At 41.9% G+C, this 121896-nt stretch overlaps 3 protein-coding genes and 3 long non-coding RNA genes across 10 annotated transcripts; 3 read left to right on the top strand and 3 right to left on the bottom strand.

The window, feature by feature from the left end:
- Positions 1–2407: 2407 nt before the first annotated feature.
- ZFAND6 (zinc finger AN1-type containing 6) lies at positions 2408–46863 on the bottom strand. 3 transcript variants are annotated; one of them, XM_061371368.1, is made up of 7 exons: positions 46466–46863; positions 36277–36370; positions 13918–14087; positions 12522–12639; positions 10342–10442; positions 4030–4143; positions 2408–3432 (listed from the first exon to the last, which is right to left on the bottom strand). In XM_061371368.1, the coding sequence occupies exons 3-7, from the start codon at positions 14066–14068 to the stop codon at positions 3284–3286; spliced, it is 633 nt and encodes a 210-aa protein (XP_061227352.1). In that variant the 5' UTR covers positions 14069–14087; positions 36277–36370; positions 46466–46863; the 3' UTR covers positions 2408–3283. The 3 variants fall into 3 exon arrangements, with proteins under 3 accessions (XP_061227352.1, XP_061227350.1, XP_061227351.1); XM_061371366.1 differs by having other exon boundaries at positions 13918–14093; positions 46466–46861; XM_061371367.1 differs by lacking the exons at positions 36277–36370; positions 46466–46863 and adding an exon at positions 32154–32262 and having other exon boundaries at positions 13918–14093.
- A 2819-nt stretch (positions 46864–49682) lies between these two features.
- Positions 49683–70618, bottom strand: LOC133222024 (uncharacterized). Its single transcript, XR_009728155.1, has 2 exons — positions 69011–70618; positions 49683–50836 (listed from the first exon to the last, which is right to left on the bottom strand). It is a non-coding gene; the product is annotated as an uncharacterized LOC133222024 (long non-coding RNA).
- On the top strand, positions 66911–69013 carry BCL2A1 (BCL2 related protein A1). Its single transcript, XM_061371369.1, has 2 exons — positions 66911–67330; positions 68766–69013. Exons 1-2 carry the CDS (start codon positions 66911–66913, stop codon positions 68868–68870), a joined length of 525 nt encoding a protein of 174 aa, XP_061227353.1. The 3' UTR covers positions 68871–69013.
- A 1318-nt stretch (positions 70619–71936) lies between the features above and the next one.
- Positions 71937–93990, top strand: MTHFS (methenyltetrahydrofolate synthetase). 2 transcript variants are annotated; one of them, XM_061371365.1, is made up of 3 exons: positions 71937–72178; positions 75562–75826; positions 76018–76417. In XM_061371365.1, exons 1-3 carry the CDS (start codon positions 72038–72040, stop codon positions 76182–76184), a joined length of 573 nt encoding a protein of 190 aa, XP_061227349.1. In that variant the 5' UTR covers positions 71937–72037; the 3' UTR covers positions 76185–76417. The 2 variants fall into 2 exon arrangements, with proteins under 2 accessions (XP_061227349.1, XP_061227348.1); XM_061371364.1 differs by lacking the exon at positions 76018–76417 and adding an exon at positions 93140–93990 and having other exon boundaries at positions 71946–72178.
- LOC133222021 (uncharacterized) lies at positions 72459–75561 on the top strand. Its single transcript, XR_009728154.1, has 2 exons — positions 72459–72521; positions 73890–75561. It is a non-coding gene; the product is annotated as an uncharacterized LOC133222021 (long non-coding RNA).
- An 11789-nt stretch (positions 93991–105779) lies between the features above and the next one.
- LOC133222020 (uncharacterized) lies at positions 105780–110879 on the bottom strand. Of its 2 annotated transcripts, XR_009728152.1 has the most exons (4): positions 109775–110879; positions 109340–109598; positions 107116–107291; positions 105780–106753 (listed from the first exon to the last, which is right to left on the bottom strand). It is a non-coding gene; the product is annotated as an uncharacterized LOC133222020 (long non-coding RNA). The 2 variants fall into 2 exon arrangements; XR_009728151.1 differs by having other exon boundaries at positions 105780–107291.
- Between the last annotated feature and the right edge of the window lie 11017 nt (positions 110880–121896).

Below are 121896 nucleotides of genomic sequence, written 5' to 3'. Positions count from 1 at the left end.
AACTAAATACTGAAAACCACCCCTTTTCAATAAAAATAGTCAGATGCCTGTGACTGCCAAGACAAAGAATTGGTTTCCTGTTCAACTTCTTTTGGCAGAGAAGACTCTTGTTAGAAGAAATGTTATAAGACTTGTTAGAAGAAATGCAGCAAGCTGTACAGGCAAATACTGAGAGTAAGATGACACAACAGCATCAATGACAGCCCATCTGTGACAGCTCTTCACTTGTGGAGACACAAGCTCATGCAGTGCTGTTTGAAAGAGGGTCTTGTGTAAAAAACACAATGCCTTGCACAAAATTCTTACCTACAGCACAACTCAATTCCACTGACTGTTTGAAGTCTTTTTAACACAGTGAAGATGTGTTTATTCCAAAAACAGAACAAAACCATCTTGAAAGCATGTTTCAGAGGCACAGTGTGCATCTCAAGAAGACAGATTTCATCAAGTGCTTTGTAGTGCTGTAAACGTGCTGGTATTAATTAAAATAGTCATCTGCTAGCTTCAGGCTGATGACACAAAATACAAAGCTTCACTAGTTACCTAGGCTGAGCAGATCAACCACCACGATAACCCAGAACCAATGCCAAAGCAAATAAAGGTGACATGCAATTCTTAAGTTGGGGAAAGGTGCACTTCCCCTTCTAAATGCAAGCTTCTCTCTGAGAGCCACACACCCTTTCAATATTCTGAACACAGAAATACGCACAAGCCAGAGCAAAGGAGGTTTATCAGATTGCTTCAGAGTGGCAGGTCTGGAAGGGGAACTGCCTGATGGTGATCTGTCTCACTGTTGGTACTGCGAAGGCAGTGCAAGGCAAGTTTCCTCTTAACTGGGCACAGTTATGCTTCCTACTATATAATCAAGGCCCAGAAAGTTAATGCTTCATGAGGTGGAGTATCTGAATTCCAAAGGCAGTGCTGTTCTTGTCCTTTTTCTTCTTTCAATCCCTTAGATACCAAGAAAACACAAACATGACGATGTAAAATCTACAGTGCCTCCTCTCTGCTTGGCCCAGAAGTACCACTGTCAGATGAAAAGCAGACTGGAGGGTAGGGCCTGTAGGGGAGAGAAAAGAACACTAAGGAAAAAAAAAGAGACCAGAAACAGGGAAGAGGAAGGAATCAAAGTGAGGAGTAAAGAAGAGGGAAGTGAACCAAGAAATACCCATGAAAGACAATGCTGCTGCTGGTCCATGCTCCGCACTGTGTTAAGAGGAAGTTCAGCAAATGCTGAGAAAATACAGGATCTTTGACCCATGAGCAGACCATTACGGAAACTTGACGGAAAGAGTTATTTATTCTCTCCTTTACTATAAACCCCATGCGCTTCATAGTTTGTGGTTAAGCCAGTTTTGCAAGCACAAGATACTTGGTTTATTACTGGGTCTTGCAGATTACTTTCTATAGCTGGCTGATAGAGAAAGCTCCTTCTGCTGCAGTGCTTATATGCTAAATGTGGTGCTTTATCTACTAATTGCCAGCCATAGCTTTTAAAAAGCATTCAGAATTTTAAAGGATGGAGCCAGCTTTGATTAAAAATTAAATGTTTTAAATAAAGCCATGCAATCTCATTTATTTCACAAACGCTTTAAAGCAGCAGTAAGTCACCAAGTGAAGTTTCAACTGCAGATCAGTACCATCTGGAGAGGAATTAGGTCTACTTTAGCGTACATTACGTGTGGTGATAAGCAGCACTGGCTGGCACTATAAAACCACTCAACCTTTGAGTTATACAGATGACCAGGGTGCTGCAGGGTTGAGGCACAAACTCACCTGACCAAACAGGCAGTCAGGAAGGAAGAAACTTACTGAGTACACCTTAACAGGAGGGCAGAAGAACAATTCCTCCTACCCCCAAATGGGGATCACTTTGAAGCCTGTAGATCAACCAAGAAGCAAGCAAAGGGCAGCTGTGGCAGTATCAAAGTGTTGAAGTCTCGACTGCTAACCTCAAAAGTAGGGACATCTCATGGGAGAAACCACCTGAAGAACCATTCTCTTGCCTAACTTCAAGGAGATTTGTGCAGCATGGTCTAACAGTGGATAACAAACCCCACAGCTGTATTTTCTAGAACCAGAATCATGTGCACAGATCTAAAAGCCCAGTCAGAGGCCACACCTATTTCACCTGTAGATCTACCCCCAATTTGAGTACACTGTCACAAATGATCCCTTCACCTGCACACGAGTGACACAATGCACAGAGAACGCCCTGGGCAGAATGTATCAATGCACAAGGTAGAAAGCTCCTGGAAACTGGGGTCTCTCTCATATATTATAGGCAAAAAAGAGTAATCAGAAGTTAGCTAGCATTGGATATACATTGCCTCTCTGAATAAATATGCTAAGTAAAGGAACCAGCAATGGAAGGTCCCCACAAAAATAAAGCAAGAGACATCCAGGCTACATATGCCAGTGACAGCCACAAGGGCTCCAATTTTCTTAAATTTTATTTAATCAAAGTTAAGACGTGGATAAACATAAATACAGCACAGGTACTTCAGATCATTCTTCATATTTGTGTACAGACAGACTGATGGATGTAATCCCAATGAAACCTGCAGTCGGTGAAGTGCATACAGCCTTCCCCTCACACACACACAAACAAAACCCTATTTAAAAAAAACAAACAAAAAACAACAAAAAAAAACCAAAAGAAAAACCAACCCCCCACACAATCTCAGCACACACTCTCATTACAAATGATTCATACATAAATAGGTAGAGGGTGCAAACAAGCTAATATGCGAACATGTATAACCTCTCGTTAATGGGGAAAAAAAAAACCAGAAGCAGCCATAATGATTAAAATACATTCAGTTACTGATAACTAGTTGTGCCATACAAGGCATTATCAAAAAAAAGGAAATTGTGCTGCAGAGAAAAGCTATATACAACAAGAAAATAAACTGCAAAGTTAACGCATGCATGTTTTACCCTGGAAAAGCACAGCCCTCCAAATGTTCTCTCCGTGTTTGTTATAAAAGCCCTCTGCACTCAACTAAAATTAAAATGATCATAAAGGATAATACTTGTAAAGTTTACTTAAGTCTTCAGCCACAGAAAACTGCAATGAAAATAAATGTTCAGAGTCATTTTCAAAACAGGAAGAGGAAAAAAAAAAACAAACCCAAAAAATCTATTCATCTGATGACATGCATGATTAAAAGGTCTAGGCAAGATACACTGCTCTACGCTCCTGATGACTAAGGAAAAAAGCTCAAGTCAATTTAATCTGCAGATGGTCAGAGGATTTCTTTATTCCAGCACAAGCAGCAGTTCAGATCTTCTGAATCTTTTCCCCAACAACTACAGGATTCTCTTTTCTGATCTTCTCAGCAGCATCGGCTTTGTAATTGTAAGAGCAACTGTGTACGTCTGAATAACGGTGCATACCACAGTAAACGTTCCCACACCGACACTCGAACCCTGTGGACAGAAACATTAGCTTCAGACATTTCAACATTCTTAATTATACCAGCTTGTTTTAAATCCTGAATGTGTTCACTCACTAGCAATACATCTCAGTCACCAGTGTCAATCAGCCAAAGAGCCTCTGCTGCAGAAAGCATAAGAATCACAAATAATATATTTTGAAGAGATTACAGTAAGATTTTATTTGCCCATTCCTTCCTATCACATGACACTAGCATAAAACATTCCTATAGACCTCCTGCTTTCTTTCTTTATGAACCTGCACCCCACGGAATTCAAGTTTTCTTAAGCCCTTTCACTGAACCACTGCAAAGCTGGTTAGTGGATGGCAGCAAGCTATCATCCAATTCCTCAGCTAAGCAGACTTATAAAAGGAAGTATTTGGAATTATGAACTTCACCTTCAAGACACAAGTTGCAAAACAAAAATCATACATGACTAAATCTAGTAAAAGCCAGTTGAGAGGACCTTTGGCAAAGTTTTATTTCAAACCACCATCAAGACAACCGTGCCCCATTTGCCCTTTAGGAAAACCTTTCAAAGGTCCAAAGCCTAAATAAGTGTAAGAAGAGTAGAATTCATAGTTCTTACCAGTGAGTCCAACCTTCTTCCTACACATGAAGCAACGATTCTTTTTCTGTTTTGGTTTGTCAAGCGACTTGTCTTGTTCTTCAGGTGTAGGCTCTGCATTCCCTGACACTGAAGCTAACATTAAACAAAAGTCAGTAAGAACAAGAGGAAAAAAAAGAAAGTCTGTCTCTCCCCTTCCTCTGTTTAAATCACAGGATAAACTAAAGCCCCTCTTATAAGCTTAGGTTCTGGGGTGAACCATTTTGCTGTAGCTTCCATGTCTTAAGTGTAATGGAATCTCAGCACAGGTACATGAACTCCCTCCTTCAAGACCTTCAATAAAATATAAAGAAAGGATTAATTAAATGCTCAAAGTTCACAATACAAAAATACCATAATGAAACAGAATAATAAAGAATCAGGTTTAAGAGTAAGACTCAAGTGCTGTTAGATTTGGGAAGAGACTCCAACTCCCAAGTGTTTCCCCACCAACGTTACTAGTCCAGTTCCTAAAATCTGCTTGTAAGCAGCACTGTATTTATTAGGACCAGTTGAGTAAAACACTCTGTTTCAAATACTGAATCAACATTATTTTTGCTGGAGGCTGCACTCCTGAGGCCCACACAAAATGCAGGGTTTCAGAACAATCTCTGCCATTCTGTCACTGCTGCTCTTGCACACTTGGAAAAAGCCTACAGAGGGGCTACTCACACTGCCTGGGAAAAGGCACACTGAGCTCAAGATACACAAACTTATAGGGAGGAAGCACTATCCTGAAACCCAGAAGGAAGCAGGTAGGAACCTTTCTTTAAAGACACTTTGGCTAAAGATAGCTTTTAACCTACTTTCATATTCACTCACATCTGAAGGAGACAGGTTATAGGCTGTGTGGGAGAATATAAACAAGTCATGGTAGTATTTGCGTGACCCAGGTATAAATAGAAGTTGGCTGGTTTTCCTCAAGTATTTGCACATTCCTTACATTGCAAAACAGAAATAGAAACCAAAAAACTCAACTTCATTTCAGGAAGGGCAAAGAGCCAGTCTCTGCCTACCAATCATTGCTAGATCATAGCAGGATCAGTCTCCAGCAAGTAAGGGACACAGAAGCCAGGAATATTTGCAGCAAAGAGTCAAAGAATGAAAGCAAGCTCCAGCTAGGAAGAGCATCAATGGAAGCTCAGCTAGAACCAATATTGTAAAGGAGGAAATACAACAAGCCCAGACATTTGTCAGGGAAAAGGCTGCAGGCATCTCTGTGCAGCTGAACTTTTGTTAGGCGGAAAACTGTCAGATGCAGTTCTGTACTAGTTCTATACTCAGTTGACTGCTATTCTGCATGACAATTCTGCTGGGGTTCTTTTTTCCTGTGCTGCTACTCTGATGATTTTGGTTTTTTTAAGAGAAAAGGGAGATTTCCATTTTTGCAATGGAAAAAAGAAAAAAACCCAAAACATTGTAGTCTGTACCAAGCAACAGCAAGAGGTAAGCAAAATACCTCACCACCAGCACAGACTTCACTGAACTGCACAGTTTATTCCAAGGGTTCATCCAGCAAAGACTGTTATACATGGTTCATTAATCCCTTTTAAAAAAATAAAATCGCCCATCTATGTTACAAGCAGAGCTTTACTTCATCCTGAAATTTATAAGAATTGATAGTTTGCAAGAAAAAACGTTCAGTGGCTTCAAATGGCTGTTAAAGAGCACATTTCTGAGTGGACAGATAACATCCAAGGTCTGCAACTGTTAAAGGGCACATTTCTGAGTGGACAGATAACATCCAAGGTCTGCAAAGCAAGAATCGAAACCAGTAAAAACTAAAAGATGTGAGAGACACGTATCAGAAGTAGTAAGATTCACTCAAATGAACCCTTGTAGTGTTATATATGGAACAGACATTGCAGTGTTCATTAATTCATTAAGAAAGCTTCATGCCATAAATTTAGCAGTTAACATTGTCAAGTTTGCATTTCCTGTTGTAGCAAAATCCAGTTACCTCAGTTTAAGTTTTACTAAAAGCCTCTGTAACTAGCCAAATTTAGGAAAAACTGGCACCCTTCCCTGCATAACAAGGCTTTAATACATACACACATTTTCTTTGTGCATATGGCTCTCACATTAAAAAGTGTTTAGAAGTATTTAAGAGCTGCTGCTCACTGTAGAACTGAGTGCAGAGATTCTTCTATTGCTGCTACGAGTCATTTTGGATCTTACAGTAACCATAAATTTTAGATGTCAATTTGGTTTTGCATAGAAGATTTTGAACCAAAATCCTCTATGATAAAATTGTAAGTATCCCACCACTAAGGCATCTTTAGATGATGAAGGACCAGTGTTTAGTGCTACAGCTGTGATGAATGCAATAGAAAAAAAAAGCCAGGTAAAATGCAGTACCACCCAGCTTGGATCTTGCAGGAAACATGTTGCAGCCACTCCCAGCTGCTGTACTTTGTCTGGATTCCAGGATACAGCTGCCTGCTTTGCTTGAACTGATTTCCACCCTTCCCCAGCCTCAGCTCTGCCTTCAGCTGGAGAACAGAAGCACTGGCAGCACCAGTACAAGCTGCCAACTAACCAAAAAGGAATAAAGCATGACACATTTTTCTGGAGCTGACAAGTCGGGCTGGCCACTAGAAGTTTCCTGTTTTACAGACTATGGTCCTAGCTGATCAAAACAAGCAGAGCCTGGACTTCCTCCTAAAGGCAGAAGCTTTTGCTACTGCTTTGCTTGTGCCAACCCTACTTGAACTTCAGTATACTCTGGCCATGAAAACAGCAGCCACAAGACAAAGCACACTCCAGTCCTTGCATCCCTGCAGGCATTTGCTGCAAGACTCTCTCCTCTCTCCTTGCTCTGGATGTTTTACATTTGTCACTCCTGCATTACTAGGCAGAGCTTCTCAAAGAAAAAGGTTCTTCATTTGCACAGGAAGACAATGAACAGCTACATTCGCCTCTTAAGTGAATCTGACCAGACCTATGAAGAAGAATACCCACTCATCCAAAAGAATGAAATACGAAGCTAAGATCGCTGCTACTTCCTAACATTACTTCAGCTTAGTGTTAAAATTAAGCCTAAAATACAGTGTCCCAGTGTTGGGAAGAGACAAAATAAGTAAGAGCACACTTACCTACAGCATTTAGTTTTAAATCTGTTTCATTAATGTTTCCCTCTCTCCCTGGTGCATTCATCTACTAAATCAGGATAGCCTAGATTATTTTCTGTGTTTCTATCATAATCATACTCTACCTCCAAGCCCCTGGTACTGTCACAAAAGTATGGAGTATCCACAGTTCCTTTCTAACCCTGTCTACTAAGCTAGCCTTGGTAAGATCACTGAAGTTGATGCCCTTAGTTCAACAGCACTCATCTTAGGTCCAGCTTAGCTCCACAAAATTCTGTAGCAATTTAGTTGTTTTAATATGAAGGGGTTTTAAGCTTAGTCAGCAATGACTGAATTGTTTTACCTCACTAAAAACCCAGATGAGCACAGAAACAGGTAACTGTTCACAGCAGCCATGTACCTTCTAGCTAGTTATGCAAATCTGAATTTGTATTTTGATTTTCTCAAATTAGGAAGCACACCATATTACGAGACTGACTGCATTTCGCAACGCTCATATATTGACCTCTCTGATTCTCAAGGAGTTAAAAAAAAAAATCAAAGCAGCTGATTTGGCTCCCAGAAGCGTTCAAAAGTGCCAAGAACCCACCTATTAATACAAATTATACTTTTAGCCCTAAAATCCTGATTTGGAAGAGCTCCATAAAGTATGTGATGGACTGTTTGTTCCTGCCTTCCATGGCAAGTCTCATGTACCTTTTTTAAACATCCCTGAAATAAAGTATGCATCCCAATCTGGATGGTTTTAAACTCATTAATGCTAGAGAAGTGAAGAGCCTCTCTTCTCCTGCTTGCAGGCCCTGTTAATCTCCTGGCTAACAAATAAGGGAACCTGCCTGGCTAATCCTAAAATGGCCCTGAAGTTGAGTAAAAGGTACAACAGCTCCTGAGGCAATGTAAAAATGAGTTGCAGAGATGATCAGAATAGAAGAAAACTGAATTCTGAATGATGTGGGGTGGGGAAAAAAAAAAAGCTGCAAAAATTGTGACAACAATCAGTGAAATCCACTTAGCATCCATCATAAGCAGCTTTCCTTTCCAAACTTACACTTTCAAAGCAAAACACTGATTTTCAGTTAAGGAATAGCACAGAAGCAATACTTCAGGAAACAAGGCTGACCCTGCCACAGTGAGTTATAAATAGGGATTGTAATTTAGAACTGCAATTACATGGTGGTGGTGTTCTTAGTTTAGAAATCACTATGGTACAAAGAAAATGACACAGCTGAGTAGTCTAAACACCTGATATAGATTGAGCATTGAAATACATACTGTAAAATGTGTATACGCCCCTGAAATCAAAGCTTTGAGTTCAGAAAACCATCTTTTCTACTTACAAGGAGAATTAGCTTCAGAGGTGAGAATTAGAAGGAACACTGATTTATGCAAACGCATAAAAGACAGTCCTCAGAAAACCTGCTGGGAAAAGTCTTTTCACAGGCCCAAGCCACCTCAAAGCATCAAAACACGATTTTAAAATAAAGCACTCCCCCTACCTCTCAGTGCAAAGACAGTAGATCTTGCAAGCCTAGAGTTTCAACTTTCAGCAAAGCCAAGATGCATATGTAAAACAGAAAGAGTAACTCAGGTACTGGAGGGAAGACTAAGAATCATGAGACTAACAAAGGCAGGGGGTATTAGGAAGATCATCTTACACAAGCCGCCTTTATGATCTCCAATATACCCATCCATACCAATGTAAACCTACAGTGCAATATTCACATGCCAGACTGAGGTGTTCTACTTCAGAGAGGTTCCCAGGAAGAGATGTGCCTGCATGGGAGCAGGGCTGCTGCATGAGGCATCCAGCACATCCCAGGTTCCCTCTACTGCAGAACAGGGGTGACAGTAGAACCTTATCTGAATTACTCAGAAGTCTATCAATTCATAATCTAGCTTGCAAACCTACCTCTGCTGTGCTAATCTATAGAGCTTCAGAAGCATAAGCATTTCCAGCACTTGCTATTCTCTTAAGCTGGGCAAGGCCAGATATCATCGATCGATATTAAGAGCATGTCTTACACGCACTGTCAAAACTGAGGCAACAACAGCTCTCAGCTTCAGAAAGAAAACTTGAAGATATAAAAATTTACAGCTAGAATATACCTTTTAAGATTAAACATCTTTCAGTAACTGACATCTCAAAGCCTAGTATAAAATGGCAGTAGCATTAAAGCATTTTCTCCAAGTTTTAAAGCTGTTGTTTGTATAACAGAGGTGGCCTTAATCAGCACAACAGCTGAATAACTACTCTTCCCTTCCACCTAAAAGAAGGGTTTGCTCAGGTTTAGAAAGGTATCCAAAACCCAAACTTTGATACCAGAGGTACAATAAAAGAATGTATATTTAGCATCTTTAAAGTGGAATTACATGTTGTATCTGTGGAAAACCCAAACTCCTATGTTTAGGCTAGTCTACAGAAAACTACCCACTAAAGCCTTAGTTAGCTGTGTCAGCAGAAGTAAAGGCAGAATACTTGCTGACTTGGTTTTAAGTATCTTTTACAATGTCTGTGGATTTCAAGTCTGAACATTTTTGCCTTTTCTTAAGAAACACTTTTTTAAACTCTTTCATTTTAAGCTCTGCAAGCCTGCACATAAAAAGAAAAGAGGGGGAAAAAAACCCCAGTGTACCAGCAATAAGGATGTTAGGCCAATATAGTTAAAATCACCCACTCAGCCATTTTCCTTCACACAATCAGTTTGTGGTTTGGTTGTTTCCTAAACTGAATGTCAGTGTGCCAAATTATTACACCACTACAGTACATAGGTGAAAGGTTCTTCTATCGGTATTTCATGCTTATACAGAATACTAACACTGTTCTTATAATAGCTATGTCCCAATACCCTGTATCACAAATAAGAGTTATAAACTTGTGATATTTGCTGCATATGACTAGTCTGAGAAGATACTCAAAACCCTACTTGCATGTAATAGCTGTGGCATAAAAGACAGAACATTATACTGATTTATGATGTGCATTTCTAGCCCCAATCAACACACTTCTGGAAGATACTGCAATCACCAGTTAAACATAAGTTTCCAGTTTAAGACTTGCCTTCTAAGGTTTATCCTTACTTGCCTTCTGATTTCACAGACTATTTGTGTTTGAGATTAAGCTCTCTCTTGAACAGACATATATTAGAATAGTCAAGACTTTAAAAACATCATTCATCTGTTTTGCCTCTGAAAACTAGGCACTAACCTTGCAAATCTTCTGTCTCAGGTACTGTTTTGTCCGCAGCTGTACTATCTGGTTGAGATGATGCTACAGATTCTGTTAAGAGTGACTGACTTGACACAGGGCTGGAAGGTAAAAGAAAAAAAAGTCACTATTTTTGAGGTATGCCAGGTATTCCAGGAAGAAACACATTATAGAGTCTTTCTTAATGAAAGCATGCCAACACTTTTCATGCTGAAGTTGCTTCTGTCACCATTTAAAAATGCCAGTGTCCAAGAGTACTAGAGAACCTGAATTGATGAAAAAGTTTAATGTTTTGTGTTAATATTGAATGTAATAAACCAGTTCAACTATAAAAAGGGAAAAATATTTTGGGGTAGTCTGAAGTATACACAGAAGCAACAATGCAGCATTCAGTATGTAAAGATTTTTATAACATAGGTCAGCAAGATAATTGTAGAGGAGCTACTTTTGGTGTTCTAGTGATATGAACAAGAAAATTGCAGCATGTCAATGTTTCCAGTAATAAAACATCTGCAGCTGTACACAGAACTCCTTACGTTTTCACAGTTTAAAGTGGTGCTGGCCAAACTTCCCAACCCTGTCAGCTATACTGCTAAAACTCACAGCATGGCTGGAAACTCACAGATGAATACCTCAGATGGTTCTGTGCGAGAGGTTCAGTATTAGCAGTCACACACAGCCAAACTGTTCACCCAGCAGCTCTACTATGGAACAAGAGAGAACTTAAGTCCCAAGCAAGAGGTAGCACTACCCCATTTACCCAATCTGTCTCTCCCTTTCCACTTAGAGATTCACTCCATATCCAAGAAATTGGATTATCCAGCAGCCCACGAACCAAAGCCCTATCAGTAATCCACGACACAACCAAGGCACTGGAGCTGAAATACTAATTGCCAAGAACTGCATGCGGATCCTTAACTGCAACTTTGGTCACCTACAAAAGGGCATTGTCAATTTACTAGATATTTCCTCAGCATATCATAACTGAGGTATTACCAGAGACTGAAGTTGAATTCCTGCTTTTATGTTGGAAAAAAGAAGTGAAACTCAAACTTCAAAAGAATCAGTGCAAGAGCAACTATCCACTCATTTCTCCTGTAACCAGTAATCAAGCCAGTGATCAAAAAGATACTTTTTTTCACTTTCATGCTGTTACAGGTCATGTGAGAAGAACCCAAGGCACTGTAATTGGTTCACTCTGTGCCTTGAGCTGGATCTTTTTGTTTTGTTTTTTGCACATACCAAAAGAGTTGTATCAGGGTAAGTTATCTATTTTCTATCCCAGTCAGAAATCCCAGAATGGCAAGACCAAAAATAGCATCAAGCATGGCACCTAGCTCTCAGTTCATATGTAGGATCCAAACATGAGATAACACTTCCTATAAAAAGCTAAGGAGCAGAAAACAGTCTGAAAAGAATTGGCCAACAATAACTGATGAAATCACCCTCAGCCTGTGCTTTACTACATTGTGATTTCTAAAGGAAAGTTAGAATGAGTATTACTGCAAGTTAGTGTGCTATAGGATGGAAGCTAACATTTTCCACCCAATTTCCAAAACTGAAATGCAGCCACTAAAAATAAACAAATATTTAGCTTTTACAAATGAAAAGCACTTAGTACGTCTGAGTGATTTACAAGAAGACATTATGCCTCCTTGAATAATCCAGTAGGAAATTGCTTGTTTAATCAGAAGTTCCATTGCAAAACTTACAGTAAGATTCAGATACCTCTTTTCCCTCTTCTAGTACACTCCACTTTTTGCAAAGCAACTAGTTTAGCATATTGTATATCATACATTTATTTATGAGAACTCTGGAAAACAGCTTTCTGCCATTTTACACAATCCTCACATTTCCAAGATGGAAAGAGCTCTCCTTTGGTAAAGGTACAGCCAACTGCATGTTGCGGAGTCAAAAGATCAGCCAGACAAGCCTCTGTAGAACAGCATGAAGCTGGCATAGCTCCTATTTGAGGCTAAACTCTGAAGATGAATTTGCATTTGAACGTAGCAAGATGTAGCTACTATTTACTGTGAGATCCCACACTTTAATTAGCAGTTAAATCTTACACATTTTCCTAATCCAGGTCCTAGTATTTAATTATGCAGTATCAGTACACTTCATTTAATCACCCCAATACAGATATTTACTTCAAAGCCCAGAACAGAGAAACAGCTTACCTTGGCTGCATGGATGTCGATGGAGTCGATGTAGGTTCTAAAGCTGACTGAGTTTCCTGGGCGCTGCCTTCTGTGCACTGAACTGGTAGGGACTCAGTTATACTACTGACAGAGGATGCTGGAAGGAAGACACTAATGTAAATATGTTACACTACTTCCCTTCCTAGGATTACAAGAAGTTATACTATGCAATTATTCTTTGACCCCCCTGACATCGAAGTAATTATGTTTGACTATATTTTGCTCATGTTCCAGCCCCAAGTCCCCAGAAGTTACACTACACAATTTTAAAGGTGGAGCTTTCAAATAGTTACTATTCTCTGCTTATCAAAGCATTGAGCAACAACTTTCTCAGCATGAACTGCAGTATTCTGACATAAGCTTGGGTTCTGGCTGAAAATCCAAGATGGAACTGTGAGAAACAGTAGTGTAGCACCCTAATACAACTTAGAATCCATTCTGAAGTTGTAGAACCTAGATCCCCAGATCTCAATGGAAACTATTGCTTCAAATGCTCTATCTCTGGCAGTGCTCAAAGCCAGGTTGGACAGAGCCTTGGGCAACATGGTTTAGTGCAAGGCATCCCTGACCATGGCATGGGGTTGGAGCTTGATGCTAAAGTCCCTTCCAACCCAAACCATTCCATGATTCTATGATATTTTCCAAGTGCACCCTGAGACTCCTTGCTGTCAGTATTCAGCCAAGCCAGAATAGACATTTTAGCAGCTCCAGCAAAGCACTCCCTAACCCTCTTACCCCCAGAAGAACATCAAGTTGAAAACACTGGAATGCACAGAGCAGAGAAAGGTTTCCTCTTTGAGGACACTACCATTAAAGGGGGAAGAACCCTCTAGCTTTTTCCATAGAGTGAATGTAGGAGGACAGAACTATTTCAATAGGTAATCTGCTTTGTAGGAAAGACCGCAAGTACATGGAACATGGAGCAAAAAGGAATAAAAAGGATCTCTCCCTTAAGTTAAGGGCAACTATTCTTAAAAAGCATCTACAGGTTAATCCTTCAGCATCAGACTGCAGGAATTAAATACCTGTATTTTAAATGCTTTTCACAAACATTCCCCAAGCTAAATGTTATCTCTGCTGTCAGTAATTTCAGGAAAATTATGTTGGCATAGTAATTTTTATTACATTTTTGTATCTTCAAATTGCTAATACCTTTTGTATTAATCTGAGTATTTCCAAGAGTCTACTTCTGAGCAGGTTAATCACAGCACAATTATATCATACGCACTTCATCCAAGCTCATTCCATAATGTTAGAATAAAATGGTTTGCACTAATGCTCCTATATTTTAGTATTTGGACATGATCAGGAAGCAAGCTGCCATCTACTGTGTCATTTGGAGTTGTTCAAACAGCTGTATGTTGGCATTACTTACCAGGAGGGCTAATTCTACCATTACTGTTCTGCCTTTGAAGGTGTTCTTTGTAGCACACTGAACACATGCCATTTGTACGAGGATTCCCATAAAATCCGCAACCAGTGGAACAAAGCATAGGCACTTGGCTACGGTTAGTTTCTTGAGCCATTTTCCCTTCTTCTACAAACCTGAAATTGAAACATACAACCCAGTATTTACCAACCTGATAATCCCTTCTTTTTCAGTTGACATTTGAATATCTAGAGTTTCCCATAGTTCAGCAAAAAGATAATCCATAAAAGAAGCCTTGTGGATAACTCAATGCCTTTTCCTAATAAAAATCTACAAGGTCTGCTCAATAATAGAGACACAGCCATATATATGATTTACATGCCCCATACATACAGACTGTTCCAGCCCCACCATTTTGTGGTCAACATAGAGCTTGCAAAGAAAAGTAATTTTAGGAAATAAGAATGGAAATAGTACTGATTTTAGCAGTAAGTTAAGGGAAGGTAGGGGAGTAGGACACTTATGTCAAACCCTTCTTGAACCATGAACACCTGATACTGTGAATGAGTACTGTAGAATGAAAAGACAAGCATGGTACCACTTACTTACTGCGTAATAGTTATTAACAACAGTCACATGAATTCACAAGTTACTGTTTAGTCACCACGTCATTAGTGGAGAACAACTACTACTTACCACAAAACCTGAATTATGATTTTTCACATTAAAAAAAAACAAAACACTTTTTCAGTCAAAAATACTATACTATGCACATGTAACAGTTTTGTGTGAAGAGAAATAAGAGATAAATACCAAGGCAACTCCTAACATCCTTAGCTTTAGTTTTCTTTGTAAAAGATCTGTAAACCTTAGTACATGAAAATGACAAAAAATAGCCATATGCAACAGTATTCTGAGCCCCCGACTGTTCTCAAATGGTCTCACCTGTACACAAGTTATTGACATGTCACTCAGTGAGATAAAAATTCTTTTTCCATTATGTACCCCCTCAATCTTGCCCTTTTTTTATCAGTTTTGAAAGTACAAAACAAACAAACAAAAAAACCCCCAACCCTTCTCATTAAGAAACCCAAGTATCTCACGGTATTAATTCAGTCAAGAACAATTTAAGCCTATCACTTTATACTTCCTGATCAGAAGTTAGGCTCAAGCATGGATTATTTTAGTTCTTGCCAGTCAAACCAAAGATAACCAATATTACAAAAACAATAATAAATAATAATAAATCTTTCAAGTAACATCAGTACAAAAAAAAAAACCAAACCAAAGCCAGAGATGAAGGGGTTTCAAGATGTTTGAATAATTCACCAGCTACGAAGTTACAGAATTAAACTACAGTAAGAAGTACACTAGAGTAAAAAGGCTTCCTTTTACATAAGATGTTTTTGAAGCCAAATACAAACAAGTTTCCCATTATTTTGGTTTTATACAAATATCCTCCTCTCTTCTCACACCCACATGCATTGCATTTTGTTTTTATTTCCCCAAAGTATATGAAATTGATACCTCAAAAGCAAACCCCTGGGTTGCAAAGCTAAGAACAGAAATGACAGTCAAGTTCTCTATTCACAGCAATAAGGTACTCTTCTCAGGATGAGAAAGCATTCAAGATACAAGGAAGATGTACAGGCAGGATGACAAAATAAAAATCCCTGATAGTATCTCATTCAGCTTCAACCTGCAATTAAGCTTATTTCAGCTGTTTGACTGTACTCCCCCATCCCAATATAGAAGCATTTGCTTTCCACATACAAAGCCCCCATTGACCTCAAACGACAGCTAAATTTGATTTTGCTGAAGTACTGTACTTGTAGCTGAAAGAGCACTTTCATTCCTGCCTTTCTCCAGACAGCCCTTTAGAATTCAACTGCAAGTAATGCAAGTGGGAATTCAACTCTTATGCTGGGCCCAACATTCAGCAGGAGAAGACTCAGGAGAGTGTAAATGAACACGAGTTTTCTATGCTTTGGTAACTCAAACCCATTTAAAGATTAAACCTTACACAAGTCACTCTTGGCACAGAATGTTCAAGATTGAAAGACTAATTTAAAAATATTGGACAGAACATTTCATAAGGGCTAACATATTCAGTGGCACAATACAAGTATTAACCCTTTCAATTTCAAGCAGCAGCACAGTAAAAGAGCCTCACCGCACAAACTTTCAAAACTAACCCTGATGGCCTTTCTGGTCAATAGTTAGCTTCAAGCAGCACACAGGAACTCAACAACAGCACCAGTTACTGCTAATTTTGTTACTCCCTGACACAACCATTACTGAAGGACCAGGTGCTAATGCAATCACAGCATTACAATTTCTAACATGGATGTAAAAAAAAGTCTGCTCCGATTCAATAAACAAATTGTGAAAGGTGCACAAAGATGCCCAGAAGAAAAACAAGAAAAGCTGGACTGAGTTCCAGCTAAGCCAGTTCCCAAGTTCATTAACCAGTGGATCCTGCCACCAGCCAAAGCACAAGCCACTGGCATGAGGCTCCAGAATACTTAAATCTCCCAGGGGAAGTGCCAGGGATTCTTCTGAAGAGTTTTAATAAAAGCCACAGGAAGCGGAAGATCCTTCATTGGTTGCTAATATTTGGGGAATAAAATGGACAAGAGATAGGATCAAACTGATGCAATGTTATGAAGTCAAATGAGAAATAAGTTTAACACAAACACAATGGTGTGCTGCGCTCTGAAGAGGGCAATCCCAGTCTCCCACACCAGCTCCAGGGTAATCTGTACCTCTACCCACCCAACTAGTCCCCTGAGCCACCAAAAACCCCACTGGGAAGAAAAGGGCCATCACCACCATAGAAAGTTTTCCAACAGTTCACTGAGCTCAGTCAGTTCACACACAGAGAGAAGCAAAAAAGGAAAGAAAAAAGCATAATGCACAGGCAGAAAACTGTGGAACTGATGCAAGGGATGACAGATGACACGTGACAGAGGGGAGGGACAACACACATTTTGGCAACTGCTGAGATGGTTGAACTGATCTATTTGAACCCTAAAACCACAGAATGCCAAACCAGTATATGCAGCCTTTGCTCCCCGGCTTATGACTCTGTTTCCCATGCTGTTCCCTCCCTCTCACTACTGACATGCACCAAAATGAATCAAGGAAGTGATCAAACTTAGAAAACCAACCACTCCATCTTCTGCCAATTAGTTTTAACACAGACTGCTTTCCGAGCTTGTGTTTGTGACACGTGCTGCATGGGGATGAGAGAAGGTCTAGCCGAAGACACGTGTGGAACCACTTGTTTCAGCAGCAACGCAGGCTTAAAGCATTAGCCTAGCTTAAAACAGGCATTAAAAATGTAAGGGAGGAGATCCAAGTGCTGGCGGTTCCTGCCACTGCACTTCAGACATGCCTCTCCTGTACAGATCCAAACTGCACGTGGGCAAAGGCCAAGATGACAAAGCACTGTGCCTCAGGGACTTTCCTTCCTCACTGCTCAGGCAGAAGGAGTCAAACAGCTACAAGCAGAGCAGCCTGACTCTGTCCCAATCTCTGCAAACATGTACAGCAAGAGGTCACTGAACAGATGTTTTGGGGGGAGGGAAGACCTCCCCTCACCCCAGTTCTTGGCTCAGGTTCAGATGATTTTTGTGTCAAAACTGTCCATAATTCCTCACACAGGAAGACCTTTAGTATTGCAGAGCCAAGCCATCACATAAGCCAGTAATGGTGGGCTGTCACTGAAATTGCAGCCTTAGCAGCACTGTGAAAGGAGTGAGCCTGCTCCCACAGCCCCATCCCCTGCTGCACACCCCCACCCTTGAGTCGGATCAGTTCATCCATCTGACGGAAAAAATGGGAGCATTTATTCTGGTGGACTGGAGAGCTTGCTGAGCTGACAGAGATCAACTAGACAACTGACATACAGCGCAAAAGGAAGTGACAAGGCTAAAGATAGGACGACCCTTTACGGGGGCAGCTAGCCCTTGCTGAGCATCACTGTAAAATATATCCCAAGTGCATACCCCACCTGTAGTTTCAAAACTGGTCTAGCTTGGCTGCAGTACAAAACTTAAAGCAACTTCATAGTTGAAGTGACAGCAAATGTCCTGGGATCATCATGGCTACATGTATCACAAGGTATCACAAGATAAATGTGGAGCTTGTAAATACTGCAAGTACCTCTGGGCTCTGCCCACTCCCCTCAAGCTGTGCGTGCACAGCATTCATAGGGTCACCCTGAACACAGAATTGACTCATCTTAAAAAAAAAATAATACAACCCAACTCTTAACAATATTTTAAGCATATTCCCTGTTTTGCTTTGCAGTAGTATAACCACTTGTACAAGCACTAATAAGTAGGAAGCAAAGCAGGGGGAGTACAAAAGCCTTAAACAACATGAACCCAGCACATTCACTTTGTTGAAGATTAATTCCATGAAGAGACTTTTCGTATTAGCTAAAAATTGCTAAGCTTAAGCCAAAACTGCCTCTGAAATTTTCTTCTCAAAGCCACTAGAAGCATAGCAGCCTGCAGAGCTGTGTGCTAAGTCCTCTTCTACAAATTTGGTGCTTCAAGTGTACCCATACCTCCTACTCCTGTCACACCAGCAACTTCATGCACCTGTAAGTCCTGCTTACTGCTGCTACAGGTCCTACCATTCCCCACTCACCAGTGCACATTCTCAGAGTAAATTATTCTCTGTATCAAGCAAAACTCACAATCAACCATATAAAAGACATTCCCAATTATAAAGTGTATAGAGCTGAAGCTGTAGAAACACTAAAGCACTCCAAATCTTTTGGACATCAGCTTCTGTAGGGAGAGACACGCCTCTCTTCAAAACTCTGCAGAGCAAGTAACAAAATATTTGTGTACTTCCCTTCCCCACAATGCAGGTACCACAATACTAGTCTTTCTTCCACCTCCTTCTTTTCCTATTAATTAAAATGTTCATATGCTACTAGTTTCAAATCACTGATACCCTAGCTTCATAGCCTTCAAATGTTAATCAGTAAGATCAGAGCACAGTATTTAGCAGGATTAAACACGAGGTTTTAGAATAATCTCTTTCCCTTCCCCCTCGTCTCAACCAGAAAATAAGAACTCCTGCACAGAAGCCAGCCTTCTCATCTTCCTCAAAGATTTCCTGAATTCCAGTTGGCCTCATACTTCAAGTTGTGGTAGAGAAAGTGAGCAGATCCTCACATCCACTACCTCAGCTCAAGTACAGTCTTGTGTTCGGCAAACACTCCTAAAATCCATGACTGGTATGGGAAGGATCCCTCCCAGCTGCTAACAGTGAAGCAGAAGAGACCACCCAAACAGCATTCTCCTTCAGCACTGAACTATACTGATGCCAGCTTGGAAAATGCTTCTCAAAGAGAAAGCAGAGCATTTAGCATAAGATGCTCTCTTCACTAAGATCAACGCACTGACAGATTTCAGCTGATGCTCACCTTGAAGGATGAATCCAATTTTAACAAGTGATTAAAATATTCCCACCTCTATCATAATCACCTTCATAATGAAGCAGCTCAGCACAATAAGAAGCACCAGTACTAACGGTCATTTTCTTTGTGCTAACAAAGCAAGGAAGAAACTGCGAAAATTGTAATTTGTGCTATTTAAATATACAGTTTTATCCCAAGGACATATAAAAGCAAGAGACAAAGTTGTGCAGACAAAAATACACTTCATTTTAGAGCATGCACTGGTACAAATACCAATAACACCTGTATCACCCAGATGAAAAGGCATGTTGGTACAAAAGAAACAGTAAATAGGAAATACATTCCTCTACAGTCTTATCAAAACAAAGGCAAATGAAGGCCAAGTAGCAGAGTTCTGCTGAATCTTGCTGAAGTTACCAAAGCACTGGCTGTGTTTGAGGATGCCGCTTCACAGAAGAATTTGCAGATACACAGCTCCTCAGGTGTCCTGCTTCCAGAAGGACGCTACTCAGGGTGTAAAACACTGGACTCACAGAATGACCCTGTTTTCTTTTTACTCTGTTTCTCTCTCCCAAAAGGCCCCAATTTACATTCACTGAGCAGTCATTTGTAGCTGCTTTAAAGCATTAGCATGTCCCAGGAACTTGCTATGGAGCCAAGAAGAACTGGCAGATTTGAATAGGGGCCTCAGTCATTACAGTTCAGGCCAGCTTGCTCACTGCAGTCAGACATGTCATTTCATCTGCAGCTCACCCTGGCTAAAACACTCCAGCTGGTTCAGATTTGCCAGCATAGCTACATGTATGGTTACACTGACCCAGTTTCATCAGAATGCTTTGAGTTAAAAAAAATGAATATGGTTAAGGACCAACTATGCAATCAGATCTGTAAGGGCAGTGACCTCTTTGTTTCTGCAGCAGAACACACAGCTGCTGCATTTTTCAAAACACAGGAGTTATCCAACTTCCTCAGCACTAAGAGAATCCCTGCATTTTAAAGCTTCCAATTCATTCCAGTAGACCTCAAGTTTTCTTCCTGCTTACAACTAAACACAGCTTTAAGTTGTAATTTGAATTACTAAGGTAGAATTTATATAATGACATAATATCAAAACCAAAATATTCACACTAGTGACCAAAGGCTTACATAAGATGTTTTCTCAATTCACTTAAGTCATTCAATATCTACTTATGTTCCAGTCTATTCTTGTTGAGCAGCTTTTTATTTTTGTTTCATGCATAGATTTATTTTAGGCTTCAATCAAGCACTTACATTAGACACTCCCAGCAGAAACTTTACAAAAAGATGGAAAGAGTTACAGAAGCTTTTTCTTCATTTCTAAGTAGTCTGCAAATTTAAATCCTTCAGTACTAGAATTAATATAACTAACATTTGGACCCTCAAGAAAGGTACATTCTCTGTACAGTGTAAATCCCTGGTTTAAGATGGCAGAAAGACTGAAAGAATCACACTGGTGGAAATGAGCCACACATATGAGAGAAAGTGCAATGAAGTGGATGGAGATGGATGGAAAAGAGTTTAGGCCTTAGGAAGGGAAGGAACGTTAGCAACTTTGGTAGTATGATACTCTGACTCGAACTAGTTACCAATGTTACATCATTACGCAACCCAGGAACACTCGGTACAGACAAGGCCCCTAGTGTTAAAGCATGTATACTGCCAACTACAGCTGTCTGCTCTTGTACTCAAGGTCACATGAGGAACAAGAGAACATTTCAATGCAACCTCTTCAGTCTTACTAGGCAGGAACAAAGACATAGATACTATACTGGTATCAAGGAGATCACTGATAACAAGGATTCAGCTTTCTATGCTTGTCTGCGTACACTATTAATAGACTGACTTTGTAATTACTACTTGTGGCCATGCTCAGCCTTTGCAAAGTACAGATTACTAGAACCAAGGATCAAGTGCTGTAAAACAGGGTACCCTGGAAACTCTCATTCACCTCCTGTAAACGCATTAAATTACTTGCGGTGACCACTTAAACTGTACAAACAAAACCCAGAAGTATAAGCAAATTTCTTATTTAATTTCCAAACTTTTTAGTGTAGTCACCATACCAAATAAGGGGGCAATTCCATGAAGTTTACTACTCTACTGAAGATTAACCCTAAAAAAAAACCAACCCTAGTGATGCAACAGGTATATTTTATTGACTAGTAGGAGGAATCACATTTTGTTTACATAGGATTTCAAAGAGGCAGAGTAGAGACAAACATAGTTTTGTCTAAGTGTTGGAATTACTGAAAGCTGCCACAAAAGCTGCCACACAGAGCTACTGGCTCTTCACTACATGATGGTATGGTTTCTGCAGAAATCCCCACTACTTCATGCTGGAGCACACTGCAACTGCTGCAGCACCCAGAAGCGTAAATGCAGACCCTGTATACAGCCTTCAAGAATTTTCCTCCTATTTTTAATGTTGGAGGATTAACAATGAGCCTAAAGCAGCAAAAGACAACTCAAGGTGCCAAGGACTATCACTGTTTGTACATTTAAGCACGTACATTTCAGCTTCTCAATTGCTCGAGATCAACTGCAGCACCACTACAATTCAGCCCTTTCATATGCCAGTACCCAAACTTTTGGTATTCAAAGAAACATTTTTTCCTCTTAGAAAACTTAATAGCCTCTTTATTTACTTCTTATTCCCCAGGAGCACAATACATGTGCAGGCAACCCCAGTTAATCCAAGAAACTGTAGTGCAGAGAAGTACAGAGATGCTTTCACAAAGAGCACCACTCACGTGTTCTGAATTTCTGTCTCTTCAGTGATGACTATCAGAAAATCTAAGCTGACAAAACTGCCTTTTTGGGGAGGTCAACCTGAATGCAAGTGAACAAAAACCAAAACCAAACTCACATCACAAAAGTCACTTCCTAGTTCAAGAGAAAAAGCAGCAAAGAAGCCTTGGAGGTAGACACGCTTGTTTACAGCAAGACACAACAGGGTCCTTCGATAAAGGTAACTAGGTAAACAGTAAAAGCACTGAGAGTGACACTACAACTATAGCTGTTCTGTATGAAGACAATTTCTTAGTGGATTATAGACCACAAAAAGTGAACTTGAGAAAAGAACATGTCATGTTTTGGGAAGCTGGTTTTTTTTACTGGTATCTGAAATGGTCATGGTGAGAAAAGTTTCAGCAGCATATCCAAGGAATGCAGAGAGGACACTGGCCAGCTGCCTCACTGGTCATGCTGTCCTACCCAAAGCACTGTATGTCCATAAACAAGCTAGAGGAGGGACCAAAGTGTTTTTCTCCCAAAATACAAAGCTGCACTTACTCAGTTTAGTGCACCCAGATCACCCCAGATTTAAAGCTAAAGGCAGACAGGCTCAGCAGGTCTATTTTTGGAAGATGGCTGTCTCTCTGATGAAACTGCCACAGAAACCTTACATGAAGTCACACTTGTGATGGAACATGCAACTACTACTAAAAGAGCATACTTTTATGTAGCACTTGCTCTGGCGTCTCTGCTCAAGAGGAATAACGACTCAGGAGACAGACCCATTACAGTAACCAAACTATCTCAGTACTTGCTTGTCAGCAACCTGCTACACCAACTCACAAACCACAGTCTCCACCACATGTAGCTGGACCGCTGTCATGCTGCACTAGTTGGAGATACTGCTCAAGAAGCCCTTTCCTCTCTAGAGTTTGTGCTATCTCTTCCCTGTACTTTGGCATTAAGGTGCCTAATCCAAAGACTACAGGAACCATCAATTTGCTCTCCAGATTTCTACACAGCCCTATAAATTTAGAGCTTACTTGAAATCTGTCAGATTACAGAAATGCCTTCTTTTAAAATGCTCTCTAAGGTAAGAAAGCTCCCCTGACACAGACGAGACAAGGCTACATTCCACTTTCTTTGGCATCACATATTAAAGTTGGACATTCCAGAAGTCAGAGGTTGAGTAAAATTAGAATCGGGAGATTCTAAAATCCTCTATATTCCCTTAGGATACCAGACCAAAGTTTACGGGATGGAGGAGGGCAAATCCACAGATTACCTTCGATGCTGTGTTTTAAAATGGGTTTGGCTTTACAAACTGGTAAAAAGTAACCTGTAAGGATTCAAACACAAGACTACCCATATAATTACTGAAAGAATAGATTCAGTAATCGCTTCTTTTGAGCATCAGTGAATAAGTAATCTTCTCTCAATACAGCATAAGTTTCACTTATTTTAAGCATATCAAATTCAGAAGCGATAAAATCCGCTTTAATACAAGTCCCCAAAATAGACAGTTTCTTGTTAACAAAACACCTGTTGCTGAGAACTGACAGTAAGTACAAAACACATAATTTGGTTTTATAAACAGCACTGTGTAGAATTTTAATTAGCTTATAATGCTACATCTCTATGTGGGCCTAATGCTAAGGGAGGTCCTGCTTTAATATCAGGGTTCCTGGCTGTTAATAAATAAGGTGATCATCGTCATCATTTCTGGCTGGGGCATCTTGAATTCAACTTAACTTCCAAGAACATTGTGATTATCATGCATGATGTGTTGCTCTATTTAGAATTATGCACTATGTCTAATTTAAGTGCTCAAAATTATACAATACCCATACTGTGGTTTGATGGGGAACTCAACCTAAAGCTAAAGCCTGACCAAACAAAGAGTGTATTTAAGGACAAGTTTTCAGCTGAAGAGGTATAAGTATGAAGTTCCCTGTGGTGAAGCTGCATTCCTCATCTTTTGCAATGTATTTAAATTTAGTCAAGGGACTCAAAGGTGCTACTTTGCTTTAACCCTAATGCTATTCTAGGGTTTTTCATTGTTGGGTTGGTTGGGCTTTTTTTCCTTAATTATTATTTCAGTCACTGGGGAAGCCAGGTTACATGATGCCAAACAATTTACTGGATGTCTAAATACTAAAACCTATGACATTGCACAGAGCATAGGAAAGTATTATGCAGTTGATCAGCAACCACCATGCTGGGCAACTGGTATTTACCCACCACTTTAATATACTGTCAAGTCTCACTAAAGATATGAATATACCAACTGGTCACACTATGAAGCTTTGCATCTTTCGTTTCCTCTCAGCTGTCACGTTACACTGCCTGAAACACTGCAATGTGTAAATGTGCAAGTGTAACCAATACACATGCATCCAATATGTATTTATATGCAACTTATGCGATGATTTCATGATAGAGGTAACTCACAGCTTTAGATACTTCTGCCACAGTGCTGCTGGGCCAGGAACTCATCTACTTTGAAGGCTTCATTCTTCAAAAGCTTGGACTGGTTCTTTTTATCTGGTTTATGGTGCAGCTCTACAGCTCTGCTGCAGGAGGAAGGTGAAACTACCCAGCTAATGTCAGAACTGAGAGGTCAGAGTGAAAATTAAGAGTTGCCTTGTACAGCATTAACTAGCTAAGACAGTGTCTGACTAATATGTAAGGGGCTAGGGAACAATCAGAAATTTGCACCATGAGACACTCTTCGTTCTGGTTTCCTAAACTATACCACTTGCTCAGATGGAGAGGTCATTACACTGTTTGATGGAAGGAAAAGCTTAAAAACTATTGGAAGAACTTGATTAAGGACAACTGGCAGTGGGAGAAAAAAGTGCCATCATGGAACAGAATTTTTTTTATCCTTCTTTCCCAAGCCCATACAGAACAGACTGCCTGTATTTCAGTTTCTCAACTGACAAGACAGAGCTGACAGCTTTTGAGTAAGAGCCTGCATTGCAAACACTGTGCTTTAATCACCAGAGCATCCCTTTTACCTACTAATACTCCAGGTACAATTCTGCAAACTGATTTTCTGACAACCAGGTTTACTATTCATTCTGTTTTCAGACAAGTTTCAGCTATGTGAGCATGCATTTCTAGTAGAATGTCTCCCCCACTTACTTGTCCAGAACACTTAAATCAGCAAGTTAAGAGCACAATAGCCTAAAAATAGCATGGCTGGATGCCACTGTCTCCCCATTTATTACAATGGTACCTTTGTACAGAGTTTTCTACAGTTCTACATAGAAGAATATATCCATAAATGTCTTTAAGGCAGGGACTTATGTCTAAAAAGGCCAATCTGTTAAGTAGTTGCATGGGACTTCCCCCTTGTTCCTCAAGCCACATAAACAGAAATTTGCATTTTTAGAAGCCTTTTGAATAATAGCTCTTTAAGTAGATCTGACTTCTCTTTTTATCCTCTTGCCATAGTGACTGTATTCTGCCTGAGAACAGATTGACACATGACAGAGTAACAGCACTTTCTAGATAAAGGAAAATTCATGATATAAAAGGAAAAGTAGACGAACACAGAAAATTCTAGCCAGATCTCTCTTCAATTATTGTGCTTGGCATATAAAAGCCTGTATAGAATGGATGAAGAGGGAACACAACCTGTTCATAAGATATTGGACCTCAACTGTCAGCGAGGTGCAGCTTTCTATCACAATGCTCATTCCACTCACAAACACTACCCAACAGGGCTTCTACCAGGAAACGACAGAAAAAAGCACAATATATTCCCTTTTATTACAGAGTAAGGTTAGAAACAAGGGGGAGATCTGCAAGACCAGTGCCCTTCAGCTTGACCTAAAGATGCATTCACAGGCATCTACCTGCTGCACTATACTAGGTTAATTCCACAAGTACCATGTCCTTGATATGGCTTGAAAAACAAAAGCCAAATGCCTTAACACTGTCTCACAGATATCTCTCCTGTCTCATACTCTTTTTGTTAGGACAAAAAGCCTCACACTACTGTTGAACAGTATCTGTATCCCCTATGTTAAAATCATTGATTTTAATGCATAACCTCAGGTTTCAAGAGAGGACTTTCCCATTTTAAACAACTAACTCAATGCTGCTTAAGCAAACCCAGCAACACTGCAACATGTGTTTTACTCTGTATATGCCACCCTGCCTAAGTTCACCAGGAAAAGCTATCAGGACATACAAAGAAGAGTTAATAAATTCTTCATCTCAGGCCTAGACAGTCTGAGAAATTCAGGTGTCAGAGCTGCAGCAAGGACAGAGGTACTCCTCAGAGCAAGCAGGTATTTCTAGCATTCCGACTGTGCACTGGGGGATAAAAGGAGGGTAAGTGGATAGCAACTAATCAGGATTTATTTATATAAAGAATGACTAGGTATAAACTTAAGACCACAGATCAGTCACATGATGACTTTGCAGAATAACAATCTAATTCTTGCAATAAGAGAGACCATAGGTAACAGTCAAAAGTTTCATAGACGCCAAAAGAAAAAGCAAATGCAAGACAACACAATCAGTTAAGTGACCAGAGTGTGAAATGAAATTTTGTTGTTTTTAACAAAAGATGTTTTAAAGCCAGAGAATTACTTCACTGCTATGCTTAAGAATTTCAAATCTCACCCAAAACATTAAGCCCAGTACGACTACACCTATTCGGAAAGAAAAATATTCCTCATACATGGCTGCCAGGCCAGTCCACAGCAAATCAAACAGTCCTTGATCTCAGCACTAGTTTCAGCCCTGCACAGTTTGTCACACTCTGCTGACAATTTGTTATGTAAGTAATAATACAACTACCTTGACCTGTTGTTACTAATGCTGCCTTCCTCCTCCCCCAGGATACTTTAAACAAATCCCACAAAAATACACTGATATTCAAAACAACCCTATGGAGCAATTCTATAGTCTCATCCCTAAAAAATGTTCCCAGTAAGTCCTTCCATAGTGCCATATGATTATTTTTTTTTTTTTTAGTAAATTAGTAATTGAATTGTTTTGATTTCAATATCAATTTTGATATCAAACACTAAAATAACTACTTTTCACCAGAACAGCATTTGTTTGATAACTAATTCTAATTAATACCTACAAAATCACTTCATTCAAGGACTTCACACCAACATCCACTAGTACATCATACTAGCATACCACCTGGATAGCACAATCCCAACATAAGTCTGGTGAAGCTCACTTAGAAAATATTCCTGTATCAGCAACAAAAGCTACCTCAAGCTTCTTGCCCAATTCTGAAGGAACTAGGCAGGAAGAACCATCTCCAAAGGTTTAACACAAATACAGCCACTTCTTTTGCACCTACCATAGTAATGGTGCAGATTCCAGTACAAGGTCATTCTGCTGGCACAGAAAACATTCCACTATGTGGCAACATAACACTGCATTAAGGCCTTGATTCTAGATATGGTTTTAGAAAAAAAACATGTTCAATGCGTTCAGGGGATAACAGAGAAACAATTTAACCCTCCTTGGCAGTCTCCTACCTCCCCTGCCACCCCATCCTCAAAACAGCACTATCAACAACTCATTAAATACTTTCTTTTGAAATCTAACTCAAAGACAACCTTTTGTATATAAAAAGGCATGAATATGTCCAAATTAGGTACTGAAATTCTATATTATTGCCTGCAGAATCAGTAGGTCTCTCTTGCTTCTTACGTGCAAATACAATTCAAAACTTCAAGTGGAACATATCTGCATTCCCCATGCAATATTCTGCTTTCATCAGACCAATTATATTCAGTGGCACACACACAAACTGCCTGCCTTGCTCAAATTAATGGTGAAATCTTCAGTCCTTGTTTAAAAACAGCACATCCAATGCAAAATGTTTAAACAAGCTGAAAGCACTTCACTTCTACCCTCAAAAATACTGCTATTAAGCTCCCCCTCCAATTTTATTATTATGTTTGTATTTGTTTTCCTAATCCTTCACATAGCTAAAAGCATCATGAACCACAGGATACACCAGTGTAGTGTTGTCTTAAACCCTGGGCTAGTTACACTGCTCAGGTGGTAGCCAGGACCTGCCAAGACAGCCACACTGTTTATAGTTTAGTTCTCCAGATACAGCATTATTATGTTTCAGACTGACAAATACCATATCCTGAAGGTTAGAGTCCTGTGATATAAATACACCCTGACAAGGCAGAATGGCTGATCAGGGGTGGTCTTTAGCATGGAGACAGTTCTGGCTTCTGCAAGATTACATTAAAGGAAGCACTGTGAGTTTAGTAAAACTGCTGCTTAAAAAGGAGCTATTTTTAGACAAATGAGCACTCATTTTTTTAGTATTTCTTAAGTAATACTCAGAAGACTGAGTTAAGTTGATAAAAATGGAGCAGAAGATGGATTAAGTCAGGATTTAATTCAGTTTATGTCTTAATGTATGATTTAATAGCCAAAAAAAAGTTATTTCCAAATGAAAACTCAGTTTCTGTCAACAACTGGAGAATGAGCAAGAAAACACAACTTGATTAAGAAGAATATTTTTGCACTATTGAAGCTTTTGTTTTTGCTAATCTGTTTAGCTCAAAAGGCCTATAAACACAGTTGGAAGAAGGGATCTGTTAAAAATACATCACCCCACCCCTTCAATTAAGGGCTGAGAAGCTTATGACACATGTGAGACATCTACCAAGAACAGGGAAGGAAGACTTAATGTTCCTGATATTTCTAAAGGTGTATATATATATATATATATAAAAGGGCAGGTTTAAAAATCCCCAGTGTTTCATGCCTCTGCTAAAGGGATTTTAAAGCAAGAAGAGATCCAAGCTATTTTTATTCCTTTGTAGGTCATGTGTAATTAACTGCTTATTTTCACAAAACCTTATTACAGTGTAAACATCACTGGCCAGATCATCTGCCCCACCCAGGCTGAGCTTCACACCACAGGAGGCCAACTATCTCGGCAAGGAGCCCTTGTATCTTCAGGAGAGGGCCCTCCCTGCAGTACCAACCTTCCCTGCAACAAGCTGTGATGATCAGCAGCTCCTGAGCTCACTCCTTCACTACAGCTTTCCTAGAAACTGCAAACAAAGTACTTAATGGGCCTAACCTCACATCTACAACTATGGACAGATGTCCCTTTTTGGATATAGCTGAAACTCTCCAAGTTGACATTACTCCTCTCCCCAACTCCCTTCTGCCTTGGGCACACAGCAATTAGCAGAAATGATCACTAAACCACTTGGGGAATAGGGGGAGGAAGAGAGGAAGAAAAGAGCCAGTTGGGTTGGCTAGAGCCACTAATTAAAATGATTTAAGCCAGCCTATTGGCTTTGCCTCCAGTGCTCACACGACCCACTCTGCAGGAAGAATGGCAGGAGGCCCCTGTGTGTAGCAGAGGGCGCTCAGCAAGCAGGGAGCTACAGCCTATGTCACAGCTCACAGGATGGATGCCTGCCCTCCCTAAGGCTCCAGGCACGTTTCACAGAGATCATCCCATGGGAGAGGCATGCAGCCTTCTTTAAGTAGTATTAAAGAGTACCAAAGCACAGGGTTACGAACCCAGCACATGGTGCGCCACCTCACTTCATGACTAGAAAGTACCACCAACAGTCAGTGGATCACAGATTCCCACTGCCTCATAAACAAGGAAGATCAAATTTGGTTCTGCATTTTGCACACAGGTTTACAACGCCTTCTAGGAATCTCTTATTCACAGAGATGTATATTCTATCCTGGCACAAAAAGCAGACACATAAATCCCACAGCACACAACACATTCACAGTGTTTAAGATCTGCAGATGGAGCATGTGCAGAAGGTTTTATGAACAAGAAGTGCTGGAACAACCAATCATCATGCGGGGACAACACAGGTCCTGCCAGCGACAGCTCTGAATGCAGGCAAGAAACATTTGCTGTAGCCTGAATACAGAAGTTGTACAGCTGTGCCAGCAAAGTGGTGTGTTTATCCTTTAGGGCAGATTTGCTTTCTACAAACAGCCTGCATTAGAATTGTATACATGTGCTGAGAGAGTTGAGCATTGCACTTCTGTGTTGAATAAATCAAGAAAATTGGTCCAAGATAATATATCTTTCCTAACTAAGTTGGGGAGCAGAGAGGACCCAAGAAGAATGGCTGCTCAATCATCAAGCAATATGAACCAAGTTGCCTCATGTATTCAGTTGTTTTCCTGCTCTACACAAAACCAGCTTTTGGCTAAATGTAGTATTTAATAGCACACAAATACTGAAATTTGCTTCCTTTTGATTAAGTTAGTCTAATACACGTTCATAATATGTTTACAGAAATTACAGCAAACTATATTATTCTTCTTGTACTCACCTCAGACACCTGCCCATGCCACTCAGTTGAGGCCTAGCAGCACTTGCAAGTTAAGAAATTAATCAAAATCCAGGGATTTAAACGCATACCCTAGTCTTAAGTATCTCCCCTGATACACAAGATCTGGACTACCTCTCAGCTAAAAGACCATATACAGTCACTGCTCATTCTGAAGTAGTATTTCCAGGGTTAAATACAATCTAGAACATTAAAAAATGCTATAAACAGATAAAACCAGCAAGAGTGAATTAGTAATTCAGACCTATAAGCCACTGAAGCTTGGCAAAATGCCAGCATGTCAAGACACTGACATACAGAAAAGTAATCCATACCCAGCCTGTTGGGAGAAAGCAAAATGGCTCAATGTGAAACTGAAAGAAAGAAGTATACATTAATGATCACACTTGTTTACATCCAGTGGAGGTCTAAGCAATTGCTCTCCACTGTCATTTGGAATATTGCTGCTCCGCTTTCACATCCATTCTTCTATCCTCTTGAAAAATGATAGAAAACCCACATCAAACTGCTCAGACTCAACAAGTATCAGGCCCATGAGTATTCCTTTCCAATTCCCAGGAGCAGCTGTATATAGACACAAGTGTTTTCTATAAAAACCAAAGTATTTATGGAAGAAAACACATTTCCCATTCTGAAAGCACTGTTCTGTACATGGCCTCATCTAACATACTTGTCAAAGATACAGAAAGGATGACAATTAAAAGAAAGTCTTCATTCTCGTTAAATCCCCCTGCTTCCTGACTCGCCACTTCCTGCTCTCCTCCCTCTCACTCTACCCCGTGCCACCCGTGGCAAATCGTAGTTTTCCTGTTCCTGGAGACCCTTCAAGATGCAGAAAGTGTCACCAAAAAAAAAAAAAAAATCATTTACGATAAACCTGGTACAGAAACTGAAATCTTCCCTCAAACAAAACACCTGCTAGCAACGGGCAATACAGGATTCAAAAGAGATTCTGACCAATTCCAAAGGAAAATAATCTCCTCCCCCTCTTTTTTTCCCTTGCTGGAAGGGCTATAGCTGCAACACAGAGCAGTAACACTTAATTCTCCTGCCTGTAGTTATAATCGGAGCTCTGAGAGACCCAGATACTCTACAAAACTGATTAAAAAGAGAAAAAAAATGCAATGTTCTACATAGTTTTTACAGATCTTTGTTCTAAATGCTAAAGACCTGCGAGACATTCATCTCATCAAGAACAAACATACAGACAACAGCACAGCCGTCCTCAGTGATACAACAAAAGACAATTTAAGACAAATGACTTGGAGCAAATGCTATCACTGAATAATCCCGTGGCAGCTGTCATCATTAATTAGCCGAAATCTCATCAGAATCAGAGAAGTTAGAGTTAAAACCGAGCTCTCTTTCTGTAACATTGTGTAACTCCAAACGAGCAGCATTATCCTCCCTATTTTAGAATTAACATTTCTCCATAAAATAAGCTGGAAGGACTTGATCCTTCCACGCGTAAACACCCGGTTCAAGCCAACAGATGAGAAAAGAAAACTCGGTCAAGTTTGAACCTCTCAACACCTTATTTCCTGTGTAAAGAGCCCTTTTGTTCTGCTTCCCTGCATAGATGTTAATATCCTGCCATCATTAGAAAGCGAAACAATGGAGAAAAAGCCCCATGCACATGAACTTCGCTGCCCCGGAGGGCGAAATAACACCACACGACACGATTAGAACCGGAAAATTCCTACCCACGAAATCGCCTCAATTTGCTGTTTGCTTCACCCCAGATTAACTTCACTTGGAGCTGCACTTCGGCGCAACCTAGCCTGGACGCTCAGCCCCGCCTCCCCCGCCACGATTGGTCGAGGAGAGAAAGCCCCGCCCCACTAGCCAGGCTCCGCTCCCCGATTGGCGGAGCGGCGTATCCATTATTTAAAGAACTTTTCCTTGCTAGCAGGTTAGGCTGGGCGGGTTATAACACCCTGGGAGAGCGGGTTCTTAAAGGGACAGGACTCCGCTCCGGGCTGTGACAAACTACAACCTCTGCCGACGCGTCGCCCCGAGCCAGTTCCGGAGAGTGCCCCTGCGAACGGCAGCACCGGTCCCTGCGGGCACCCACCCCTACCCTGCACGCTGCTCTCAGGCCGGATGGGTTGGGGTGAGGAGAGCAGGCGAGTGAAGTGGAAATGCTTCACCCGCTGCAGTTACACAACTGCAGCTTGCTCTACTTACAGGGTATATTAGACGTGGGGTTTGAGCCCATCCACTCTTAGAGAGTGGCTGGAGTTACCCCGCGAAGCCGGGCACACTACATCAATTAGTAACCCTGGCTAAAAATACGCGGGGATGCCCGTTCCCAAGGCTTGTTTCAATTGAAAGCGTGAGTCAGCACAAGAGGAGCTCCGCAGGAAGCGACCGTCTCCATCTCACAAGGTACCATGGCTCTGCCAGAAACTTTTTGTGCTTATTCAGGCTTCACTTGACTGAACACATTTGCAAGACCCTGTTCAGATTCTCACGATCCAGACCGTTTCTCACAGCGTAACTTCCTCTCAGCACTACACAAAAACCTGTTGTTTAGGTGAAAAGTCTTTTTTTTTTCCACAACATAAACACTGATTCAGTTCTCCACCCATCTATCAAGTGAAAAGTCTGGAACATGCAGGAAGAGTAAAACCAAAACAAGGCTTAAGTATTTCACAGGTGGAGATGTGACACCTTGTCCTATTCCAAACAAGCAAGCTGGGGAAGAGCCAAAACGCAGCCAGTGTTCCCCCTGCAACCCACAAGTATCATGGTTACACACCACTTTTCTACACACCACTTTTCTGCACACCAAGGCTGCCTTGCATAAAACACCGTCACACACTTAGTGTAAAATAATTAAAGGTATAAAGCTAGGGGAAGATGCAGCACTCAGTGCAAGCACATTTGGGTTCAGTTTGTACTGTGAAGGGGCAGAAGGGGTAAACTCTCCCGTTTTAGTTCTTCCCACTTTCCTCTTCCAGGCTGGAGCAGCCTGCCTTCCCTTCACCTTCTGCCTATACCACAAAATGTGTATCTGTTGTAACTTTCCTAATGCTGAGTGATCAAGCCCAAGACATTTTAGCAGATCTGCTTTACTCCAAATACCGCCCAGCATCAGGGAAAATATTTACAGCCAAGTGCTCCCCTGAGCTGAAATGCATGCACCAACAGAGCATAAAACACACCTTCTGGAAGGACATTTAATTCTTCTAAAACGGTCAAACAGCACATGTAATGCTACCTTCTATTTTAGAGCAATCTATTACACCGCAAATCCAAACAGGCCTGAAAAGCAGCAGTTCATGCAGTTTTAAGTTACTAAGTAGTAAACACTACACAAATGGAATTATCAAGATCTGCATAACTTCCCCTACAGAACCTAAAATATAACTGAGAGAAACAGACCTTAACCTTTACACCTGAATTCAGTGCTCTGCATGAGTCAGTAGACTAGAAGTTAATCAGGTCCCCTGAGGATAACTCTGAAGCCAACTCTGAGGCCGTACTTACATGACAGGATTTTTGACCAAACATTATCTAAGCAATCAAACCCAAGAAAACAGTTCATGCAAATAACACATACCAGTAAAACACCCTCTAAGCATTTCAGTAATCCATCTTGGAAAGCTTCAAGTTTAAAACACAATAAATTTAGGCCCATAAAAACAACAGAAGTCACAAGTCTTATCAGTCAAACCACCTAATGCTAGAAGAGGCCATGACAAGCCTAAAGTCAGCGTTATTGTTTAAGTACTTTCAAAAGGGGAGGATAAATAGAAACCCAAACCAGACACATTACCCTAAAACTCCCCAGCTCTGTATGCTACCACAGACATCCAGCCACCTTGTAACTGCAACAGTGATGAAAAGTAATGTTTATCACCAACCAGGCCACATTTCAGCTCATGCTTCTGTTACACAGGCAACTAGCAGCTCCTTATCACTACAAGTGAGAAGTTTCATTCCTTTTTTCTCACCTAATTCCCCCCCCCCCCCCCCCCCCCAGTCACACAGGCTGGCCAGCTCCGGTGCTCATCAGACCCTTCCATCTGCCTCTTAGTCACTGCTCTGGCAGAAATTTGGCCAGCTTCTGATAAGCAAGAGCAGGGTTTACCCAGAGCATAAGGGGAACAGCAAAAGAGATTCTCCCCTATTCAACACTGACCTCCTAGATTTGGTTACCTCATCTCATTTAAAGCAAAACAAAAACCAAACCAAACCACACACAACACAAAACTATCATAAGAAGAATGCCACAAGAGTAATTTGCTGTCCTCACAGAAGACTAATAAAAATCTGTGAAGCGCGACATGCAAATGAGGTTCACAGCTGAATGTGGCTCACTGCACTACAAATCACAGGTAAACACATCTGTAGATGTTGGAAATCCAGACAAAAAATTGCTATTCAAGGTATTATTCCATGCTGAAGGGGGCCTAGTGAAACTAGATATTTAGAAGCCTAATTTATAAGCTCAATTTCTGTACATAACCAACCTGGTTTCCCTGTGAATACACATTCTGAAGAAAATGCAGAGGCACTACTTTAAAGTCCAGTTATGGCTTTGCGGCTCTTACAACATCTGTCACAACGCAGAAAAACACTCCAAAACAGCAGATTGCAGCTGCAAGTCCATTAAGCAGGGAAGTTTTGACACCAGCATTGGAAAGCTTTAGTTTGCTGCCACCAAACTTTGCACTGACAGTAACAAGAGAAAGCACCTGACTCTCATTTGACTGCTGTAATCATGGAACAGCTAAAAGGCCATTTGTTCTACAATCTCACACATAGAAGACAGCAAGTTTGGAGGACTTAACAGCTCAAGAGATCAAGAACAGAGCCTTTTATCTTCAAGTCACCAGTTCAGAGACCAGAATAGTAGCGATCAAAAGGTACATGTGATGGCTGTTCAGGGATTAGATGAAGAAATGGTTACTCACTGCCTGGTTCCCAACAGATCAGTGTGAAGCACAACAGCTTTCCTCACCACATTCTGCACCTGTTTTTCACAGCCTTAAAATACACTGCACCTCCTGGATTCTATACACGTTAATAAGTAGCAAAGCAACTGAACTGCTGCACACACATACTGAACTTGCATTGTAGAAAAGGACTTTACCCTCTGGTTGTCAGTTATGTCAGCAAGACAGCATGTAATGAAGCTTTTATTATTTTCAAACAAACATAGCTCTTTCAGCTTTTTATTATTAGAGACAGCCTTAAAAGTAATGTTTAGCTTCCCATTCCTTTCATACCCTCAGACGCTGCAATCCTGTTTATAAACAACAGTCCTCAAACTTGCTGTATTATGTATGTAGCAATTTCAGAACTTGGGCATTTCAGAGATGACTGAGACATTACTAATCATTTTTTTTAATCAAAGCTAAACAACACAGACTTCATGAGGGCCATGTTTACTTAAGGACAGCAGGAGAAAATTCCCTGTCTGATGGAAGAAACATTCATTTTCATGTACCTTCAATACACCAGTGGGCAGTCTCTAGAAAGTCAATTAGCAATTCACTTTCCAACTTGATTAGTTTTTAAAGTCTGCAAGAGTACCTGAGATTTTCAGGCTGGATCAGTAAGATGAAAACAAGTTCAGACTATATGTTCACTGAACGTTCTAGAGCTGACAGATTCACTGTGCCACTACAAACACTATTACCAAAATCAATCTTATACACAACCCCAGCAATACATAATGCATGCATTCCCAAGAATGAAGTTGCTGATAAAAAGCCAAGATCCTACACACTTCAGACTTCTTAGAAGTAACTAAGGAGGCCCTTGCATACAAAGAATTCCGCTTGCTATTCCAGGAGTCTAGAGAGAACAACATACCAGACAGATGAGATTCCAGTAGTCTTGAAGAACTTGCAGATTTCCTCTTGCTGCTTTCAATCCAAGATATGCTGCTGTACTGCAGTAATCAAATCTAGAAACAACAAAAGATGTGGATATAGTAAATACTGGGTCTTCATCAGAGGGGACTGGTTAGTAGTCTGGACAGCAGTACTGATGCATCAGACAGACACATTCCCCTGAAAGTCTTAGCAGCTCCTTCAAACCACCCAAAGCTTAGCCACCCCAGGAACCTGAAAGTTCATCCATGCATTAGATTCCAACTGCCTCCTTTAATACACGAATAAGTCACTAAGAGAATAATTCCTTCCCCCCTTCCCTGTTATCTCTTGGCTTGTAAAGCTGCACATCCGTAACAGGTCTCAATTGCTCTCAACAGTTTCCATGTTGGTTTGGTTTCAAGACTGGTCTTCTGGTAGTGGTGTTTTTGTTTGGGGCATGTGTTCAATTATTTCTTTATCTGTTGTTATGTTTGAGGGGTTTTTAAATCAGGACATGGAATTATATCTATCCTGTACAGCTACGCCACCAAGGCCTCCAGTAATAGATGGCCACATCACTTGCTTCAGTCACAGTCCTTGAGAAGCTACCTAGGCATTTTAGAAGACTTTGCCTTGATATAAGATACCTCAAGGGAAGGGGAAAAAAAAAAAAAAAAGCATACTGAAGTTTTCATTGAATTTAGCATGGTCCAGCAACATTTATGTGTAATCTATACTCTTTGTACCTTAAATCAAGTATCTTGAATGCAAGTCATAACCCATTCACTACTTAGAAAACATAAGAATAGCTGCATAGCTGTTAGCTGCCAAGAAAATGGAGCCAGAAGTTTGCATACTTACAACTCTCTCAGAAATCAGACTGATTAATATAGCTGCTACAAAAGGACACTTTCACAGGAACAGGGATTACCTTTATCTGTAACCATAGCAACTTTTCAGTAGTTTGCCTTAATGCTACTCTCTCTCTGATAACTTGCCACTATCTCTTTCAAGCTATTTGTACAAGGTTTTGAATGTGCCATCTGAGGCCATAAAGTAATAAGGAGTTGAAATGCAAACTTGCATTCTCAGATCACACTCTCACAAGTGTATTATGCAACATACAATGTTGTTCATTTCTGCCACAAATTCATGATTAGTCAAGGAGTAAATTTAATCTGTTATTATTTTAACATGATTCATAGTTTTATAAGACAAAAAAAAAAAAAGTACTTTAAGAGGTATCCATTGAAATACACAGGAGATGGTTTCTTCAGAAGTGAAGAATTTGTTCTGCTCTACCTGGAAAGTAGTAAACCCAAGGAATTGTGCCACTGACAGATCACAGACTTTGACACTGGGTATCATAGGCAACAGAAATCATCCTAACACACACTTATTTTGGCCTGAATATATGGCAGATCAGAGAAGAGCCAGTGCCCTTGTTCTGGGTAAGGTGACTAATATAGAGAACAGGTGTAAATACCTCAGCAGTAGATAAACAAATCAGGCAGAATTCAAAGAGCAAAGCTATAAAAGTTAAAGGAGAGGTAGGAAAGAGACTAAGGAAGGAACTGACATATTTGTTTCCTCAAGAGTTACCATCCACAGTTCAGAACAGGATTAGCACTCTATGAAAGAAATTATTTAAGGTGACATCACACAAACAAAATTATTTGCTTGGAAGCAAGAGGAGGAAGAGAACAGTTTCTTCTTGATTTCCACACCCCCATGAAGTCCATAGGGCAGCTTACCAAGCTGCACCCTTCTCTCTTCAGCATAGCTTGGCACAGTTAAGATGTGCTCATAAGATCCATACAAGAATGAAGGAAACCCTACATGCTCTTTACTACCCGTAACCCTTACGCAATGACACCTATTACAGGACAAGCCTGGACAAACATCCATGGAATGGACTTCAAACACAACGGTGCACTTTAAGTCAGTCCACATAGGGGTAGAAGTAGCTACTATCAGTTTTGCCAAATGCCTCCATATTACATCAGCACATTTAGTGGAAGCGTCTGTGTTTTGCTGTTGTTACTGGAAAGAAAATAATTCTTTTTCTTTTTAAGATCCTCCATCCTAACATCCTGTGGAAACACGAGTGGATATTCACACCCCTTATCTATCACTCCAGGCTTTTGTGTAGAGCGTAGAAGTTTGGCTGAACTTTCACAGGGGTGAACACAGGAACAACAGAAACTTTTCGTACAATAAAACTCAAAAAAGATGACAACCTGCTGTAGGCTTAAACCCTTGGTTTAAGAGGAAGGGTGCCACAACACAAACTGCATGTTGCTGCCTAAATAATCATGTCCCCAACCCAGCCAAAACCGCTGCACTGAACTTATCCGAGGAGCAAAAACATATGCCCTGAGTGCAGCCTCCAACAGCCCCAATTCGGGGAGAAGGCCCCGCAAGAGTCGGGGGAAGCCCCCGTCACTTGCAGGGCACCACTACCAGTTCAAGTGCGATCCCCCGCAGCAGCTCGGGGACCCACCGGCCGGGGAGGCCTCGCCGCCAGCTCCTCACCGGCCACGCTAAAATGCCTGCGGTGCCGGGGCGGCCAGGGCCGGGCGCAGGGCTGGCGGTGCGCCGCGGGCCGCCCGGCCGCCTCTCGCCTTCCACCCAAGGACACGAGTACAAACACCTCTGCCCTGGGATGGCTCCTGCGCACGCAGCGAGGAGCTGCGCGGCGGGGGGGTGCGGGGAGGAGGAAGGAACGACCAAAAAAGGCAGAAAAGGAGCCCCAGGGCCCTGCGCCCGGCCCGGCCTCACCGCCGCCCCGCAGCCCGGAGCCCGCCAGGTGAAGCCGGTCAGCGGAGCGAGAAAGGGGTGCGAGGAGAGCCCTTGCCTCAGCCCTCACCCCCCGCCGTTCCTCATGGGCGGACGAGCGGGCGGCCGCCGCCCCACCTGCCCCACCGCAGAGCGGGGTCGCCGGCCGGCAGCCGCTCCCCCCGCCGGCCCCCAGCCCGGCAGCTCTCCCCTCACCTTGCTCCGGGCCCGCCGCCTCCTGCCGCCGCCCGCCCGCTCCACCGGGCCCCGATCGCTCCTCACCAAACTTTTTTTTCCTTTTCTCCGTGTTTCGCTGCCCTCAGTGACGCGGTCGGGCGCTGATTGGCGGAGCGCAGGAAGGGAGGCCGCGGAGAGGCGGAGCTACGGCCCGCGACTAATTATTACGAGGAGACGGCGGCGACGTGAACCACTAAATGCTATTTAAAGGGACAGCGGCCTGTCATCCGTTCTACCCCACACGCACCGAGAATGACCTGAGGCGAACGCAGGGCCGGGAGCAGGCGGGCGGGCGGGCGACTGCCGCTGGCACCGGGCGCCTTGAGCGGGCAGGGGACCCGGCTGGTGCCCTGGGGAGAGAGGAAGACCGCCCACGGGCCTGGGGTAGCCCGTGAGGAGATCAGCCCCTCACACGACGCCCCGTCATACCTCACATGCCTCGTCAGCCCTCTTCCCCCCACAAATAAATTCATCTTGCTATAAAAATCCTGTGTAGCTGCCTGCTGCCACCCCCTCTGCCGTGGGGGAGTTCCAAATCCGTGGAGGAGAAGGTTTCCAGTCAGCGGGTTTCTCTTGTGTGGGGCTGTACATCACCCTGGCTGGACACCACGTCTGCCCTGCACAGTCAGCTATGGAGTTTGTTATCTACAATATTTTGCATGATTTGGTTCTGTTTTCGTATCTTTTTTTTTTTTTTTCCCATTGTGGGGCTCTGAGGCAATTACACCACAGCTTATCTTTATACAGAACGTTTTCACATCACACGCACTATACCCAGTCTAATGTCACAGGTGGCTGTAAGCTAAACCATAAAGGAAGGTTTTGAAGGTGAGATTTAAGGATGTTGTGAGAGTTGGAGGCTCAAAGCAGATGGAAAGGGAGGACAGGATTCCAGAGAGATGAAACAAGCGAAATAAAAGAGGAATTTTATCTTTGGAGAGCACACTGGAGCAGGCCAAGGCTGCGGGAGCTGCCAGGAGGTGAGCTAAGTTTGCACTGAATTTTGGAGGAGGAGAAAAAAGTGAGCTATTGTGAAGCTCAAAGGATGCCAGAGAAGCTGAGGATGGGTAAAATGTTTCCATTCTCATGGGGAACAGCAAGAAGATTTGAGAAGTTTTGGTCTTTTTTGAGCAAAGGAACTCAAGACTATCCTAAGCCAGGCATTGCACCAGGCCACACAAGGATATCAGCAAAGATAAAGTCCAAGCAGAGATCCTCCATGGGCAAGATCACTATCACCAATGGTGTGAGCATAGTGGGTAGAACCATAAACCTGGCAAAAGAACTTAAAGGGAAGAAGGCCCTTAATTCCTTTTTTTGAATAGCTGAGCTTGGACCAACACCAGAAAATGCTGGTGCAACCAGCATGTAAGTGCTAACATAGCTTTACACCTATTTTGGTAGAGATTATTCACTCTTGGCTGTCTTTGCTGATGCAATAAGTCTTCCAAATGCCAGGCTGTATGAACAGAAGATGACCTGCATTGCATGTGGGTATCACAGCATTCCCCACAACATTATTTGGAGTGCTTTCATGGTGTTGGCAGTAATCATAAGGAGCTGTGGGGGGGAATGATCACATTCCTCCAAGCCTCTCCATGATCATCTCTTTTTTAATATATGATTTTTTAAAAACCTCAAATTCCCTTTGGTTCATCTCAGGCTGCTTTCTTTGTGGCAGATTTCCTCTCACCATTAGAAACAGAGATGCAGAAGAGTAGGGTGGAACATTGACAGTGCCTGTTTAGACAGGCCAAGTTTCTTTTGCAGTTGTGAGCAATCAGCACAACAGCTGGCAGCGGCAGCAGTGGGAATAAAAAGGGAAATGCAAACAGTGAACAAGGCGGACACCTCCTGCCAGGAGTTATTGACCAGCAACACATGGTGGAACAAATGTTAAGTTATGGCAGCAAATGTCAAGGGGGAGCAGCCGCATGTTCAGATGTCATCTTTCTCAAGTTGTGAATGAAGCTCATCAGTTTTCTGATGTGCCCAAAAGAGGAAACTCAGTTATAATAATTCTGGAGTAAATGGATTTCTGGAAGCATTCAGAATGGTCAGAAGTTGCCACAGCTCAAAAGGGGCAAACAACTGGGAAATAGGGAACACAAAGGTTTATGTCATGTACAGAAAAAGAACCAGTAGTCAAACTGTCCCTGAGGGAGAAAATTAATATACAAGATGGGGTAGAATGAAGAATGGATTAAAAATTAAACGTACATCTTGATACACTGTGAATAGAAGACATAATATTAAAGAAATAGTGTTCAATTTTCTCATTTGAGGACCTCAAGACGGATAGGCTAAAAACCCTAAGTAGGATAAGGAAAGAGAGAAGTTTATAATCAGAGAAATGACTAAGCTGTTATCCACTCAGAGAAGGGCATCCTTGACTCCGAGAGAAGGTCAGAAATCAGCTAAAGAAGATGGAAAGTCAAAAGTGACCCTGATCCAGCAGGTGAAAACAGAGGCCTGTTTTCTGTAAACCACTGCAGAGAAGGAGTTCATTGATAGGAATAGTTTTGAATTCTAAGAGTAGACTAATGTTCAGCATGACCTAGAAGCATGTGGAGGCTGATATGTGATGGGGTGTTCATCTCCATGGAACAACTTCATTCTACCAGGCAGGATTTTGCTTGAACAAAGCCATCCAGAAGAAGCTCCAAACAATTAAGCAGGGATCTCAGTACAAGCTGAAACACCCATGAGGCCGGTGAAAGGTTTCCCAGCTATGCTGGCAATTTGATGCTGCATGGCAAAATGGAACAATCAGGGAACAGTATGTCCACATTTATAATGTTACAACTGAAACAGTGTTTATTCTCCTTGACCTGCATTGTTTAGATCTGCCTGTTGTAATTTAAGGCTCCCAACACCCTGGTATCTCAGCACAACTTATTCTCATGTTCTTAAGTGCCATCTATTCATATACCCTTTAGAAGTTGTTGGCAAAAATTGTCTGAAATGAGTTTCTTTTAGTTTTTATTCCCTTCTCCCAAATCCATTTAAGCTATCTCCTAACGCACACAAATGCAGAGGACGTTTTTCTCTGTTTCCTTTCATGTTTGCTTCTGCTATAGCAGCTGTTATTTCTTTTGCTAAAGCTTCAGAGACCACTTGAGGAATCTTAGTAATGTATTCATTTTAAGGTAGCTTTATCTTCGGAGCTCGTAAATAGAAAGACTCTTCTTCACTTCAGTGGGCTTTGGATCAGGTGTTTAATGCTAACATCATTTCAGTTCTCCTCATCTAGTTGTTTGGGCCCAGCATGCATCCCCTGAGACTGCTGAGATTTTCACCAGAGACTCTAATGAGAGCAGAATCAGCCCCTACTTCCTGAGAGACAGCCTACAGAAATCCAAAAGAAATAAGCACAAGACTTTCTTGAACAACTGAGTCTAAAACTTGATCTGATTTTATCCTCAATCTCACCAGATTTTTTCCACAGCCACTCTGACCTCTGTTCTATGTATTATCCTAACAGGATGAACTGGAGTTTCAGCTACCCAAGCCCAGTGGAAATTGGGCCCAGCAGTCATTTGGCAGTGGCCCTTCAAGAGCAGCAATGCCAGCTCTCTATTTCAATACCCACATTTAGAGATCTGTAGAATTACAGTCCAAATTCTGCTTGTATCTGCAAACCCAGAACACCACTGACTTCAAGGGGGTTGTAGGATTTTAGCCAAGAGCAGAAATTAGCCCAGGAAATTTCAAGATTCCCTCATGTTTGTTTATCTGGTGTTATCATTGAGAACGAAGAGCTTGCTTCATGATGCATTTTACTTTTAAATTACATAAAGGATATTTACTGTGCTGATGCCACATAGTTTGCAAGAAAGATGCACATATGGAAATGAAAAAACACTGATTACCATTAGGATTTCCAGCTTCCAGCATTCATTTTCCAAAACAACCCAGGGACTATTTCTCATAAAAAATTTTGAAATGAAAATCAAGTTTTTTGCTATTTATGTATGGCATCCTGCAGTCTTACTCATCAAGTCAGTTGTGAAAATGGTCAGAATAAAAAAGCCTCATAATGTAGAAAAAGTCCAGTTCTCTGCTTTTATTTTCTCTATACTGGTAAAAGCCCTTCCCAAATCTTCGTTCGCGAAGTCAAGCCATGATGATGATGACTGGTTTCCCAGCCAGAGACATGAGTCCTTGCCTAAAGTAATGTCCTTCTGCCTCTCAGGGGGGTGGGGGGAGTTCTGGGGAGAGCTCAGTGATCACCAGTGATCACCACGGCCACAGATAAAGGCTGAGAACAAATGGATCATTCTGTAAAAACAGGTAAGTGGATGCCAGGCAGAGCATGGCTGCACAAAAGCAGTGGAGCCAGGTCAGTCCTGCCCTGCCCAGGGTGACACCACCTGCTTCAGAGCCAGCAGCTCATTGATCCTCTTGCAGCTGCAGAACAGACCTGAGAGCAAAGTGCCTGCTCAGTGTCTGTACTGAGCAGGGAGCAGGATAGGATGGAGATCCTCCACAGAGCAGAGCTCCAGTCTGGTTCTAGTTGGAGCTATTGGGCTGCTCAGCATCTTTCAAAATGAGGCAGATTGTTTTGCCAGGCGGTTACAAGTCTGGGAGCTTCCTTCTAGATAGCCTTTAGAAATCTGGGCTGAGGCTTTTTAAAGCCTTAACGACTCCCTATTTAAGCTTTTAATATCCATGTTAAATTGTTCATTGAGCATGGCCTGGTATTCAGAACAGTGTTGCCATTGTCACCCCATGAGTAACTTTAGGCAAAGAAATTATCTTGTACCTCTGTGCCTTTTCTTCTGCATCTGCTTTGTCTATGTAGATAGTAAAGTCTTTCAGCCAAGGAGTGGCTCATGCTATGTGTGTCTAGTCATCAACACACTGAACTGCAGTCTTGCTGAGAGCCTCTCTGTGTTCCTCAGTCCTACCCGTAACAGTAGCATTTTTACACATAGTGGCTTCTGTATATGCTTGCCTTTCACCCTACTGCAGAAACAGGGCTTTAGCATTACTATTTACAACTAAAATCTGGAGTCCTAAACTCTGTAAAACTGAAGTATCCATATACCATGCTTGCATGAAAACTCCACAAATTCTGATTCTATGAAACAGGTCATTGTATTGAAAGTCCAGAGGCTACCAACGGCTCTGGCAACCAGGTACTAAATTGTGAGTATAAAGGGACCAGAGATGCTCTAATATGACAACTTTGTCCACTGAAAAGTCTCCATCCACACGAGAAAGCTGGCCCTATCTGGGTTCTGGTCCTTGCAATCTAAAGGAAGACCCTGTTGTCAGGGCAGCACTGCTTGGTGATCCATTAATCATAGAATCATAGAATGTTTAGGGTTGGAAAGGACCTTAAACGTCATGTAGTTCCAAGCCCCTGCCATGGGCAGGGACACCTTCCACTAAGACCAGGTTGCTCAAAGCCCCGTCCAACCTGGCCTTGAACACTGCCAGGGATGGGGCAGCCACAGCTTCTCTGGGCACCCTGTGCCAGCGCCTCAGCATCCTCACAGTAAAGAATTTCTTCTTAATGTCTAATACAAATCAACCCTCTTTCTATTTAAATCCATTCCCCCTTGTCCTACCACCACATGCCCTTGCAAACAGGGACTTTTACCAGCACTCCTTTGGAGGGCTTTAAAAGTCAGCAGAATTTAGTGCACCCCTGAGGGTGCTCTGGGCCATTTTTTGCTTTTGCGACTTTCTATTGCCTCCTCTGCATATAGCAAAGCTCTTGGATAACACTGTGTCCCTGGATTCTTGGATTTAGAAGCCTGTTTGTGTAAATAATCTTGGTGCTCAAGCACACACTGGTGCCTAGAAAGCAAGCAGTTTGCTCGAAGCATCTGTCCAGGATCTAGATATAAATGTTCCAAATGACAAAAATGTCTGTTCATCCATCTACCTTCCTGCTTAGGAATGCCAAGAGCACTGGATTATTATGGGTTTGATGCTCTTGTTTGTTCTGTTACTGTCCATCTGACATTGCTAGTTCAGATAGGCTGTTTGTCAATGCCAGAGAAATCTGCTGCAACAACAGAGGGAGTATCTGGTGTTCAGTGTTCTCCAGCTCCTTGAGGGAACTACCTCATTAGAAAAGCTAAAACATCATTTTGATTGCTTAGAAGCAAGCATTTGTTTTGCAAAAATCTCCATGCAGTTAACTCCTTGTAAAATTATAATGCCTCAAGTCTTTTTCTAAAGCAGTTCCGGGTACTGGAATGGCTTGAAATTTGCAGCCAATAAAAAGTTTTACAGCAAAGCAGATCTGATCAGTGTTTCTTTAAGTGAGACAATTAAACTGTGCTGTCAAAATGTCATCAGATTTTGGTGGATTTAAAAACAATAAAGCATTTTAGTGGAGAAAGTAATAAACCAGGACATTTCTGTAGCTTCACAGATGTTTATAATTTTATTTGAGATTTGGTGTGCTTTCTTTTGGAAATTTAGAGCTTAGATTTTTAGTATACCTAGAGCACAAATTTTTTTGTCCCATAATATGCAACTATTGTGTCACGATCAGCTTTGAGCTCTCTCATAAGCTTTGGTGGGGGACATCAAACTGAAGTGGGATGAGTCTTGTCCTGGTATTCTACTTTAGGAAAGAAGCCTGTTGGAAGATTGATAACTCTGTCTGCTTTTGGGTAGTGCCTTTCATTCAGGGATCCTACAGCTATCACAGAAATCCCTAAGTCCTTCTAGCCAGAAGTATGACACATCCTTACTGCCTTTCTGAAGTGTGCTTTACTCACTGTATCGCATCAGGAGGGACAGAGTCTATCCATCTCTCACCTCCATGCTGGCAGTTTCCCAAGGAATTGCCAGCGAACATAGGTTACAGACTATGTTCCCTGCACTCTACACAAGGAGAAGAAAGGGCCAGAGACAGAGGTATCATCTTCCTGTTCTCCTGTAACAGATCAAAATCGTTTCGGTACCATCATATGTGAGCAGCTTCTACACAGACATAGCCTGTGTGAGGACCACAGTGACAAAAGGAATCAGGGACAGCAGAGGCCTATCCATCCACATTCCCACCACATCACTGCTACATTTTATAAAACCAGATATTATTTAATTTAACTTAACTGAAAGAAAGTCCGGTGTCCGACTCTCTGTACTATCTTTTAATGTACTGTGCACTATTCAAGACATATTAAAAAGACACATTAGCAACTTACCAGAGTTAAACACAGCAAATTCCTGGTGAACTTCCTCAGCAAAAGTACATGTAGAACAAGGTTGAGGATTTGGACCACTGACAGGTCTATGGTTGAGGAGAGGTTTTTTCGTACTACAGTCACAGGAACGTTTCTGTTCCTGCTGTAAATGCTTAGCTAATGTTTCTTAATGCACATCAGTTGACTTGGAACTTCAGAGGTTTACGAATTCTCCTTTCTTCCCTGCGATTCCTTCCCCTCTTCATCTTTCTCCATTTCTGCTCTTCACATTCCCCTCTTCTGCTGCCCTCTGAAGTACTCCTGAGTAGTGGGGTTATGACATAGCTGATAAACTAGGAAATTATAACATCAGAGCAATAAATCACACCTCCCTCCCAGCGTTCTTCTCTCTGCTTCTTTCTTCCTTTTCTACTGATCTCCTAAAGGAAAGAGGAAAATCGTGATATTAGAAGGAAGCATCTTCTTCCAATCTCTCTGCTCCCAGTCAGACCTCTTGTAGGAGGTGATTTTATCCTCGTCTTTAAACATTCTGTAATCGTGATAATAAATTTATGCCCCCTCAGTTTTCAATCTTAAAGAATGAAAGCATGATAGTCTTCTGTTTTCACAGTAATGGCCATTTGACAGTAGTTTGACATCTTACAGGCTTGTAAAGTTTTCCTTGCTTTGGGAAATTCCTAATAATCAGAGTTGCCACAAAAAACAAGTTCTGCAGAAGGAGAGCATCACACCCGAGTTCAGAGCTCCAGACTGCAGCTGAATTTGTTTATTTCACTTAGCAAAACTCTGATATTTCTGAAAGTCACACCTCCTAGAGTATAACATCCCAGATGTGAAGGTACAATGGGTTCCTGTGTGCTTCAGCTGTGAGAAAGCTGGGGTGTATAAGTAATTCAAGTTCTTCCAAAACACTGTCTTATAAAACCTACACTGTGCTTTGCTCTTGTATGAAGCATTCTCTACAATCTGCTTGGGAATATGAATTTTACCTAATTTCTTGTCTTTCCTGGGCCAAAATAACATTTACACACCCCACACCAAGCTCACTAGCTCTCACGAAGAATAATACTTAGTATACTGCTGTTAATTTCCTCACACACCTAATTATATAGTTGAATATGTCAGCATTAAGTTATGTCTATATGACAGGCATTGAAGTGGCTGTTATGTAATGCAGATGTACCCAAACCACATAAAATGAAGCTAATACACTGCTAACCAGTGTAGAAGCCATTGCTAAGCCACATGGACTGCAAAATCAATCAGAGTAATATTTCTTGACTTACAGTCACTAGCCTGTACCAAACTCTGGTTTTAGCTACTACAGTACTACTGGCAATAAGACCTTGCCCAGTATTTCTACCTACACAGCAGTGACCACAGCCTTGAGTTCCAGCGGTGGCAGATTAGCCTAGCCACAGAAGGATAAGGTTTCATCATCCCCTCTTTCTGCATCCATATTCTCCATGAGAAGTTTCCACCTTTGTGGTCAGGGTAGAAGAAAGGGATGGTAACCTAGTTTATAATTCATATGGCCCATTTTACAGCTTAAAGGAGTGGTGGAGATGCGTTGGTGCTGAATTGGTGGATTATGAGCTATAATACTTTCATGCTAGTGTCAATAACATCCAGTAGAACATACTGGGAGGAGCACTGATCATTTACAAAACTACCACTGAATGTGCTGGAGGTGCCTGCCAGAGCCCTTCCCATTGGAAAGGAGAAACTGGGAGAAGTAAAAACCATAGAACAGAAGGTTTTGCTAACAAAACATCCAGTGTAGCTAAAAGTCAACATTAAGTCTTGAGTAAGCCAGAGAAATTAAAGCAATAAGAAAAACGGGAAATCATAAACATTAGAGAGTTATGTATTAGTCCACATCTAACACAAGTTACTTCTCAAGGGTTTTCTCCTCCAGTGCTACAGGAGATTTTATGCATGATCTTGGGCAACATGCATAGCTTATCTCTGCTGTGCTGTTAGATAATACTTCCCTTATAATAGCTCATTTCACAAGTTGCTGAGTGTCAGAGTATTTATTAGGATTATATCAGGTTTTGAAGGAAGAAGGGATAGGACCTGCAAAAGGCATATAAAAATGGGATGAGTTCAGTCGTCCTTGGAATCAGTGGGAGCTGAGGGCATGGCAGAAATCAGGCATTTTCAGGTGCAGTCTCTAACCAGTACAGAGGGAGCAGGTTTAGTGTAGAGGCAAGTATTAATGCTCAGTAGACAAATTGTTTAATTGCAAAAACCAAAAAATATTGTTTGATTTCCCATTGGCAACACTTGTAGAAGATACTTCAGTGTAGGACTGCTTCTTCTCCCGATGAATGAGCTCCTGGTTAAGCCCTTGGGAAAAGTTTGAGTACAATTTCTAACGGGTCAGGGCTGGTGAAAAATGGGGTGATAAAACTTTTCTTGTTCAGCAAAGCAGAGTAGTTACCAGATGTGCAGAGGCTTCATCAGCATAGGGGCCCTTGGTGGTGAAGAGTCTAAGTATATAGTGACAAAGAAAAAGACAGGGGTGGGCAACCATGATGGCTGGTCATGTTACTCCTTACGGCATTAGATATATTAAATTGAATAACACACAATAGGAAACACTGGAGTCTGCCAGCATCTGGGAAGACATCAGTACTTCAAACTCATTTGATGGCTAAATCAAGTGGCATTTGTATGAGTGGGTTTTATATCCTTTAAAGTTATTTCCACCTGTTAGCAGCATAATAACTATGGAAAGATCAGAACAAACAACTTTCACCATTTCTGTGCATGGAAAAGAATATGCTACCTGCTGCTGAGTTGCTTTCCCTGGCTGTTACCTTTATTGACTTATGTATACCAGAGAATAAACCTTTCGGCATTGCAGCATTCTTTGTCATGTCCAGGTAATTAAAAGAATGCCACTGCACCTGGAAGAACTACGAAAATGTTCTTATAAAAGTCTCAGCAGCATTTAATACTTTATTCATTGCTATGTTGTTGTAATTTTCCTGCCTCATGGAAGTGAGACACTACCACTAAGGCCTAAGGAACATCCTCGATTACATTAGCTCCATGCCTTTTTTTATATCCTTCCTGTTTTGGATCCTTGTTTTTAAACAATCTTTCTGCTCTCAAGAAAGAAAGAAAAAACCCAACCTTTCTTCTGCTAGAAGCAGGGAACCAGAACAGGCAGCATTTAAGCTTTTATCCCTGTTCTATACATAGAAAAAACTGTCTGAAATCTTTATTTCCCAAGGAAATATATTCTGTGTTTTAATCTTGTAATGCCTGAATAATTGCCTTGCATACAACACTGTCTTGCCTGTTAGTGACTTCAGGAACTCTAAGTAAAAATAAAGCAGTTTAATATACACAAAACATTGATAGTTTTATTACAGAAGGTGTAGGAAGCCAAGCTGCACAAGAACAGACATAACTATTAAAGGAAAATTATCAAGTTGCCACAGCAAGCTGTTCAGAAATAAATGTTCAGGTCCCCCAAAGCCATGTGATGGGTTTAAAGACTTTTGGTTTTCAAAATACAGGTTCAGTGTGTTCTTACTTGCCTTCACTTTTTGATATGCTGGGGAATCCCAGGAAACAACTTTATCTTATAAATGTGGAGGCTGAAATCTTTGTTTAATAGAGATCCTTGAGTGTTAACATGACTCCAGAATCTAGAGATTTCAAGAAATCACCACCAACGTCACATGGCCAGCAATAATGTCATAAGATTTAGCAACATTAGTCTATTCAATTATAGCAAATTAACTGATGCTCCCACACATGCAGCTCCTTGGAGGTATACTGTGTTATTCCATCCAGCAACCTTGTCTCAGAGAAGGACTCTGTCTAGGATTTACAGACACCTTGTGGCACAGAGGGAAGCAAAAGCAAGTTGGGACATCATGAAATTCCCATTATATTCTGTGTATGCTCAGATCATCCATAAGTACATATGCAGTATGCCTGACTCATCCCCAAATCCTGGATGTGAGTATAGGAGCCCCAGGGGGAGATTATGCCAACAGTGCAATAAGCAACATGACTAACATCTATCATATGTAGTTTGTTTTCTCATCCTTTTTTTTTTTTCCAAGGGAAAGACCGCATGTCTTGGCAGGTACTATTAGTACTCCCTTTGCATCCAAGAACACAAGCTCTAGGAATTGCATCTAGCACAGGAAGCAGAAGATGGTGATGTTTGTGACAGCCATGAGGCCCTGAGGGAATTAATTACTTACTTTGGGACGTGGCCTGTCCCCTGCCCACACAAGCTGCACTGTCATTTTGCAGAATCCCATTTACCCAAGGGACACGGCTGCCAGTGAAGTGCTTGGTCTGAAGGTCCAGATGATGGGGTATGCCCTATCCAGCCCTGAGCTGTTACACTCAGAATTTGCTTTGAGAAGAGAAATAAAGAGGAGAAAATTCAGAATGATATTCAGTCTAACTGCATCAAGCTGTGTGAAGGTAAAGAGATTAAATGAATACACCAAGCCCAAGGTAAATTGGTGACAGTAGGCTGAAAATGCCATCTCAGGGGACAGTCCACCCCTCTGTGACTTTCATCCAACACCAAGCCAGTGATACAATTTTTAATAATTCTCAGCAAAAGCAATCTATACTTTCTCAAATAGATTGACATATCCAAACACTGAGTCATTGTGCTGATGGGAAAAGCAAAACCCTCATTCTGGATGGAAAAGGAAAGAAATCACATATTTAGTATTACCAAGTATGTTCAGTGATAGCACCAGTGTTGACAGTCCTGGCCATTAGGTCTTACAATATTCCCTGTTTTTCTGAAAACAGGAAATTGTGTGTAGCTCATGAAAAATGAATGCCCTCAATTTCCAGCCTTAGTGGTTGCAAAGAAGAGCTTGAAGACCTGAAATGGGTGTGCCTCACAGCCTTAGAAAACCCAAAGGCAACCTGAAAATATGCATTTTATTGTTTTTGATCATCCTCGTGATTTTAAGTCATGCATGACTTTTCCTGGAGGCCTGACTCACAGCTTTTATGGGGCTGCAGTGTCCCATGAAGAATGAACTGTAAGAGCTGTACCCAGTTGACAGGTACGGGGCAACCAAGCAAACATGAAGTGTTTTGTATCTGCCAGCAAGTTTTGTTTAATGCTGGCAAACATGAGGAGTCTGATATCCTGGTGTTTTATGGGAGCAGATAAAGCTGATGAGGAGTGAGGGGAGGAAGGATTCCTGCCTACCTCAAAAATAGGTGAAAGTTGATCCCAAGTTAAAAAAAACCAAACTGAATCTAACTGCTACCGCTGTGTTAATGGATGGTTGGGAAGCCAGCGAGGGAAGGCATGTGTTTATATCGCACAGCTGGTAATAAGGGATTCTTGCTCTTGCCCTGATTCTGCCACTGACTCATCCAGCAGGGTTAGGCCTACTTCAGTTCCCACTTCAGAGGAGATTAGGCTTAACTTTAGACCCAGCTGCTGTCACATTTACTCATGTTGAGTAACACTCTCTTCTCCAGTGACACATTTGTAAAGGAAGAAACTCTAGTTCACAGAAGGTGAATGAATGAGCCCCCCATAGAGACTGAAAAGATAAGTGTCCTCTGCATAGAGGTGCCCTAAGGCTTAGCTGATTAGGCCTATGCCTGATACATCTCTTAATTAGATGTAGATATCAGGATCAGTTACTGATCCTATTCTCTCCAGGCTTTCCTTTAGGAACAAGGGAGCAGGAACTGAGGAAAATTTGGGACTTGAGACTTGCTTAGTTGTCAGGCCCACCCGAGTAGCTGACAAGGTGATGGAGAACCACCTAGCCCCTCTTCCATGTTTAACTCTGAATCAGCAACAGAGAGAGTGAAGAATACACAGTACCTTTATGGAGATGCTTTATGAAGTTTTGCACTTAAGTCTAAGATGCTTTGCTCCAGAACTGAGCTGAGTGTTGTAGCCCAATATAAATCACATTTGTAGAAGTTCTGCCAGCTTTGAGCACACACAGCATACCAACAACCCAAACTTGTCAGTAATCACTGACAGTGACATCCAGTAAATCCTTCCAGGGAGGTTTTTTTAATGTTACACAAATGTTGGATTGCAAAATAAAGTTTAAATATTCAACAAGTTGCATAGATTCCCAGACATCATTTGTTCAAGAAGTTATCTGGGTAATACCAATGAGTATTATCAACATTAACGTATATATCAGATATGCTGATTAGATATCTGCTGTTGTCAATGCCAGCACTGTGCCATGCCTCCATCTCCCCTTGGATACATGCTTTGTAGAATGGCTGCAGATGTGTTAATAAGCACTAGATTAAAAATAAATCTCATAGAATATCTCTGTTATATTTAAACAACATATCCACAATAATACAAGTGAACTTTTCTCTTGATATTACCTCAGATTTCAAACAAACTGCATGTAAAATGAATTCAGACCTGTGCCTCATTTGCACTCTTATGGAGGCCCTTATATTTTTACTTCAGATTTGAAATATTCTACATCATCTTCCTTTGCTCAGTGAACTCAAAACATTGCTCTGCTACACTTTCCAGTCTGTAAATTACCTAGTTCACATTTACTACCATCAGTCTGGTACACAAAAAAAATCAGGATAAGCAGCTAAAGATTGTCCAGACTTAAACACACTCTTCAGAATTCATAGCTGTTGTAAAACCCTCACCTTTATCCTTAGTGGCTCAGGAACTTCCTGTCCCCTGTTTATTACACATCCATAACTTACAGCAACATAAACACACATCATTGTTTTCCTGATGCTTTTGCCATCCTGCTATTTTATGATCCAGTCAGTTGGTCTATGAACACATGCACCAGGTAGTGCATCTTGACGAAGGAATTGGATCACTGCCAGTTCAAACAGTCAGGCTATTATTATGGCTAATACGCTAGAAGTGTTTGCAATGGGTTTTTAAATAATCCTCTACATGTATATTGCACCATTCATCCTGAAGAGAACCAAGGTGCTGCGGAGGCTGATAATTGCTCTTTTTCCTCATTGCTAAAATGTACCTGCTGCTAAGCTGGAGAAATAGTGACCATCCTGCACAAACAGCATTAGCAAGTGCAGTAGGTAATGAAGCAAACAATAACACTGCCATTTGAAATTGCAAGCTGATTACTTGATTTGGAATTTGATGAGCACATAAGAGCTGATATGCTGCTGCTTGTAAAAATATGTCCCAAAGTATTTTGGGGTTGTTTCATCACTTGTGTGTGATGGCACTTCAGCATTAGGTTCTCTGTCATCACACTCAGCACGGTATTTCCAACTGAGCTCAGGGACAGGACTGTGACTTAAGCATTGAAAGCTTCATTTCTAGCAGCACATGAGTTTCTCTGAAGTATTTCCTAAGCAGTCCAGTGACTCGTGAAGCCCAGCTCCCCTTTGCTGAACACTTGAGCATACACAGCTTTATTCACTGCAGCCCAAACACAATACACGTGGGAAGGTACATGACAGGCAGCTTTCAGCCAGGGATGTGTAGGAGCTTTGCTGATGTCTGAGTTGTAACACAATTAATACCACACTATTTAACAGACAATGAACCTTTCCTAGATATGATAGGAGGATATTCATCATTCTGCTGGACTTAGAGATGCATCATTAGTGCATTCCCACAGTCTGCTCTAACTTCTGCTTTGGGCCTGGCTCTGCCACAAATACTTGAAGAATAGGAAGATCAGTTGAATATGGGGAAGGTAAGAAAGCCTTCTATTATGTCTTTTTTAATAATTCAATGTGTTGCTGTATATAATAACAGAAGGAATTAGTCATCTGAAACAAGCAATATGATATGGACAGTCTGTCAGGAACTATCTGCTGTGTAACCTATTATTATATGAATGGAACTGTACCACAAGGGAAGGCAACTGATCAGACATTACCTTTAAATTTTTTTCCAAAAGCAGATGGGAAGTACCAAAACTGCATACACCAAAGCTGAAATCTCACTTAAAGGGAAGACATGAGAAAAATTCACTATAGGAGTAGCAGTTTGTGTCCTAATTTAACCTAATGCCAAATTCTTTGCAAATTATTTGAAGCCAGGAGCCCAACTCAGTCAAGAGTTGCCCAACTGGACTTTTGAAACCTCTGGCCAGAAAGGTGCACTCCTAGCAGCAGGATACAAGCTGGACTCATGGTACAGGCTTTGCATCCATCACAATAAGCACTGATGTCCCAGGACATCTTTGTTTTAATACCAGTCTCCTCCCCTCACTTACAGTACAGTGAACTGAGGTACTCACATTGCAGCACTGTATTTTCTCTCCAGCTCCCATGCATCAAACATAGTATGTCAAGCAAACAGTTTCAGATGGTGCTTGTTTTCCATGCTTAACTGAAATCATTAGGCAAATTATTTAGCAGAGTGCACAGGGATGTAGCAGTAGGATTCCCATTAATATGACCAGACATACATGACTAAATTGCTGCACTAAAATGTCCCTGCACAGCATTGTCTTAATAATCTTTTTAACTTTAACAGTTTGTTCTGTCTATCCAGAGATGCTGTAGACAAACTGAAAGTAAAGCATCCCAGATTTTAAGCACTCAAAAGTCAATATTCCCTTTCTTCAGGTTCCTCAAGCCAGAAGAATCCTTTGATGTTGCACGACAAAAGGACAACTTACCAAATTAAAAGCACTGTGATAGCTGAAGCCAATTGCTATTGATCAGTCCCTTGTAGGCTGGTAACTCAGCTGCTTTCTGGAAATAAATTTCTACAAATTCCTTTGGAGTCAACACTGCCTGATGCAATCATTTATGCACAATCACAAGGGACAGCCTGTCCTAATTCAGCATTATTTCCAATTTAAATATGTCCGAAAGTACCAAAATCCCAAACTTTAATAAAGGGGAGGATGAGGAAGAGAGGCATCAGCATTAGTTTGTGTAGCATTAATGATGACAGGATATCTTGTCACCATATCCTAATTCAAGTAAGTACAGGGACATATAGGAACATGGACAGGAAGGCACCACCAGTGAAGGTATTTAGCTCTAACAGCGAACTTCTTAACTATCATTTGGTTGTTTAACCACTGAACCCACTGCAAAACATACCAATGGCACAGAACAAGCTTTCACTGACTATTATACAAGTGCCTCAGGGAAGAGAGATGGTTTACAACATTACTGCACCACCATTCAGACAGCTCCAGTCACACACAAGAATCGCCTACTGAAAGCTCTGATGGATGAGTGGGATTGATTTACAGTAAGGCAGCAAGAGAGGTTTGCCTCTGCCATAAGGATGGCTCAGCTCTCCACTGCAGCTACTGCATTGCTATAATCTGCAACCCAGGGCATTAAGGACAAGTGAAATTGGTGTTTGTCCACCTTGACCTGCTGAGTTCCAGGTTGCAGCAGTTCAGATCCTGCTTGATGAATAGCCAAGCTGTCTTTGCAGGAGGGACAGGGCAGGAGGAGTGGAAGGTGGGAGGGAATGACTTCTAGGAGAAGGAACTGCAGCAGTTGTTGGAAGGCAAGTCATCAGCATGTGTGAATCAGAGCACCCGTTCTGGATTGTCAGATCTCTGCAAAACTACTAAAGGGAATGAAGGGATAAAGCTGTGAGAATTCCTCTAGCTTGCACAGCCCGTCTTAGCCCAGAGTTATGAGCTGCACACAAGAAGAAACTAACTGAAATTCTATGGTTTGTGTTACCAAAGAGGGTAGACTGTAGATGATCGCATTGAAATAGCCCTACATTTATCAGAAGGAAGTAACCTATTCTGATCTTACCCACTTCTATTTGCAACCTAGCTAGTATTTACACAAATATAAACCATTAGCAAGTCATGAGTGCAACACCTGTCTGAGGAAACTACACAGTCTATAGGGCAACCAACCTAGAGCATAACCCCTTTTTATGGCTGGCAGCTAAGAAACAGGTATTATATTTTTGCTTGTAAATTGAGCACATTTTGTCTGGACTCAGTGAGAACCAATAATCCTGCACCTTGAAAGTGACACTTTTACTGAGTCACTTTTCACAGCAGAACACCACTGCCAGTGTATTATTGGGGTTGTAAATGTTTGTTTCAGCACTCTTATCTTGTCAGTAATCACCAGCAATCAAGGAATATGTTTGCTAAAACTGAGCCCTACTGCAGAGTGTGAGCTTCTGGACCACACTTGTTATCCAGTCCTGCTTCCTCAGAAGATGACAGAAGTGTTCATAATTCCTTAGAAATGAGATGGTAGTTTACAGGTTGGATCCTACAGCTGCATGCAACCTCCCTCCATGCAAGGGATGCGCCATCAGTAAAACTTATGTATGTGTATGTGAGGCTGCAGGGCTTTAAACCCACAGAAAGGAAGAGGAGGACTGGATTACATGGATGTTTTAAGATAAAAACAATGTCTCAAAGAGACAAGAGTGAGAGAGCCCCAGTGCACCTAAAATGCCTCCTGATTTCATAAAAGCCCATGGTTAACAGTGTTATTTGGCAAGGAATTGCTACAATAAAAACTCATTTATTTTCTTTGGTGGGTATCCAGCTGGACACCACAAACAAAAAACCTGACTACATCATGCCTTTACCTTCTAAGGGAGATTAGTTTTCCATTAGATTACAAGTTAATTAACTATAAATATACTTTACTGTTATTACAATTATTTCCAATTTTTCAGTTGCAAAACATTACATACTGACAAAACTATTGCTTCATTTTAAAATGAGATTTTTATCCTTTTATGAAATCTATAATTTTAAGGTATTGTGGAGAGCTACACCACAAATTAATTCAGTACACTAAACACCAACATATCTGACTGTGACTGAATAGGAATCCATTCACAAATTGACTATCTAGAAAAAGTGATTAGCAAATAAAGGACAGAGTATCAAATAAATGTTGTTCTACGGGAATTTCTAGATTATACAAAATTAGCATCTAAGTAGTTAAAAAGGAAAAATGCTTTCAGGAACAAGTACCTCATATCAAAGATCAATGCAGAAGAAAACAAACTGCCTCAGAGTGTGGTAACACACCTTAGTAGAATAATTTTACAGCTAGCAAAGCATATTGTGAAAGAAAAATGATTGGAAGAGATGAACTTGATAAAGCTGTTTTTCAAATTGCCTCACAAGCACTCAGGCTTCAGTGACTTAACCAAAACATATGTCCAAAGAATTACGAGATCTACACCTTTGGCATCTCTAAGGTAGATCTATCTACTAGCCACAGTGCCACATGAGAGAAAAATGGGATCCAAGAGACATACACACACATGTCTATGTAAATGACAAAGCCAGCATCTCAGTCTATAATATGCTACATTAGGCTATGTATTAAAACTAGCACCTAGGCCTGACTGAGATCAAGGTCCCAATATGCTAACTGCTGTACAAATAAACAGCTCCACTGACTGCCAACAAAGGAGAGAAGAAAACAAATATTAGGGCTCTGACTCACACACAGATGGTAAATGACTGGAGTTACGTGCCTTTGAGTCAGCTCTTACCTGCTTCAGCTCCGTTTGGCTTGTAGCCACAGAGTTACTGTCATCAACAGCCTAGACTAAGACATCCCAGCATACCACAACCCAGCTGAGACACACACATCAACTCCCCTTAACATGCTTCCTTGGGAAGACTGCTAAATATAGGCAAAAGTAATTACACCTGAGTGTAATTCTCTAATTTCCTCTATTTTGGAAGTGAGGCACTGAGTCAAAGGGAGACCAGGAGTTTTCTCAAGGTTATAGAGGAAACCTGTGGTAGAAGTAAAAAAATCAAGTCATATTTGCAGAATCAGCAAATCTTTTAGAGAAGCCCATTCAATAGATGGGAAAATCAAAGCTCACTGAGCTGAACGGGACTGCCAGGCCATAGGAACACCAAGTTTTATACTGCATATAAGGACTCCAAATTTTGTGGCTTGCCACCTTTTGTAGAGAGCACTGGTGTCTGCCAATACACTCAGCTAATGACTGAGCTGTACTCTTGTGACAACTCTGAATGCCCTGGAGGTAGCCAGAAAAATGAGCTCCCTCTGGAACTCCAGTGGCTGTTTGTTAGCTCAGGAACATAAAGGAGGGTGTAAAGCAAAGTAATTACATTTGATGGGGGCTTTTGGGGTCTGGGTTCCAAGTTGCAAAATACATTGGGAACGGCTGTTTATTGACAAGCCTCCAAAAGGAAATTAAGGGCAAAGGAGAAACAAGGATGTTGCTATTATTTATGTTGCTTGAGAACTGGCCATTGGAAATGTGTTTCTCATTGAATGATTAACAGCTATCCAGCACAAAGAGCAAATAAAAACCTTGTCTAACTTGGTCAATCCCCTTCTCTCTGGTCTTGCTTCATTAAATCATGCAAAACTGTCTGTTTTATTTATTGTCCCTCTTTAATATCATCAGGAATAATTAAGAAAACATAAGAGATCTTTAACTAAAGTTCTTTTCTCTTGAAAATCAATAACTTTAGGCTTCATTTAGTTCCCTGTAGATAGATTCACATCCCTGCACAGATGAATTTACCAAAATCAATAGAACTTTGCTGAGGCACAGGGGTTCAGTCTGTGCAGAGCTCCTCTGACTTCATGTGTAAAGCACTTGATGCTGGGTCCAAGCTTCCATCTGCATTTGGGTTTAGAAAAGTTTCTCAGCTCTAGAATACACTATGAAAGCCCTTGATTAAGTCATTATGATGCATAATTCCCTGGCATGCCAAGAATCTAGTCCCAAATTGATACAAAGGCAAGTCTGCCAACGATGAATGGGTATTCTGGGGTTTCATTGTGAAAACTCAAAATTACACACACTGAAGTGCTGGTATGGAGTTTGCTTGCTGTTGCTACCGATAGCCATGAAAATGCCTCAGATTAAATACAATCATCCTCACTGTTGCCTAATGATACACCATCATGGTCCCACTCCTGCTGTTTTGTGAAGCATGGGGGGTTTGTGTTGGTTCAGCATTTTTGCCCACGCACAGTGAGCTGGGGCAGAAAACTCCTGGCTTTAATGGGTGAAACACCCAGCACAAGAGAATCCCTGCTCCCGACTGGGCATTTAGGTGTTGCTTTATTGCCTGTAACTGTTGGCACAAATAAGTAAACACTTTGCATTGAGATCATTTGAAAGGGTCTAAAAGAATTCAGCTTTCTGAAAGACAGAGAATTTTAGGGCCTGAGCAAGCATCAGTATTAGCATCATTATGACAACACTTACAGGCTTGATTCCCTAGATAAACCAGGGGCTCTATACACAGCCACAACAATTAAGTGATGGGCAAATGCAATTCAAAGCACAGAGTACCATAAAGGTATATGATTAAAAAATGAGCTCAAAAGTGAGTTTCCTTCTGATCTGGATAACTAGTCATGGTAGCATCAGCTTCCTTCACACTTCTTTAATGGGACGTCTTTTCACTTAGAAAGATTGAGGGGCTAGTATTAAATGTTCAGACAGCACAGTGATGAATGTGGTATAAATACCTGTGGAGACAGATGAGTTTGCTATTTCTGCTCACAGCCTTCTCCTAAGAGCACAGAAATGCCACCTCAGTGTGCTTTTTTGAAGGATCAAAAAAACATAATAAACACACGGATAAAAATATACAGCTAATTTCGTGCTGTAATTTGCCGCAATTTACACGTGATCATTGTGGGTTTGAAAATACTGCACTGTGCCAACATCAGAGTGACTGCTGAGATGGGGTAAATCAGAAGGATGAGAAATGCAGTTTGGATTACAAGTAACCCCTCCAGAAGGATTGCTGGGGATATTACCTTCACCAGTTCTTCCTTGCAGTTGACTTGACTTATGCAGATTTTATTCTACCACAAGCAATACAATTTCTTAGGTGGATGAACGAGTTTCATAGCAACTGCTTTTAGACTTCAGAAAAGTCCTACCAAATGGCACTGTAGTCTTTGTCTTCCTCATGTGTTAGATGCAGGGCTATTTCTTTGTTTTAATAAAGGCTGTAAACAGTAGGCCTAGCACCACATTTTGACGCAAACAGACATTACATTTGAGAAGGTAATAAAATTTCAGCAAAATTATTGAATTACGGTTCAGAAATGTGGTTTAATAGACATATTTATTTCCAGCTACTCTGCTCTGGTGAGACCCCTCCCTACAGTACTGTGTCCAGCTCTGGAGTCCTCAGGACAGGAAAGACATGTACCTGTCAGAGCAGGTCCAGAGGAGGGACACAGAAATGATCAGAGAATGGAATACCTCTCCTGTAAGAAAATCTGAGAGAGTTGGGGTTGTTCAGCCTGGAGAAGAGAAGGCTTCAGGGAGACCTTTCAGTTCTTAAAAGGGGCCTTTAAGAAAGATGAGGAGACTTTTTAGCAGAGCCTGCTGCAATAGGATGAGAAGTGATGGTTTTAAACTAAGAGGGGAGATTCAAGATGGATGTAAGGAAGAAATTGTTTACAGTGAGGGTGGTGAAACACTGGCACAGGTCACCCAGAGAGGTGGGAGATGTGACATACCTGGAGACATTCAAGACCTGGCTGGATGTGGTTCTGGGCAACGTGATCTAGAATCATAGAACAGAATCATAGAATAGTTAGGGCTGGAAAGGACCTTAAGATCACCTAGTTCCAACCCCCCTGCCATGGGCGGGGACACCTCACACTAAACCATCTCACTCAAGGCTTCGTCCAACCTAGTTCATCCATCTAATTGAAGATGTCCCTGCTCATTGAAGAGGGTTGGATTAGATGAGCTTTGAAGGTCCCTTCCAACCCAAACTGTTCTATGATTCTATGAAAATTACTGAAATCACATTACATATTAATTTCCTTAAGCAGAATTTCTATTCAAAGATCTGGGTTTATTATAAAAGAGGAAAACATCTGTACATTACATTTGTATTTTTGTCCTTTTTTTAATAACTCAAAATAACTCAAAACAATTTGAAAAGGGAATAAAAACAAATGTGCCCCCAGATGGGAACCCTGCAAATAAAACAAAAGATGAGTTATGAACCTTCATGAAGAGTGTTTTATAGTAGAAATACTAGTGTTGTTATAACCCTTTTTTATAGGGTCATCAACAGAGAGAATATCGTAAAAAGAGGGTAAAATGATTTATTAAAAGAATACATTATCTTCTAAATGAAAGATATTTAATCTGTGAATCACTAACACTTGACCCAGTGCAAAGGTTTCTAGTAGTAACAGGAGCAGATGTAGGCTTGATTTAAATGAGGGGGAAGCACAGAAGCAAGCTCGCTCCTAGGAGGGCTAATGTAGACATCTGCAAACCTCTAAGGCATCCAGGTAAACTGTACCTGCTGAAGTGAGCTTGAATTCTGAGGTGATTTATTTTAAACCCATGACATACAGAAGCTTCACTTGAAAAATCAAATAGCAAAGAATTTAAAAGAATAATCAACTTTAAACTATTGGTAGCCTTACTGAATAGCCACGGGTTGTTTTTTTTTTGAAGGCACCTAAAGGAACTGGGCATCTATATTCCATTCATGCTCAGTGGAAACTTGTTATCTGAATCTTGAGCATATTTTGAAACTCACATCCAGTGGGACTCTCTATATGCTAAGTAAGGCTCAGATGTTACTGAAATACTGTCTCACCACATATCACCACCTTTTAAAGTAGCTTTAAAACACTGGTGCAGCTGATGCTAAATGCCTGTCTTTCCTGATGGCATTATGCCTTTGGAAGATGCGGACCTGAACCAAAGCTGCAGATGAATGTAAAAACTGACTTTGTACATGTTAGCATTGTGCCTGCCATAGCAGAATCAACCAACAGTGAAGACCACCCTTGACTTGTGGCTGTGAGGGAGACACATAGTTTTGGTTATCATATGGAGACATCATCTCCTGACTTCTTATTTCATGAATAGTCCCAGTAAGACCTTTTTGTTTTTTTCCTCCTGGGAACAAGTATTTTCAGCAATGAAACTGGCTTCAGCAGACAGTGTTTCTGCTTAGCAAGAAGATCTTGCTACCAAGACTTTACTTGTTCATGCTCCATTGCCCAGGAAGTTCAGGGAGCCTTGCGTTTCTGTGGCTCACTGCTCACAGGTATGACTATTGGTCCAAATTCTCCTGATCCCAGATAAACACTTGGAAAGGCTTATAAGAATGTAGAACATGTGTAGAACACACAAGCATATGATGACATATGGCACATGCATTGTGGGCCGGTGTGTTTGGCTGCTCCCTTGACTCATGATGATAAGAGGAGCTGGGATCCAGAAGCTGACAGGTTCTGAGTTACGATGAGTTATCAGAGGAAGTGACAAGGCAGCAGCTGAACCCTGAGTAACACAGCCTGACTGGGCCCTTTCTATGCTCCCCTTATGTCAATGGAGTGCTACAGAGGAGTCATAAAGGGAGCAGAATGGCCTCTCAGATAATTCTTCTCATGCTTGAGATGAGACAATAGAGTGTGCATCTTCATATGATCCGTCTTCCCAGACATTGCTGTGTGGTATTTCTAGGAGCAGAAAATTGCTTATGCCTTATTGCTCAGCCCTCATTCTGGACTGCACCCCAGCTCAGTGCTAAGATGGAGTAGCTATTTGCTTTTGTTTACATTGGAGACCACTTTTGCTCTCCTATTAGCCCAGAATACCTCAACTGGCCCAGATGATGCAAAACCAGCTACATCCTCCTATCCCTGGAGCTTGTCTTCTGTGCATCTCTGAGACACACAGAATATTAGATGCTCTAATTGTCTGTTTCAGTTGCCAGAATTTGAGATCCAGGATCCTGCTATTCAGCCTACATCCTATAAACATTAGGAGATAGACTGAAGTGATTTAGAATGAACTGCTTATAAAACTTCTTATGGAGAAACCTTTCTTCACAGGAAGGAAACCTTTCTTCAAGAAGGAAAACATTTCATTGGAAACCTTTCGACAGGAGTCTGGTGCTTCCCAGGTGACAGAATTCTCTGGGAAACAACGTATCATGTACTAATTTAGATTATTACCAGGAACGAGTCTCAATCCTGCTGTATTTTAGTTCTTTGCTGCTACAGAACCCCAAAGCACAGACTTGAATTTGTATTGGAGCTAACGGGTTTCTCTGCGTGCATCCAGGCCGGCTGCGACTAGGTGGCAGCACTTCACTAGGCAACCAAGCCTCTGGATTCAGTACCAACCAACCATCCCAGCTCACAGAAAAGCCAGCTTGCATATTCCGATTTATAGGAAACCAGAGGGTAAATAAAAGTCAACAAAGCCTCCAGAAGCCTTGTATCAGGGCTGTGCAGGACAGCTGGGAAGCTACAAGTGAATTGCGCCATTCTTTTGCATGAAATCCAACCAAACCACATAAAAATCATCCTGGTTTGGACATCAAAAAGGGAAAAGACGCAGAAAAAAATCTCTGATAATTTCCTCAAGGCCTCAGACTGCTCCTCCAGACAAGGCTCACAATGCCCACATTCACCTGAACTGGAACAACTCTGGCAAGGCAGAACCAATAGCTCAACAAAGCTTTTGTCATTCTGGCTTAGTTTTGCCTCAAACATGATGAGATGACATTGTCTCTCACAAGTCAATTTTATGAGGATCTGTCAACTGAGTTCCCATCTGTTCTGGAAAATAAGCTTTTTCAGGTTAGGGTATGATGCACAATCAAATCCACAGAGCACAGATTTAAATTAAAGCATTGGAAGCCCCTTGCTATTGCCAGGTAGTTGGGGAGGGTTTGCATTTGAGCTTCTATGTCAAGCTGGTTTCTATTTCAAACATTTTATTAGCACTTATCATTTATAAAAGACAAAGTGTATGCAGGAAAGAAGAAAACAGAGAAGAAGCAACACAGTGTATGAGACTGCAGTATATGCAGCACTGGGGAGACAGAACAGGTAGGAAGATAAGTAGAGATTCATTATGTTGAAGGTATTCACTTACAGCTACAAAACACAAACTCTGGTAAGAGAAAGGAAAGTGCTCCCTAATACAGAAAATGAGCATCAGAGTGTTACAGTGGCACAATACAGGGAAAAGATTCTAAAGGCCATTTCTTACAGTACTCAGAGTTGACCATTAGACCTTGGGAAGACTGGGCTACACTCTCTGGTCCAAGTCTTTATGTGCGTATTTAGATAAATGAACTGCCACTGCTACTCACAGAATCATAAAATACCAGATTGGAATGGATCCCAAAGATCATCTGTTCCAACCTTTATACACCTCTAACCTCAGCATACAACACTTGGAATTGCACCCTCCACTACATGCTATTGAAAAGCAAATGTGTCTGACATTGAAGGAGTCAGACCTGGGGCAACTTCAACAGCCACATCCTGAACTCTGGTCACCAGTGTCACAGCTTGCTGCTAGAGATGTCTGCTCAGAGCTGCCACCCCTTCTGGGAGCTGAGCACTGAGCTTCACCTTACAGAGATCAAGACACTGTAAGTGACAGCATTTGCACCAAAATTGACAAGGTATTAACACTGATTTCTTTCAGTAATGGTGATGTATTCACAGGCTTATTTCATCACCCTTCTCAGAATCCAAAATGCTTCACTAATGAAGAAATATCTGCTTCTGCCTGTGCTCTACCTCAGCTAATTGTGAAAAAAGCAAAACTTGTCTCCTTAGGTACTGTTCACTGTTCATATTCAACTATTACATTCACAAAGAACACAAAAGTTTTTCATTAATCAATTATTAAGTCAGGCATGATCTGTAACTTCACAGGCTGTGCTGCACAGAAAAAGGATGCTTGTGATTTCTTTCCTCGGGTACCTTTCTCAGCTGTCTGCAGCAGGCATTTGACAGGAGGGAAGTGGTCTGGGTGGAGCAATGCCTTCCCTCTGCCCTAGAAATTTCAGCCCAGATTTAGCTGAGTTGGAAAGAGTTAAAGACTATCACATCCTTCTTTTTTCATTTGCATTCCCCATAAAACGTTGGCAGTTTGCTGAAATCACTGAACATAACAAAGGCAAAGCCAGCCTCAGCTCTGCCAAAGCAGCAGCTGCAGGTGTTGGATACAGGACACATCTGAACTCTGAAAACGAGCTTGGGAAGAATGAGCCCATTCCCAGTCCTAGCATCGCATTCTCTCCTGAAGATACCATCTGAGTTTTTCCAGCTCACACTGCCCTCCTAAACCCAAAGGTGAACACAGCACCAAGCAACCTCTTTCTCTGCTTCCAAGAGAAAGCAAAGGAAGCAATTTCCAGCATGGTTGAAGTGACTGGTATCTGTGCTATGCACAGCTTGAGGTTTCAAACCCCACTGTGGATGGAAGACTACTGTGTCATTGAGTCACCCACCACGCACTGAAAAACCCTGAGAAGGAACTGGAAACTACCCTGGTCTGCTCTAGGGTTTTCTGCAGAACTGTGATGTTAGAGCAGCAGCATACCCTTTTGGGGCATGGGGTGGGGAGGGGAAGGGGTCTAGCTAGGGTTAACACTATACTGCATATCAGCAAGCATATCAGCTTGCTCTAAGCAACCCTTCGCTGTGGGTTGAGGTCCTCTACAGATGCAGCCTGAACCTTTAGCAACATCAGGATGCCTCAGGAGAAATCTGTAAGGGAAAAGTGGACTAGATACCCCTGCCCCTTCCCCCCAAAATAACTGCTTGAAAATGGTAATAGAGGAGCAGTTGTTGTAGGTATCATACTTGTTACCTGACAAGAAAGATTCAAATGGTATCACACATGACTACCTTGGCCCCATATTTCCCAGCCCATGTTCTGACAAGCTGACTGCATTAGCATTGTCTTTCATGACTGTTTTTTACAGCAGAACTCCCGGGGGTGGGGGAGTAATCTTTGAAGCTACCCATTCCAAATCTTGAAAAGTACTCACTGAGAAAGTGTGGGAAAGTCTGGAACAGGAGATAATGCTATAAAGCTGGCTTTCCCCTTTATTCCATCCATATTTGTACCACTTTTTGCAGTTATGTAAAGCTCCCTGAATACTGAAGAAAGTTTATCCGTTCTTCCATGCTATTGGAAATATCTACTGGTATCTTCAAAAAGTTGTGAACCAGAAACAATTCGTTAAACTGCAATACAGATTGCAGCTTTAACCCCTGGCAATGAAGAGATTAGGGTAAGAGAAGATGGGGGGGGCTGCATGCTCCTACAGCATACACTTTTTAGTAGGTTTTTTCAAGCCAAATGGCAAACCTTTGCTAACATACACCATTCTCAGAATTTTGTAAGCTAAATGCCAAATTTTTGCTAGTGTTACATAGTAGAAGCCCCTAGGAAATGCCAATTTATACTGCTAAAGAATATGGTAAAAGCCGATCTATTTAGAGAACTAATAAATCTCTCAGGAAGACATGTTTCTCCCCTTGAGCACACACTTTTTCTTTCATTTCCGCTGTGACATATTCCACAACCCACGCTACTGTTAAGTCAAATAAAAACTCCATCAAAACCAGACGATACAAAGCTGTGTGCATGTCTTGTGGATGCTCATTACTGACCCTGATCAAGACTGGTGCACTGCTCTCTGCATTTCTTTCTAAATGGAAACTGCTGACTTCTACTACGTTTATTACTTAGCTCAAGATTATCTGCAATATGTGCTTCAGGAGTCCCACCTTGGACCAGCCCAAACCAGAGTTGCTCATGTCTTGCGAAACATTGCATCTTCACTGCAAGATCAAACCGAGGAGGCTCTCAGACCGTTCCTGGACAGAATTGACATCAGCTCTGTAGCTGTTGCCAAGAGAATTTTCAATGGTGTCATGGAAGAAAAATTTGCTGATGGAAATACTAACTGGGGACGAATTATGACCATATTTACATTTGGAGGTCTTCTCACTAAGAAGCTTCAAGAGCATGGAGTTCAGCTCACTGGAGAGGAAAAGGAGCAGATTTCTTATTTCATCACAGAGTACATAATAAACAATAAAGCCGAATGGATAGATGCAAATGGTGGCTGGGTAGGTTTCTCATTTTCCATCAAAATCTGTATTAGGAGATTTTGTTTCATTAACTGAAACTATTGTTACAGACACCATCAAAACCATTTTTAAGGTTTTATTTGGTGGTTTTAACATTTGATGACTGGAATGTCTTCCTGAGACATACAGTGAAAGTTTTGCTTGTGCTTTAAACAGAACAATGCTAAAAGGAAACTTTCTTTTCAAAATGGCACTTTCTGTACCTGTAACAGCAAAATCCTAGTTAGCCTTGACTCACAGGATCATATGGTAACTCAGGTTGAAAGGGACCTTAGGAAATCATCTGATCCAGCCTCCTGCTCGAAGCAGGTTAATGCCTGCATGGCATGCAAATTTCCATTACTAAATCTAAACTTAAGTGGTACCCTAAGGTTAGTGCAGCAAGGTAAGGGAAGAATATATGTGTGATCCTCACAGGTGAACTCAGTACTTTTGTAAAGCCATTATTTAATCCCCCAAATCAGTTTTCCTTACACAAATTTACAGGTAAGTGCAATCAAGGTTAAATCTTTTCTGTCTGGACTGAGATAATCCCGCATCTTCCATCTACCAACAGCTAGTGCTGAGGAGAGCATTTGTCAATATGTGGATTATTTTGCCAAGCTGCTGAAATTCCCTCCTGGCAGTGGAGGGGAGGTCCCTTTTGCTTTGCTGAGTTTCATCACGCCAATATTTTGTTTTCATTTGAAGTTAGGGGAAGCTGAGAATCAGTGACATCATTGTCAGTTATTTCCCTGGTACTTTTTTCCTTTCTCTATATGTAAATGTTACTTTCTCTTTCCACCCCCTCTCGACCCACTTCTCTTTCAATTCCTATCTGTTATTACTTTTCCCCTCATTATTTTCTAGTGTCTTGCTTTTCCTTTTTACTTTTTGCTTGTTTTGACCCTTCCCTGTCTGGTAGCAGTAAAAAAAAAAAAACAACAATGTGATAGTGGACCCCTGATGTATCAGATTTACTGTAAAGGCTTCTCTCTGCAGCTCTTTGAAATAGAGTCAGTTTTATTTAAGAGAAGTATCAGCTGCTGGAAACTTTCCACAATAACCTACTGTCTCATCACAGTAGAATGAGGAGTGTTAAAGGAAGATACTTACTAGTATATTACTACATCAGAAACATAGTACTTGTATCTTCCTTGAAGATGTGGGCCTAGATGATGCAGTTCACATTCATTTTCTATTTACACAGGCAGGGCACAGTCTTGACTTGGAAATCAAACATTCAGCAAGGTGCAGCTATTTTCAGCTACTGTTTTTAAAGCCCTATTCATCTTTTGGAGGTAGAGCTCTGAAAACCTGTTCCTCTATGCAGAATGGTGTTGCACTCTGTGCACCTGGTACCAGTAGAGTGGTGTTTTTCCTAGCTTAATGTTATTGTTAAGCTATTCCTAACTCTGCATGTTTCTTTCCATAGGAAAATGGCTTCCTAACGAAGTTTGAAAGAAGATCACGACTGTCTTTCTCCAAAATTACAGCCATGTTCATAGCTGTTTTTACCTTGCTCAGAGAATACTACTGAAACAAATGGACCTGCCTGTCATGTGTGAGCTAGATATTGCCACAAGCTTCATTGCTAAGCTTTCCTCCAAGCAGTATCAACAAGAACATAATTTTCTGTCCTACTTTTTTAACTTATTTGTATTTATTTTGAATAAATACAATGTTTAACATACTATCCTAATTGCCAAACTTGAGGATGAGATCCTTCCAAAGAGGAATTGACACAGCATCATGAAACAATTCAACTCAACCTTCCCAGGCAGGACTGCTTTGAAAGAGTGATCATTTTCCACATCCAGGCAGCTCTTGGAATCTCTGCTGCACCTCCATGAAAGGACATTGTTTTACTAAAGTACAATCCAATGGGTTAAGAAACAAGTTTTAATGTCATTTGCTTTGTAAATGAAATACTACTGTAATGCATTTTATTGCAACCTTTGTATAAGTGAAGGGGCAGGGGGGGCGGGGGCTAGATTCTGTGAGGAAAAAGGAAATGCAAATTCCAGTGTAAAAGTGGGTACAAGTTACTGACACAGACTAAGCAATTTTTATGGGAAGAACAATTTGTAGAAGTCAGTAACTTAAAAATGTGCACTCAATGTTAATGCAATGGTGTATGTTTGTTGTGTTTTTTAATTGCTCATATCTACAGTCAACGTTCTTTCAAATCTGTGTAATCATCTGGCTGAACTTTTTTAAACCAGGTGTTTTAAAATAGGCAAGTACAAGATATTTCTAAATGAGAGACTTATGTAAATACACTAATATTTTTGAAAAATACATTAAAATATGTATTTGAAAGTCTTATGATTGGTCTCATTTCTTCCAGAAAAATTGGAGGATGGGAAAAGATCTACCTGAGTAAGGTGACTCCTAGAAAACCTATCACAGTGCTACTAGATAATCCAAGTAGTATTTGGGTTTGACCTGAAGTCCAAGCATGTCAAGATGTTAATTTTTGGTAGTACTTAAGTATTATCTCAGAGCTTGTATAAGAAACAGATATTTTGCAGCAAAATAAATGAACTGGATCTGCTCTGATGACAGCAACTGTTTGTTTGGGGATTTGCTGCAACACAGCAAATTCAGGAGCAAGACTTCCAGGCTTTTGTAGTCTGGAGCAACTACTGTTTTGACTCAAATTCCATTTGCTTTCAAAGGTTAAATAGTTCTTCAAGAATTTGTCCTAGGAGTGTTTTCTTTAGCCGCAGTGACTCCTACATGAGGGAACTAAGGCTGGGTCTAAACACCCTTTTGTAGACATGCTAGGAGATGAACCAAACTGAGGCAGTGGTTGCTTGTGGCACACAACAGCATTATTCTCTAAGACAAATCCTCTAGACAATCAAGGTTTTATGGTACCGGGAGAATGAAGCAACCTCTTTCTGGTAATAGGTTATTCATCATTCATCCTTCTTGTAATAGATTCTCCATCATTCATCCTCCTGGCAATGGGTTCTCCACCTTGCATCTTGACATAAGAAATTTTGTACAGTAAGAACAATCATTTATGGAACAACCTCCTCAGGAATGTGGCAGCATCACCATCACTGGAGGCTTTCAAACTGGGAGTGAATAAACATTAATTTAATCTAGGCTACCTTTCCCATGAAAGGTTGGACCAGATGATCTTTTAAGACCCCCTCAAACCTGGGCTGTTGTGTGATTCTATAGTCCAACTTTGTTTACAGTTTAACTACAGAATACAAAGAGATGCTAACATTTGACAGAACCTGTATTGCTCTCTCCCTCTCCCTTTCCCTCTCCCTCTTCCTTTTCCTTTCCCTCTCCCTTTCCCCATCCCTCTTCCTCTCCTTTTTCCTTCCCTTTTCCCTCTTCCTTCTCCCTCTCCTTTCTCCTTCCCTTTTCCCTCACCTTCTCCCTCCCCAATGAAAACAAGAAAGATACTCAGCAGGACTTCTGAGAATTTTCTTGCTGTTGAAAAAAAGATGGCATCATCCTGAGGGCAAGGGGCAGCTAAAGGAAAATGCCCCTTCCAGAATACCTATGGAGGTTCCTGTCAGGAATCACATTTTAAAATATATTTTGACATCTATCTAATTATTTGCAGTCTAATAAGAACAGCAATTCTCACTCAGTTCCTTTCTGTGCACTACTGTAAGCACACACTGTAGTGGCTAACACCAGTCCATTAATAACCACATTCACATCCTTTTACACTAAACTAGTATAGTTTATACTGGGGAGTACAATTTGTTAATTAAATATAAAAGGCTAACCTAGCCTTTCCAAAATGCAGTTGATGCAATCATTTTAGAACTTGCCTTCATGGTAAGGCCTGGGTTTAAATCAGAGAAGCCCGATTTAAATCAAAATGGCCTGATGGGCTCCAGATTATCTTCATCAGAACAAGACCTCCATTTGCTCTGCATTTAAAGGCAGGAAAAGCAGTAATAAGAAATACTACCCAGATTCTAAACACAACAGAATGTCTGAAAATAACAGTGCTATTATCTAAGTCTTATAAAATAGTACAGATATTTGTTAACTGTCATTAAGTTATCTATACCAGGCACTGGGCAATGCCCCAGGTCCTGGGGCACCACTGCTTAAGTGATCCTTGCAGTGGTCAGGCAACACACTGCAGAACACAGTGCTGCTTCTAGAGCAGAAGGTAAGGTCAAAGAGCCACAGAGCGGGTCAGCTGATGTCATTAATGCTCACAGGAGCTAAATTCAGATGTCATCAAATGCCATAAAGAATAGTTTCATGAAAGCAACTGCTGCTCTAGAAACATCCCTTTCTGCACTTAAAATGGATCATTAAACATCCCCAAAATCAGCACCCAGTGTCTCCCCTCTGGACACAGCTCCACAGGCACAGCACTTTTCACACCACCTCCCTCATGGCCAGGCCAGTACCATAGGGAAACGAAACCGTTTGGTAGATGGTGGTAAAATATCTCACCAACACGTATTTCCCTTTTTACAGCAAAATTCCGAAGGGGGAAGAGGCTTCGTAACCTTCATCAGGCAAAACAATGACGAAAGGCCTCGCCAGGAGGCTGGCAGGGCCTAGGTGGCCTGCAACACCCTCAAGAGCCAAAGGGACATTGGGTCCGCTCAGGCCTCCCAGCAGCGACCCTGCTCCTGCTGACACCCGGCCCAGGCAGCGGGCCGCTCCCGGGGGGGCGAGGCCGGCGCTCAGGCAGGGCTCCCTCGGCGCATGGAGCGGGCGGTGGAGGGCGGCGAGATGGCGGCGGCGCTGCGGGCCGCAAAGCGGGCGCTGCGCGGGGAGCTGCGGCAGCGGCTGCGGGCGCTGGGCGCGGCGGAGAAGCAGCGCCAGTCCCGCCTGCTCGCTCGCGAGGTGGGTGCGAGCGGAGCGCGCCCGGCTTCCAGGAAGAGCGGCCCGGGGGCGGCGGGGGGAGCGCCGAGGAGCCGGGCCCGGCCCCGGCGCAGCGCGGGGAAGCCCGGCGGGGACTTTCCAGGTGGCTCTAGGGACCGAGGCGGTGATTCAGGGCTCCCTCGAGCGCTCCCGGGCCTGTGCGGGGCGGGGAGCACCGCCTCGGCCCCGGCCCTGCTCCCTTCACCGCTCCTAATGAGCGCCGGGGACCGGGGCTGGTGGCTTTGGTGACAGCCACACCGGGTTTGTAAAGCAGGAGGCGAGTTCTTCCATAAACCCCCAGCAGCGGGGTTCTTGTGCGTTCCTGGTGGATACGTAGCTCTGTGGGCAGCTCCTGGCTATACAGATGAATACTTAGAACCATTTAAAACAGCTGTATCTTGTTTACCTGGCTGATGTTCCCGTTCTGTATCTTCCCGTGGTATTTCTTCCATGCAGTTTTATTTCTAACGTAATTCTTATACTTTAAAAGGTACCAAGCAGGGTTTACCTAATTGGAAATGTAGCACAGCGTGGTGTTGGCATGTTGTTTTGAAAAGCCCTGTTTGCTTTTGGATCACAAAGTTTTTATATAGATGTATTTTATCATTTTAATAAACACAGTAAAGTGTTGTTCTGCAGTCACTGCATGTCCTAGAGCACAGTCCTCATTTTTACATTTTGCAGCACCAGCGAGTGTTTCTAGATGATCTACATTTGTCTTGTTATTTTCCTGCCAGAGGATTGCAAATCATTTTATAGACTTCACTTAATACTGATGCGTAGCCACTTAATGACTGGGATGTGGCTGCACAGAAACTTCAGGTCATAGGAAGCTTAACAGGAGTTCATGCAACCCTTTCTTTTTTATTGGGAATGCTTTTTTTTTAAATACAGATATGTAACGTCCTATCATGTTTCTGCATTTTAGTAATTAGACATCCTAGACTAAAATCTCTCAATTTTTTGAGAAAATACTGGCATGCATCTTCTTCAAAACTGCAGTCCTCTGCCAACTTCATAAGCACCTCCCCATGTAGTGCCAGGTTTTAGGAGCCCTTAGCCTTTGTCTAAACTCAGCAACAGCACACGTTTCTGCTTGTGAGAGCACACTAAAAGACAGCTTTTGTTTTGCTTAAAAGAAGGCACTGGAAAATACGACATATATATTGGTGTTATCTTGCCATTTTAATAATCTGACACAAATTGAAAGTCCTGAGCTTGCTTGAGACCGAGGGGTGGTGTGCAAAGGGCAGAAAGTAGAGTCAGCCTCTTCTATAGGAGGGTAGTACTGCAGACATGAGAATTTATTGGAAGTGCTAAAATAGTATTTGGAATGCTGTAAGGCTGAAAATGTAGCTTTATAACATATATCACTGCTTGCAGCTAATAAAAGCGAGTAGGTTATTTTATAACACCTGAACAGTGTTTTTAGTTGTAAAACCTCATCTCAAAGTGATCTTTAAATTCAAAGTGAAACAGTTTCATGGGCTGACACAGCCACTGGTACTTAATTAGTTTCTGGATGATTTTTCTTTTCTAATGTTGATGATTAAAGTCATGCTGTTTGCATGCTCTGATTCTGCACAAATAGCCATCAGGTGGTAAGCAAAGGGCAGATAATATTTGCTCAGAGCGGAAAATCTTTCACCCTTCTCAGAAAATGCTCCGAGTCATAGCGGCTTCATCTTCACAGTTCTGAAAACATCCGAAATTGTGTCTTCCTGTGTGGTTTGACATCTTCAACCTCATTATTCTTCTATACGGCATAGTCAATGTGTTGCTGGACGTGTCGGAGCAGATTGGACCTTTATGGGGCCCACAGCACACAGCACCACTTTGAAAGAGGAGAGTTTCATGTCTCAGTTTCTCTCCTCCAAAACCATGAGAAGATTCAGCTCTGGAGGCCCTCAACAACATGAATCACAGGCACAGTCTTGTGTCTGCAATTTGACTAAATAGTCCTTCTTTCAAACAAAAGCTACCACGGAAATTCTGTTGTTTAAAAGCTTAATCACTTATGTGGAAAAATCCATGTGTAATGTTGGGCAAATTACAAAAGCAAGTAAAGTACGGGTTTGAATTGTGAAGACATTTCTATGGCCAAGCAGCAACACATTACCGTAATTCGGTCTGCAGTAGGATTTGGGTTGTCTTTTTTTGCCTTACAAAAATATATCCATTTTCTGAATGGTTTGCCTGGGCTTTTCACTGCTGTGCTGGAAAGAAAGGGAAAAAAGGAGTGATAAGCATATCTCAACTTGGATAGGGGCAATTATTTATCTCTCAGGCCAGGGCCAGAGCAAAGGCTAAAGCTCAGAAGAACAAGTTACCCTGCAGTTACACAAACACAGAGCAGAGGATTTGGTGCTCTCTCCCACAGATAAGCACAGTTTCTCCGTTGTCCGATGTTTTGAACAGATTTTTGCAAGTGTGTAGAGTAAAAATAAATCACATTTAAATGAGAAAGGACACATTTGTATTTGTTTTGACCAGATGTAAGAACAAACTGTGTGAGGTACTAGAGAACGAGAAGACAAACATTTAGAAACATTCTCTCAAATTTTAATGTGGAATTCAAACAAATGGGGCAGAGGCATAATGAGGTATAGATGCACTAACACTTTTTCACCATATAAGTGGTTTTTGTTTTCCTTCCCGTATTCACTCTTTTATGAGCCCAGCACAGAGAACCTCATGAAAATCAAAAAATCGTAAGGCCATTTTTCCTTCAAGCTCTGAAAAATGTGCAGTAATAATATCCCCCATTAGAAGCTGGTGATGTTTGAAGTCATATATTTAAACTTGCTGTAGGGAAGGCGTTTCAGGTTAAAAGAAGGAAAGAGGGACCGGCCTTGGAAGATTTTGTGCTCTGCAGTCATCTGCTCTGATGCTAATTTTCTTTTGAGTTATTATCATTGATGCGCTTTTCATTCTACCTGGGCCTGGATGAGAGATGCGTGTAAAATGGGTGAAGATAAGGAATGCAAAAACCTTGTGTCCTGCAGAAGCTGGCAGCTCTGACCTGCTGTATCTTGCTCCAGTGATGTTGGGCATTTGAGGATGCCTGCACTGTATGGCACAAACATTAAAAAGTTCAGGAGGTTGCCTCCTAAATTGCTTTTTGCTGGCCAAAACCTGTGTTATGATGTTCTGTTCACTAGGTGCAAATATTTAACCTATTTTCATTTTGCTGATGGTGAAAGTGTTGGAGTAGGAAACAAAGTCAATTTCTTCTTTTTATGATGCATGGTAGTTTGTATCTCTGCCCTTTTCAGTGTATATTTTGCTCCCATTGTGTGTTTAATTAAAGTAAGGGTTCTTTTTGTAAACCTTTCATAAACAGATTGCCCCAATTTCCCATGTAGGCGATTGGCCATCCCAAGTACCAAGAATCCAAAAGAATTGCAATCTTCCTAAGCATGCCAGATGAAATCCAGACAGAAGAAATCATTAAGGACATTTTTAAGCAAGGCAAGGAGTGTTTCATCCCACGTTACAAGCCTCACAGCAATCACATGGACATGCTGAAGTTATCATCAGCTGAAGACATTTCATCACTTACTTTGACATCCTGGAATATTCTTCAGCCTAGTGATGATGACAATGCAAGAGAGGAAGCTCTTGCTGGTGGTGAGTGTTTTCTTCCTTATTGTGGGGTTGTTGAGCAAGAGGAGTCTGGAGGCCAGTAGCAAATAGAGTGAAAATGAGATGCTGCACTTAGGTTCTATATGTTGTAGAGGTGCTTAAGTCAGTGTAAGCAGATGCTTGTTTCTCTTGCCTGTTTTTCTCTATCCTGTGCCACCCCTGTGATATGTCAGCAGGACAGGAACAAGACTGCACACCTGATCCAACTGAAAAAAACTCAACCTTCCAGATAAATCCAGCTTCTTGGTCCAACTCATGGATATCCTCAGCACAGTCTCAGCAAGCTAACACAGAGGCTTATGAAGGACACAGGCTTGCCAGGAATGGCTTAGGCTGCCAGTGAAAGTCACAGGGATTTGGAGTTTTAGAATGCACTCTGAGAACTTTAGTTTGCGCTGCCTGAAAGGTAGGGAACTTTTCAGGTGATGCCTGTAGGCTGACATGAGAATTCTCTGAATTCTTTGATCCTTCAAACCGTATTGCATGGATGAATCACAGTGCCGATATGGAGCCTGCCCATGCAGAACACCTCTCCAGACTGAGACCTTTGTCTGAAAATAAAAGGACTTTCTTGTAGGCCTGGATGAATGTTGCAAATCTTTCCCATCATTATTCTCTCACATTTTGATTTTATAATACTTTTTCAGACACTGGTTTCTTCATAGGGTTGAAAAGTAAAGTTGGTTTAGATCTAGCTAGTGGCATGTATCTTTTAGTCCCAAAATAACCTCTTTCTTTCTTAGCCTAAAATTGCCCAACTTCTACAGACTTGTGAACAAACTTGTTTCTTCTGTGTCTGCATTCACTGTTTGCATTCTTTTTATGAAGACATTAATATCTTCCTGAAACATCTGAAGAAATGTTTAATGTCATGAATGGAAATCTCATGTCGAATTAGAGCTTGAAACAGTGTGGGAAAATTTTCTCTGAGTGGAAGTTAACCATGCAGACAGCTTCCACACCCCACAGACACACAACTTTTAATGCCTGCTAGAGGAACATAACATTCATATGACTCTGGCTGGTTGAACTTGGGTTTGTATTTGCTTCAGGATGCCAATGTACTTTTTCCCAGAACACATAACTGTCTTTGTTTCTCTTTTATTTTCAATCTATACCTCTTTCCTATATTAGAATGCTTTCTGTGTTGACATGTTAGCTAGCAAGGTACTTCAGTGCTTCATACAATCATCCTTCTTTACATTTAATATTTAACACTGTAGCTTGTTTCCCTAATTTTTATCAAAAATGTGTGTGTATTGGTGGGATTTAGCGGCTTTTGAAGGTAAGCCTTAAAATGTCCAGGGTTCAGGCACTTACAGAATCATAGAATCGTGGAATAGTTAGGGCTGGAAAGGACCTTAAGATCATCAAGTTCCAACCCCCCTGCCATGGGCAGGGACACCTCGCACTAAATCATATCACCCAAGGCCTCATCCAGCCTGGTCTTGAACACTGCCAGGGATGGAGCATTCACAATCTCACTGGGCAACCCATTCCAGTGCCTCACCACCCTAACAGGAAAGAATTTCCTCCTTATATCCAGTCTAAACTTCCCTGTTTAAGTTTGAACCCATTACCCCTTGTCCTGTCACTACAATCCCTAATGAAGAGTCCCTCCCCATCATCCCTCTATGCCCCCTTCAGATACTGGAAGGCTGCTGTGAGGTCTCCACGCAGCCTTCTCCAGGCTGAACAGCCCCAACTTTCTCAGCCTATCTTCATATGGGAGGTGCTCCAGTCCCCTGATCATCCTCGTGGCCCTTCTCTGGACTTGTTCCAACAGATCCATGTCCTTTTTATGTTGAGGACACCAGAACACTTGGGACAAGCTTTTCTACTACTGGTGAACTGTTCATCGAATTAAACAAGTCTGTTGCAGAGATCACATAATAAACACACAACAGTTTTAGGTATGATGGAAGGAATGACTACCTGGTATAGAGTGCACTGAGATGTATGTGTTGGGGATGGTCCAGGTGCCAGACAGTGAAGATGATGGGGGAAGGCAGGAGCAAGCTTTGGTACCTGGCTAGTCTAGGAGTTGCTGTTCCATTGTCTGCACCAGGGTATGGTTATGGGCAGAGAGCAATGCCAAAACAGCTACTGCAGTCTACAGAGAGATGCCAAGAGAGCAGTTGTAACAACTGGTATGTGTCCACATCAAACTTGTTCTGCCTGAAGCTCAATTTGTCTGTGCTTAATAACTTCGGAACAATTCAGTTTGGATAGGAAGTCAAACCTTAGTTCTTTATCATTGGACAGTTTTTGTAGACTAGAGAGTGAAGTTTAGGTTTGTTTCATTATTGCATAATCAGATTTTGTTCCCACAGAAACACACGCTGCATCTCAATGTGTCTTTAAATTCCTTTTGCTGTATTTTTTAATGTCAGTTACTGTATTTTTTTGAACTTGGGTACATTTGCAGGAATGCAAATTGCCTTGCTATTACATCCATCCTCCATTCTTGGCATTATGCATGGCTGAAACATTTATCTCTGTGATGTTATCAAATACTGTGGTGATCTGAGGCATTTACATTGTTACAAGGAGATAACATGGTGTTACATTAGTAATGTTCCCATCGCTGGCATAAGTTGCTATGTAATTTCCAAGAAATACCCTGCAGGTACATAAATAAGTCATGTCATTTCTGAGTGTATTCATTTTGCATGACAGAAAGCTTAAATTCACACTGTCCTTAAAACTTCAGGCATAGATATTGTGAAGAATAGCTCAAATATTAGAGTAGGTATAATTTTTGCATAGTTTCCCAGTCTTTGGTAGTGCTCGAGCAGTGTCTAATAGATGTCAACTTGTCCTTTTGAATAGACCCTCCTTTTGAAGACAGCCCATTTTCCGTTGGATCAGGGTTTACCCATTTTCATCTTGGCAGTATGTCATGTAACACCTTGTTGGCATAAACAGAGATCTCTTCAGTGTTAGTAGTAGAAAGTCTGTTATCTTCTCTACTGTGCGTGGCTGACAGTAATCCTTATGTGAAAAGTTGCTTTCTTTAGGCTAAATGGACACAGTAACAACAAAGGTGGAAGAAGTTCGGGTATTTTGTTTGGAGTAGGGGTGTATGTAGGTGCATTACTTGGTTCATTTCCAGCTACACCTACTGAAAGACTTAAGACAACTTCTGGAGCAAGACAGTGGTACCTTTTCTTAGTAGGTACCAATTCCCATCTGTATCCTTTCCCATCAGAAGTATAAATGTGCACTGGTACCAAGTTTTGCCCAAGGTAATACTTTCAATGAATTTCATGTGAGTTGCAGCAATTGTTTGCAGGAGTATAAATACCTTGCACAACTTTGGAAGGAGTAAATAAGATAAAACCATGCTCCCTGTTTGCTTTTTATAATGACTCCTACAGAAATTTAAAAGGACATTTCCCGAGCAGTTCTAATTTCAGTGTGGTTTGGGGAGGCGGTGTGATTCAATGGGCTGGACATAGGTTTCCTAACTTGTAATGACATTTATTATTACTTAAACCTGTTCTGAGAACTATGGGCAAAAAGCTGGGACTCAAAAAAAAAAAAAAAGACTGGATTGAGTTACCTTCATATGGTAAAATTCTTGGAGGTGGTTTCTTTGAAGGGAAGGCAGGTGGCCAACTTTGAACTGAAGAATTTCAGCTGGAAGTCTTGGACCTGAGCAAATATTACACATAAGTGTTCATAACTGAACTACTGACTAGTAGTTGAAGGTGCACAGTGAATTATAGACAACTTTTAAAACGTTCACCTAGGTAATGGGGAGAGGGGGTTTGGCCTTGATATCTTTCCTTGGCTGAAAAATAAAGAGCTGTTAGAAATTTTGGCACTGGATCTGGTTACTCTAATGGATTGTGAGCCACTCTCCTAAGAAATGCAGCAAATGGCATTATCTGTACAGACTTAAATAAGCCTCTTTATCTGTGTAAATTCTGCCCTGGCCTTTAAGTACATTATTACATAGTCCTTGCCTATCAGATCTGGGCTCATTCAAAGATGAACCCAGATGCAGTGATACAGGCTCTTTCAAAGGTGCAAGAGATGAATACTGCTTGCTGTTAATGAATGCTACTAACAAGTATGTGCTCAGTCATTTGCTTTCCCTCTATTCAAGTTAGAGCTGCAGGCCTTTACTACCATGCATTATTCAGTCCTTGGTATGGAGACAGAGTTCTTCATTTCTGTATGGGCTCTTTATCACTACAGTGTTCAATGACTTAAAGATATTAACCAGTATTTACTGATGGAGAAGCAGCAGAGGCTTGGGATCCTGGTTCCAGCCTGAGTTGTGCAAAGGATCTGCCCCCACTGAACACAGACTCTTTTGCTTGTTTTTCCTAACATTATGGTTTCTTCTCTGTTCCCTCTGAAATGATCATTTCTCAGACTTGCCTCATCCTTGGGCTAGAACCCATTTCCCAGCTTAATTTCTCTGCCCTCACATGCCCCTTTCCATCCTTCTGCTCTTTGCCTATCCTGTCTGAATCTCCCACTCCAAGTATCCTTCTCTGGCCTTTCTGACCATGTTCCCCATTTCCTCCTGCTCTCAGTCCTAGCCTGTCATTTTACATCCAACAAAAAATAATGCCCCTGCCAAAAGGGGGGAGATCATGTGTTTTTGTCTTTCACTTGTACGCTTCCAGGCATACAAGATTCCCCATCCCCATTTACTCATTTCCTTCCCCACTGTACTGGCTTCTTTCTCTTTTTCATTGGCGTAGAAAAGCTCCTTCACTGTTAAATAGTTTAATGGGGTATGTTGAATAATCTCTACTACTCTGCTAAAGCTTAATGTATTTTTGCTTCCAGAAATGAAGGTATCAAGAACTCGTAATTTAGTTTGGAGACTCCTGGCATTTTCAGTACTGGAAACTTTGGTGGCTGATCACAATATTTGTGTTGTACCTTCAGGATAATTAGTGAAACATTAACTAGATAATCTGTGCTTTAAATAACAGTACATCTACATCATACAAAGTGAGGAAATACTAATGTATGTCTAGCAGCAACCTCTTGCACCTTCATTTTCATGTAACCTTTTGAATATTAACTTTTAAGATTGGGGATAGTTATATCTTTGTGGCCTTATAACTTCCAGAACACTCTGAGACTTGCTGTAGCATAAATTACAACATACAGCAGAAATAGGCAGGGACAGCTTGCCTGCATAGATTGTATTTGGTTTATAAAGGCTATTTATGCGGGACGTGTGATCCTCTTGCAAGAAAAATGCTGGCTACCTCTAGGCTACAGTTTGAAGAAACCTGAAGTAGTGTAAGTGACCATTATCCCTGTTTCAAACTTTGCCATTGGGATTTGCCCTGCAGAAACATTTTAGTCCACAGAAGCTCTTTTTCATCCATCTTTAAATTCCTGCTATTTATTCATACATTCAAAGAGGCTGCATTTGCTGCCAGGACTGATGGCCTTGTGATGCCAGCAGTCTTCATTATTCCAAATTTTAGCACAGTTCTTTAGGAGTGTGACTGAAGTGGTGGCAATGCAGTCTTAAGAGGAATAGGTTTCATGTACAGCTGTGAAATAAAGTGGGATGTAAACAAAGATAATGGATTGCCCCTGCTCTACCTGCCCAAAAAAAGATGCACCAGAAATGGGGGGGGTTTGAAAAATGAGACACATTAGAGTTTGGAAATAAAAAACAGTGCGAAGAGAAAATGTGGGTCTTGAAGCACAGAGAAGTTGTAATATGGTACTTCAGCTCCCGGAGATGTTGTGTAGCTGTCCATGAAGGCACAATGGGACCATACAAAATGATGCTAATCATTCAGAAAAAAGACGTGTAGTAAATAATGCTCAGGGGTAACAGAATATTTAAATGAGATCTATGCAGATGGGAATGTATCTGGATGTAATGAAACATGGGTGTGAGAAAAGCAGAGATGTTAAATATTACTGCCTAGGAAAAAAACAAAAGTACCTCAAACAAGATTGTAAAGTGATTGAGGGCACTATTAGTTTTTCTTTTCCTCTGGGAAACTTGATTAAAACTTTCAGTACTAAATATGTCAAGGGATAGATTATAATTTAAAATCTTTTTACACTGTTCATAAAAAAGAAAACCTGAGAGCATGTCATGAAACAAAATTGAAAATCGAGGCCTAGCTCCTAATGTAATTTATTTTTTAATGAAATGATTTAAAGTTTGGAATGAACTTCTGCTTGGAGACAATGAGCCATAGTATTTTGATATGCAAAGGAGAACAAATTCAGTGCAAGGGAGGCATTGACAGTGCGGGATCAAATCACTGGATATTCAACCCAGTGTCGTGTGTTTTACAAGTCAGGAGATCTCACATCTTGTAGCAATACCTGAAATTCCTTCCCACCTCTGCAGCTACAGTCACTGGCTCATTCCCTTACAGACAGGTTCTGGTTTCTCTTTACCTGTGGGCATTCCAAGTGTTGCTCTAGGCATCTCATTTTACTTGTACTGAGCCCTTGGCTCGGCGGCCTTCTGACAGCTGTTGGGTTGCTCTGGTTAGTTAGTTGCAATGTGAAATATTATGTTCTAATTATGTTAATATTGTATTATGTTCCTACAGTGTGTGAAATACTGTGTTCCTTTTGTTCATTATAAATCTGCTGCTTTCAATTCAAGTGATACCTCATTCTTCTATGATGAATAGCAAATAAGGACGTTTGATTTCTTTCCATTATTCATTGTTCAGTTAAAGCTATATTATATCTATCGTATTTTTTTCTTTCAAACTTTGTCTGGTTTTTTATTCTGTTATGGAAGCTTTTCTAGATCTGTAGCCCCAGCCATTGCTCTTTCTTTTCTTTTCTTTTGTAATCTCTGATGTTGTTTTGGAGAAAAGATGCCTGAGGGAAAATGTTATCCCAGGTAAAGAGATACTGTGAAATATATGTAGTGGCGATGTAGATGTTAATTCTTTCTGTATATACCATACCACTGCTTTTCAAATCAGCTCACCGGACAGGTCTTTTCTACTGGTTTCCACACAGGTATCCCCTAATGATGCATCATTACAAAAATGCCTGTTCCAGTGTTAAAGATCCATAAAATAATTTCACGTTATTCTGCCTGGCATGTTCCATAACAGGTAGAGTTGGAAAATGCTTGCTTGGAAATTAAATATTTCTGGTGTTGGACCCATCTGTGATAACAAGTTCCCCTCAGGGCCTTTCTGCACCCCAGCCTTCAGCTGAAAGACACAGGACTCCATCACCAGCACTGGGATTGTTCTCCACTGCAGCTGGTGTCTGCCCTTCTCTTTGATGTCTGCACCAGCTTCCACAACTCTCTGAAACACCTTCATAGCAATTAGCACCCAATTTGCTAGGTGAATGCAGAGGCTTTTGGCTGAGCTTCTCCCAGTGCTGCTACTCAGTGATAGCTATGGCATGATGACACAGAGTCTCTTTCTTTGAAAGGCTTTTAAAAAATGCTCTGAAATGCAGAAGTCAATGTTTTCATGTGGCATCACTTTGTAATGCCCTTTGGTGTCTTATGTCCTGAGTTACCTTGGTGCAGACTAAACTGTGAACACAGGGTGTTTTAATTTGAATACCACCTGTGCCAGGTTATCCTGCAGTGAACCTGGAGGGCTGAGAGCTCAGGAACGCTACAGCTCTTTACTTTCAGAAAGTTCATTAAGGCTTTTAAAGAGTGCTTTTCCTTGTAATCATCTTAAGTGTCACATCCATGTTTGCCTTCTTGCAGAAAACATTCCCTTTGCACTTAGCAAAACAACTGAAAAGATTACTTCTATTGTAATCAATTTAAGTTTAAAGAGAAGTGAGAGCGACATAGGCAAGGACTATAAATCCACTGCAAATGATTCTCAAGTGTTTTGTTTCAAAGAGGGCTAATTTTGCTACAATGAGTATGAAGAGTAGCACTGTCATTTTCTTCATACGGTTTCCTAGAGACGGGAGTCTCTCAAAAGCAAGAGGTTGGGTTAATTTCTAGAGTATATGGCATGAGTCTGTAAAGCAAGCTCATACAGGGGAAATGCAAAAGTGCAAGTGTTTCTGGCTGCAGTAGTTAATCCAAGCAGACTCTTTTGTTTCCCTTTATTTTAATTTTTGGAAAGGAAGAGCCAGCACCAAGGTCATCCCAGTGCCTTTGTGCACATAACCTGGACAATCCGAAGAACAAGAGAGGAAGCTTTTTCCTGCTGCCCACCTGTGTAGGGTAATGTGGATTGAAGGTGCAGTTTGATGAGCCCTGCTGGTGCCAGAAGGGACAGTCCTGATGCTTGCATGCAGCTCCATGCTTTCCTTATGCTCCCAACCCCGGAGCCATCTCCAGTAGTCACTGCTGAGCATATTCAGCTCATGAATCTGGCACAAAATCACTACTTTATTTTCTTTCCTTTTCCTGGGATTGGTTTTCTGCCAGCTTAGTGGGCTATTAAATCAGGTCAGCACTTTTCCAGCTACAAAAGATTTCTCTTCCTGCACAGTTAATCCCTGCTGTCTTTGCAGAGGTTCAAAATACACTGTCATTTCCTCTGTACAGTGGGAAATTCCTTGGACCTGGCTGAGAGCCACTGGCTTTCAGGGAGCAGGAGACTCATGCTGCTGTTTCATGATGTAAGGATAGCTCTTGGTCTTTATATCTGGCATCATAACTAGACTCAGTTTCTGCGTGTTTTGGCTGCTGTGCATTTGAGATGGGAATCAGTTTTTGGGCTGTAGATGGAGGGCAAATTCCTGTCCAGGAGTGACATGAAGCCCTTTGCCGGCAGGTGTCAGTATTACATACATTTACTATGGAGCACTGGTGTAATTTAATCGTGTAATTAAAATCTCATCCAGGCACTGTGCTCACACATACAGGAGAGCAAGTGCTCCAGCCTGGTGTCTCCAAAAAATCAGCGGCTGGAGTGAAGGAGGTAGAGAATTGCAGGGAGAGTTGGTTTTTATCAGCTGTGCAAGTTTAAAAAGATGAGAGCAAATCTAGTGATGGAAGAAGCAGGGTTTCTCAGCTGTTGTGTTAACATGTTTGACACACATGTTTGACACTAACAGTGAAGATGTCCTCACCTCCAAACCAGCTCACTCTGCATGTTCAATAAACCGTCCCTGTTAATACGCCTAATGTTCCCATCAAGCAGTGTAACTCCCTACAGGAGTCAGGTTTGTGCACTGACAAAGAAGCTGATGCCTTAACTATTTATATTTCACAAGCAGTTCTGTGTATCTTATGATAGGCTATCTGCTGAGTGAGTCAAAGGGCATTGGAAATGCTGATAGTGATGCATTTACTGAAAAAATCCCCGAATGATTCACTTCTGTCATATTTTGGTTTAAAAATATCCAGACAGCAGCATGCAAAAGAGGACCAATTAAAAATTAAGAGATGAAGTAGTGCACATGCACATGTATGGAGTGGAAGTATTTAAGTAAGTTCTCAGATAGACAGTATGGGAAGTGTAGCTGCTGAGATCTTAAAGAATGCAGTGTAAAACCACAGAAAGATGCACAAAGATCCTTGTATTTTAGGCTGCAACAGTGTTAGGACAATCCCAACATAAAGAGTTCAAGCACCAGTGCCTTGAGAGTCTCTCTAAAGGAGCAGATTTACAGTCAGCATTTGCTGATTTAACAAGATGTGTTGATGTACTCTGAAGTGGCTCTAATCCCGTTTGTCCTCTCTTTGGAACTGCTCCTTGGTACATCTTGTTTCAGAGTATTTTGGTGGTTTAAAATCACAGGAGAACCCAGGTGCAAGCCTTTGAACCAGACATTTTTCATTGCCCATGTTTTCCCAATCGGACTGTTCTAACTCTGCTCACACATCTGAATACCAGGAGCAGATAAGTCATTTTTCTCAGACTAATAACTAAAACATTTCTGAGTAATTCTTTCCTTTTGAATTGCTGCTGAATTTGCAAAACCAGAACTTGCAAAACCAGACATTTTTGTAAGTGGCATTGAGTGGTTACGGTTTATTTATGGGGCTTACGCAGACTTGATGAATAATAGTGAAATAGAAAAGTACGTGTTCAGATTTTCTTCTGGGGAGACATTTGGCAAATTCTAAAAATGAGACACTAGACTTCAGCTAACTTACACCTCAGGGGAGATGAGTGCAGTGGTTATAGCCTCCTCACACACATCCCACATTGTGAAACCAGCTAGATTTAAGCACAAGTCTTAGTCTTATGCAGTAGCTTCCCTGATGACACATGAAAGGATATTTGTTGTGGATCAGGATAGGTTCGGTTATGCAGGGCTGATGCTGTGCAGTGCACTTACCCTTTCAAATGCATTGGCGTTAAGTGTAAGATTTTGTTTTAAGTGAATTCAAAATAGAAGGTATTTGCTTGACCACAGCTTAGTAGCACAGATGATCAAGTGGCTTTATTAGTGTGTTTTGCAGTTTAGTAGCAGGACAGTAGCTGCCACTTGGCTGTTTTAAACCTGTATGACTGATGGCTATCATGTAGCTTCTCGGGGGAAGTATAAATATTTTACTATGCTGTAGTTCAGAAGGGCAAGTGTGAACTGTGGAGACCAGTGTTTCATGCTGACAGAAAGCACTGGCATGGATGAGTAGACAGATAAACGCTGAGTTGCTCAGTGTTTGTAGATTCTGCTGATGGTTCTATTTTCTGCAAAATATTTTACTGAAGTAATAACAGAAGCTGTCTCAGTCATGCTTGTGAACCAGTTATCTGGGCACAGGGGCTGCAGGGGAGATTGTCTGCTTTGCATCTCTGTGTATGTAAAAGGTAATGGGTGGGCATGGATGTGGGTAAAAAGCTTTTTAGAACACAAAAGGACACAAAACCTTCCTGGTGCCTGCAATTCCCATACACAAATAGGAATGAAAATAAGCAAGTGATTGCCTCAGGTGTTAAAAGCATTCATTCCTGGATGAGGTGAGCGTTAGCCTTGAGGATGTCACCATGTGCCCCATAGCAGGAGAGCATGGATGGAGTCTGTGAGGTTTGGATGTGATACTTTGGTTTTTCATTCCTGTGCCTGGCTAGTGTGTGCTGGGTAAAAAGTGAGCATCAGTCTGGCTCTCCCTCTAAAGCAGGAGTTGTCTAGGAATAGTTAGAAGTGAGTCCTGATGAAGTGATGCAGGACTGGACAGTTAAAGGTGTTCATACGGGGTTGTCAGACAAAAGGAAACAGCTGGAGGAAAAGCTACTGACTGCAGTTTAAGATGAGCTGGGTTTTCAACCTAATCTGAAACACAGCGTTTAGTACTGCTAGGTAACTGTTTGGGATCATAAGAAGGCTACAGAGTGGGCATCAGAGAACAGCTGTTGATGAACAAATGCCAACAAATATCTACAAGATAAAAGAATCTCTTTTCCTTAAATTTGCATCAGTAACTCGGGACATTTCTCACGTAGGTTGGTGCAGAGGGGAGTCAACGGGGCAATGCTGATTTAAGGTAACTAAGGATCTGATCATTTATGTTGTATCTTAGGTTTCCTAGGAGATGAGAATTCATGCTGAGCTTCTGATGCTGATTGTCAAAGGCCATATCGTGTGAGCAAATGCGAATTATCAGATTCCTTTCTGTTTAGGGATTTGTTTAAAAGAGTTTCCTTTCTGTTTAAGGGATTGCATTTACATTTTAGCAGACTGGCTGGGGTGAAGTTAAGCAATGTAACTGTTTATGTCTGCTATCCCCTGTGTTACTGGAATTTCCATCATTGGTTCTGGATGAATACCTTTTTTTCAAATGCTTACCCATTGAAGCAAAGGGTAATGTTTTTGTCTCCTTGCTTATTTGATTGGGGTATAACAGTATCTGGCTTATCCAGGGTTTAGTCAGGATAAGGAGCTGGTTTCTTCTGAAAGCAATCCCAGCACTTCCAGGAACCACACACCTCAACAGGGTCTGGATTAGGCCTGCAGTGAACAGATCTGGCATTTCCCTTTTTGACCTTATACCAAGGCAAGTGTGTGATAGCAGAGATGTTGTGCTCTGAAACCAAGGGCAGGTTTTTTCCAAAGGGCAGAACATTTTTATCGGGAAGGAAATACCAAGCTGTTAGCAACCTCAGGAGTGGCATAAGGGCACCCAGGGCACTCCAGGGAGAAGGCTTTGCACTAGTCATAAAGGGCAAGGGTTTGTTTTGCTGCAGCATAATTGAAATATTTACTTCTGTGGAGCTGTTTTCCCTGAGGTCTGGTGATTAACCCAGACCACAGTTGTTAGGTGCTGTGTAAATACAGAACAAGATGATGATCTGTGCCCTACAGAGTACGTACTGAGGAGCTAACACCTACCCAAGAGGCCTAACTATGCTGGTGCTGACAGTAATTAAAGTTACAGTAACGACTATGTCTTAATTAGAACTTTCTGAGTTATTCCAACTCATTGGCTCATACTCTGCGTGTCACCAAGACTGAGACTTAAAATGTCAGGATCAAGTGATTGAGTTATTTTTCTCCTCTGTACTGGGATGCAGCAAACGCTGATGCAGATGATGGTTACTGCACCCTTCTCATTCTGAAAAGATTTTCCTGCAAAAAGCTTTGTTTTTTTCTCCACTGCGGTCCTTGCTAGGATCAGAAAAGGATCAAAGCAAACTTCTATTCCTTGTAAGTGAACAGCTTTCTAATACTTGTCACCTCTGCAGCAGTTGCACATAGACTTATCTGTCACTGTTATGTTGTGCATAACACCATACACACTCCTTTCCTATAAACAGAAAGCTGTTCTTGCCCTGGTTTTTCTGGTCGTGCACTTTATGTAATATTGACATCCGAGCAAAGCAGGGGAGTCCCTGACTACCCCCGCAGAGCAAGCTGTGCGTGGAAGAAGCGTGGCAGCTGAAAACCTCATTCTTGCCCAAGGTACCAGGCTGGGAGGATCAGGTCATCCTTGTGGTGATGGGGTAAACGATGCACAAACTTCTGTGCTTCAGGGAGAAGCTCAAACCGCTGCTGCTGTGAGAAGCAGCAGCAATGCCATACAGAGCTGAGTGCTGTCTATCTCTTGTAGGCTTGAGCTCAGGAGGTGTCTGTGCTGCAAGCATGATTTTTATGAGCATATTGCTGTTTTTTAGAGGGACACAGGAGTTGCTGCACCTCGGCCTCTTGTAAGTGCTAGGGAGGCAAGGATCAAAAGAGTCCTAGCTCCCATTTTAATGGGTCACAGGCAGTCACAAGCAAGTGGCAGTGAGGGATGAGAAGCTGGCATGACCAAGTGTTTCAGGTTCATCTTCCATTAGGACTGTCTAGCTGTGCAGGGGAAGATGGGTGACCCCACATGTGGGTGGCAGTGGGCTGGTAGAGCGCCTTTAAACCTGGGAGGACAGGGGCCATGCTGGCTGCTCCGAGAGCAGGATGAGTCTCCAGCAGTCTTTACATGACCTGTATCTGTGCGGTTTGATGGACTCTTCTATAATTAACCACTGTCAGGAACACTTCTTAAAATGCCGGCTGGCATTTCAAATAGGAACATCAGATTAAGGAGAAGAGCGGTAATGAGGTGCAAGGAGAAAATCCTTCCCTGGGGAACAAATCAAACCTGATATCATCATGGAAGGTAATGAGAAATGCACTGCCAAACTGAGGAGGTTCACTGCAGCTGCCTAGAGGAAGCGAAACCGTCTATTCCTATTTAAAACACCAGAGAGGGGATGCTGATGTTTTGGTCTGCTGGTTAAATCAGGGGACGTGCAGTTTCCACATCTGCATCTTGCATTTCCTGAGTCCCTGGGCAAGTCATTTCACTTCTGTGTAGCCTAAGGCATGTCTATGTAGACATACGTAGTTCAGTACAGAGTGCGCCTGTACATAGCAAGTTCTGAAGCTGTTAAAGTGTGTAAGAAGCATTGATATTCTCTACATAGAAGCTGAAGCAATAAATTGTTGCTTGAGATAGTGTTTTTAGCCTTTAGCAATTTGCAGACCACAAGCAAGTATTCCAAGAGAAGCACAGATTACCTCCTGACTGTGGGTGTGCTTTCCTGGGCTCCTGTAGTCACAGGAGCCTCAGGGGTACAAGAACCACTAGCTAACAACTACAGAGATGTGGGGGACAGCAGACATTACAAGGAGAGGGATAGAAGTAGTAAATGTGAGACCTCCCTCAGCATGTTTTACGGGACAGTAAAAACGGTGTTTGGTGCCCAAGTACCTGCTCTGTCCTCTGAGGCACAAGGATGCCATTTCACACAGCGATCTGTGGGAGCACAGGGAGCAGGATGTGAGAACAGAGCAAGCTTGCAGGGCGTCCCGAGTGGCAACCAGTGGTCCTGCAGGGCTGGAAGGGCCTGGGAGCATGAGGGCCCTGTGCCAAAATGGATGAGATGTTATTACCCTCACCTGCCATCCTGTTGATATACTCTCATTGCTGGTCGTAATTTTATGTGTCTGCAATCTCGGTCTCATCTGCGTGTGCAATCTTGGTCTCATCTGTGTGTCTGTCACCTCTCATCCTGTGACAGCTCTTCCCCCGCTCTGCCGCAGGCACCACAGAGGTTTTGTTGCTCCCTAAGTTATGTGGCAAGAAAGAGTTCTCTCCATGCAGCTCTCTATCATTCATTCTGATCCCAACCCTAACCATTTGATGATTCTTTGATCCTGGGGTAGGATTTGGGCTAATGATGCTTGAACTGCCCTTAGGCTCCTTGCAAAGTAGCTGTGTCATTTTTCTACTGAAAGTCTTTCTTGGCATTTTGCTTAAATCTTGTGTGGTGTGAGTTGCATGGGTATCAGACAGTGTTGTGAGTCAGAGCAAAGGCAGTCACTACTGCAGTGCTCCAGTACAAGAAAAATAAAAGGGTAACTATTACAGCATTTGGAGCATAATTTTTCATACTGAGATTTGTACAAGCTTGCTTGAGTTGCTCAGCATAAACCCCCCATGATTATAGAGGAGCTGACTCATTAAAATACAGTCTGTTTCTCCAGAGAACCCAGAAGAAAAGACAGTGCTTTAATACATCTAAATTCACTCAAGTGTGCCTGTGCTATCAGTTAAACTATGTAGAAAATATCTTTCTTCCCTCCACAGTTCCTGCTAATTCCATCTTTTCTTAGTGCTTCTCCTGACTTGTCTTCTTCCTCTCTGTAATGCAAAATGTAGAGAGAAATGACACCTCTGGGCTCTAGCTTTGCCCCTTGTGTACATTCTCACCTGCCAGCAGTAGTGACTGCAAATGTTTCCTGCTTTTTGCCATGAGTCTTATGGAGTGAAAACAGCTCAAAAAAGGTGTAAGGCAGAACATGTTTCCTTCTGTGCATTGTTAATGTTTGGTACATACTGGTTTCTGGGCCACCTGACTACCTGCACAAAACTGATGTGTGGCAGATTATGGAGAGGATAAATAGTGAGCACAGGAGTAACTTGGGGAGGATTTAACCTGCTAATTAATGCTAATGACCTGCTAATATGATCTAGGTCCTAGTTTCTAGGTCCTAGCCCATAGGCCTGGCAGTTGTCAGATACATATTTTTACTTGCAAACTGAGATGTGACATGGTGCATCCAACATGATATACATAGTGATTACCATAAAAATGGCATCTATTGCGAGATCAAACCATACATCTGTCCTTATGTGTCTGTTCCTCTTTGTCATTTGCCGTTTCTCTATCCTATGAGTCAAAACTGTGGTAAAACACTAAGACTCCCCTTTATTTCAACCAGTAATACTCTGTGGTCTGCCCTTTGGCTAATTCCCTCCTCTTACTCCCCTGACCTCTTTAAAAAAGCCATGCTCCTTAGCTGTATGATGCCAGATTTGCAAGGCTGATCTTCTCTAAACATTTCACACTGTGTTGCCTTGGATATTCTATATCAGTGTTCTGTTTAAGTTAACAGGTCATGATGAGTGTTCGCATCAGTGGCTCTTAGAATCCAAAACGGCAGGAGAGAGTAGGTTTGGACATAGGAAAAGTGAAGAAGTACCTGACACATCTTAGCCCTGGTGAAGGAGCAGAAGCTAGTTACAAAAAGCTGCTCAAGGCTAAGTACTGTTCCTATGAGAAGGAAGAAGCAGTGGACTGAGACACAGCATTTGCTTTCTTTCCAGACTCATGTCAGCTGTGTTTTAGTTCTGCGCTGGCTTTCCACTGCCGTTCCTGCCCTTCTCTCCTATCTGCTACAGCAGCAAGTAAAGAAAGACTTTCTTTACATTGTGAAACTAGTAAGTGGGATGTTCTTGGGTTCAGTGATCAGCACCAGGCCAGCCAAGCTCATTTGTCTAGAGGATGTCCTTGTAAGATTTCTCACACTAAATGAACAAGCCTTGCATAAGGAATGGCAATCTGCAGGCTGGCTGCCTCCATGCCTAGTGGTTGCAGACAGTTTCTTTTGCCTACCTGGAAGTGATGTGAATCAAATCCTGAAACAACTGGGCAGCTGGGTGCAAATCATAGCTAGCTGGCTGCCTGGCATGATGCTGATCCACATCCGTTCACAGAGTATAACAAAGCAAGAAAAAAGGGCTTAGTTAATCTTACCTTTTTATGTGGAGCTGGTTGGTGGGGACGTTTGGTTTTGCCAGCAGGTCTTGTCTTTTCTGTCCGGATGATTACCAGTGTATGCATCTTGTTTCAGTTTTTTACCTGATTTTGAGTTCCAGTCAAGTGCAATCTCAGAAGGGTCCTGAGGAGCCCATATGTCCCTGCCGAAGGAGGGATAACCAGGGCAGGCAAGCAGAATGCCTGTGTGTGCTGCTGGAGCAACAGCAAAAATTGCTGGAGGCTCAGGAAGAAAGTCCTTTGGGAGAAGAGGAGCCTGACACCACAGAGAGACAATTCTTCAAATCTTGATCTTGGCACAAGAGGGCCAATATCCACTATCAGAGTATATTGCATTCACGGCTCTTTGGTTTTGGGAGGTTGAGTGAAGGTTCATGACATCTTACAGTTGGGTCAAGAAGATCCCCTCTCTTATGTGTGTTCTTTTCATTCTTTTTCCTTCCCTATTTCTGTGTCTGATGTTGAAGTTCATTTGATTTTCTGATTCCTCCTGCATTTAATTTCCCCGAGTTCAGTCTCTGCCTGGATTTAGAGTCATAATCATTAGTATTTGGAAATGTGAGGTTAAAATGATAAAATAGATTTGTTATAATGTAGGTTTTTTTCCCTTCAAGCTTTTCAAGGTCTAATTATTTTGTGGCTGATCTAGTATGCAATTGATAGATAAAAATGTAAATTCACAGGTTTAGTATTCAGATTTAGTATTTAGTATTTTTCATCTGATCAAAGAGAGATTTTGCAAAACACAAAGCTTGCATTTTTGCAAACATCTGAAGTTGTGTGGATGTAGTCAAGCCATTGGGAAACCCACAGTGCTTCTACTAATGTTTATTTCATTTTTCTACAGGAGGCCTTGACCTTATCTTCATGCCAGGCCTTGGGTTTGACAAAAAAGGCAACAGACTGGGAAGAGGGAAAGGATATTATGACACCTACCTTGAAAGATGTATGAAACATCCCAGTGGAAAGCCTTACACGATTGCCTTGGCTTTTCGGGAGCAGATTTGTGAATCAGTGCCTGTGGCAGAAAATGATGTCCAAGTAGATGAAATCCTTTATGAACACTGTTGAATGTATCTTGATTTCAAACCACTTCTAGAGGGACCAGCCAAAGATATCAGATCCATCAGTCATGGCTTTTCAGTAGTCATGTAGATGATTCTGGGAGCAATGAACACACTACTGAACAAAAGAAAAACAAAACAACATTTAAAATGTGGTAATACTAGTGAGGATTGCGTTGATTTCCATCTAATTATGAAGTATCTGGTGTAGTTCTTATTCTAGAATTAATAGAAACAAGAATGTGTGGCTGTTTATTACAGTAAGGACCATTTCTGCTCATCATACTTTTGAGGAACAAATTACTTGATACTTACCAGTTTTATTATTCCAGTTTAAAGGTGAACTGTCTACTAATGACTGTTCTTGATCCATTCTGGAATTATACTTATTATGGTAAAAGTTCTTAGTACTTAGGTCTTATGTGCATCCATGAACAAAATAAGAAACTGACAGAAAAGTCCTATAGTAAACTGGGCAAAAAATGGTGATTGGAAGAAAGCCTTAATTGGTTTTAGTGTGGACAATAACTCTGACTGTTTACTTGGCCCCTTATTGTCTTAAAATAAAGAAGAATTAAGAAATTGTCTTAAAATAAAGAGAGTATCTGTTAATAAAAAAAGCTTCGTTTATGTCTGTCACTTTGGTATATGGTTCTTTCCTTTATCCAAATACAAGATTGCAATGTAATTTAAAATGCAGTCAGTGTATTCTCTATCTGGAGAAAAAACACCTCTTTTTTCTATAAAATAATATTCCAAATTACTCTAAGTTCTTTAATTTTGTACACAAGTTATTAATAACATCCAAAAATATTGTATGAACTATGGATACTTTGTTAAAGGACAAATAGATGCTAAGAATTGCAGAGGACACATTTTATGGATTAAGTAGGGTTTTGAGTGGGAAGTTGTGCATTCTCCAGACTATCCTGGAAACTGGGAAGAAGATAATGGGTTTTCCTCTAAAAAAACTCACTCTCAAGAGATAGTCCTCATAGTAGTAAGTCACAGTGTTTCCAGTCAGGATCAATCAAGCTGTCACATTTTGTGTTCCCTTTCCAATGCAATTTCACTTTTTCCATACGTGTTTAACTCCTCCCGCTATCAATAAGTCAGTGTGTTTACTTTCACCAAACAACTCTGTGTCATCATTAAAAAATCCATGAATTCTCCAGGAACAACTGTGGAGCAGAATGACCTGAAGACTTTCTCAACGGTAAGTGCTTTTGTGGACAAAACCATGCCTACAGTACGTATGAACCTCTTCATCTCAGGCTTTGTATGTGCAGACCTATGCCTAGGTTGATCACATTAGGCTCAGCATTATGCCATGTGGCACAGCCTGCCATGGCCATCAACAGAGCTACACTGAAGCCACTGTTTTTCACACTGGAAACCTGGATACCGAACCTGGTGAGTGTTCTAAATGCAGATATTAAGTCCAGCCCCATTCAACAAGCTACTTGCTTCCACCTCACCAAAACCAGTGGGTACTTTTAGTGGTGTCAAGGTTTAACCATGGACTTTTACCTGGGATCCTGGGGCATGTTTATATGTTTTTGGATAATGTAACACTAGGCCTGACTGCATGAATGCTGCTCCAGTTCTACTTTAGACACAAAATGAAGAGGCCATGTCAGCACAACAACATAATCAGTGGCTGATGACCTCTTGCTGCTCCCCTCCAGCTGAGGGGAAGCCATGATGTCTGGTTTTAAGCTAAATACTGTTAGGTTTTTTTAAGTGTTTTATTAGCATGCCTCGTGCCTCATAAATCAAATAGCTGCCATGAAAGCAAACTTTTTATCCAAAACCTCTGTGCCTTGTGGCTTTGCTTTTCTGAGTTATTCTTTGTATAAGAGGGTTTTTTGATTGTTGTTACTATTCTTTGGTCAGTTAGATGTGAGCTTAGTCACAACACTTTACAGCCCTTTGGATTAGCTTTTGATCTTGCTGCCTGAGCTTACCCACTAGCTTCACTCATACGTATTTCACTACAGATGAAACCAGATGAATAACTGTGTCCAGGATATGATGAAGAGGCTTCAGAGCCAGCATTAACTGCTGTGCAAAACCAAAGTGCTTAGGGAGAGACAAGGTCAATGTTTCATTGTGTGAGAGTTCAAAATAAGAGGAAAAAGTAAAAAGCAAGAGTTTGGATACATAATACAGGCCCCCGTCCAGCACAACCACATTCAGGCACCAAACTTTGTCCTTGTGGGCTCACTGAAGTTGCTGGAACTAATTGGTGTAGGAAAAGCAAGCAAGCTTTGCAGGCTTCAGGACTTGAGGCAATGAGTGTCCTCAAGCTTCCTATGTCATAGACCACATTTCAATACATTGTGGAACCATTCTGTCTCGCTTTCACTCCAAACTGCCCTTTCAGCTACCTCTGCAATGGGAAAGGATGAGGAAGCTATTTAATGTACTGTATCATTGGTAACAAGAGGAGATTGCGCTTTGTTTCTTGCCAGCTTCTCCTGGATCAGGAGAAGACCATGGCAGGCTCATCGGCCAGGCTGGGGGAGCTACAGGACCCTGGATGATACAGAAAGCTCATAACATTTGGCTGATGGGGATAGTAAGACAGTATTTATGTATATTGTCTTGAGAATCACGGAGCTAAATAAATGTGACAGCTTTCACTTGACATCCCCAACCTTGCTGCTGTCGCTCAGGGTTTTTCTCTTTGCCACATAACATGAAATCACTGTCAGTTTGATAGCACATAGCAGTGGTTCTGAAGCACAAAGGTTAGGGGTTTGTAGGTACATCAGGATTATTTACGTTTGCTATGCATAAAATGGCACTTGGGAAGCAAGGCAGGCTGCCAAGAAGGAGATGCACTGGGGCTGCCTGGCTGCTTCCTTCTATCTCTCCATGCTGGGTTGTCAGGGTAGGATCTGTGACAATTGCTTCAAAACAGTATCATCTCTCCTCAGATGGACGTGCCCCTGTCTGCTGCAGTGAATGCCATTAGTGCTGTTCTCATGACAAAGCGTCTATCAATCTCTACTTTGTTTATAAACAAATCTTCCTGCCCTGCATAAGAAATGGATAGGCTAAAGAAAAACAGCATTACCAAAGGAATAAGTTAATTATGTTCCAGGATCTCAGCAGGGAATGCTATCTCCAAGTATTCAGTAAGATCTGACCAGTTGAGTTATAATTAAAAAATGTCCCCAGGGAGGAACTTGTAAATTATTTACTATAAGGGGCTTTTCCAGGCTTTTTTAGTTTAATTGCACATTCTGAAAGAGAAAGACCTCAGAAACAAATTGACTAAGAGTTTGAAATGGCTTTGTTAAAATCATGTTCCCATCTAAGCAAGTGGAAGACTGTGAGCAAGGGTCAAATATGGGACAAAGCTTCAGAAGTTGGCATTACTCATGGTTAAAAATCATATGGAAAGCACCAAAATGTCCATGCACAGAAAATGCAGTCACTGGGTTTGTCCGCTTTGTAGTCCAGAGCTGACAGTGCCTCATAAGCTCATGGTCATTTGTTTTGTAGTGGGAGGAACTGGCTTTTGGGGGGGGGGGGAAGGGGGGGGTGTTGATAGGGTACAGATTAAGTCCTAGCAGAGGGAGATGAAAGATTAGAGGTGACGGAGAGGCAAAATAAGAGGATACTGGGGTGGTGTGTATTTTCTATTGTTCTCACGCCACCTATGGCATTTTAGCTTAGACCAGCCTGGTTAACCCTCAGTGGAAGGTGGGATGAGAGACAGGCTGTCTGTTTCCTTTTGAGTGCATGGGTGAAACCTGACGTGCTTGCCTTCCCACATGAAACATGGCTTAAGTGTTTGCTACTGAAATTACCCCCTGGATTTGGCCTTTGCTGGAGGACAGCTGGTGTGATCTCTGATTTTATGTATGTAAAGGCCTTTCAGTTGCAGTTGTCCTTGCTGTTCTTTCTGAAAGAAGCCACATCTGCTGTGGCATCCCTACCAAAGAGCCAACTGACTGAGCAGAGCAGCCAGCCATGCATATGTGGTTGTCAGCCCAAATAGATGCATACAGCATTGCTCTTTTCCTTGTCTCTCCTTTTTCTTTTAAACCTTGTATGTCTTGCTTAGATGGAAACAGTCCCAGAGTTAACAGTACCCCCTGCATATGTACATTCTTCAACACACTTTGCTTGATTATAGCCTGCGGGTACCATTATCGCATCCTAAACAGTAAGTTCTCCACCTTCAGGCAAACTAGCTGAAAATCTGCAGATGAAAGCTGCTTTAGTCATTCATCAGGCAGATGAGATCTCTGCTTTTATTTTGTTGTAGTGTAAATCTGCCGCTTGGTTTTCTAGTCTCTGAAAACTACTGAATCATAAAAATGCTTGTAGCAAACGCCAGCTTGTCTGTCACTAGAATAATACATTAAATGGCTTATCAACTCCAAGAGAAGACTACAATACTTCTGAGATTATTTGGATATAATAGTTAGGGAACAAAATATGTTGACAGCTTTAGAACTGTCTTGATCAGTAGATTTTATTTGCTGTTCTATCACAGTGCATCCAGCGGTACTTGGGGAAGAAAGAGAAAATATCCCTAAATTTCTGCAAACGTAGCTTATTCATGGGGAAAACCACAGAAGAGTGGAGTAGAACATAAACATAAAATAAAGGATTGTTCTCAGAAGGGCAGAACTATAAGGTTTGAATATTCTCAGCAGATGTATTGCCATTTAATTATTAGGAGTGGTGGGTCCATATTAACCTTTATGGAAAAGTACTGTAGACTATAATAAAGCTGGATACTTTTCTATAGCCTTTTGTTATCACCATGTCAAATTCAACAACAAATTACTAATAAAGAAATTCTGTTAAGAATGGCTGAAAAAAAGATACTGGGAAGGATCATTTGCTATTAAATAGAATCATAGATGCATACAGTGATTGTTATTAGACCATATTAAAACATGCATGACTTTTTCATTATGGATGCAGCTGGAAAATGCAATTGCAGTTCAGGGCCTTTGCTATTGTTGCCTTGGCCATGGGTGAGCTGCCATTGAGCTGCGTTGCAGGTTTGTGTCACCCTCCTGGGGACACCTTGCAAGAGGCAGTGGCCAGATGCAAACTGCTCTTTTACAACTGTGATAAACACTTTGCAAATGCTAAAAAAGACTTGGTTCCCTGAGACTTTGGCTTCCTAAACCGGTAGGACTTCGATAGACTTCGTCTGCTGTAGTGCTGCTACTGGGTGCTCTGCCGTCTCCCTAACATGAAACGCTCATGTATGAACACTGTGGTTATAATAAATTAAGGGTAGTGGGACAAGCCTGGGAAGTTACCCATAAATCTGGTGCTAAGCACCAGCGAGCAGCAGGGGCTCTGCTGTACATCATTAATAAAGATGCTGAAGAGGTGCAGGCAGCGTGTTGCTGTGGATGTTACTCACATCACCGCCACAGCAGAGCTGAGAATTGATATACACAGGGCAATCAGTCAAAACCTCTCTGCTGTTGTAAAAATGATGCAGGTTACTGTGGGTAAAAGCTGCTGGTGGTGGCAAGGTTTTTGTTTAAAGAAAGAAAGAGAATCCCAACTCCATTTTTCAACATAAGACAAATTCCTGAAGAAATCCCCCGGTTTGTTGAAGTGCTGTGAGCGCTTTGTTTTACATAATTCGCACCAAAATTAAAGCGAGGTTTAAAGCTCTTTAGGGCACTGGTCTTGGCTTTGTAAGCACAGTCTCCAGCACAACAGGCCTCTGGCTGGGATTAGTACCAGCACAATGCAGATTATTAAAGAGGGACAATAAAGAGGCACAATAAAGAGGCAAGAGGAGGGTATTTTAGTGCAAGAAGCTTAAAACCTGTTTCGCATAAGGGCTGTGGAGTAGCAGCAGGATCAGTCAGGCTATTTTCTCACCACTTGGGTAGTTCGAACGCAGCCTGCAGGTGTAATTTTATGGCTTTGCCTGTTTTCCCTAATAGGTACCCACATTTTTGCAGTAATGGAGTCCTCCTTTAACATTTGCAGGATTCTGTATGATGTGTGGATAGAAGCCATGAGGGGTATGGCAGTGTGGCACACAGAAATGAAATGGTTTTCTCTTGGGGCAGCAGGGAGAGGACTGCAGCTGTCCAGGCATTGTGCAGTGGAACAAGGAGCTGTAACAGCCAGGGAGGAGGGAAGGGACTGGCTCTGCATCAGGAGCTGTCACAGACTCATCTCCTGTCAGTCCAGAGCCTTTATATACAGAGCCATGGGGATCACAAGTATTTGGGGACTAAGAGGGAGGGGGAAAATAGAATGTAAATAAGATTTTAAAGCAAGCATTTGGCTAAAATTAGAAGCCATGGGCCTGATACTCTGTATGCTGTGACAGGCTAAGTACCTAATTGCAAGCGAGTTTCCACTCCACTTGATTATTGTTGTGACACACAGATCATTAACATGATAGTCTAAACATGAAACAAATTGTTTAAATATTAAACTGTCAAATCCTTCCTCTGATTTTTAAATCACTCCCTAAAGTAGGGAGGATGTGTGTGTAGAAACGAGTTTTGGGCTCTGCCACTGTCTGATGCGGTGTTGCTCCCAATCAGCGTGGCGACTGCTGCCAGGAGGCTGCAAAAGGGCGTTTGCAATCACCTGCTTTGTTTGCAGATGTACTTAATAACTAATCACACATGCTCTTCTGCAAGCTGTCATGTGGGCATAGAGGCTGCTGTCTCCTGTGTGCATCCCTCTACCCTGGATCTCTGGAGGTTTAGGGCGTTAGGAGAAAGTGAGATGGGGAACAATAAAGGCCATTTGCCAAAGCATTGCTCCAGCCCCTTCTGCTGCTGCATACCCAAGTGGTGAACACCAGCGGTGTCTGACTGCCTTACCAGCACAATGGGGTGGCCAGTGGGGAGCTCCTCGTATTACAGCAGGTCATTCAGGAATTGGTTGGCCTGGAAAGAGCCTTTGGGGCAGGTGCAGGCAACTTCTGTGCTTCCAGGTCCAATGTCTCCGTTCTTCCTGGATCTGCAAGATCAGTGGGTTTGGGAAGATGTTGTAACTGCCAGTTTGTGCACTTTCAAACAGTCTTCAGGTAGAGGAGGAGGAGAAGGAAGAGAAGGAAAAGCAGCAGGAAGAGGAGAAGAGGAGAAGGAGGTGGCCACTGCAGATAGCCCTCTTTCTGATGCAGGAGTAATGAAAAGGTGAGCAAGCTCTACACCATTTTCCCATTTTCTTAGGCAGCCCATGGAACAACACAAGCATACCCTTGGGGCTCAAACTACCACGATGAACTTCCCAGAGACAAAGATTTTGACTGCAGTTGAGCATCCCACTTCTTCGCAGGGTCTCTGCAATGCTGTTACTCCGTGAAATTACTCCCATCCACTGTCACTTTAAAGATGGGACAAGAGCAGTGTAAGCACATGGAACTCCCATCATTTACAGTTCCGCCCTTTGACTTTTATTCCTCAAATAGCTGTTGTTACATGCAGAACATAAAAGACCCAGTACAGAAACTGTTTTGCAAGAGAACAATGCTGTTGGGAGAAAAATGCAGGCATATTCATGACACTGAGCCAAGGGATTATTAAAGGCAATGAGCCCAGGCACTTATTTAGGAAACTATTTGTTCAAGGAGGAGAGAATAGCTTTGGCTTCGTGGTTACCATCCTGTGTAACACACGAGTGCAGGAAGCCAGCTCTTGACTTCATGGGTCGTAACCCCATCTGCTGAAGAACTTGAATAGGATTGATTTAAAATGAGTCCGAGCACTGTTCTGCCTTTCCTTTTCATGATTTAACCCCAACTGGCAACTGAGCCCCATGCAGCCGCTCACTCACATTCCCTTCCCTCAGGTGGGGTGGGGGAGAGAACTGGAAGAGTAAAAGCAAGAAAACTCATGGGTTGAAATAGAGACAGTTGAAACGGGACAGAGAAGGAAGGAAATAATGATGATAACAAATAATGATAAAAGAATTAGAACATACAAAACAAGCAATGCACAATGCAGTTCTCACCACTCGCCAGCCGATGCCCAGCTAGTTCCCAAGCATTAGCCCCCAGCCAGCTTCCCTCCCAGTTTATATGCTGAACATGGCACCATACACTATGGAATATCCCTTTGAGCAGCTGGGGTCAGCTGTCCTGGCTGTGTCCTCTCCCATATTCCTGTGCCCCTTCAGCCTTCTTGCTGGCAGGGCCTGAGAAGCTGGAAAGTCCTTGGCTTAGTATAAACACTACTCAGTAACAACTGAAAAGATCAGTGTGTGGTCAACATCATCCCCAGACCAAAACCAAAACACAGCACTGTACCAGCTACTAGGAAGAAAATTAACTTTATCCCACCGAAAGGTAGAACAGAGAATCATAGAATAGTTAGGGTTGGAAAGGACCTTAAGATCATCAAGTTCCAACCCCCCTGCCATGGGCAGGGACCCCCCCCAAGAGCACAGCAAAATTAATACACCACTAAAGTTTCTCTGTGTCTGGAGGTAGAAAATACAAATAGAAAGCTAAATTTGTGCTGATAATTCCTTTGATAGCTGTCACATGTGCATGTTGTAAAGGACCAGCACAGGCACAGCTTCCAATATGACGATAGCCTGTGGTAATAGCTGTGATTAAGAGGATGCTAATTAGAATGCATTACACATTCAGTCCTCACAGTTCACTATCCTTTAAGCGAGTTTCCATGTGGGAAGAGAGCCTTATCTTTAATATACATGGATAATATACAGACTCCCATTGATTTACAGCAAGCCAGGTGTACCAAAACATTTTCTTTGGTAGCTCACCAAAGACAGCAGCTTTCTTTAACACAGCAACAAAACTAAGGAAAAGGTTTGTCCTCGTTGTCCTTACAGACAAGCGTGTAAAAATTTACAAAGCAGTACTTAGCAGGAAGAGATTTTAAAGGTTACCAAAGGAATTCTGCCCGATGCTACCTTTGTAGAGTTGCCTCGAGCACTACCTGCTGTCAGCGTAATACACAGAATAATGGAGTGAGCATAAGTAGATCTGTTTCTTACATACACATCCCAAAATCTGCCTCGTAATGAGTTAGAAGCTTCTGAATAGCATTTTGATTTCTAAGTCACGTAAGTATTTGCAATTTTACCCGGTATCAAGTTGCACATGCAAACAGACTGGTTTGAAGCAGAAGGAACCTTTCCACATTCTTTTGCGCTGGAGGTATTAATGCACATATGGGTGTTCAATTACTATCAGAACAAACTGTGCAACTGCACTAGAATCGTATAAAAATATGCAAAGCAGGAAGCTTGAGGCTTATTTATACTAAAATTCCTCTAGGTGTTTGAAAAGACTTTGTAATGTCAGCATACTCCCACCTGACTATATTCTTTATTGCCAGCATTGTAAAGTGGCCTTCCTGGATGCAAAAGCTGGATCTGAATATATTCACTTCAAAGATGCAAGTGTTTTCTCCTCTTAAGTAAAAAATGACCAAAGAGGAAAGGTAACCTAATTATTTTCTTTCTTTCAGGAAATGATGAAATTTATAGAGTGAGAATTCGTGAAAAATAAATTAAAAACTGGATTATCCCTCTTTTATTTTCTCCTGCTCATTTTTTATCCTTTCTTGTCCTTGTCATCATTCATCCCTCTTCCCCCCCCACGTTATCATCCTTGCTATCCTTATCAGCATTATTACTTTTGTTGGCATCCAATTCAAAAGCCTGCCATCCCATCACAGGTTTATATTTTCAGATACAGGGTGGAGGTTTTGGGTAGAATCCCACCTTTTGGGGGCCCATGGAGGTGCATGGGGGGAAAAGCAGATAAGAACAGTAAGCCTATAAATCTCCACATCTATAAATCTTAAAATGGATTACTGATGACAGTGACTCTTTAATGGAAAGAGTGACAGTCCATGTAGATGAAAGACAGTGTAATTCATGGAGGCTATTAGATCTGAGAGGCCTTTTCATTCCCATTTGTCTTTCAGTGTGATGTGTCAGTTTCTGGGAGATTATTCTCTGGGGAGAGATGTGCCCAACTCATCAGGGCCTGAAAAGCATTTGTATTTATTTGTCTGGCATTTGCCATGGTGGGTAATACATTTGCTCCTCCTGCACTAGGGAGGAAAAACCCGCAGTGCCGGTGAGGGATGGAGAAGAGAGAACCCAACCGAATACCCTGCTCATAGAGCCTCTTGGTTGCACCCACTGTGTTTTTAGGATTAAAAGTGTCCAGAAACCCATCACAGGGAAGTAGAAGACTCACAGCCAAGTTCTTGATCAGCTGGGAAGCGGCTGTGCCCAGGCACTCCCTTCATAGCTCCTGTGCTGCAGCTTTGCAACAGGAATAAGGTCTTGGCTGAGAAGTCAAGCCACTACAGAAATATACACCCAGCAAAAGCAGTTTGGGGTTTAGAATGCATCAGAATAAAAGTGCAGAACAACGAGCAGGCACTGGGGGATTTACAACTAAAAGCACTCGCTTTGCCAAGGTTGTGTTCCTTCACTTTGATCATGGATTACCAAGTTACTGCGCAACATGTTCCCATGGGAAACTAAAGGCCAGCTGAGTTTCATCAAGAAATAAGCTGCTGCTTTGACTCCAAAGAGGCTGGGCAGAGGATTTACTGTAACACAGTCACTTAATGCAGGTGATTGACTGTTACTGCTACCTGCAGCAGCCTGAAATCTGTTGCCTCTGCATCCTTGCTGTTAGTACAATTGTTCGTTCAGGGACTGAGACACTCACGGCACATTCAATTCCTCGCTGTGCAAGTGGATATGATCCCCATCAAAATCAATTGACTGAAGTCAGACACTGCATCTTCAGTTGCTAAGGAAAGAAAGATCTGTGTTGCTCATGAGAAGGCCACTGGTGCAGAAAGTAACTTAGCACTAGCAGCTGCTTTATGGCAGCAGAGCCTGGCAGAGGAGATTCAGAAACGCAGGCAGAGGATGGAGCAGGGCCCTGTATTATGTAGGAGTCCTAGGGACATGCATGGGAAGCAGCTCTGAGCAGAGGGCTGCTCCTTGGCCATGTGTGGAAAATTCCCATTCATTTTCTGAAGGGAAGTGTGTGTATGTGATGTATTTGTTTGCTTATTTATACAGCAAAAAAAGATCAAGAACATTGCTGTCAATCCATAGAGATCTGGAACCATACCCTCTCACTGCAGCCAGGGACCTGACAGGGGCTGCAGTGCTCTAAATTACTTATTAGCTAATTAGTCGATTACTATTATTTATTAGCTTATTACTATTAGCTATTGAGCCGCTGGCTGGCCATTGCAGCAGCCTCATATTGCCCATGCCCTGTAGAGATAAAGACCTGCTTGCTCCTAGGTCTGGTTCAGCCCAGGTCAGCAGTGGCAACCTAACACTGCTGCCCTTTCCTATAGGAAGTGGGCGGGTTGGGATGAATCACAGGAGACTACACTATCTGGTCTAGGAGAGGCTCAGTTTCAGTGCTGAGTCACTGGCAAGGTGGTGTGGGCAGCCTGGGGCTGTGTTTGCCTTGTGCCTCCTGCTTTTTCTATGCTTATTTTTGCTCATCTAAAAGGTCATGTGTCCCTATGCATCCTTTTATTAAAGTTCCTCCAGTGCATCTAGCCAAGGATGGGTTTGTGATCCTCACTGCGTAACATGAGGGTTTTCTCCCTGTGCATAACCCTCATTGGCATTATGGCTGCCTCAGCCTGGCTCTGACACCAACACAGATTCCACTTTTTTCCAAATAAAACCAATATTGCTACTGTTATGTATTATTTATATGGGGAAAAAATACTGAGAGAAAGAAGTGGGGAAAAAATTATCTCATTCTTTCTAAAAGCTGTGAGCAGATGAAAGACAAAGAATATAGAATTAGAATAAAAGCAACCCTCAGCTAATTTTGGAGCGCATTTCATCTTCACAAGAGCCCTCAGTTTGTAGCTAATTCTTTGTAAACCTTCATTCCATTTGTTGCAAGTTCAATGCAAGAAAAAACGGGAGCGGTGGTTTGAACTGTTCTCCATCCCCCCATCCCACAAGAAAAACTCGGGTTTAAAGATGACTTTTTCATATGCAAGGATCCAGCCAAGGACACCCTTGCTAATCTTTCAAAATGCAGCATTGTGCTCCTTCAAAGTATTAAAAGCTGCTTGGATTTTGAGTGAATGTGTAACCCTGCATTAAACTCCTAATGGCTAACGAGACAGAACTTGGTTATGAGGACTAAAATATAGACAATATAAATCAGCAGCCTGGATTGAACACTCATCCTTTTTTTACTTTCATTAAATCCATTTTAAACTAACTTTACCATTTATCTTTCATGAGATTTTCATTACTTTCCCATCCACTGAGGACAAGACGGAGCAGTCAGTTTTATTGTTCATTTGTCTAATCTTCTCTTCACTGTGGGTTATTCAGGCATTTGCATGTATATTTCAATGCCAGCCCAAGCCTGTGCTGTCCCTTCTCCTCCTCTGCTCCACCTTTCTTGCAGATGGAAGGACAAAATATGCAACTTTTTAAAGATATATAAATAACTAATAACTTGCAGTGTTGTTCTAAGCTGGAGCAAATCATGCAAACAATAAAAATGGCTTTTGTCAGCCCTGTTTCCCTCTAGACATTTGCATGTGTAGTCCATATAGATTTTTTTCCTAGCTTGAAGTGATATACTAGTTCTGTCCAAAGAGGCAAAACTGCTGTCTCTTGGGTTACCATTCATGCATAGTCAGTGGTGTTTCACTGGCTAAATCTTCTTACCTCATTTGGGCAAAAAGTTGCATGGGTTATGTGGGCTTTATCTTGCATAGGTAAAGTAGTAAAGTCTAATTTAGTAACATCAATGAGATTTCTGACTTTTGCTTAACTATAGATCTTTAATTTTCTTAATGCATAACTATGAAATCCCTCACAATGGCAGCTTCTGTTATCTGGAAAACATTTGAAGGACAAAACCAGGGTTTATGTAAGTCAATTGTACAGTTATTTGTAAGGACTGCACTGTAGCTCTCCTGGAAATAATGGCAATTCTGCAGTTATTCATGTCAGTGGAGTGATACTATTCCCCAGTCGCTCTGCAATTAACTTGTGCCACTGCTGTATCCCAGGAATGGAGTAGGTAAGATATGCCATAAAAGAAAACTGTGCCTTTTTGAAGGGGTTCCCTTATGGGCTCAAGCCCCCTTAAACAGCCCCCAGGTGTTCTGTTTAAGCAAGAGCTGGCTAAGCATTAGCAGTGAGGATCCACAGCTATCTTCTTTGAAACAAAGCTCTGCATTGGGCTTAGCATTATTGATGGGGTCGCGTGTGAAGGGAGGCTTACACTGAAGGGAAGAGTAATAGCATAAAAAGAGAGAATGGCAAATTGGCTGGCTGAGAAATTACCTGCATTCAGTCCTGCTGCATGGAGCAGTTATACTGGCTGGGTAACCCCTTCATTATCAAAGGGTAAGGCACAGCACACAACCCTTCTGTAAAAATAGTGGAAAAGCCATTTTTAGTGGAACTATAAATACCATCGCTAGTTAAAAAGGACAAGTCAAGGGTCATAGTCTGTTTCCTATGAGACCTTAGCCTGTCAGGGTAAGGTATTATTTGCATCTTTAAGAGTTTTTATTAGATTTATCAGAGAACAGGCTGCGATTGAAGCACTAAGAGGCAAAACCCACAGCCATGGGAAAATCACACAGGTATCAGGAGCCACTCTACAACCTGAGCACTGCAGGAGAACTTACAAGTGATCAACCCCTTCATATGGAGCAGGTTGGGTTAAAACAAAGCGTGGTAAGAAGGCTTTTGCTGCAGACATTATTACCAGCAATAATTCCCTCACCTCCACTCCTCTCAGGTCCCTTGGCAATAACCAGCTGTCAGAGCAAAAGGGAGGAGAAGATGCTGCGTGGTGACATGTGTCAGGGACACCGTGCCGAGCCACAGGCCTGGAGGACACAAAACGGGACAGCAGCTCCTGGCAGGGGTCTTAGTGCTTCTTCAAGCCATTTCTGGGTGCTGGAATAGACAGAAATAGGGTTATGCAGCTGCAAGGAAAGCAGATGATGCTGTTTCTATGAAAAAGGATGTGCATTCCTGATGTGTGCTGTTGTTTCTATCTCAAAGGCTGAACTGCATCACTCACTATTGCTGCACTGAGCTACTGCACATTTAATATGCGGCTTTTAATTCTTTTTATAGGAAGTCTCACCCAGCATATGTTGGTGCTGGGCTGATTTCCATATGGAGCTCCAGTGCTAGATGCTGATAAACAAACCCGAGATGAAAGGCTCTGTCCTCTCAGGGACACCACACAGGTAAATGGGGTACAGGCTCTTCAGCCCAGTGGACAAGGAATAATTCACTGTATTTTCAATCTTAGAATCTTGTTTTCTTGGGAGTTGGTAATTAAATATCATCGCATTAGAACCAGTATGTCCCAAGTAGAGAACAAACTCATAATTATGTAGCCATCACATTAAACAAACGAGCTGCTCATTAAAAATAAATGCAAAAGTTTCAATTAGATCTAATGCGATATTAAGGATTTGATGATATGCTGGCTTTATTTCCATTGGTTCTAGGCAATAATGAAACAGCTTTTCACAGCGACCCAAGAGGAATATGTTTCTTTTTTAAATACCCGTTTCCTTCTTAATCTTAAAATTACTGTTAAGCACCTCTTCCTTTAAGTAAAGACAGAGGCGGAAGAAAAAGGAGCTTTATTGTTTGCTAGCGTTCCAGCTGGGTTTAGAGGCATAAAAGTATGAGGAACCCAATCTTTATTCTGTGTGCTACCTCTAATATGATTCAGAACAATGTAATAGGGAATCAAATATCTGTAAGGATAATTACAGAATGTACAGAATTTCTTCTACCCATTATCTGCCTCTCCTATATGTGCACATCATAGCACCAGAAGAGCTGTGTGATAGCCCCTTCAATCCATTTCTCCTGATGAAACCATTGCCTTTGGTCCATCCTTCTCACCCAGCTAGGCACTTGCTGCAACTTCGATTTAAACTTAGCAATAGATCTTTCTCTCACAAACTGGTTTTATTTAAACCCTTGTCTGTGGCCCTGCCCCTTGTGTTTTGGAACATGTTACATTTTGCTGAGAGATCAGGATTACACTTGTTCCATCACTGCTCTCCTTTCTCTGGAAAGGCTGCCCAGGGGGACAGAGCTGTAAATTGCATCCCAGCTCTGTCTTAATCCATCACCTGGACCAGCAGCAGAGTCCTAGCAAAGACTGAAACAAAATCAACTTTGCTTTTCCCCTGAATCTCTCACCTAGCTCACAATACAGACACTGTCAGCTTCTAATTATGTGTGGGCAGATTATCCAGTTGCGAATGAGCCGTATTACATCAAAACATAAACCAGTTTTGTTCGTGTCGTTGAACTTTTCCTACATCATCACTCCAATGTTCACCAAGATTAATACAGAAAATAAAACATTCACATTCACAATCTGATTTACACCGGTTTTGTTCAGCTGTGCTTTACTTAGTTTGAATTAGTTCAGCTCCCTCCTCGAGTCTGGATAATCACAAGTTGACTGACTGTAGTGAGGGAAGATGTATTAAAATTTATAGTTATAAAATAGCCTGATGCAGCATCTGCTGTAGATGGCCAAATGGATCAGATTGATTGGGCATTTGCCTCTGAAACAGAGGGTGGTTTTGATGTATGTGCATAATTTGTAAGTGGATTTGCTTCTCCCCACTACTGCTGTGGTTGATGCTGCATAATTAAGAATTTCATCACCAATCTGAAAAGTGCCCTTCGTTTTAGAGCGTGGTTTGATTTCACAGAGAAATCACTTTCCAAGCACAATGTGTTTGGAAACCCCAACAATCCCAGTTGTTCTGGGACGTTTGCTGTGATAGGAATTTAAGGGCTGTGTTCTTATGAGCGATATTACTATAATGACCGATTTCTTGACTCCAACTTGTAAATCAGTGTATTCCAGCAAAGGGCACAAGTACACACACGGAAGTGAAAAGTTGTGTACATAATATGTTAATCTACAAGATATATGAAAAAGGGAGTATCTTAGGTACCTTTTCAATCCGATATCAATTCTTGCTGCTGTGAAATCTCTCTTGCTTTTCAGTGTGTACTATAATGTGGGGAATAACTTTGCAACGCTGCCAGCGCAGAACCGGAGGTGATGGTGGTGAGGTGGGATCGCTCCACCAGCCTCATGCTTGCTCTGTTTTTACATTTTTAGGAAGATACAGCCTCCTTTCCGAAGCAGAACAGATGCTGGTTTGGTCTGTAGCACATGGAAACTCGTGTTTTCAGGTAAAGAACTGCAGGCTGGAAAGAAGCAGACTGTCAGTCTCTGCTGAAACTTGAAGAATGTGTTTTTTTCCACTTTTGCCCACATTATTTTTCCCTAGCCAGCTCATTTCCCTTTTAGAAGTGTTGTTTTGTTGGGTTTTTTTTCTTCTCGCCCACCCCTTCCCCCAAATGAGTAACAATTCCTTATGTACCATTCTACTGTCATCTCCAGGGAGGAGTTCCCATGAAAGGAGCAGAAGTAATCCATCGGCGCATTTCTTCCGATAAGGAGGTAATTGTGACCATCCTTAGCAGAGCCACTGTTGGCATTTCCCTTCATACCACTCTCTGTTCTGAAAGCTCTTGACTGGAGAAAAAACATATGCAAAAGGTTAGGTTTTGTCTACACTTACAGAGTTTTTCATCTCCCAATGACTGAATTTATTTCATCCATAAAACAAGAATCTCAAAGGATCCCACCCTCCAATACACGAGGTGGGTTGATTTGTATTCTGCTGCTGTTTTCTGTAAGATAACAAATACAGGAAGAGAACATCAATCCTGATTTCTTTTCTTTCTTTATCTCCCCTCCTGTTCTCTGTTGTGCCACGACTGCTAATAGCATTCTGGTTTAGTGGTGGATGTAATAAGAGGGATGCTGAATATTGTCTTTTTATACCTGTTGCACCCATATGAATGCTGATGGCAGGCTTCCCTCCTCTCCTGTGCCTCCTTGAATTGAATTAATTTACCTCAAAATTACAGAGCTGTAGTCACAAATACATTGGGTCAGAGAGATACTTAGAAGAAAGATGTAGTCCACTCCACCCTCCTATATGCTCTTACATTGTTATCACTCCCTCACCTCTCTTTTTTCTTTTGTCAGACGGGATGAATACTCTATTTTGTCACTTAGATTTCAGATCATTCACTAAAGTAATTTTGCATAAGCAACTTTCATTATTTATAAAGGTGAGACTTTCTGTGTTTCTAATAAATTTCTATACTCACAAAAAGCCAAGGATTCATAACACCCAGAACTAAATTATTTGTTAGCTAGAAAGATGGTTGCATCCACAGTACAAGGTGTTTCTAAGGACCTCAGCTGACCAGAAGGCTCATCTCCTTTGGCTTGAGAAGGGATTTGACCTTGCTCTTTCTGTTCCCTAGAGCTTTTCTCACAGAGAAAATCAGTGGGCATTATTCAAGCACAGGTTAGGCTTTGAAAAGTAAATTAAATACATTTACTAATTAAAATATAGCATGGAGACATGATGTGAAACTTAGGAACTGGATGTCTGTGTCCATCCATCAAACGGGAAGAGCAAAGGGGAACATCAGAGCCATCATCAGCCTTCATCAAGGCTGGTGATGAAGGGCAACACTTTCTGCTGCTGCTCACCTTTTACCCCAAAACCACAGCCTTTATTGGTGCTGCATCACCTGAGTTTATGTAATGCAATCTGTCCATGCAGTATAGTATGGCTAGGGAGGTGTTGAGAGGCCAGCCCAGGGCTGCTGCATGTGGGCTTGAAGGTGTGGGTTTTGGAGAGGGAGATGGTGCAGACTGGTCCCCACAGTCAACAAACTGGTGTCTCCAGTGGGGCTGGCTCCTCGCCCACTCCCATCTCACCCATCTCACCAGGCGGCTCTGCAGAGACCCATCACTGATAACACTTCATCACCCCATGTGGTATTTACCTGTCACGTACACCAACCCAGAGTGCATCCTCCTTCACAGCGTGATGTGACCTGGAGCTTCAGCCCTTTGCCCGTGCAAAACCTGTGTTTTCACTATATTGATGAAACTGAAAAATAAGATTTTCAACCTGTGCCCAGGAAAGCAGAAAACCAAAACCAAACCCAAGAGAGAAAAAAAAGAAGAAAAAAATCCCACTCATCAGAGCTGTTAGATGAACCTCATCGCACATTCATAACTGCCTTCCACGAGCAGCAGGGCTTTGGGGAAAATATCTCTAAGGCAGACAGCAGCACAGGTCACCTAGTGCAGAGAGTCAAGGTCAGGCAGTCCCCAGGTTTCTGTTTTAAAAATTAACTGAGATTTTCAGTTTATTTCCATGATAAAAGAATTGAGCAGAAAAAAGTAATCCCAGCTCCTTCCCTGATGAAATACATATTGTGACAGAATGCTGCATGCCTTGTGTCAAAGGATCCATAGTATTGATTCCTCGAAATGAAAAATAAGTTTAGGGTGGAGTGCTTGGGAGAAAAAAAAAATCAATGAAATTTCAAATGACTGAATAGAACTATCAATTGTAATGACAGCAGTCAAAAAGCCTTATCCAGTTCCATAACGTTCTGGTGTCTGGGACTTTGTTTTCATTAAATTTGTCATTGACAGAGCGCTGACCTTACCTTACCAACCTGTCTGAAATTAGATTAAAATTAGTGCAGCTCAAAAGTGCCAGTTTTCATTCCACAAAATGTTTGTAAGCAAAAAAATAGAAGATGTGGAGCAAGAGTGTAAATGTCTGCAGTGCAAACTGGGATGCTGCAACCCAGTCAGCTTGGAAGAATATTGGAAAATATCCTTCGAGATTTAAGAAACAGCCTCACACTCCAGTAGCCATCACCAAAACCATCTCCCAGGCTGTTAGCTGGAAGGCCAGAACATGAGAACCTGGCTCTCTTAAAAACCCTTGGGTTTTTTGGTTGCTTAATCCCCTTCATTCCACAAGAACTGAATTATTAACAGTCAATAAATAAATACCCCACATGGGACCGAGGGCTGTAGCTCCCTGGGGAGGTTTCTCCCTGTACATCTGACTCATGCTGTGGGTCTTGCACTTGACCATCACCACCACCATTACCATGGGACTCCTAGCTGGCTAGCGAGGACTCAAGGCTTGTGCCACGCCTGGGGCTCTCAGCATCCCATAGGAAGGATCAAAGGGCAGTTTGCTCTGGTTGGTGTTTCCAAACTTGTCTGCTTGCCCATCAGCCAAGTGTCTTCAGAGCAGGGTCAAGGTCATTTTGACTCCTCTGCGACACTGAGCATGTTGCAAACACCCAGTAAATAGACAACATCATGAACATTATAGGAAGGACACTGCTGGGGTGCTTGCTGCCTTGCAGAACAAGCACAGAAGACAAGTGAAGAGCGCAGGGCTGGAGGGAAGGCTCACGATGCCTCATGGGCTGTTGCAGCACACTGGGCACTGGTGTCCTGGCACCCTGTGCTGCATGTGGGCAGATGGGGCCAAAGCAAGCACTTTTCTTTCAGGTGGTGTCAGGTTTGTGCTGCAGCTCCAGTCAACACATGTAGGGATTCATTATTCATTTCTATAAATCATCTCCCTAAAACTCACGTAAACAGCACCGTCACTTTCCACAGAGGATTCTCCCCCCATGATACGTTGCAGTAACTGTGTTGTGACTACGTGGTGGCTTTTCTGGGTGCCTTGGGGGATGGCTGAGGCCAGGCAGGGCCCGGTAGGCCATCTCCCTGCTCACTGCTGCAGAGCCTCCCTCATGTCCTCCTTGGCTGCTTTCCCTGGTTTTCCCTCTTTGCTCAGTGAAGTGATGCTGCCTTGTGCTACCAGCTCAGCAGCTCCCACGGGACACGTGGCAGATCTCTGTGGCAAGAGGAGCATCCACAGTTCCCTCCCCACCATGCTCTTCCCCAACGTGCTTGTCTTCTGTCCCCTGTCTTGCTGCTCCACTGTCCTCCCTTCCCAGTCAGAACAGCGACTAAAGCCAGTGCTTTAGTCTCATGCTCTGTGACCTCTCTATTTTCTGTCTTTGTTTCTTCAGATTCCATCACTTTTATACTCCTTCCCTTACTTACTTTTTGGCCAGCTGTAGCTAGGCTTGAGCTGAAGGCACCTCTCCCGTAGCAAACAAGTTTCCCTGTTCTGCACCTAGCCATCTAGCAAAAAACCACAGCCTAATCCAAATACCATCAGTAGCGCTCATCTCTGCCTTAGGTCACAAGAGCCTGCGTTGGCTGGCACGTGTAAGATTTGCTTGGCTGGCTCCAAACACCTCCTTCCTGCTGGAAACCCAAGAGGCAGTGAAAGTGTGGGTTCTGGTTGACCTTCTGGGGGCTGAAGGGGCCCTGTTGTTTAGATCCCATCTTGCACACCTACAGCAGCCTGAAGCGGTTTGAGAACACGGTGTTGGTGTCACTGTTCTGCACTCTTACCAAAGCTCCATATAATTTCTTTCAGTTTCCCCACCTGTCTGTCCACAGTGACATTCTATTGCTTGTCTTCTCCAGGGGAAGAGGTGACGCTTTCATGTTCTCTAGCAGTAAGTAGGAGAGGAAGCCATCCTGGGAGGTTTAAGCCTGTTGTGTCTCCTGGGAGAGTCATTCCCAACAGTGAGGGACAGCAGAATCTGCAAACCTGGCATACTGTGCTTGGATTTCTTGGCAAAGAGCTGCTCATTAAGCCTCAAGTCCAGGGTGTGCATCGTGCATCTGCTGGCCAGCAGAAGGTGCATCTGTACATACCTTTCCAGGTAAAGCATCTTGGCCACCCTGAGTCGCTGCATGGGGTCCATGCCCATGGCTGAGGCTTACAACAGCCATAGAGAGGGGGAAAAAAAGGCCTATGTTTTTCAAACCTATTATTATTATTTGTGGCTCTAGGATGGATTGTGCCATGACTGCACAAATGGGTTGAATGTGAAATACTTGCTTTCACTTTGAAGTGTTTCAAGATCATTCTTACAAATCATAACCAGGAGGAGCTACATCTCAATGCGCATGGCAGTGCCTCTGGTATGGAATGCATCAAATGCTCTCGGCTGTCATCAAATACTTCATGTCCTTCAGTATCTACGGGTTCAGTCCTCCTCTCAGATGGAGAATTTTGGCCTTCTTTTGTTGCAAACAATGACACTGAATTTGTAGCAGGTCCCTGAAATATTTGTTTGTATTAAAGTCAAGGCTTTAAATAAGAAGCTCATTGGCAAGTGATTTTGTCTTTCTTGAAGCCTTTTGAACTTTTCAAAGCTTCGAGAGTTTGATTTACTTCATGGCTCAGATGCCAGCTCAGGCTGATTATTTTTGAGACTCACTCTCTTCTGCTGGGTCATTGAGTTTCGCACTCGATCTTCAAGTGCACCTTGGCTTCCACTATGGGGTTCCTCTGGGAATGTACAGGCTTGCATTCAGCTGCAAGGAAAGCAGCTACGATCGGCCCCAAAGTACTGGAGTCAATTTACAGGAAAAGGGCCAATTTTTTCCTTTATCACTTGTGCTGTTGCAGAGAGATGAATTCTCCATGGCATAATAGCAGAACAAAAATAGATTGCTTCTGTAATATGCTATACAACAGGCGGGAATGCATCAGCCTTTTTCCTCAGCAGTTCTTTGACAAATGAAACTTTATCTAATCAAGTTCACTACACCATTCTCCTTCTCCTTTTTGCTCCCTTTATCCAAATTCCTGCAAATCCCAAAATGTGCTCGTGCAGAGGTTTCCATTTATGATACTGCCAATGAGCAGCAAGGGTTGGGTGCTTGGGCTCTGGGTCAGGTGCCAGCTAGGATTCCCGTTATTTTGGGCTGTATTTGTTGTCATGGATAACTTTGAGAAATTTTTAAACCAAGTTTCCAATTCTGTTCAGTCTTGATGCAGGAAAAGTATCACTGAAATGCTCCTGCCCATAGAAAACCTTCTGATTAAAACAACTGCTTGGCTTTGCACTGCTGACAGCAAACAACTCTGAAGGGAGCATTTGTTCTATCTGTGTGTGGAGAAAAGGCAGTAAATGCTCACAGACTGGCTAAAATTAGGTGTCAAAGCAAAATCCCTATTTTCAGGTCCACAAAAAAAGTAAAACCTTTTTGAAAAATTATGCCATTTGTCAAATACATTTCAGACCTTTTAATGTGGGTGAAATGTTGCCTTCAACAGAAGGACGTTATGGTTTCAGCCTCCTCCAGCACCTCAGCCTTGTGCTTCCATAGAAAGGGATATCAAATGAGACTGCAGGAAACCAGTTCCTCTATAGATTGGGGTTTTGTATCAAATATGTGTGCTTTGACCACTCTTTACTATGACTTATTCTAATCTCCATTACACTTTGACAAGCCCTTATGAGGCTACTTCCAGCACTCCTGTTGTTGCCTGGGGCCAGCACAGACCGATCTAAAGCAAACAGATTGTTCTAGAAGGAAAACTGACATTTTACAGTGGGTGAGGCTGACAGTCGGGTCATACCTTGAATTTCAGCAGATTTCATGAGACTTCACACAGAAAGAACAGGCAAAACTTTTCTGCAGGAGCCACCTTAAGCAGACTTTCTTCTTGCCATAAGATCCCGAACAGTGTTCAAATATTCCCTGCATTCCTTCATTGTCAGCCCTGGGAGCGTTGAACACCTATTTCACGGACAAAACAAAACGCACCTACCCATCCCCATCTCCATTATCAGAGCACAGTGACAGCCCAGTTCTGCCTCCATGACACTCCAGGGTCCCTGTGTGACCATCCTTATAGTGACACATGGAGTTTACCATGGCACAGGAGCCACATTATCCCAACCAGGGACAGATGTGTAAAGACACTTGTGGGAAACTGCTGGTTATATCCAAGACTGACAAGCTGCAAAAAGCAAAGTAAACGATGGGCTTTGGCCTCACTTCAGGGTAACCCCCCTCCTCTAACATTGCCCAGCACCCCAGTGCCCCATGCTTTGAGCAATGGCTTGTCAGTAGCTTTAGGTGCAGGCTGCCAGGTTTCGGGTGAGGGCGGGTGGGATGCAGATGGCAGGCACAGTTTGTGAGCTTGCTTTTGTACCCCAGGGCCTGCTGGGCAGGATTCATTGCACCGCTCAGAAAGTGGCATTAGCAGATGTTATTGATGTGGGGCTGGCATTACCCACAGCGCGCTGTCGATGGGGAGAAGTACCACAGATGGCACCATTTTTTTAAAACAGCTCTCTGCCAAAATCTCTTAAAACAAAACTTGCCATTTCTGTTTGCATTGATCCTCCTTTCCTGCCATTGATTTTTGCTCTTTCCCATTACTGATGCGAGGAATGGGGAGCAGCCGTTGTCGTGCAGGCACATGGATGGAAGGAAATCATTTTCACAACTCCTGTTAACAGTGGGGGACCTTATTTTGTTTGGGTTTTGATTCTTGTTTTTGCTCTACTCTTGCTGCTCTGTGTAACATCAAAATAACAGGGCTGTTAGACTGGCTACCAAGTCCCCAGATGGCCATAATGAGAAATCGGTGCTCTATTTATGTGACGGCTGTACCATAAAAATGGATCAATAAATGCTTCAAGCAGAGAGCGTGGCTTGAGCTGAGCCCTGTGACCTGACATGAGCTGGAGCTGCGGAAGGATTTCAGAAGCTGAGTGAAGGCAACAAGGAGCAGGACTTATGGATAATGCAAAAGAAAACCTGAGACCTGCAAGTCATCAGAACAAGACTCATCCCAGCCTTTCCCTTTGAAGGGGCCCAAGGTAAGTTTGAAATGTCTCAGTGGTCTTGCTTTGCATTTGCATGTTGCAACCTCAGTCCTCTGCTGTTCTCAGCCTTACTGATGACACACTCTAGAAAACAGGACATGACTTTGCTTTACAGTTTTCAGGAAGAGAGTTAGTCAGTGACCTGCAGCAGGGCAGGCTTTAAGGAGTAGAGAGGCTATAACCTCCTGGACCTTGGCACTCATAACCAGAGCCACTGTTGTCATGTGAAACGGTACCTTCAGATAATGTCGGGAGGAGGATCCAGGACCTCAGGGTGTCTTCGCACATGTAGCTAAAAAGAAGCCAGGCCAGAAAGGCAAAACCAGACCTTGATCTTCCCAGGCAAGTGTCGCAACCCTCAGTCCTGTTCCCTCACTGCAATCCGAAAGCCTTTCCCTGCTTTATAAGCAGTGACCACATCACGTTAGAGTAGAGAGAAGAGCATGCAATAGAATCATCCCTGCTGCAAGCCTTATTTTGGCCTTTAGAGCCTTTCTTTTACGTAAACCTGAATTACAGAAAAATCTGTGCTGTCTTTTGTACCAAGGAGACTAATCTGTGGTCTGTGCAGTCTCTGCTGGCCAAGCACACCTGGAAGAAGGCCTGATGCACTTTGGTGAGATGCTGCCTTTCGCCTTCCAGCTCAAAAGACAAACATCTTTAACTAATCAATCAGTAATTGTGTACTGCTTGGTCAAGAACTGGGGTGGGACTGTGGAACTGCTTGAATGTAGATGGGGTGTTTTTCCCAGAGAGTTGTTCTAGTGCAAACAGGATCTCCTTTGGGGAAGACCTATAGACTGTGCTACACCAGAGGTAGGACACAGGACCCCTTCAATGCCACTCTGGTTCCTGTAGCAAAAATCATGCACAGTCATAAAGAAACCTATGTCTCATCTGCCTGGTGGTGATCAGCTCAGGAGAGCTGCAGGGAAAACTGAACAAAATCAATCTGATTCTATTATCACTTGCTCCATTCATTCATTCCTATGAATAAAATAGTAGCTCATCTAGACCTGATACTTCCAAATGAGAGGACAGTGGATCAAACCACTGAAATAATTACAGCTGTAACTGCAGCAGAAATATATAGTTTTGCTGAGAGGTCCCATATTTTAGTCCTGAGCTACTTGGACACTGGTTTCTGGAATTGGGGCCAAAAGGACAAATTCCCCCCCCCCCTTTTTTTTTCATAGACAAAGTTTCAGGATTGAAAAACAAGACAATCAAGGAAATGCAGATGTCTGGGAGCTCCAGCATTAAGTGCAGAGTATAAAGATTATGTATGTTTTCAGCACTATTAAATCTGCAAGAACAGACTTTTTCTGCAACATATTCACATGAAGTTTTGTGTCAAACAGCAGATAATGGAAATCATCCTCGTTCCCATTACTTTGGTGGCATTCTGCCTTGAATACAGCATTTAGTTCTGGGCCACCTCATTACCAGGAAAGAACACAGAGAAATTGGAGACAATTCAAACAACAGCTGAGATTATTTTGGGGTTGAAAAGATTGACTTATGAGAAAAGATGATGAACTAAATACATATAGCTTCACTGAGTAATGATGAGGTTTATGGTTACTGTGTTCAGGCAGACCGAAAAGAATTATTTTGTGTGCACAAAAATGCGATGCAAAGGGGAGCACAATAAAATGGCAGAAGGGAAAGTCTGAGCTAAGAAACAGAACAAAATCTCTGTGAAATAGTCTCCTAAAAGGCATGGAAAAAACTCCCATCTCCTTACTGACATTTTAAAGAAGACAGGGAAAAATATAGATGATACAGTTATTCATGCAATTTATCCAGTTGCTTTTTTATCAATCTATAACCACAAAATAAATAAATAAATTAAAGACAGATTGGTTTCTCCTATACTCAGTATTAAAAATACCAACTGACAATTTCTTGGTAAAACTATGAGGGAGGAGAAATTTGTTCAGACTGTAACTCCCTGTGGGAGATCTGGATTTTATAACCTTGGCAGCTCTCAGAATGCAACAAATACTCCCACACACAAGGAGCAATGTTTCTAACCAAATTAGTTTGTGGGTTTGGGGGGTTTCTTTGGTTTATATTACACACTGCTGGACCCAGAGTCTATGGTCAACATGTCCCATACCTGTTCCTGTGCATGTAGTTAAGCCAATGCTAAAGCTGCCACCCACCAACTTCTTCTCACCAGGTCTGGGACCCCTGCAAGGGAATAGCCACGAAGAAACCCAAGTCCTGCATCTAAGGTACTCTTAGAACTATTGAACAGTTAGGGTTGGAAAGGACCTTAAGATCATCTAGTTCCAACCCCCCTGCCATGGGCAGGGATACCTCACACTAAACCACATTATGCAAGACTCTGTCCAGCCTGGCCTTGAACAATACCAGGGATGGAGCATTCACATCTTCCCATCATCAGATTTCTCCATACATTTGCCAGCAGTGCAGAACTCCTTGCCTAGCATGGGTATATATGGGATATTTAGGCAGAATAGAGACTGATAACTGGGTGGTGTTCACAGAACGGACAAATTCTTTTACCTGCTGCCCACAGAGAATGTCTGAAGCTGTGGAGGAAATGCATGGTGGATGGGATGAAATGTTGTCATTGCACCCATTTTCTGTACAGAAGTTTAGTGTGAAACAAAACTACTCTGGTCTGTACCATCCGAATTCATTATTATCACTAACCTTGGAGGTCGCTGTCATAAGCCACTGTGCATGGAGCCACATAGAAAACTGTTGCCAATGCTGTGTCCGGCTGAGAAACTCCACGAAGAGAATGCCCACTTTTAAAATCAGCTAATCAGCAGACTAGCTAAGGAACTAGTTATTTCATTTGCCAGCAATTGGCACAGCAACACCTGTAAAGGAAGCAGCACGCAACATTAAGGGATATAAATGAATTTGTCATTAAAGAGCCAAATGTCTGATTTTTTCTTAAAAGGTCATTTAAAAAAAAAAGCAGCCTCATTTAAACTCTCCCAAAAGCTGTTAAACCAGTTTAACACATTGCTGTTTACTTCTGAAAGACACTGAGAGCTTATCTTGCCTCCTGCCACTGTTTTAAGACTAAACAGAATATATTAATGCATTCATAGTATGAAAATCTCAGTAAAACGAAGATAAAGATTTCTACAAATTCTGGTTACCAAAGACCTGCTCCTTTTCTTGTTTGAAGTGCAGAAAGTGGCTGGAAGATTGGAAGTGATGAAGGAGCAAAAAAGCACTGGATGACAAAGTTCATGGAAGTAAACGACAAAAAAAGCTTAATGGAAAAACAGTGGGAACTGAAAACAAGCTTAAAATGTCTCAAACTGTCCCGAAAAGGGAGGCTTTCCAAAAATCAAGCCATCAGCAGGCTAGAGATAAATTCCCATCCCCCTAAATCAATCCTGTTTGCCAAAAGGGAAAAATACCAGCCCAGTAATAAAACACCAGTTATCTGCTACCAGTATGGCACCGCAGGGTTACCTCCTCCTGCATTGCTCCAGATCAAGGGCATTGCATGATACAGGCAGTGAATCAACGTGCACTGATGAAATGCTTTGATATACAACACACAGAGGGACTTCACTTTGGAGTTTTTTGCATTCCCTGCTTAGAGTGGGACAAGTAAAACAAGCACATTTCCATCTATAGCTTTCCTTATGCAAGAGACTAGGAGGGAGAAAACTTAGTGGAGGGCTCCTGGTAGAGAGGTAGAGAGCTCCTGGAGACAAAAACAAATGGGAAACATCAAAAGGAAGGGACTGCATAGTGCAAAGGATCCGGAGATACGCTGGATGCATTTGGTTGGAAAATTGCTTTATTTTTTCTGAACAGATCCATGTTCCTTTCAAAAGAAAAAAAAAAAGAAAAAAGAGAAAGCATGGTTTACTAAAGGTCAACAGATTTATGCTTGGCTTTAAATCAATGCAACTTCATGTGGGAGGTTTAGTTTTTGGTGTATTTGGGATGGGGAATAAACATATGAATTATTCTGGTGCAGTGGTAGTAAATAGTCCAGGGGTCTTAGACCAATTTCTCTGGTGCTATATCTCATAAAGTCTGATAAATACAGAATGTGCAGCTGCTGAGGAAAAAGGCCTATGTTCTACTGATTGTCTATATACCAGAGACTCACTGACCATGTACCAGCCCTGGTAACTTGATTTTCTGATGCTGAGATTTAGTTACAGTCTCAGTCTCCTGTGGTTTGGGTAAGGGATCAGAGTAGTGCTGGGGAGTATATAAGCTTGCTGGACTGAATTCCCCAGGCTGACAGGAAAGTGTTGCATGTCTGCATCTCTCATTTAGTTCATTGCATTTATAGTAGGTCCAGTAGGGGGTTTGTTGCTAACTGACCTTTGAAAGTACTTTTTCCTATCCAGATGCAATGATCTGAATTCCGTGGATGAAAAAGAAAGCCTACCCAGGAGGAAAATGATCCCCTACTCACTAAATCTAGGGAATTTTAGGTGTTCCATGCACATCTCAGTCCAAAACTGCTTCACTCCATGACTCCCTAACTTTAGTATAAACACCTTAGCTAAACTCTCTTTTTATTCCTTACTACTTTTAAATTAGATTCAGTTTTAAATGCAAGACATTTTACCATGAAACATAAACACGATCCTTTTTCATACAAAGTTGAATTTTATCTCAGGATTAAAAAAAAACCAAAAAACCTCAACAAAATCCCAATCATTAACTGATCCTTAATATTGGAAAAATAACTATTACCATATTAGATAATGAGAAAAGCAGCTGAAAGAGTGACTATTATGGCTACTACTAGTAATTAAAACCAGAATTATAAAAATACTGTTGTGGATAATTTCAGCTCAGACATACTGAGTGGCTCTTGTGAATGATCATGTTTTCACTAATGCTTCCTGGCAGAGCTGCA

Source organism: Neopsephotus bourkii, unplaced genomic scaffold, assembly GCF_033783945.1.
Source record: "Neopsephotus bourkii isolate Nb327-2 ecotype Australia unplaced genomic scaffold, CSIRO-AGI_Nbou_v1 NB_1572, whole genome shotgun sequence".
NCBI lineage: Eukaryota > Metazoa > Chordata > Aves > Psittaciformes > Psittacidae > Neopsephotus > Neopsephotus bourkii.
The sequence above is the reverse complement of the archived record's forward strand: the minus strand, read 5'-3'. Positions and strand labels throughout refer to the sequence as shown.

Coding starts and splice junctions, on each gene's coding strand:
- MTHFS (XM_061371364.1), top strand. CDS start 72,038: ATGGAGCGGGCGGTGGAGGGCGGCGAGATGGCGGCGGCGCTGCGGGCC. Junction 72,179..75,561: donor CCCGCCTGCTCGCTCGCGAG/GTGGGTGCGAGC, acceptor TTTCCCATGTAG/GCGATTGGCCATCCCAAGTA. Junction 75,827..93,139: donor AGAGGAAGCTCTTGCTGGTG/GTGAGTGTTTTC, acceptor ATTTTTCTACAG/GAGGCCTTGACCTTATCTTC.
- BCL2A1 (XM_061371369.1), top strand. CDS start 66,911: ATGGAAACTGCTGACTTCTACTACGTTTATTACTTAGCTCAAGATTAT. Junction 67,331..68,765: donor TAGATGCAAATGGTGGCTGG/GTAGGTTTCTCA, acceptor TTCTTTCCATAG/GAAAATGGCTTCCTAACGAA.
- ZFAND6 (XM_061371368.1), bottom strand. CDS start 14,068: ATGGCTCAAGAAACTAACCGTAGCCAAGTGCCTATGCTTTGTTCCACT. Junction 12,640..13,917: donor TGGTAGAATTAGCCCTCCTG/GTAAGTAATGCC, acceptor TCTTCCTTCCAG/CATCCTCTGTCAGTAGTATA. Junction 4,144..10,341: donor TGAGACAGAAGATTTGCAAG/GTTAGTGCCTAG, acceptor GTTTAATGTTAG/CTTCAGTGTCAGGGAATGCA.